The 142,570-nt window shown below is 44.9% G+C and overlaps 1 protein-coding gene and 1 long non-coding RNA gene across 3 annotated transcripts; both read left to right on the top strand.

Moving 5' to 3' along the window:
- Window positions 1–13,702: 13,702 nt before the first annotated feature.
- On the top strand, window positions 13,703–16,832 carry LOC113944707. Its single transcript, XR_003526759.1, has 3 exons — window positions 13,703–13,979; window positions 14,652–14,746; window positions 16,648–16,832. It is a non-coding gene; the product is annotated as an uncharacterized LOC113944707 (long non-coding RNA).
- Window positions 16,833–27,864: 11,032 nt separating this feature from the next.
- On the top strand, window positions 27,865–110,005 carry RCOR1 (REST corepressor 1). 2 transcript variants are annotated; one of them, XM_027638137.1, is made up of 13 exons: window positions 27,865–27,944; window positions 28,233–28,412; window positions 28,516–28,575; window positions 70,914–70,997; window positions 88,221–88,273; window positions 92,310–92,471; window positions 95,061–95,179; window positions 98,594–98,672; window positions 103,243–103,437; window positions 104,376–104,453; window positions 105,171–105,228; window positions 105,771–106,000; window positions 108,547–110,005. In XM_027638137.1, the coding sequence occupies exons 1-13, from the start codon at window positions 27,896–27,898 to the stop codon at window positions 108,586–108,588; spliced, it is 1,389 nt and encodes a 462-aa protein (XP_027493938.1). In that variant the 5' UTR covers window positions 27,865–27,895; the 3' UTR covers window positions 108,589–110,005. The 2 variants fall into 2 exon arrangements, with proteins under 2 accessions (XP_027493938.1, XP_027493939.1); XM_027638138.1 differs by lacking the exon at window positions 27,865–27,944 and having other exon boundaries at window positions 28,095–28,412; window positions 108,547–108,867.
- The last annotated feature ends 32,565 nt before the right edge of the window (window positions 110,006–142,570 follow it).

Genomic DNA, 142,570 nt, shown 5'->3' with positions numbered 1-142,570 from the left:
AATACCTGCTCCTGCTGTCACAACCCCCTTGCCACAGAGCAGTGGTGCACCATGAGTTTCCTCTGCACATCCAAGGGGGTTAAAGCATTCTGACAAGGAAACTGTATCAGCTGGCCTGATGCAAGATCAGATAGAGTTTGTCAGGGCTGCTCCAGCCACATGGTTCATTGGAGATTACCCATCTTCTCACAGCTGGCATGGCCTTGGCATGTAGCACCCAGCCAACACAGCACTCAGGGTAATTCAGTTTCCCTGTGCTTCTACCCGGCCAGGACCAGTTTTGGACCGTGGGTGACCTGCTGGTGCTCACACTTGGAGAGGGTGATGCCATGGCTGGAAATGGGCTCGTTCCACCCTGCACCTGGCAAATACTGCAAAGGAACAGTGTTTTAGGTGGGCAGGAACACAGACTCCAGGGGACTGCCAATGTGCTCGGGTAACCCAGCCCAGGCAAAGCTCTGCTGAGGCACAGACCATCAGCCCTGAACAGGGGAGGAGCTCGTGTGGTCCTCAGCCTCCATGAACCCAGAGGCAGCTGAAGGGGTGTAGTCCGAGCCTGGAGGGTCTATTCTTGTCACAGTCAGAAGTGAGGTATTTGTGAAAGAGGAGATGGACTGTGTTTGCTCAGTGGTCCCAGGAGAAGCTGTGTCCTGGGGAGCAGAGAGTGGGAGGCAAAGGGAAAAGCAGAGAGAAATTTAAAGGAGTCCTTCATTCGCTGCCTGTGCTGTGAGGTCAATGAGGAGGCTGTTTGGGAGCTTATGGCACTGCCACTGCATTGTGGTGTTTGCTAACACAGCTTCTAAACCCAAGGGGGAGAGAGAGAGAGGAAGAAATCAACTAAAATTTTTCTTTAATTTAAAATAAAATCCTTTAGATTTGGTGATGCAGAAAATGAGAATAACTTTATCCCTGTCAAAATATTTTTTGATAGGGTTTTGTGTGCAGACTGCCTCATTTTCATCAATTTTGCAATAAAAAGCACCCGACTTCTCACCGGGGCTGGCTCTGGCAATATCCCTCAGTGACGCATTTGCAGTTGGCAGGGGAAGGAGGGAGAAGGTTCATGTGGGGTCAGACACATCCCAAGCGGGTGTTCCTCCAAGCGGGAAGAGCTGCAGTGCAGAGTTGCAGCTGCGGTGGCTCGTTGTCCTCGGAAAGGCCCTGCGGGACTGGGGAGTGGCAGTAGTGTCCCTGTGCCAGCTCTCATGTATGTTCAGCAGAGCCCTTTTCTAGTCTTTGGTCCCACTGGCTCCCTGTGGGCTCCTCATGGTTTGAGGAGGGGCTGTGATGAGCTGGGGCAAATCTTCCAAAGCGTCTGCACAGGCTGGTGGTCACAGCAGGGAGTCTCTGCAGGTGGGGGTCTGCTGGGGCTGTTCTCAGCAAAACTGGGCTTTGGGTGACACTTGGGTAGAGTTGGCCATGAGTTTACATGTCTCGACAGCCAGTTCCTCAGTTACCCCCTGTAAGAGTGGTACCTGCTGTCCTCTATAGTCTTTATGGGCCCTGGAAAGAGGTAAAGTTTGGGTGTTACAAGCAGTGCTGGCCAAAACCAGGTGCCTGTGTTCCCCTCCCGCATCCTCAGGTGGATTGTGTGTGTGAGCCACACTGCTACTGACAGATAAGTGGTCTTAATGTTTTCAAAGTTTAAAAAAATCTACTTTTCTTGTTACAAATTATTTCAAAATGGGAGTTAACTGTCTAGATGATTCCCCTTGTACCAGAGAGTTCATCTTTCCATACTCAGCACAGTGAGGGCCTTGTCCAAGAGTGGGGCTTTTGCTGCTCTGACAAACAGTGATGATCAGGAGGAAAAACAACAGTGACGTTGAAACACAATATACTGAGCTGGACTGGTTTTCTTTGCAAGCATTTTTTTATTCTGACAGCTGGACAAATCTCTGCCTGGGGATCCCATGCTGAGAAAAATACCCCTGGGAAAAGCAGTTCAAAGGCATTTTTGGGAGGGAAAACTTTCTTCCAGTCCAGCTTTGGCAAAAGGATACACAAGTGTATAAGTATGGACCAAAACCCTTCTGACCTCTCCCAGCAATGGGCTGGGTTCCTCAGGAGCCACAAGCCCTCCTCTCTCTGCTTCTTGACTAGAGCCAACCCAGATATTAAGGGCTTGGCATCTGAGTCCTACAATTTGTCGGTGACCTGAGCTATTTGGAAACTTGGGAATGTGCCATCAGGATGCAGAGCAAGACTCTGTTTATAAGTTACGCTGCTGCTGGTAACATATGTCCTTGAGGGCAAGTAGCATGAACAGCAACTCTGAGATGAAATGCTCCTGTGCAGCTCTGTTTCCCCTCACAGGGAGAGATGTGGAGCCCTTCCCGGCAGCTGGCATTGGTTGTGATTTGGGTCTGCAGTGGAGGAGTTTGCATGCAGGGCTGGGGATTCTGGGGGAGGCAGGCAGGCAGCTGGCATGGCTGTGCTCGCAGAGCTGGCGTTGGAGGCTGACCTGCTGGTAATGATCTGACCTCTTTCCCTTAATTAAGAGAGCGGCCCCGGTTGGGGTGATCATCATTATGGTGGCTCCTCGCTGGTGCTGAGCTGCACAGGGAGGCAGATGGACATGTAGTGTGGGGATGGGGATGGGGCAGCTTTCTGAGAAAGGGTGTTTTAACAGGGGTTGCGAGAGCCAACACAGACCTCTAGAAGCACTGGGTGGCCTCTTTATCCCAGGAGGGCATTAAAGGCAATCCCAGAGGGGAAAATGCCAAGACAGGGGGGTTAGGGAATCATGAAAGAGACTGAGGGGGAAGGGAGGCAGAGAAGATGTTTGCTGAGGGCCTAATTAGCACGAGTGAAAAAATGATAATAGGGTGGAGATAGACTGGGAAGGAAGGGAGAGCTGTGTGTATGGAGAGACCAGCTGGTGGAGAGAAACCAGATGAAAGGGAAGGAAACAGAAGCAGGAGGAGCAGGGATGGGAAAATGGGAGGTGGGAGGCAGAGAGAGAAGGCAGGAGGATTAGTTATTTTGAGGGACTTTTTCAGCAGAACAAAATTAAGGTTAAGGGAAAGGGAATCTGTGGAAAGTAGAAAGGAGACATGAACTGAGGGAGGAAGACTTGTGTTTTAATATTTCTCCTCTCCTGGGAGAGGAGAAATTGGTTTCAGGATAGCTGTGTGTTTGGTTACACTGAGAAAAATCCTGAATAGTCAAAGCAGGAAAAGGAACAGAAAAAGAGCAAAGGAACAGAAAAAAATATCAAGGTATTTATTGCAGAGACACTGCAATTGAATTTTCTTTTTCCTACTACAAAGGATAAAAGTGGACTCACCTCCCCTTCTCTCTCTGGAGTAACCCTGGGGTGGCTCTTATTGCTGTTTCTCTGTTGATTATGCTGCTGTCAGGTTATATCCATGCTGTGCATACATGAGCAGAACTTTTCCATGGAGCTGTTTTCCATTCCCAGGCCTGTCCTAGGGGCTTCTCCTGCAGGGCTGGGTATGGGCACTGGCTGTGCCTGGGTCTGCAGTCACAACACTGGGTACAGGGCTCAAAAAACTGTGTTGTGGGGGAGGTGCTCTCCCTCGCCAGCTGCACCCCAAGGAGCTAAACCTCTGCGGCAGCCTCTCCTGCTCCATCTCCCATCACATGAGAGCTCAGTTTTAATTAATGACCAATAAACTTTTTCACCTGCCCTTTGGAGCCACCAGTGTTGAACTATGATAGTGTGCAGTGCTGAGCCCCTTCATGTAGCTTCTTATCATACCACAGAGCTGGGAAAGAAATGCAAACAGGAGAAGAGCCCAAACCATGTGGATGTGGTTGTGGTGGGGCCAGGTAGGTCTCTCCTCTCTGTTGGTTTCTTTCTGCAATATCCACCCTCTATGATTCTGGTTATATGGGTGTAATCATGTCTACAGGTCTCAGTTCCTGTTCTTCCCAGTTTGTACAGCAGTACTGATGTGCTGCCTACAAGTTATAGGCAGAGGAAACTTGGGTCTGATTTAAGAAAAACTTGTTACTGCCTGGGCAGTACAGGCTCTGCTCATAGCTGATGGCTGGGCACGTGCAAAGCAGCACTGGTATCCAGGAAACTAGATTGTAGGAATTTTTTGGTGTGTGTGGTTTTTTGCAACTTCAGTTTCTGTATGTGAATTTCTGACATACCTGGTGGAAATGTTCAGCATCACTTAAAACACACCCCCATCCCCATTCCCTCACCGTAATAGGGCATTTGTTAAAATAGAATGAGAACTATCCATGTAGTCTATCAAAGGTGCTTATGGAAAGGACCCTTCTCTGAAGCATAAATAATTTTGCATTTTAATGCACTTCTGGATAGCTTTTGGTTCTGTGTGAGGTTTGCACTCAGCAGAGAGGGAGGAAAATGTCTGTTAAGCGGAAATCATTATCAAAATAATGATTTCCTTGTCACCACCCAAGTAATCATGCCGGACCAAATGCAACCAGAAGTGAACTGCCATTCCTATAGGAATGTCTAAATCAACTGTAGTGGTGGTGTAAATCAGGAGCGACTCCAAAAATCAAAGCATCACCCTTCCTTTTATGTCCTTCATGGGGAAGGCACACCATGAACTGTGAGGTCAGGGATATGAGTACAAAGTGGTCCTACATACACCAGCACCCTGGGCAGGACTCCACAGCCAAGGGGGAATCACTCCTGGGCACTGTGTGTCCCCAGGAAGACAGCGCAGGGGGATCCTCCTGCCTTTGCAGCTGGCCTACAGCAAAGGGATGCTGGTTTGCTGCCCATGTTCCTTGCCCTTGATGCAAAATGTACACCACTGTGCAAATATGGCTTTGCCTTTGATGGGGTAAGGGAAAATCCAGGACTGGGCAAAGCGGAAAGCAAGGTGATCCCAGATGAGTAGAGTGAATCCTTATGAGAAAATCCTCCTTAGATGGGCATCTCTGCTGTAATATAACTGCACTTCAGGCAAAAGCCACATGTGATTTGGCAAGAGATAAAGGCAATGAAAAAGCGAAACTTTTCTTGTTTATTTTTCTTAGCTTTACAGCTCATAACTGGAGTGGCTGGGTTTCTTCCACAAAAAACACAAAAATTCAATGACATTGAAATGACTGAAATGTAAAGAAAAATAAAACTGAACAGATTCCTGTTTTTCTAAAAATTTCAAACACCACTTTATTTCAAGCTTTTCTTCTTTTTTTACTCAATTTTTATTAATTTTAATTATAAACCTGAATTCCATGGTTCGGCACCAAACCAAGTATTTAATTTCACACCAAACTGAAGTGCCAGTAGAAATAATAATCATATAAATAGCCATTTTCATAATACAAAGAAAGGAACATACTGAGGCTGGAGACCTTGTTTGGAAGGGGAGACTCCTTGGGACCCTGGTGACAGCAGCAAGAACAAGTGCAGAGAGTGGTCTGTCCCTTCCATTGACAGAGTAAGATCATACAGTCAAATCAGACAGACACTGGCCTTACAGGCAGTGGAGCCCTTCTGGGATGGAATAAGGAAACTACAGTCCTTCCATTTCTGCCTTTAACCGCAGTTTGAGGCTATGGATCACAATGTTCCCTCTCTTCTCTCCTTTCAGTTGTAGGAGGCCAAAGTGAGTTTGCTTGGTAAAAAAACCCCACAAACCAAAGCCTCAGAAAAAAATACCAAACTCCCTCCTCCATCCGAATTAGGTATTTTTATAGGGTGACACTTTGAGGGAAGCAAACATCATGAGAGACAGCAAGCACAGAGAGAGCTGTACGTGATGTGGGACAAACTGAAACCATAGCAGATTGGGGTGGTTTAACTGTTTTAGCAGCCAGCGGGCAGATGCAGAAGGGTGGGAGGATGTGAGGATGTAGATACAGTCCTGCTGCCCTTCAGGACCGAACCTGCGACCAGACTGACCAGCAGGGGGGTTCCCGACCTCCGCTCCCCAGGCTGCCTTGCCCTCGGCTCTGCCCGTTTGCTTCACTTTTGAGGGTTTTGCTTCCTGTCCTGTGGTGGATGGGTTCGCAGGCAGCGCTTCCTCTCAGGCATCACTTGTGGACCACAAAGCGAGCCAGATCAATGGTCTCACTGCTGTGACATCCTTTTGATCAGTGCAGGGACACGGTGGCCAGGTCCCGCTGTCATATGAGCTGCCCTTGGCTTCAGGGATCAAACTGAGCCAGGCTCGGCCCGTCTTGGAAGCGACAAGGTTTTCTATAGCACCCTGTTATTGGCAACTTCTCCTTTGTGTCAGACGCAGACAAAAGACTTGTCGGGTTTCCTCTGCCTGAGATGAAGCAGCTGTAGATGCCTCCCCTATGCAAATGCACGCGGCCAGGCAAAGAGCACAGCCACCCACGGGTGTCAGGGTCCCCTCAGGGGTCTCCAAAGATATCTCCAGTTTTCTGGTCACAAACCATTGTAATAAAAATGCACTTGCTTCACTCTTCCCCTCCACCTCCAGAATGAAAAGAATGTGTAAAGGCAAAACCACACAACTTCCAAGTTCTCTTCTTGGTCCCATCTTGGTGTTGGGAGAGTGCTTCCCTATCTATTTTACAACTAAAGGCTGAAGGATTATGTTCAGCCTTTTACTATCCAGTTCTCTTTCTCCACTCCTTCAGACAGTGTCACTCTGGGAGAAACCTGATGGAGGTGACTTGGCCCTATTCTGTGCTCTGGCTCTGAGAGCTGGTGCCTGGCAGCCTGCCCACCTCAAACTGCTGGTCGGGCATGAACTTTCTCAAGCACTGTATCAATAAAAATGGATATATAGATTGTCCCCAGCCTTGTAATGGAAAAAAAAATATTTTCACTGCACTGATAATTTTTATTTTTGTTCTTACCTTTGCAAGCACATGCAGGCAGTGTGACAGAAAGGAGGCTGCACGGGGAGGTGCAGATGTTAAACTGCTCAAAATAGTGATACTTTCACCATTTTGATCAAAAGCATTCTTTTGTGAGGAAAATATTAGTATCAGCTTGAAGCACAGAGCAGCTTTACATTTCATTTTGCCCCTGAGGCCAATTTAGCTGTCAGCTACCCCCCACAGCAGAAGCATGCCTGGCACAGCTCTGGCACAGCTGAGCGCCCTGGCAGGGCAGGTGTCAGAGGCCACCAGCCCCACCACTGCACTGCCCCTTCCTGCTACCAGAAGGCGCTGGCATGTTCTGATAATCCATTACTGTTTGATGTAATTGAGGAAAAATGCCGTATTTATCTTTTGCTCATCTTAACTCAGTTTGAAGAAAAGTCTCTGCTCTTGTAGCTTGAAGAAAACGCTGTCCAGAGAAGTTAACAATAGAGGATGTTTATACAGGAATGGAGCTTCCCAAGGAGGGAGCTGGGTGGAGGAGATGTCTCCTCTAGCTGTCATTCTAATTTCCTGTTTTTAAATGATTGGTTTCAGCCTTTCAAGAGGGATGTGTGTTGGATGTGTGCTTTGCTATGTGGCGGTGTGAAATGAATAAACTGATGCCTCCAGCCCCACTCGTGGAGGCCCTCGTGGCTCAGAAGCCCAACATCTGCCATGGGTTGGGTGGTCCTGTCTTTGGAAAACAGCTGCTGGCCAGAGGGCCCCTTCAGATTAACAATGGGAGGGGTGTACCAGTGACATGAGAGACTTGTTCTACCTCCAGTGCTGCCCAGTATGGTACGTGCCACACAAGAGTTGTAGGGCAGCTGGTCTGGTTATTCCATAGGCTCCTGAACATTATTCCTGCCCACACCATCACAGAGGTTACACCCAGCCCAGTAGCAGCACCCAAACCTCTTATGGGTCTCCAGTGGTGTCATGTCAACCTGCTAGACAGGATGGAAAAAGACATGCCAGCAATCTTCTGGAGGTAGGGGCTGGAATAGTGTTGTTTTGACTGAAGATGCCAAGCCAAATTCATGCATCAGCACAGCCTCTTTCCCTATCCTGAAAGCCTGAGAGAAATTGTTCCATCACTCTTCTGCAGAAGTTACCTTGGAAAGCTGGGGACTGAAGCAGTTTTGGGGCACAATTACCTGTGTAAGGATACCAGCAACATATTGGAAGATAGGTGGGAGCCAGTAGACTGGAAAGGTCATTTCTGCTGCCCATGGTACCAGTTTGAGATTGGAAATATTGATGGACAGGGGATGTTTGTACCAGTGAGGGTTGCATTATAAAGGGGCTAGCAGATGGATGCTTGACATAAAGGATTATCCAGTGCTGACCTGCACCGTGGGCAGCCCTTGAGAGGGCGGGCATGGGGTGCCAGGCAGCTCCCCATTTGTCTCAAGTGAAGCCATTATTCTAGTTGGACTCTATAATAAGATGTGGGGTTTGCTGTGTTTGTGGGAATAGGATCAGAAATACCTATATGGGAGGCACTGCACACAAACAAAAGTAATCCATCAGTTTTTCATGATTTGACTAATATTTCTGGGAAAAAAAGGGCTCCTGATGGTGATGCTTATTTAAAATTTCTGCTAGGTAGCTGCATCCTGCCGTGTCCTGCCCTGACCCTACATCGTTTTCAGCTGTCACCGGCTGTCCCTGCTCTCGCCTTGTGAGCTGTGTGAAACAAAACAAGAATAAGTACAGCGTGAAAGTGTGAATGGCCTGTGCTGCAGCCCTGGCTCCCTCCAGGAACAGAGGCTGGGAGTCAGCGGCTCTGGAGACATGCCCAGTGCCAGCTCCAGGAGAGACAACCTGCTCTGCACACCAGCAAAAAACCCGCCTGGCTGAGGGGCACCAGGCTCCTGGCACTCACTGAAGCAGGCAGGGTGGGGTGGGGGCACAGAAAGGTAAAGTCTTTTTGTGGTCTCTTTGTGGTGTCCAAATGGATGGACTTGGGCTTCTGGGCAAGCAGTGCCTGCTGAGCACTCTGCTTTCCTCTTCCCAGTGCAGTAAGGGAATGGGGAAGTTCTTTTTCTTTTTTTTGGTGTGTGTGTGGGGGGTTTTTTGTTGTTTGTTGGGTTTTTTTGTTTTGTTTGTTGTTTCATACTGGGTAAAAGGAGCATTTGAATCCCCAGCAAAGATAGATTTTCAGCAACACATAACATATCCGCAGCTCTCCTGCAGTCGGAAGAGGCCAGCAGAAGGACTGTGCTGAACTGCAGTGACTTGGGGGGGGCTTTATTATCCCTGTACACCAACGTTGGAGCTGACAGCCTGCAGCCAGCAAGAGCAGCCACATGTCCTCCTGGCTGCTGCCACAGACTCATGCTCCCCGGCCTCATGCTCCCTCTGCCTTCTCCTCTCTGTCAGAGACATGAGTCTCTGTCTGTGTATATATATATATTTATATATGTGTATATACGTATTTATCATAATGAGTGACAGAAGAAACATTAGGTGTACCTTTGGGTGTCTGTTTTTTTTGGCATGGTGATCATTTGACCTCTCTCTGCTCTGCAAGGAGAGGAAGTTGACTGAACGTTTATTACATTTGGTAGATTACATATGCTCATCCACAGCATGTGTTTACAACGAATTTATAGATCCCTATAAAGGGGCTTTCAGGTATTATATTTAATTAATGTGGCAGAAATTATATCATTGTAATAACTGCCTGGCCTTTAGAGGTAAAACTCAGAGCCAAGGATTCCCAGATGAATCATCTCTGATAAGAACCAGAAATGACACAGGCCATATATTGTATGGTGAATTTGTTTGGATTGGTACCTTTAGGGTATTCAGCCTTGCCAAGTCTCTGCGGTGCTGACACAGTTTATTACACATTTTCATTTATTAAGAGATTATTTGACTGCAGTTTGTTGTTTTATTGTACAGCAGGTGATAATTTTACACTAAATTAACTGTAACATCTCTGTTAGGAACAGGCCGAAGAGGCTTCTTGCTATGATGCTAAATACTAAGTAATGGCTTTTATTCATCAAGGGAGTAATTTACTGCCATGTGCAGGGCTTGAATAAGACTCTCCACCAACCTGTTATTAGACTGTGCCTGTTCATGTTAGGGTTAATGGTCTTGTGCCAGTGCAGGTTGCCTCTTAAAAACAGATATCTGTGCTAACATTGCATAGCTTGCTACTTTCAGGCTTGACTGAAAAATGGTTCAAGGTAACCAAATCTGCACGTAGACAGAGGAATGGCCACCGAGGTCTGGAGGTGGGTGGTGCTCATCATGTCAGCCCACAAGCTCGGATTTTATCATCAGAAGAGGATGGGCAGGCAAAAAAGTGAAAGCTCCTTGCACAGTTTGACTCTTCAGGAAAATAAAAAGATGTTGTTTCCATTCCTGGCTTAAATATTTGTTTTTTCAACCAAAGAAATAACTCTACCAGAAAATAATTTTCAACCCCTTTATGAAAATAAAGGACAAAATGAGCAACAATAACCATCCCTCTTTTCCCACAGAAATTAATAACTTTGGAAGGAAAAATATTTATTCAAAAGCCCTTTTTTCCATTTAAAATAGATTACAGATGAAAATAATTTGCCTATCCTTTAATGAAGTCCATTATACAAGACTAGTTTCATAGTCTGTCTCGCACAGATACCGTTGAGTTAAGCTTTGTGTTGGGAGATGGGAATTCCACACCAAATTGAATTGGAGACTGAAGCAGGAACAATTATGGCTGCAAATTATTAAAGCTTTGCTATATTGGAAATTCACAGCATGCTTATAGCAGTAACTTACTATTAAGAAGAACCATACTACAAAGCTAAAAAATACAGAAAAAATCAGAACCATATTGCTTTGATCACAATTCCATGTTTAAAGAAACTAATCATTGGCAAAATAATCCCCTTCCCAGCCGCGCCATGGATTAGCTTTGGTTAATGCTAACATTTCCTTTATATGGGGCACATCAAGGGAAAAATTATCAAATAAAATCTAGGGCTGTCTAAGTAATTCACAGTAAATAATGTACTCGGGGGAACCCCCTGACACACACACACTCTTTCTCACTTATGATTTTTCTGCAATCCAACTCTGACTTTCAGGGAGCGATAACTTCCCGAGCGGGTGGCTGTGAGTCACACACATCTGCTCTGACTGGACAAGCAGATGAAGTGTTATATTTCTAGCTGCTGAAAGGATGATCAGAGCTCCTAAATTAGGTGTCCAGTGTAAAGCTTTTTATGATTAGTTATTCCAAATTGTCTTCTGGGGAATATTTTCTAGGGCTTCTTTTAAAAATTTGCTGCTCAAAGATAGTTCTGCAGCAAGCTTGTTAGCTGGAGTGCTCATGGAAAGCTGCTCCCAAAGCAATGTGCATCCACATGCTGAGAATATGAAATAATATTCCTAACTACTTCTTTGCAGCATTCCCTAGATCTAAAAGCAATGAATGGGTGTGTCCATTCTATTTATTTGGTGTTTGTTATTACCTTTAGGTGAGGGAATATGAGACTATATAAATTAATGTTGTCTTGTTGCCTTTTGGGAATGACCTTTGATTTCTGCCCTCCCCTTCCCAGTTTTCTGGAGTCCCTGTTTTCTGTGAAGGGAATTTATAGCAAATTTTCAGCTTGTCCTTAATGTGGGATATTGGGTTTTTTTCAAGAGCAGGAGCAATATCAGCCTATGAAACAAAACTCTCCTGGGCCCCAGGCCTGGGAGTTAAGTGTTTGTGAGTGGAAGGTTCTGCCTGTGCATCCCAGCTCAGGTGTGAACATTTGAGGAAAAAAACCTGCACACTTGGGAGCAGAGGGGGTGCACGGCACCCTATGGACACCACAGACACACCTGCACAGAAGGTACACTCGAGAACGAATCCTTTGCTGGACACCTACTAAAGCTGTTGCTCCTAAAGCCACCAGCAAAAAGATGAGCAAATCTGGGAATGAACTGAGATTCAAACAAATCTTTTGTGTATATTCATAATATTTTTTTGTGTGTAGTTGAGAATTTAAATGCAATCAATCCTTCAAAGGAAGTTTCAGTGGATGCGGTTTTAGAGGGATGTGGTCATGCACCTGGACTGGAACCTGCAGGTCCCATCTGCCCTTGCCTCTGCACTATCCCAGTGATGTACATCTCTGTGGTTTTTAGCTGGCACGCAACAGCAAAACATGAGCTTGTAAAGCTCTGAGAGATCCCTAAGTGAGGGTTGTTCTACAAGGGCCCCTGGAGATTATGAAGTCCTGTTGTGTTCAGAGGATTGCAAACAGTGAGGTGAGCTGGCATGAGTGACAAGAACATCAACTAGATCATATCTATTTTTAACATCCAGCAAAATTATTAAAACCACTACTGGAGGACTAAAACCCTCCTAGAGGGACAGGGCATTGCAGGATATCCCATACAAAGTGATGCTTGGAGGTTGCACCACAGAATATGTTATTACACCACATTTCTACCCATCTAGAATCCCTGCAGCCTGTTCAAAGAACTGTAAGTAAAAGCTGAGCTGCTGATAACCACTTTAAAAATGAAAACCCTGATTTTATTTGATGGTGTAAGACGTAAGAAGGAAATAGGGGGGAAAAACACAGAGCAGAATAAATTTTATTAGTAGAGTAGATGTGGCAGAATAATTACAGTTTCTGGGAGTGTGTTGGGAACGGCATAAGAAGGCTGGAAAAGAAATAGCAGCTTAAAATTTGATTGTCTGTCTGTTTGGGGTGATAGTAAAGTCAAGAGTGCCATTTCCAGTCTAAAATCCCTGTATCCAATACTAAAGAGCATTAGAGCCTAAATAAGGATTTGAATACAAATGTCTTCAACTCCGTCTCACCACAAAATTAAAGGATCTGTTCCAGGAAATACAGTGTCTGCATGAAGAGACCCCCCTAGACCTATGCCTTTGAAGCTTAAGTTTAAATTTGGAATTAAAAAAAAAAAAGTTGCACAAGGCCCTGCAGAAGTCTGACACATTATCCTAGAAGAGATCTTGTGCCACCGCCAGCTCAAGCAGAGCTGGGCTGGGGGTTCTTGCCACTTGCATGCCTTGTAGAGGGAACACTGCCCACGGTGATGCTGCTGATGTGAGAGTGATTCAGCAGTGAACATGGAAAGAAATCCTGAATCCCAGAGAGAAGTGCTGAATCCAGGACATGCAGGATGGCACAGAGGCTGGTTGAGCCCTGCTAATGCTGGTTTTAAAGCCAGACACACATGGTTTGGGTTAAGGATGGCCCCCTCTGTCCAAATGCATTGCAGATTATGGATGATGCAGGGTTTGCATGGGTAATTTTTTCTTTTTCATCTCAGCATAAGGCAGCTCAGGAGACACTATCATGTATGACGTGAGCGTTTTTCTTGTGCTCTGCGTTTCATTTAATCGAAAGAGCTTTCTTAGCAGCCCAGATACACGGGGTGACTACTTCTACTATTCTCAGCATTTTGCAACACTATTATTTTGCCTGTCCTCTTTTATGTGCAGGCTTCAGTGCGCTTGGAAGCACCAACTACAGCTCACTGAATTCAAGACATCTGATCTGGGATAAAATAAGACAGTGGGTAGGTTTTAGCATCACGCCTTTACCTCCTACTGTAGATAGAGCTGGCAGTGGGGTCATCCTCAACAGGCACCCCGGGTGGCCCTATCCAACAAGATGCCTCAGTGTTGGAAGTGCTGTGTCCCAGCAGCAGGGATGGTAGAGTCCAGGGATGCAGGGCATGCTGCCAGCTGGGCTGCTGGGAGCTGAAGTTGGCCCACAGCTCCAGTGCTGGGCCATCTGGTGTCAGAGTTTGTGGCCTCTGCAGTGTTCTCCCCAGGTTGATGTCACAGACCCAGAAGATGCAAGAGGCTCTGCCTCAGGGTGACAGTGGGGATTCGCTGCCCACTGCTCTGCCCACTGCCCAGCTGCTCTGCAAGCAGTCTTGAGACTGGGTTTTGGTTTTATTTGTTCCATTACATAAAATATTCAAATTTGAAAAAAAGATCACGAGCCATAAAAATTACAAATACCTAAAGATATTTTCAGATAACAACATTTCCCTTTTGCTCCTGCTGGACAGGGTCTCTGCCCTTTCAGCTCGTAGTGCAGCAGTTTCCATCTTGAGGTGTGATGTTCTCAGGTCAGACCTGGACATAGGAACCTACCCAAAACAGGGGTGGTTCATGAACCACTTGCAAGCTCCCCTCCAAGGTAAGCGTATGCAAATTCACTGCTTGTACTCCTTGTCTTTCTGGAGCTTGTTGTGCAACAAAAGATTGGTTTCTGGGTGAACCCACTGTGAATCCCAAGTGCTGCAGGGAGACATGCCAATATGAGCCATATTAGTAAAAATATCTAGTAAAGGGCTCAGCATTTTAACCAGTGAGAAAATTTGTGCACCACAGCTCAGCTTGGGCTTGGAGGGCAAGGAAACCTTTGGTGAGGGGCTACTGGGGGCAGACGAGAGTTAATTTTTTCACCTGGAAGAGCTGCATCTTCCTGAAGAGGGAATAGCCTCTGAATCTCTCCTGTGAGCTCTGGAAAACATTTTGAAAAATTTTTTCTTCTTCAAATAAAGAACTCATTAAGTTTTCTGTTCCTCTGAGTGCCTGTGCCTCCCATTCCCAGAGGCATAATATTGAGCCTAATCACCAACCAGAACAACTAAGGCCTTTATTTTGGTGTAAAGCTGCATGAAAAAAGAAAAGTCCCCTGTGTATGCAGCTGTAACACTGGCATAACTGTAAGAAATATGGAGAAACTCACAACTGATTTCCAAATCTGCGTCTTCCTTTTTCCTATAATGAGTGTGATGCATAATTTACACAGGCACGAAAAACTACAGAGCTGATTATTTTTTTCTTTCTGTTTGTTTTCATTCAGTTGCAGAAGGGCTGGAACTGCAGAAAGCTGAGATAAGAGCCCTACCCCTTCCTTGGTGCGGTGAACACGATATGAAGGATGAAGAGGAACTCAAGGTACGACCATGAGGACTCGGGTCTTTCCCGCAGCTATCAAAACCAAATATGTCTCGTCTGTTTCCTGTCTTGAAAAGAAGGAGCATGAGAGCCATGGTGTGAAACACTCAGCGATGTTGGGGGCAATCACAGCCTCAGCCATTGAGACACTTGCCCACACCCACGACTGTGGCAATAAACTGCTGACTACAACCAATATTATAAAAATTCCTCCCTGGATGCCATAGACACGTCGACAGTTTTGCATATGTTGAAAACTCTCTGGCTAATGACATATTTCCTCCTTGGGCTGACTCATGAGCTGCTTCTCCTGGTTGCTATGAAAGTTGGAAGCACTTTAACACTGCCTGCTGCAAGTACATTTCATGAAAAGAGAGGAAAATCTGTATTATTTCCGGATGCACAGATTTGACCCTTTCACTTTTGCAGTCAGTAAGCTTTGCCTCTGACACTTATTAAATAGCCTGTTAGTGGCAAAAGCAACGACAACAAAATTTGTGTGTATAATTTAAAGCAAACAATCTCTGCTGTTAATCTAGCCTTCAAGGTCTGAAGTAAACAACCACATTTCGAGGGAATGCTACTGAGAAAAGGAAAGGTCTGTTGGGTGCTACTTGCTTTTAAACATTGAGACAAAATATTTAACAGCCTAAAAGCTCTAAGCCCTGCGTTGGTATGGGGAGATAACAGCTCCATTAATTAGATGATCAAATATTACTTTATTAGTATATTCTTGCATTGGTCTGGGATAGCTTGTGCTTGTTTATGAGACATGTGACTCTCTTCTTTTGAGATTATTTAATGTAATTGTCATAATTCTCTAATCCACATATTTGCATCAATGTTGTGTGTTGATTATGACCTGGTTCAGGGTATTTATCTGTGCTCATTTTCAGTAGCTCTCAGGGAAAGAATAAAATGTCTTTTCATGATGTTCAAGTCTGCCACCATGTCAAACCTTGATTTCTGTCCCTCATGAGGAGAGGTGAGGCTCATGAGTCTGTGTGCTTGAGCTCATTCCAAGTTAGCACCATGCCAGCATGTGTGCAGAGGGAAAAGCAAGAGAAAAGAGGCTGGATAAAGCCTTTGGGGCTGCTGACAGACAGACCAGCAGCCAACCTAGCTCCCTTGCCACTGACTCCTGAGCAGGGGCAGCTTATATGGGGATGGACAATATCTTCCACTGCGTCTGCTTGCCCCGACCCCATGGCAGTTAAATCATCTGCGAGCTGTGATGGCCAGAGCTTACAGCCTGGGGGTTTAAGAGAAACTAAAATCACTGCTAATTCACCTTGAAAAGTGGGCTGTAGGCAGAGTGCTCAGGGGTGCAACAAGAGCCAGAGCAGGGAGCCAAGTGATGGTGTCAGAGCTCTACCAGCAGAAGTTACCCGGCCCTTGCGCCAGTGCCAGGCTGGCTTACGGGGACGTGGGCTGCCCAGATCGAAATCACCGGTGGATTTAAATCAGTCCTAGCATTTCACAACACAGCTTCCCTCTGTAGGTCCCTATGCAGAGCCCACATATATTTGTATATCATACAGCTCCTTCGCAGCCTGCAGTACTTTTAACACATAATATACATATGTTTATCTCAAAGCAGGATAGACACCAATTAACACTGCTCATTAATGAGGGCACAATCAACTTGCATAACCTTGAACCACTGAGTGCACACAGTGATGTATGAATGAGAGGTTAACTGCAGATGACAGCTCATTTCTTTTTGCTCTTCTGCCCAGAACATCCTGCCAATACACATATTACAAATAACATGTTCTTGTGATAGTAATGGGGGGGGCATTTCAGAAGCCAGCATTGCTTCTTTGTTTTAGGAGTTATTACATGACATTTGGGGTTTCTGCCTTAATACCATCTATTACCTTTGCTGCTTTCCCCCCCAGGATCTCCTCTGCTGGTACCCTTGACTGCAACCCAGTTCTGCTTTCTGAATTAGAAAGCTGAATGTGAAACGGATTAACATAAAAACCTACAGAAAAGGGCAAGTGGCATTTCTGACGTTCCTGAGACACCCGTGCCCATGTGACTCACAGTTCATGACTCGTGGAGTGATGCCATTCGTAAGTCATAACTCACCCACACACCCCATGTTAGACACTGCTTTTCCATGGAAAACATTCAGCCAGCGATAAAGCCCCGTTAGCATCACGCTACCTTGGCTCTCACACAGATTATGCCACATCAGTGTTCTTTCTGTGGGGAATATATTTACTTGCTGTAAGGAGCCATCTAGTGAGGGTTTACTGCACATAAAACCAAAGTAACTGTTTCTTTACTGTTTCCAGGCAATACCAAAAGAAAAGGCACTAATTTTTTCCCCTCTTCCCCCCACTCCATGTGCTCCTGCCACACTCGAGCCACGGCTAAAGCAAACAGCTTGAGCAGGTGAGGCTCTGTGGACTGAATGCTCATTCCTCTGGCTATCCCTTTACAAAAGACAGGGAGCACATGTGCTCACCCCCGCTCAGCTCTGCTCTCGGGGGACCCACACAGAGTCAGGCACAGTCCCGGAGGACCTGCCTTATGGGCTGGCAAGAATGAAAGCAAAGTGTGTGGGTGGAGAATATAAGGAAGGGCCATGCTAGGCAGAAGTGAAAGGCCTTAAACTTGGTCCCGTTTTAGTGTACAGGAAACTGAAGAGCAGAGCCAGTTAGTGAAGTGCCTTTTGTCACGCAGGCAGCGATGGCATAGCTGGGAACTTAATTTAATTGACAGAAGGCTGAGCCAGAGCCTCAGTCATCAAACAGATAAAGAGAGTGGCATTTGAATGGTGGGCACTTCTTGCTAGTTTGCTTTTTTTGGTTTGTTTTGTTTTTTAAAGAACAATTAACTTGTGCAGATAATGAGAGAGTAGAGTTGAGAGTGCGCGTGCACTGCAGATATCTGAAGTTTCTGCTCCTGGAGCATCAAAAGCACGGCTACATTGCAAATCCATCTTGTTAGGAATCGTACAGTATGCAGAAAGGACCAAACACACTGAGTTAAATATTAACAAGACAGGGAAATGACAGCAGTTCTTCTGGTTAGAAGTAAGACTTCTAACTTCAGGTTAGAATTAGGATTTTGTGTTGTGCTGTGAAACTATACCCAGTGAGTGCAGCTGGGGGAAGGGATAGGGTGCAGGGGCAGCATCATCTGTTTTGCTTGTTCTGAATCAGTCTCCAGACTAAAACAGAGCAGGCAGTGGGGTGTCCACCAAGGTGTGCCTGGGATGCTCCACAGTAGGTGACATGCTGGAGTCTCCATCGTGACATTCCCTGTGGAGCCTCCTCCAGCCCCTGCAAGCCTCCTGGGGTGGGAGTTTGCAAGCAGCTGTGCAGCACTTTGAGCAGCCTTATGCTGTGCTGGCACTGGAGTAATCTTCCCCATCTCCCAGCTATCTCCGGTGCTGGTTCTAAGGAGGCAGCTTTTCTGCCCCTCGATAACTCAGCTCTGTGCTCCCCCACGTTGTCCTCAGCCCAATTCCCCTTGGCACAACTGGCCAGCTCTCAAAGGGAGAGCACTGAGGGACAGCTCCCCCAAAGAGCTGAAAAAAAATGGGCACCCTGGAGGAAAGAGACTCTGAGATGTTTGACACTGTGATACACAATAAACAGGACTGTCATTTTCCATAGCTACACTGCATATCAGGATAGGGAAAGTGATCCAACTTTCATAAACAAGCCTTTATTCTACAAAACCCAGGCACTCTCTCATGTACTAGAAAATGCTCTGAATTATGAATGCCTGCCATTTTACAATAACTATTCCTTGCTTTTAATTTTTTTTCTTGAAAATGTAATTTATTTATTTATTTATTTATTTATTTATTCATTTTTACCGTGAGAAAATCCCTATTTTTAGTTGGTGGAAATTATTTGACTACATCAATGATTAATAGGTTTAATGTAATAGCTGCAATGGAAATTTAAAAAGCAAACACACCAAACAGAGCTAAATGGATTTGTTATAATGATTTCATTAGGGATTTTTAAAAGTTTGCTTTATACTTGCAGTTTGTTGCCAGAAAGAATTCGCTGAATTTAGTTAAAATGGTTTGTTCTTTGTCTGTCCGTGGTCACCATAGCTACCATTTCAATCTGTTAACATATGTGGTATTATTTTGTTCCTTTCTCTTAAACTCTGTTCACAGATGCTGTCAAGATTTTCCTTTGTACATATCTGATCGGTTCATGCCAGGTTTGGCTCCATGCCTTTTCAGAGGAGAGCCTCTATGATGAGGACAAGGTGGTCAGGCACTCGGTGCAGCAACGGAGACAAGATTAGAAGCTGGAGTGGGGGTGGCTCCTACTCCACTAAGGCATGGGATCTGTGAGAAATACCTCAGGAACACATTGTCAGAGGTGTATCTTTTTTTCTGGAGAGATAGGTATTCCCTGGATGTGCTGTGGCAGCTCCTCAGCTGCCATAAATCAGTATAAATGCATTCATTTTAGTGGAGGTGTCGCGTCTGCTGGTAGTCAGGTCCTGTGATGTTGCTCATTACACAGGTTTTGGGTAAGGAGCCAAGAGATGAAGGGAGGCACGGCTACAACATTCTGAATAAATAAGTAATAAGATTGTACAGTCTCTATTCCCTTGCTTTTTTCCAGTCTTAGAAAAGGTTCAGGTTGCCAGTGAGTACGGAAGTATATCCACCCTGTGCTATGGAGGGGATTGGAATATTTAGTGGAGATCAGATTATCCACATTTTGCATTTTAATTGGCATCAAGTGAGGGAAAAAGTCAGTTTTCTCTACTGTTGAATGTGAAGATGATTGAGATGGCTTCATTTTCTGTCCAGCTGTGAAGCAGGCAGGTAAATATATTGATGTACATATGCAGTACAGTTTATAGTGGTGAAGCCATAAGAGAAATCAGATAGTCTGGAAAATATACAATTTTCTTTCACAACAAAGCACTCACAGTAGAGACTAAAGTTAAGGTGAGTCTATATATTTATATTTTTAATGCTATAAAAGCATTTGTTTAAAGCTCTGTGGCTGTGATTTTTCAGAGCCACTGAGCACCCTGCTCTCTGATTTCTTTTAACTGGAGATGTAGGTTTTCAGCAATTCTGGCAGCCAGGGCCTCTCTACTAATGCCTGCAGAGAGTAGCTGGAGAAAGTGTGAGAAACATTATTGTAATGAGGGGCTAATTCTGCCTCTTCTTCCTGCCTCTCAGTGCAGATGAAAGAGTGCCTGCAAGTCATGTTATGTGCACAGGGAAAGGGAATTCTGATTACTGGCTCTGGCTCCCCAGGGGCAGGGATGCTCTCCTAGCACAACTCACAGTAAGTCACATCTGCATTTCCAGTATAAGGCTCATTTTTAAGGACTCCTAGTTTGGCTATAAAAATTCACTTAGCATGCATGAATAGAAACCAAATTGACAAGATAGACCATAACTGCTCTGAAAGGGCCATTAGTTCCTGTCGTATGAAAAATCCACGTTTTAAAAAAGCGAGTGTTGTTCACATTTGCACAACAGGCTGTAACTATTCCTTGTAAGTCATTATAGCCTGTATGGAAATAATAATTTTCAAAATCACTATTGATACCACAGACACAGAAACAGCAGGAGGCAGATGCCTGTGCTTGATATTAATCCAGAGCCTTCCAGTGCCTCTGAGCAGGTTGGCATCAGTTTAAACCCTCAATTTACAACACTGTAACTGAGAAAAAGTAAACCACAGAATAAAGATTTGGTCTGATGTCTGAGTTTGGCTTCTGGTGTCATTAGGTGAATTCCAGTGGTGCAGCGGCTGTGAGAGGGTACCAACAAGTTGTCTGTTGAGAAACAGCATCCATCCCCTGTGCTCAGTGCTGGTGTGGGGGGGGAAATGCATCTGTCTTAGATGTGTTCAGTGTTTAATATGGGAAAAAAAAATCTTGGGGCAGATAGGAACGTAGCTTTCTTTTTAATAATGATTTTAAGAGGTACTAGGTCATGTTATTTTATAAAATTGTTTCTTTTGATTCGTGATTAGTTCCTCACTTGACACTAAATAGAGCTTTCATTGATTTTTTTAATTGTCTTTTTTGGGTTTTCATGTGTCGCAGGTTTTCTTTAGACAAACACCAGTGAAGGACTAACCTTGATTTCTCTCTTCTCCCCCTGAGATAACTAGCATTTGAGATTTCCAGATTATATTTGGACTGAATGGAAGAGAAAGTGTACAATAAAAGGTTGGCACTAGAGTCCTGATGAGCTGTGCTGCCTTTGGGGTGTGTTCACAGAAACACTGGGCCTGAGCCTTCTACTGTTTTTTTTAACAAAGGGAATTTCCAGGGATTTCAGCAGAGTGATCTCCATGTATGTCAGAATGATGTGAAAGACAATTTTCTCCAGTCCCACATACGTGTATGGACATACCAACCTGTACATTTTTACTCTGTTACAACAGTTTGCTTGGACCTACGACTATGAGTTTTGAGGGGAATTTCACATTAATTCAAATAGTTCCCTTTCCCATACGAATGCCAGTGGTCAGAGGCCCTTCAGGATACCCCGGCTGCATTTCCCTAAGATCACCCTATGTCATGGGAAGATTGAGATGAATGGTGGAGTAAAGGGGGCTGTGTTGGCAGGACGTCAAACTGGGGATTTTTTTGGTAGGATTTCAGGAGCAAGCAGCTGCCTCTCAACTGGACCTCTCTTCCTCATTGCTGAGATTACCCTGATAGCAGCAAGACATGAGGGGGACCGAGGGAGGCTTGGCTGAGGGACTTGGCTGTGATTGCAGCCCCAGGCACCATCGTGGGAGGGTGCTGGTAGGGAGCTGCCTGCCAGGTTGCAAAGGTAGGACACCTCTCTCTGAGCAGCCTTTTCTGCTTCCACCTCTGTTGCTGTGGACTGCAGCAACATGGAAAGCTGCTCCCATGGAGAGGCTTGCATAGAGGAGGTTTCTGCTGGATCCAGGTGATGTTCCTCATAGTTGGTTAGCCTTGCCATAGCAGCATCCTTCAAAGGTAATGTCACAGCACTGCACAAGTAGCTACTCCCGGGGAAAACATCTTTCCTCACTCAAAAAAAAAAAAAAAGAAAAAAAGGTTGATTTAAAAACTGAAGTGCAAGGGATTGTATTCCTTGCAAACCTATTGCAATGAATTCTACTGTTAAACCTCAATCTCTGTCCCACTAGGTCTTGTGACAAAGAGCTCCACAAAGGGATGTGCATTTCTTGTCCAAAATCACCAGTGAGGAAAATTATGTTATTTGACTCCCAGTCACTCTAAAAATGATGGCAGCTGTCCCCTGCAATTCTGTCTCCCCTCACAGACTTCAGCACTGTGCCTCGCTGCCGAGATGGTGATGATGGAGACAAGTGAAATGAAAGTTTATAAAAAGAGAGGAGTATCTTCCCAGATAAGTGCTGTGCCATCTGCAATCATCCCTACAATTAAGTGGTTCCCTAAAAGGAAATATTGTTTCCCCATTTGTTTTTTTAAGGAGTAATCTCTTCACACCACGTGTTTCTCTTAAAATATGGAGATTAACTTAAACACAGAACTGAGTGGGGCAAGCCCATCAGCTATCTGAGGCTTTCTACTCTGATTTTGCTGTGTGCCTTCTCCTCATCCTCAGGCAGGTAAAGGTCCCTGTCCCACCTCATTCAAAGTTTGTCTTTTGTGAGAAGGCACCAGCTATGGAGGGATTAGTACCACCAGAGACTAGCTCCTGTCTTGCCTCCTCTCACTGCTGTCCCTTCCCACTTTCTCCTCCTGAGCTCTTCTCCAGGGCTGATCAGGGGTGCAGGATGGTGTTCAGAGAGGGGCTGCCCACTCTGGGTGCTGCCTGCCGAGGGTGCTCCACTCTGGAGCCCTGCTGGCTGGGCAGGTGGGGTAGCTGAGGGGGAACAGGGCTCCTTGACAGTCTCAAATTTAATTAGCTGAGAGAAGCTCCCAGGAGGAAAGGGAGGAAGTGGAGTCCTGTGAGAGCAACACGGGGTGACAGGGAAAGCCATACACCCCAGGAGTCAAAACCCTGCTAAGGGGATGTGCACAAGAGCACGGGCAGATGGATGATTCCTATTCCCACCAGCTTCACAGGCTGTGAAATAGCTCCTAGCATGGATGCTGAAACAAACCCACTAGAGTCTGTGTCCATACTTTGCTGGGATACACAGCGTGTTCTCTGCAACTCTGCCTGTGCCAAGATGTTGTGTGTTTATCACACTGCTCTCCCTGGTGTCGTCAGCCTCTGCCTGTGCAGGATTTTAATCTCATCCTCTCCTTCCTCCCAGGGCCAGCCCTTAGTGCCTCCCCTCCGGATCAGCCTGGAGCTCTGCTTCAAGCCAAGACATGGTTTCCTTGGCTGCTGTGGCTCCCCTGGTCCTGCCGTGCTTACCCTGCAGCTGCCAGCATCCCTTTTCCTGCCTCCTGCTGCTGATCCAGTCCCAGCTGCCTCTCTGCACCCTCTCACTCCCACCACAGTTCCCCCCTGTATTTTTTCCGCTGGCCTCCCACTCACTACAGGATATGAGCCATTCTCTCCAGTGGGAAATAAAAGTTTGGATTAAAATTTGCTATACTATTCCTTCTCTAAAAGCAACTTTCAGGCTGAAAGGCTCCAAGGACAAATTTGCAAAGGCTTGCAAGAGATTTAGGGACAGATTTTAAAAGTCTTTTAGTTACATTAAAGTGAAATTAGTTGCCCCTTGGGTTTTTTTCAGCAGAAGGAGGTGTTTTTGAAATTTGCACATGATGCCTGTTTCTGTCTTTTAGGTTTGTCAATGCTTCCAGAGATTTGGGGTTTGAACACCCAAGTCCCCTTGAAATCTAAGAGAACCAGGCATCAACTCCCATGCATTCCTTCCAAATTCCAGCCAAAATTGTTGTCGAACTTGGAGCATGAAGTTCTAATGTAAGAGATTATAAACCCGACTTCCGCTCTGCATTAGCAGGCAGCTTAGCACCAGAGGAAAAAAAAACAATCCATAGTGTTCACTGTATAAACATCTTGTTCAAAGGGTAACATTTTCCTGATTAATAGCCTTTCAGTATTAAAAACAATCAGTCCAGAGCATGATTAATTGTCCCTTTTACTACTAGTAACCAAATATATGTGTGTATATATATATATATACACGTACATACATATATACTTGTGTAAACACACAGGCACATTCTCACTGGGGTAAGCATTTTTAGCATGTCAGTTTTCAAGGAAAATACTGTACAGAAGAGGTGAGAGCCGCTTTTTACAGCTCCAGCAAATGAGTAGGGTTTTAGCTCTTGTAACCCTTTGTTTCAAGAACTGGCAGCCCTGAGGATGCACGATGAGCATTGCTGCCCTGGGAAAAGTCTCAAAAGGAAGGAGAACAAGAAAGAGGCAGAAGACACTATTTTTTTCATCCAGGGAATGAAGGCTGCTCAGTTGTTGGGCATCCTGGCTGCATTTCTACTTCATCTGTATTTCACTTGTGGGACTGACAGGGTTAATGGCAATAAGAAAAGTTTTCATTTAAAAACTGGCAAGGAGAGGTGCTTTTCCCTTGACAAAGAGAAAAATTTCAAGAAATTATTTAAAAAGACAGTCCTGCCTCATGCAACCTGTTAGGTTACAACACACATGCAACAATAACACTGTCTTTATAAGGAGGAGACCTTTTTTCCCCCCCTTTTTGGTCTGATATCTAAATAGCTGAACAGGTTAACCACTACATTTCAGTAATGTCCAGAAGTTGCAGCCAAGCTCAGGATCTAGGAAAAATACCATCCCTGCTTTACATAACTCAGTCTGTTGCAGATCATGCACGAAACTCCTCTTGGTGAGCCTTGGCAGGTCACACAGGTGTGCACAGTCATGTGGGATCATGGCCTAATGTGTCTCAATAGAGTTTTGATCCAGGTAAACAAGACCCCCCACACGCCATAGGCTCACTTAGTGCTCAAGGGGTTTCCTCCTCATCTTCAAAATAAGTTTTAACACAGGTTTTCTGCAGAGCAAACAGCACGAGCCAGAGGAGTAGAATTCATTGCTCTTCTGGCACTTGTATTAGAGGCTGATAAAAGTGTATTCACTACTGCTGCTAAAAAATAAAACACGATTCTGTGTTTTGTGTACAGTTTCTGTGTACATGTTCACCCATGCTCTGCAAAGAGTTTTCTTTATGGCCAGAAAAGAATTTTTCAAAGTTTCCTTCAAGAACACCCCCAAAATCTGTAGTGCTGTGTTGGAACCCCCTCATAACTTCAGGCTAAAGCCGAAGCAGAAACAAACCCAGCACCACAGTGTTCAGGAAGAAGAAACAAGCACAAAAAATTTTCTCAATGATTAGAAAAAAAAAGCTCCCATTAGCATCAGAGATGTTCTGTTCAGGGCCTATGAATTTCTGCAGAAAGGTTTGAAAACAAATAGGAGCCCTGCCATGGGTGAAGAGGATGTTGTTGGCCTGGGACAACAGCTGTGACAGGTGCAAACTGGTAGTGACAGTGACAATGCCAAGACTTCCTCCTTTGGGGACACAGACACATGCACAGAGTGCACACATGCTTCCTTTGGCACCCAAGGCAGAAGGCAGAGATCTGCTGCTGTTCCTGGGCATCTCCTTATCTTCTGCTGGGGTCACAGGGCAGCCTGGTGAGTGGGCAGGAGGGGCAGAGTGTGCCCCGCTGCCCCAGGGTATGGCTTCGCCAGCGGTGGCCTCCCTCATGGCACTGTCAATCAGAATTGGGGACGGGGAATACACTGTTCCCCCAGCCTGGAGGTGGACTGCTCTGCTCAGTCCTGGTTCCAGGAGGAGCTGCAGGGGCCACGGCTTTGGGAAAGGCAAACAGTGGTAAAGCGGCAGTAAATGTTGTTTCAACAGTTTAAATGAGTGAAATTGTCTTATAAATAATTTAGATGATTGATTTAAGATTTTAATCCTGGGGCCTAAGTGGGTAATGGCTATAAAGAGAGGAGGAGGGAGGGAAGGAGAGAGAGGAAGTGAAGACAAAAATTAGGTCCCAATTTGCAAAGCTGTACACACATGTCTCGGTGTAAACTGTACACACATGCTTCCAAATGTCATCTGTGGTCTTGGGTTCAAGTTCAAGTGTGTTTCAGTCTAAGTCTTGGGTAAGCCTTTTTTTTTTTTTTCGAGTGGTGGGACTTTCAAAAGCGATGGAGAAACCTTTTGAATTTCACTCAAGCTCATTTTTAAATGAAAGAGTGGGTGTTCCTTTCCTGCTCTTGGATTTCTGGTGTAGAAATCCTAGAGTGTTAGGATTTCTGGCGTAGAAATCCTAGAGTACAGAGAAGGATAACGAACACTCAGCCATGTTTGCATTCCTGTCTATCATGAAAATGTATTCTGTAAAGTAGTACACTTCATACTGGAAAATATTTGTGGCTGTCAGTGCTGGGGTTTAAGAGCATCACTAATTACTCCCCTGATTTAGAGCTGATATTTTTAAAGAGTGTGGGATCAAGAGTCATCGTCATAAAATTTAGCATTGTGAGCTAGCAAAAGTTATTTTTATGCAGTGAAAGTGAGCTTAGTTTTTCTGCGTTAAATAACTGTGCTGAATAAATATTCACAGGTACATGCACGTGTACATGAAGGAAACTGTGCATGTCAGTATGTACACACAACACACATACCGAGTGTAGAGGAGAAAGGAGATATTGTAAAGACGACAGTATGCTGAAACAAACTACCATGCATTTCAAAAAGGTATTTCTTTCCCTAATTTTAATGGAGAAAATACAGTGTCTAAACTAGAAGTGAAATGATTTTGATAATCTGAGGCACAACATAGAGAGGGAAGGATAAGCCCAGGGCTGGAGACCACGGCTCTCCCTCGGCAGCTCTTTCCCCCTCCCCCTGTGCAAATTCTCTTGGATTAAAATGGCAGAGGGAGGCGGGGAGTGTCTGGGGACAGTTTGGCTGATACGAGATAACCGCTGCTAGTCAAATGGCACTTTTAATTGCACAGGCCAATAAAAAAACCAACTTGCTACAGAAGTTAATTTGAATGAAAATAGCAGACACACCCCACAAGCTGCTTTCCATGATCGTGCATTGTGTTGCCTCATCCTGACGTACAGTCCGAGTCGCAAAATAACAGCGAGCGGTCTATACATACTTTGGTTGCCCATTTAGCCAGGGCGGGTCCGGACCCCCGTTCCCGTCCCTCCTCCCCCATCAGTTCTCTCCGGCGGCGTGTAGGTTTTCCCGGCAGGAGCCCCGTGTGACGAAGGGAGGGAAAGCGGTCCCGCTGCCCCTTTTGTTCCCTCTCTCGCCCCACTCCCGGAGCGCTGCCGGCGGCGGGGCAGCCGCTCGCTGCTGGGTCACCCCGAGGAAGGCACCGGGCGTGGGACGCGGCCGCCCCCGGGAGGGATTCCTGATCCCGGCCGGCTCGTCCTCCTCCGCCGCGTGGGGAACCGGGCGCGCCGCTGGGAATGTGGGAATGCGGGGCGCGGGATCTGTTGCTCGGCCGGGCCCCCAGCGCGAATCCCGGGTCGGCAAGGGAGCGGGGATGGGGGAACTCAGGAGTTACTTGAGCGGAGCTGGGCGGCAGCGGCTCCTCGGCACCGTGCGGCGGGCGGCTCTGCCCCGGGGGTAGTGGCAGCGCCCTGCGGGCGGGGCTGCACCGCGGACCCCGGTCCGTGCGGTGCCGCTTCCCGGCGGGATGCTGCCGTTCCCTCGGGGCAGCAGGAGCGCCCCCAGTCCCAGCGCTGTCCCGCAACCTCGGCACCGCTCCGGCGGGGCCGCCCCCTCCGGCCGCCGGGACACCCCTGCCCTCGGCGGGCTGTGGCCGGTGCTGCCGACAGGAGCCGTCCCGAACACGAGGATAACAGACCTCCGACCCCGCCGGGCTCAGATTCCCCAGGGAAACTGAGCTTTGTAGGGAATCCCATTCAAACTGCGCCGTAACCTTCCGCCGCGGGGGGAGGTGGGTGGGGGGGCAAAGTAGTCCCTCGCCAAGCTCCTCCCGGGACTGAGTTCCCGGTGGGGCGGCGGAACCGGGCCGGGCCGGGGGAGCGGCCGAGGAGAGGCTCCCCGGCGGGAGCTACGGGCCCGCCTCTCCCCCGCTCGGCCCGGAGCAGAGGAGAGGGGAGCAGAGGTATCGCCGGGCGGAGAGATCGCGGCTCCAGCACACACGCACGGCCCGCGCTCCGCCCCCGCCGCGCCCAGCGAACGGAAGCGCGGGGCCGCTGCGATGGACAGGCGGCGCCGGCCAATGGGCGGGCGGGATGGCCTCCCAAAATGTAGGTTCGGCCAATGGGCAGCGGCGGGAGCGGGAGGGGCGGGGCTCTCGGCGGGCAGCAGCGCAGGTTGAGCGGAGTCCCAGCGCAGGGCTGGGATGAGCCTCAAAGTTCGGGGCGATCGCGGTGGGGGATGTAGCAGCGCCACCGCCGCGCACCGGCCCGGCCCGCCCCGGCTCCCGCCCGCCCTTGGCGCCTCCCACAGCCCCCCCCCCCCCCCTTTTTTAACACTGTGCCCCCCCCCCTTCCCTTCTTCCCCCCCCCCCCCCCCCTTCCTCCCCTAAATGCCAGCCATGATCGAGAAGGGCCCGGAGGTCTCGGGGAAACGGCGGGGCAGGAACCACAACGCCGCCGGGGCGAATAATAACAACAACGGCGGCAGTAAAAGTTTATCCGCCGCCCCCAACGGCAACAGCAGCGGGAACTCCTGGGAGGAGGGGAGCTCGGGGTCCTCCAGCGATGAGGAGCACGGTGAGGAGCGGGAGGGGGGGGTGGTTTTTTTTTTGGGGGGGGGGGGGGGGGGGGGGGGGGGCGGGGCCCCCCCGGGTGACGCTTGTCCCTCTGCCTCCCTCAGCTGGCGGCGGAATGAGGGTCGGGCCGCAGTACCAGGCGGTGGTCCCTGATTTCGACCCCGGTAAGTCTTTATTATATTTTGGCGGGGGGGCAATTCCTCCCCCCTCATCCAGTGATTTGAACCCCTCCCGGTGAGCGGAGCCCCCTGGGGGGTGGGGGGTGGGGTACCCGGGGCTCCTCTCATCGGAAGGGGTCCAAAAATAATCCTTCCTTAATTCTAGTCTCAAACCCCCAGAGCAAGAACAAGGACCCCCCCCTTCCTCCCCCCTTCCCCAACGCACACGGTTGATAAAAGAAGTCTCGATGCTTTCCAGAGGGCGCTTTGCAGGCAGGGAGGAACAGGGAAGCTGGCAGGGCTGGAGGAGGCAGGAGATGGCAGTTGGGTGGGATTTTTTTTTCTTCTTTCTTTCTTTCTCTCTTTCTCTCTTTCTTTCCCTTTTTTTTTTTTTTTTTGTTTGTTCTATCCTCTCCTGAACTCGTGTTTCTGTAGTCTCAGTGATAGGTGTGGAACTAGAAGAACTAGAAGACATCAAGTTACAAATATTTTTTTCGAAGGTATTTAGAAGTGACTTGGGTCTGTATTTTAATTTTCTCTCTTCCTAAGAAGCTGCTCGCCTCCCTCCTCCAAAAAAATTATTGTTTCACGTTCCAGCTATTTCGCTGCGGTTCTTTGTAAGCTAATTTAAAGTGGTATGGAAGCAAATTTTGAGCAAACAAAGGAATTGGGGCTGTGCTGAAAGGCAGGTGCTGGAAGCACGTTAGTACTGATGTATCTCCGTGTATAGAAAGACAGGCTGTTGACCTCTTTAGTTTGAAATCTAAGCTTTTTTTTTTTTTTTTTTTTTTTGGTATTGTTCCTTTGTAAGTGGAGGTTGAAGCCAGCGAAAACCCTCCTCCTGCCTGCTGGAGATCCTAGCGTTTGGAGTTCTCCCTTTGCCCAGCCCAAACTTAATTGAATCCTCCGCACCTCTCGCCTTAAAACAAAAAGAATAGTGTGGAAAGCCACGGTGTCTCTTTATCGAATAATCCTTAGAGTTACTATTGTGTGGGTTCAGGAAAAGGGTTTCTCGTGGGTCATCCTCAGACTGTTCACTAATGTTGGATACCTTTTTTGTTATTAAGTATGTTTGTTCATAACTGTTCAGGTCTCAAGGTGGGGGGAGGGTAAAGAGGATTTTTTTTTCTTAAGTTCAGTATTACTTGTATTTATTTACAGAATAATTTTTCCCCACCCCTTCCCCCCTTCGTTTTCATGACAAAATAAGATGCAAGGTCTTGGCACATGGGAGCTCCGTTTCTTGGTTGACCAGGAGGAAAAAGGGGGCGGGCGGGGAGAAGAGGAGGAGGAGGAGATGGGGGGGGAAGGGAGGGGGAGCTGTTAGTTAGGCAGCAGTTGACACTGGTTTTCAATCTGTAGGTCAAACGCAACATTTCTGTAGCACACACAACGTGCATCACACTGGTTATTCAGCCACGTATCACAACAATACTTGGGCTTTTTGGTCACCCTGGAGAATTATGCTCTTTTGTGCAATTCATTTCTGTAACATAATAGACGGAGGGGGAAAAATAGTGTGAGCCCCTTCCTCACTGTTATGTGCTCAGCTGTACATTGTTCTGGTTTAAACTCACAGTGACCTATACAAAGGTTATTGCTTTCTGTGCCGTGTGGAGTAGGAGGGAGAGGGGAAGTGTGTGATGTGAAGAAACAAATTTTTTTCTGAGTAATACGTACCCTAACACTGGATCAGCAGATACTGGTGTTTGAATACACAGTGTAATATAGCAAGCTCATAGTAGGGTCACCTGAAGTGAATGCAGTCCTCTGATGACCTGAATGGACATCAGATCCTCCTGTATTGGTCTCTATTTTTTACTCTGGTTCTTAAAAGTATACTTGTTAGGTAAGAAGTTTGGGGTGAACTTTTGTCTGATTGGGTATTGAAGAGTTGGTTTCCTGGCTTGTGGAACTACCCAGGAATAATTTTGCAGTGCCAGGTTGTTCCCTGAATTTTGTCATCTCTTCTTGGTCCTAAAGGCTAAAAGCCAAGTTGTGTTCATATGTTATGTCTCTTTGGTTTCTCTCTTTAAGAAAGAAAACCCTAAATAAGCCTAACGTGCTGTGCTAAGACTGTTTGACTGAAACTATTAAATTGTCCTTTCTTGCTGGTAATTTAGAAAGTTAAATCTATGGAATAGTGTTATCAGAGTGCACAGATGCTGGGTCTGTTTCTCTTTAAAAATTTGAGAGGCTGATTGACCAAAGGATCCTAAAGCTTGAAGGTTGGTTGTTGTTGAGTTGTGGAGGCTTTCACCTTCAGGTTAGCTGTCTGGGAAAATGCAGAGTGCTTATGCCTCTGTGGCTGTGTCTGAGGGGAAAATAACACAGACCAGGCCTTGTGTGTACTTTTTTTTTTTTTAATTTAATGCTCAACTATACTTCGTGTTTGGCTTGAGGTATATCTGTAACTACTGATTCTTACATCAGCATTCTTATGTGGGTGTTCCTCTGTCCCCATGCAGAGGGGCAGAGAGAGCCTTTAATTTTGTTTCACTTCTCAGCCACATGTGAGCTGCTGCAAAGAGCAGTGAAATCAGGAAAGCTTTTCTGAAATCCGTTTCTGTGAAGCTACAGGAGAAAAGAGAGGTAGAGCAAGACAGGATGTCGATTTGGGTTTCATAAATGAAATAACCAGAGAAGAGAAAAATTTACTACGTTGTATGGCCTGAAAGTGGAGAGTGTTCTCAGTGACTGCCTAGGTTTAGACAGGAAAGGGACCTCACCACCTTTTTGTTAGCATGGAGAAGGATAGAAAGTGCTTATCTCTTCCCTGTTTTAGTAGAGTAAGAGGAAAATGTTTAAGGGTTGTGCTTCTTTGTTTTTGCTTCATCCTTGGAACCAGAAAATGACACGTTCACATTCTGGATTAAAATACCTTGGTGTTAGTTTTTAATATTCCTTGTGCCTAAAACTTGCTGTGGCAGTGGCCAAGGAAGGGCCTGATGTGATTCTTTGTCTGTAAAAATGCTTGTGGCTGGAATCCTCTGTAAGAGGTGATTCTTACTCTCAGCTCCTTTAGTAAATCTCTTTACAGTGGCAAGGCCTATTCCATGTGCTGACAGAGCTTATAGGTTCTTTGCCGAAGTTAATGTTGCTAGCTTTTTTACCTATCCCAGTTTCTCCTTACTTTGAGAAAGTAAGTTCTCACTGAATTGATCCCACTTCTTTTATTCTCTCAAAAACTTATACCTTTTTTATTATTATTGTTACAGTACTTACACCTCTGTTATTATTTATATAAGAATAGCTGTACTGTAAAGGCAGGGCTTTTTCAGAGACAATGTGTAAACTAAAGAAGCCAATTCAGCTTGAGAGAAGAACAGGCAAAACTTTTTGGGCTGAAAATCCCATGTCAGAGCTCAGTAAACTCAGTAAAACTTGCACTTCTGCTCTGTTTCACTGTTTGGCCTTGAGTTCACATATGTGATGTGAAAAATTGCTGTTTTGTCTGCTATTTCTTGTCTTATTAAAGCTCAGAGTCAAATGTTTGCCAGCCAAAAATTCTGTCTGTTAAACAAAGGCTGATATTGGTAGGTCAGCATTTCTTGGGAGTTTTGAAACTGAGACACGGAAGGTTTTGAAGAGGGAAAACTATTATGATTCTTTTAATCCATACAAATGAAACCCACATGTCTTGTTAATGGAAAAACTCAGTGAAAGGAAACATTGCATATCCTAAAGCTAAAAAAAAAAAAAATCTTTCCTATAGGGAAGCTCTGATATTGTACTTGACCATTTTATTTGTTGCTTATTAACTTATGCTGTTGGAACACTGAAAATAGGAGGAAGAAAGCATTAGTGAGCACTTTAACACAGCCAATGAATTTAACTGAAGACTGAAACTGCCATAATTTTGAGGAGTGTTAAATAACTCCCTTAAGAGAACAGTTACTCCCAAATTTTGACTTGTGTTGAACGCAGATGAAGTTTTTGTTTTTTTTTTTTCTCCTTTATAGCGTTAAAACTTCAGATTTCCTTATTTGTTGCAATGGCATTAAAAATACATGCTACATCTTGTATCTTTGGACAGTGATTGTGTTGGTCATCTTTGAAAAATAGCTTCTGGCGCTCTTTCCAGTGGAAATAGATGAGAAAAAGCAAGTTTGACTCAATAGTGTCTTGTTGTAGAAATGCAAATCTGGGATGTATGTCAGTTGGGAGACTTCAATTCCTTGTTTGCAATGCTGCTCTTCTCCCACTTTTTTGTTGTTGTACCATAAGAATTAAAGTAAAATGGTGGAAGGTGCTTTCACCTCTTGGTTCAGGAAAGCCTACTGGAGGGTGCTCACTAATGTCTCTAGTCCTTGAGGAGCTCGTTCTCTGGTGCTCACTGTTAGCTGTGCTCTGTGTGCTCCTGCACGAACAGTGGATATTCCAGACCAAAAAATGAGGGGGGGGGGAGAAATCAGCAACCCTTTTCAATGTAGTGAGAAACTCTGTCAGTGTAGTTGTGTCAAAGAGGGAGAAAAAGAACCCCAGCAACATAGTCTGCTTTTCTGATCTGGAGTGCCTGATCACTGTGGGGAAGTGGTAGCGTGGTCGTGTCCTAGGGGAGGAAACTGGTGCATTCATCCATCCATCCAATTCTGGCTGTTAAAATGTGCCCACCCTCTGCCTGTTTAGGATCAAAGGTTGAAAGTATAATAATGGGACAGCCCCTAGGTGGCTGATTCCCCTAGAATTGCTGTATTGCTCTGGTGGTTGCAAAGGCCGTGTTTTATTAGGTTGTATCATCAGCTGCTTCACGAGGTTCTGGGCAGAAGCACCTATTGGCCTATGCAGCTGGGACTGTAGCCCTTTAACAAGAGGTTGTTAAAAGCCCCCTTATGACTTCCACTTCACAAGTCCAACTCCCAGCCAGCTTGTTCTGTTTCTTTGTTTGCAGCTAGTCTTGATCCTCACAGTCCTAATAGCTTGTGAGTAGTCCGAGTACTAATGGCTGTAAGAGAAAATGGTGCTTGGATGAACGGACTCATCAGAAAGGGGATGAGGTAAAAAAGAAGTGCTCTTCAGGTGAGACTTTGCAATCTCTGTCTAAGTGGAAGAGTCAAAACCAAACTCCTGAAACTGGAAATACTGGTATCCTGGAAAGCTATCTCATCTCCTCAAATGACTATGCCTTAAACGCAACAGGCAGGAACTCCCTTAGTTCAACAGTCCCTTCGGAAAAGAAGGAAGAGTTATCAGGATGTTTGATCTAATCAGAAATATCAAACCATAATGAACTAATGCCCAGTGTGTTTGGGCTGACAGAGGCTGCCTGGTGTCTTGGTAAACCATGTGCACCTTGAGTCTTTCACTCTTGTTTGAGATGTGCATCATGCCCAACAAGAGTGTGTTTTCAGAGTTAGGTGGTGGAAAATTTGGGTCTTACACGTTTTCTCTTAAACTGGTGGAAGAGGAGCAGTTTTTCCCCCTGGTTGTCTGCTCAACCCCATACTTCCTCATGGGCTATATTTGTCTTGTCCTCTTCCTCAGAGGTCACAGCCTCTCTATATGTGCTGCAGTGCAGAGCAGATGAGAAGGTCCTCAACAGGCACTCCACCAGAAGTTGTCGCCAAACCCTTGGTTTTTCATCTTAACCCCATAGGCATTTAGGTACAGTCTGAAGGGGTTCTCAAGGTCAGGCTGGTCCCCAGTGGCCTTGGGGAAGGGGGAAGGTGACTCCTGCTGCCTCCTTACTGTGCTGGCAACTCTGCTGGTGTGTGGGTGAGTCTGTCTCATCTCATTCTGTCAGTGATGCTCGCTGCTGGTCCAATCACCATGGCAGGAGAGAGTGCGCTCCCGCTACTGCGTTAGGAGAACGACGCTGACATGTAGGTGCTGACACTTCAGCTTATCCTCTGTTTTTCAAATCTACCCTGGAGAAAGAGAGTCGTGCTCAAGTTGGAAACTTTATTATCCATATCTCTGGCACCTCAGCAGGAGTTCAGCTGTTGATTTGGTGCCGTATCTTTTTTACCTCTGGGCTGCTCACCTGAGGGAGACCATTTTTAAGCCTACGTTGTTCTGTAGTCAGCTTTCACCCAGCCCGTTCACTCATCCTGTGAAGAGGTTCAGAGGCTTCTGGTGGTGAGCACAACTCCCACTCGAACATATTTCAAGGCATGGCTTTGGAGCTTTCTCATTATTCAAATAGTACCGAGAACATCCTTCTCAAACCTTAATGCTGTAGTAAACAAACAGGTCTCGGTGTAGCCAAAGCCTGTGGCTTCCTTCCCTGCCTGGCACATGCAGTGTTTGTATGTGGAGGTAATAGCTGTCTCATGTACTGACAAATGTATTAATGGCTGGACTGGAATTAATACTAGGTAGAGTGACTGCTTTGTTCTTCATAGTTGGTTCCTGCTGCTTAATGAGGTGCTCTTAAAACTCTTGTTTTCAGTCCTAGTTAGGTCTGTGACTTGGCCAAGTGAAGGCTTAGAGCTCCCTGTGATTAGTCATTATAATTAGCTCGGAAATCTTTGCCTCTGTGATCAAGGCGCACGGTATAATGCGGCTTATAGTGGGCTCTAGTCCTGTCACATACCTTCAGAGTGCTATAGGTGACTGTGCTTTGGTGGACATTCATGTGTGTTTAACTGTGTTGTAACTTTAATGTGTAATTTTTTTTTAATATGTACCAGGCAGGTGAATGTGAAGTAACTGGCTCCTCAGAAACTTGTGGTTAGTGCTAGTCCCTGCTTCCCTCGCACAGGACAATTTCTGGTTGTGGCCAAGGCTTGCCTTACCCATTCCAAGTGTAAGGTGAGATTGAGACATGTTGACTCGTAGTTGATGGAGCCTGGACACCAAATAAAAAAGAAAACTCTGGGGTAGTTAGAGCATGCCCCTTTCCTAGGAAGTCTGTACTTCTTTCTGCACTGGGTGACCTTGTCTTCTGAGGCTTTGACTTGACAGGATAACAAGATGAGCAGTCCTGTGTTCTTAAGTGTTTAAACTGGAAAGAGCAGTTTGAAATTCAGTTCTTGAAAATATGGAGTTGATTTGTAAACTAAACTTGATCTTAAGAAATACTTTTTAAGGAATGCTGGATGAGGTGTTTCTTTCTTTAAACTTTACAAGCTTTTAATTTATTGTTCCATGTGAAAGTTTTGATGACTTTGTGCTTTTTGAAAGTACAAGAGGATGTGCTCAGTCTTAGTCAAGGCAGTGGCAGTTTCTCCAGCATATTGGAGAACTGGGCTGCTTTTGTGCTCTTCTCACTGTTTGTTTTGAAATGCAACACATTGTGATGGGACTGCCTTTAAGTATTGTAGGTCAAACTCAATAAATTTACTTCTCAAGTAAAATTTTGAGATGAAACAAGTGAGTTTAACCTGCCTTTCCAAGTATCTTAAATTCAACTCTATGCAGTAGCTTGCTCTTTTAACTTGATAAAGGAAGTATAGGTAAATGTTGCCTCTGGGGGCAGGAGGCTGCAGCAGTGTGATAAAATTGCAAAAATCCACTCCCAGGAGGAAATTCTAGTCTATTCTTCCCCTTCAGCCCTGTTCTGCTATCATGCAGGTGTGTCTAGGGGACATCAGTAGGGTCTCATAGGTACTCTGTGTCTGTAACTAGGTGTGTCTGTACAAAAATATTCCCCTGCCCCTTTAGGGGCAGGAGTTTAAGGTTGTGGCTTTTTGTCCTTAAAGTTATTTTGTCTTCCTTGCCACCTCCCTTATCTCCGTGCTCTTCACCTGGATGGATTTCACAAAACCTGAGAGAGCCAACAGCTTATTTTTGTAGTGCAGTTGTCTAATTAACCACGTGGTTAATTGCATCTTTTTAGTTCTGCTGTCTATAGGTATCTTTGATAACCTGTTGTGATAGCAGGTGCATGTACTTTTAGATGACTGGATGCTTATCAGGTTGAGCCTGAGTTTGTACAGAGACTTTGATTTGAAAGTTTGGTATTGAAAATAATTACTAATGTACATGACCTTGAATTGATGTCCTTCTAGGCTTTATAAGCCTAGTGTGAAAGCACATTGTAACAAATGTGTAATCGTAGTTGTGGCTTCTGTGTTCAGAAATCCCTAAGGAATACATGTAAACAAGGCTCGCATGCAGGGGTACAGTGCCTACCCTCTCCTATTAACTGGTCCCTGGGGAGGGCACATAGAGATTCTAGTTACACAAGGGGTTTGGGCGTGGATAAAGACTAAGAAAAACCTCTCTTGAGTAGGAAATGGCCTTCCCTGTAGAAGAACTGAAGTGGCAGGACTAGGAAAATCTGCTCCACATTAGAGCATTGCTTTCAAAGCAACTTTTTACTTGCAGCTTGCATTGAAATGTCGAGTTTTCTCTGTTGCCTCTGACTTCCCACCTTCTTTGGGTGTCTAAACTCATCCCTCTGTTCTCAGCAATAACACTGGTTTGAGATTTGGCCAGGTGTGAATGGTAACGGAGGGGGGGATTTTTCAGCTGCTCCCCACTCTTTGTTGAGAGCTCACTGCCCCATGCAGCAGGCACTGTTGGCTGGAGCTGTGTGTGGTTCTGCATTTAGGTTGCTAACAGCTGTGTGAGAAGCTAAAAGTGCCGCATCTGTAACCCAAGCTTTTTTGTTCCAAAGAGTGTAAAATGATCAGTACATACCAGTGTGCACATCTATTTCTATGGCTGTTATCCCTCCATCCTTAGGAGGGAGCTGGTGTGGGTGCTTTTGGGAGGACTAGGGGCTGTAAAGGCAGGCAGGCATACCAGGTGTAGCATTTGTACTTTCTCGGTATTGTTTTCTGTCTGGGAATCTTAAAGATGTCCCTCCTGGGACCCTTGTGCTGATTTGTGCAGCTGCCACCACACCGTTCATGACAGTAGCCATGGGAACACAAGTAGGATGATACAAGTTTAAAACTCTAACTTGTTGCTAGGCAGACCCAGCTCAATGTGTGGATTAAGTAGTCTAAACAACAACAAAAGCCCCCACTCCAGATATTGTACCTTTTGTGGGGGAAGACAACTTGGCTCACCTCAAATTCTGAGTCTTTGTCTTTAGGCTGGCAGAATGAAACCAGCCCCAAATGTGCCCCCTCACCTTGGGACAAACCCCTCTTGCACATCTGAATCATGAGTACGTGGTGGTTGGGGGGGGGTGGGAGTTTCAGCAGGTAGGTTTTGATGCCACCTTTTCTAAAAAACCAAGTGCTGCAAAGTAAAGTGATGTGCCCCCCAATGCAAAACCATTGTGCTGCTCGGATAGTCTAAAAGTTTTAGCCTGTGTTAAAATAGATACTGCTCAAAGCGACGTACACTCTAAACAAAGGTCATAGGCTTAAAATATCACCAGATCGTTTCTAAACTCTGGCTGTAAAAACTTAAAATTATGACTAAGGCAAGGTAAACACCTTCAAAACTTGCACTGCTTTTGCATACTGTTGGTGCAGCTGCTGGCATGTGCTGGATGAACCGGTGTAGACCTTTTAACTTGTTGATAAGTTGCTTTGTCCCAAACCTGTGTTTTGGCAGTAGGTGCTCAAGAAACAAGGGTAGCCCACTCCCTCATGTTGTTTTTGTTGTCAATGCCTGACCAAGGACGTATGGCACTTTATAGGGGCCCAAAGGGAGTTGGAGGCCCAAACTTTAAGGGAGTGATGGGCCCCGTATGGTTCTTGAGGGCTGTGCTCCAGCCTGCCTTTGTCCCTGCAGCTGTTGGCTTGCTGTATCACAGCAGTAATTAGTTATGCTCTGGCCACTCGTTTAAACGGATCTTTTTTATTTTATAAACATTTGCTGTGCAGTAACTGTCATTCCTGTTGGAATAAGGCCATTTATAGAGATGCTCCCAATTACCACCTGCTCTTTTTCTTTCTAAGCAAAATACACTCTTACCTAATTTAACCTCCCACAGAAATTGCTTTGAAGTTGTTTTCTCTTTGCACCTTGCCTCACTGCTATCCCTTTTCCCTCCGACCACCCTAACAAAAGGCAGTTGTCCCTGTTTGTCCTTTCAAAAATTACTTACTTCTGGGGAGAAAGCCTACTTGCTTGGTTCGCCCCAAATGTTTTTGCAGTCAACTCTTATAAGAAAAGATTGCTTTCCTGTAGTGTGGCTCAGCCCTTTTTTTTGTTTCCTAAGTTGCTATTTGTGGTTCTCCCACTTTCATTAGAGTTTTAGTACAGTTTTTATGTCCTATCTGTCCACCCCCTTACTAACCCAGACCTGCTTGGATTTCTGTGCTCTTCTCTGTGCTCCTGAGCCCTCTTTCCTGGTACTTTGTCTCTCCAGGAGAGACACCCGTGTTCTGAGCTTCATTGTAGTTGTTGTTGCAAGTTCTCCCTCAGGTTGGAAGAAAGTGGTCGTGATTTTTACTTTGTTACAATTTTGCGCTAAAAGAGGGAAAAATGTAGCAGGACTCTGTCCCTTACCCTCTTTTACAATTTTCATGCATCTCTGTGCATGGTGTCAGCTTGCTTTTCAACCATTTACATAGCAGTGATGTTTTTGTCTTTTCAGGCTCCTTAAGGCTTTTTTTTTTTTTTTTTCATCACTGAAGAATTTCAGCCTCAGCTTCTCCTGTGGAAGCCTCAAGGTGCTGCTTGCTCCTGTAGGAGCACATGCTTCCCCCCACCTTAGCTGGTAGAGCATCTATCTCTCTGGACAGTAGTGTTACTCTTCTGACCTGTTGCTGCTGTGAGCAAACAGATGCGTGAGAAAGGTGAGAGAGCTGATCTTTCCTGCAGCCAGGGCTGTCCTGGGAGCCGACTGAGCGCTTGTCTGGAACCTCTAGCCAGCCCCTGTCTGATGGGCACTGAGGCTGAGTTGCCCAGAGTAGCTCTGAAGCCTGTCCTGTGAGTTTGGAGAGAGGGGAGGTCTCCTTGCCTGTTTTGTGAGTAAAGCAAACCTTGAGGTTGCTGACTAACTTAAATCTGCGAGCAGTGAGTTTTGATGCAGTGAGGACACGCAAGTGCTCTGAAGAGCTTTTCTTTTTGCTGTAGTCTCAGTCTTGGGCTCATGGTTGTGTGTGCTGAGGAGAGCTGGGAGGGTACAGCTGGATCTCATCTGAAGTTCTCATCAGCTCTCTTCCCCTGTTAGGCTTTATGCAAGTATCAAATAACTTGGGAGAGAGGCTTGCTGGTGGGAACTTGGTGGCAAAGGGATGATTTTTCAGAGCTGTCCTCTGGATTTCAGCCCAAGAGCTGCTTGACAAATTGTTCCCTCCTGTGTGTACTGGCTCTGAGAAGTGGGTCTGCTCTCTGGGAAACTGCTGCATTGTGCTCTAGCTCCTTCTGTATTTTGGGTGGGTTTTTAGTCCTCTTGGTTTGCTTCTTAAGATGATATTCCCCCCCAGATTTGCTTGGGATTGTGAGTGCATGGGATCAGTTTTTTTTCTTGGGCAGTTTCAGGTGAAACAGCGAGCTGTCCTCCACACAGGTCAGGCACAGTCCTTGTGGTGCAAACTGGGCAGGCACAAATCCAGCCGTCCTGCCAGCAGGCTGAAAATTGGCAAAGGTTTAGGAGTATATTTGTAGATTTGGGTGAAAAATGACTTTTTCTACTGGAGCAGAAGCAAAGGTGATTTGAGCTGAGAGGTCTTGCAGTTTGCTCTGGTGAAACTAGTGACTGAGGAACATCCATGTGCTGCTCCAGTGTGGAGATGGGCAGCACTTGCTTTGCCTGACGATCTGAGACTGGCTGCTGCTGTTTTGAAAGGATGGATGTCGATTGAGAAGACCTTTATAAATGCTGAAGCTGTTTAAAGTGTGTGTGTGAGTAGTTACTTTAGGCAAATTGATGTTTTCTATTGTACTCACCTTGCTGAAGTTATTTTGAAGGAGGGAGGAGAAATAAAGACAGAACTTCTTAAACCCCACATAAGAATATTTTTAGAGATCATAAAAACAAATAAATGAGATGTTGGGGAATTAGGCTTGGAAGCAGTCCTTATTGCTCTGAAGCTTGCTGGGAAGGGGACTGTTTTGTGCCCTCTTGCCTGAGCCCTTGTGAAAGAGGCTCTTGGAGCAGACACCAGACTTTTCTTGGAACCAAGTCTCCAGCTTAGTTTGGCAGAATGCTGCCCTGTCTGGTTATCTCTCACTCCACTGTGGCTACTGTGTTGCCCACAGCAGTACCTCTGTAGCAGCAGCATGTCCTTTTGTTTCAGCTTGAGAGAAGGAAACTACTGGGTGCAGAAATTATTTCGGTGTCTGCTGGGTGAGGGGGTGGGAGGAGATGCAATGGGGGCTCTGAGAGAGACAGGTAGGAAAAACCTTTCCAGTGACTATGTAGTGCCTGTACTAATACAGGCAGTGGATTTAATTCATGCTGCCAGGGCTAGGACAAAGCTTGGAGCAGGTGCACACCCAGAGCTTGCTTAAGTTGGATAGATGCCTGCTGAAATGTTTATCAAACATGAGAATAAAAGGAAAAAGGTTGTATTTAACCTTTTTTTGATGATGCATTTTAAAAATAACTTACATTTCTAAAGTCAGAAGCAGTTACAACCAGGGTTTGAAAAATGGACTTGGCACTTGCAAGCATCAAGCACCTGTGCCACAATACACCCTGCAGCAGGAAGGGATAAAATGGTTGGGTGCTGCTTGCATACTGTGGTGTTTGTTGGCTGTTGCAGCGGGGTTTTCCTTGTGTGCTAGGGTTGCCTTCCTTCTCTTACTGCTACTCTGTTCTTACTCTTTTGTCAGTGGACAGAATTTGGCTTAGTACCTGTATTTCAATGCTGTACAAGTTATTTTGAGCCTCTGGAGTAGAAAAGAATGAATCTAGTTAGACTTAACTTAGTTTTACCTCTGTAAAACTGTGGCATGCAGTTGAGGCACTGATGCTGCATCCAAACTAAGGAAGACACTACTGCACTAATGTGCTAATTTTATACTCTTACTTGGCAGGTTGCCTTTGTAATCAAAGGGCTGGAAATTTTTCAGTTTGAACAAAATGTTCTAAGTAGCTGCGCTCTAGGTGGAAACGAATTTGATACGGGATGCTGCCTTCAGAAGAAATCCATCTTTCCATATCTTTCTGGGCATAATAGTTCTAACTAAAATTCACTTTCATGATGATAAGTGAAGCTATAGCCAAGACCTGAGTAAGTCTTACCTGTGGAGGTTCCTTAGCAGAAGTGTATCTCGTCAATCTGTGCATCTCATGGGAATGGGGAGAAGGGAATGTTTTCAGAAAGTACCTGGAAGCTTTAGGAATGACAGTTGTAATGAATTTCAACAGAACTATTCTGTTGCATGTAATTTTCTCCCTGTTTGGTTAATAAATATTGTATGGGCTTGGTGGAGAATGTAGTCAAAATACAAAAGCATTTTTTAAGGAAGTTTGAAAGAGAATTTCTTGGTGAGTTGCACAGTACCTGACACATGGAGATTAGGCAGTAGGGAATAAATACCTGATTCTTACCAGTAGTGTAAAAGTAATTAGAAGCATCTTTTGATGCCCTTGGATTTTTTACTCATTATTTTAGGGAATCAGTGAGAACTAACTAGAGAACGTACGTATCCAGACTTACTTTTTCCAACAAAAATGTCCATAGGAGCAGAACAGTCACAGAGCAGTCATATATTTCTAAAGTGGTTGGAAATGAAATGTTAACTCAAAGGCCATGTTATGTTACTGAAAAGCTTAAAACAAATGACAGAATTGCTCTCAGGCTGTATGAAATATGCCTTTCTGTTGCCTTTGATTTTTATTTTTTTTTAAGTAGCTTCCAATGTTCATGAAACTAATATAGAAATCTTAATACGCTATTTTCTAATGAGCCTAAAATTTCTCTTTCTCCAAGATGAGAGCTGGCTGCTAAACTTCCTTGCTTTGAGTTTAAGATGAAACAAAGCTCTGTGTGCCATATGTTAAAAGGACAAGCTGACTTGACAACAAGAATGTGTTTTATCTTCTGCATTTTGGCAAGACTCTGTAGTCTTGGAGGGCAACTGTAAGGAGGGAGAAATCAGTGAAGATTCAAGAATGATGTGAGAACGACTTGTGAGGTCAGCAGAACTGGAAGCTAAGTGTCTTATATGGGAGGCAGGGAATAGGAAGAAAACCAACCAAGAATAGCTGGAAAGTGGCAGTGGGCAAAATTTTAACAAAAAAAAAAAACTCATGCTTTTAGTGTCCTTTTCTAAAGGCTATTCTTTCTGTTGTTTTGTCACTTGATGAATTAAACATATGGTTGCTAGTTCAGGTGAGTGCAAATCCTCTCTTCCTACACTTCGGAGAATAGGGTCTTGAATTGAATTCCTGAGATCAGGAGACAGCCAGGTGGTGGTGGAAGGGAAACTACATTCATGACAGTATCAAACTAGCCAAAGGCTGCTGAGTCTGAAGGCCTGACGCATCCGCGTTGAGCTGAGCTACTGCTTCTGCCTACAGCAGCTGTCCTTGTCTGTGTTAGGGGCTTACATACGTGGCTGGGTACTGCTCTGGCATCCTGGGCAGATATGCAGCGTGCCTGGTGATGGGAGAGCCAGAGCAGGCCTGTCCTTCCTTTTGCTCCTCCTAGGGAAGGAGAGCTGTGGCTATCTCTGCTCACATGCCCTTTGCCAGACCTGCAGCTGCTCAGGCCATTCAGCTTAAACTCTTCTTCGCTGTGACTTTTGTTCTACCCTTCCCAGAAGCAGTTTGCCTGGAAGTTGAGGTACATAGTGGGATGCACGTTGTGTTTGGTACCTGCTGTTGTGGCTGTCACTTGTGATTTCCTGTGACCATCAGCAAAGTGTGATGTCCCCACAGCACTGTTTACTTGGCCCCGCTGTGCTGGGGTTAGTCACCATGGAGCTAATGACTTGCTTGCCATAGCCTGCAATGAAGGTGTGTGTGGGATTGCAAGTGTGCGTTTCTGCTGTCCTGTCAGTGTGTTTTACTCTGCTGTTGGTTGTCCTGCCTGCCCTTTGAAGCCAGGCAGCATCTCTTTGTACTGCTGTCAGGGCACGGGGACCTCGCGTATGATTACCTGGACTGTAGCAGGCTACTGGAAGTGTGAGTGAGTCTATTGAACTGCTGGCTCTGGGGAATGTGCCTGAGCCAGATGCAGGAAGAGCCAAGCACTGTAAGTCACCATGCAGGCTAACTATTGGCACAATATTCATCTGAGTGTAGTTGCGAGACATGTGCTTTGCAGGGTCTGGAGTCTGAATCCAACTCTGAGTGGGTCTTCTAAAGTCTTGTTACTTCTCTTCAGGCTTGAGTTTTACAGTACAGTTCTTGTTCCTCTGTCTCTATTTTATTCCATATAAATTCTTGGATAAATACTTGTTTGAGTTAAGGGACCCTTATGGCTTTCTCTCTTTTCACCTCTAGCCCTCCTTCTCTCCAGACTCCTCCCTTCACCGCTGAGCAGTACAAAGCACCATATCTTTTTCAGAGGTGGAAATATCGTTACTACCTGCATTCCTAGACCTCTCTGAAGCTGGGACAGGCATTGTCTGACTTGGATCTTGTGGGTCATGCCAAATCCTGTTTCTTGTGCTGTGCGAGAGCTGGACCTCCCCCTCTGAAAAACAAGCAATATTGCAGCCATTCGTGCACTGTTCTCTGCCACATCTTCAGAGCAGGACCCTCTTCTGCCATTGGGGTGTCCTTGCTGCAGCAGGTGGTTACTCTGGTGCTGAATTTGGTCAGGCATGCCCAGGACCTTGTTCAGTAAGAGCAGGCACTTTGTGCTGGTGCTGTTGTTATACAGGCATGAGATCCCTGTTGTACTTTGCTCACAGTACAGTTACACCCTGTTGTTTCACAGATGCGCTCGTGTCACGCAGCTCTAGGATGACAAAGCTCTTCTTGCCAAAGCAGATGTTTAAGTGGCTATTTAACTTACGCTGTAATGCACTATCTCCACGCAACTAACTACAACTGAGTTGAGTAGAACAGAAGTATGGGCTAGCACTGAGGAAAGGTGGTGGGAATACTGCCTCCAAATAGCCATAAATAAATAGTCTCTGGTTGGGGCCAAGCACAGCTAGAGTGTTAGTGAAGCGAGCGAGGGAATGAAGTAATGATCGTGGACAGACCCTGGAATGAATTGGACGGGGGAAGCTGTCAGCACACCAAAAATGGCCCTTCTGTGTAGATGTCTGATTAATTGGCAGTGATGGGGGAAAGAGCACATAGGATGCTGGGATTTGACACGAGCCTCTGAAGGCTCTCAGGGGCATATCTGACCACTGGAAGCTGACTGATAGGTTCCTTCCAGGGTTTGGATGCATAGTAACAAGGGGCAGGCAGTGTAAAGGCAAGTAAAATAACTTGTTCCTCTCTTTTAGTCATTTGGACTGTAAGTGTACGAGTTTGTGCTGGTATTGGGGAAAATGAATGTTATTGCCTGCAGCATAGAGGAGGTTGGGACATTTGTGTGCCACAGGAAAAGTAGAAACTGTTCCTGTTCAGGACAGAATTTCCAGTGCACAGTTAATCCAGGCAGTAAGATGAGTAATTAGCACTCCTACTCTGCATTTATGTTCTCCGTAGTTAAGCCCTCATCCAGTTCTTAAGTTTTGTATTCTGGTAGCCCCCAGCTGGGTCACCTCTCTTTGCAGAATGGAGGCTGGACTTGAATGAATGAGAAATCGGTTGGGAGGTGAACCAGCTTAGTATGCAGATAATATGGTGATATTTCTTCTCCTTCCTCCCCTTTTTGGCCCGGTGGCCTCAAACCCTGTTCTGAAAAAGAATCCTTCAGTTGATTTTTCAAATGGAGGAACGGACAAGTCTCTCCCTAATAAAGGAAGGTAAGCTTGGTTTAGGGTGCTCTGCCCTGCAGCAAAGAACACTAACTCTGAAGATAAGAGGTGGTGGCAGGGAGAAGACTCCAAAAAGAGTTTGGTTTCATTAAGCAAAGTCACCTAAAATCCTGACACGTGAGAATCATTTCCACTTGGTGTAGACTGTGACAGGTGTTTCACCATAGGAAACTCATTGCTTGACTTCCAGTGTGACCTTGGGCAGAAAGCTGAACCTTTTAGCTTTCTCTGGTTTATATTAAAACTCCCTGTGTTGTTCAGGATGGGGATGAGAGTGGAGTGGACAAATGTGCATGAATCTAGAAACGTCAGAGAAGGCACCAGGAGCCTGAGAAGAGCCAGTGCTTTATGAGGCAGAGCTGGAATCTCCCGTCTGATTTGGTGACAAGTAAGACAGGAAGAGGAGATGTCAGCGTTTGTGGTCTGTCGTATTAACAGAATTGATGCATCTGAAGTCTGGTCTGACCACAACAGACTGATTCACATTCTTGAGGTAGAACAGGAAGAAATTTTCCTTTTTAATCTGTCTCCCAAAAGTCAAAAGTGTTTCTGGCTGCAGGGTAACTAAGGTGCATTAACTATTCCACTGTGAATTCCTTGTGGAGACAGTGTGTTTCCTCTGGCTTTACTGCAAAGCAGGTGCAGCCAGTGCTCAGCTTGCCTGGCTATCTCGGGGAGGAGCCTGCATTTGTGCACTGGTAGGGGGGGAGAGATGTCTGTAACTAGGAAGGCAGAAGCTAAATTTACACATTTTCCTTTCAGGTTGCTTGGAAGGAAGAGAAATATATAGTAAATAAATGTATGTTGGGGTTAGACTCTGTTGTGCCAGACCTGTTCTGTGCCTTATGAATAGCCTTGATGTGTCTCAAAGTTTTAACTCCTTCCCTGTGCCTGTAATGGAGCGATGAGGGACTAGAAGATTTCCTGGACTGTCCAGTACTGCTCTTCTAAGGGCACATTTCTCTGTGTTACCTTAACTTTCTAGTTCATGATGCTGCCTCTCTTGCTTGCTCGTGCAAGAAAAACTGCTCCCAGGGACCAGTGGAACTGGGGAGTTCTCTGCTCTGACTGCTTTGGCTTTGTCCCTCTTTCTGAATGTCACTTCTGTGGGTGAAGCCTGGCATGACAGAGCAGCCGCAGCCCTGGATCAGGGGGATTTCATTGGCTCAGGAGAAACCCTCCTACCCCTTACACAAAGGGTTTGGAAGGTGTTTCTTGGCAATTTCTCTTTCATGCTTTTTAAAAATTTGACTATTTCAGTAAAAAGTTTCTGAGAATCTGGAGACTTGTACCCTGAAAATCTGTGAGGAGAATACAAGATACCAGAGAAAGTAGGGAAACTCTTGAGGCAGTGTGCTCCAGCATACTGGACTCAAGAAAGTGCCTGAAGCCCAGAATTTCTGGTACTCAGAGGTCTCATCTACTGCAAAAGCTGGAGAAGGAAATGTAAAATAATGCTAATAGAAGCATGTTTGGTTCTTCCAGACTTCTCTCTAGCTGCCTGCTTAAATAAACACCCTCTGCATCAGTCACACCATTCATTGTCTTATGCCTCTGAGCTATGCTGGTTTTCCCCATGATGGTGTAAAAAAAGGAAATGAATTCAAAATCTTTATTAAATGACAACTACAGAACTATGCCCTGCTAAATGATGAGAGGACAGCTGGTCTACAGAGGCACCACAGCATTTGTCACTGGGCCATGTGCAGGGTAGCCAGAGGGTACTGAGTGTCTGCCACATCTATCAGAAGTCCTTGGTAGTGGAGCTGAGGTTTGTTCCAGCCCACTCTGTGCAAGGTGTGTCTGTACAACATGCCTGTTTTTTGGAAATCTTAATAGAACTCGTTTTCAGTTGGCTCAGGAAAGGAAGAGATTAAAAGCAGGTCCTAAATGTGTCTGCTGTGGTCTGTGAAAACCACGGTCTATTGGATAGTGAAATTATCTTCATGGGCTCATTTATAATGGAGCCTTAGGGTGTCCTGAGGGGAATAAGCTCTTGTTGCTTTGATGTGGAGGCATAATTTTAGGCCCCTCTCAGGGTTCAAGGCCTTGTGGTGACCTACTTTACCATGAAGAGATGCTACCGTGACATGGACAAGGAGGAGCTGGTCCAAGGCTATGATCAAGTACATTAGGCTGTAGTTTGACATGTGTGTTATGACAGATGGACACAAAGGTGAGCCAAGAAAGAGGGCAAGAGGTCAGAGTAGCTAGAAGAGCTTCTCCTGTATCTTACAACCAAACAGATGTTGTCCTAATCAGCACCTTGTGGGAATGGCTTGCAGAGAAAAGGATGAAACAAACACTAGTTCAAACGCTGCTAGTGTGCACCCAAGGGTCTTGAAAATGTATTTCTGTAAGGTATATTACCAGCTATGCAGAACATTTCCTGTCTCAGGCAAATTGGTCTGTAGCTGTTCCTTGGTTATCATAAGACTTTTTGCAGCGTATGTTTATCGTGCTGACATAAATCATCCATCCATCCAGCGACAAAATTCCCCACTACTTATTCCTGGAAACTTGGTTTTGAGTTTCAGAGTGTGAACACTGGTGGGCTAAGAAGCAAGTCTGAAGTGTGTTGTACTGGCTTGGTCCCTGCTTGGCGCAGGATGTGCAAAGGAACCCGGATGGAGCCTCCATGTGCAGGAGCAGTTGCTGGAAGCCTGGCTGCCTGCTGCCTGTGTCTTCTCAGCTTTGAGGAATTTTATGCTTTAAAGTGAATGATCTTTCTCAGTAATTGGTCCAGGGACTTGGAAGAAAGAGGTGTGCAGCACCATGTTCTGCTGTAGAGCTGCTTGCAGGGGAGTGCAGAGCAATGTTGAGGGTATTTTGAGAGCAGTCCTTGAGGATCATTGTTCTTAAGTGCACCGTGACTGGCCCTGATCAAGGGCTTGCAGGCTGGCTCTCTCGCTATGCAAAGCTCTTTCCTCATGGCTTCATCAATTACAGCTTTAAAAATAAACTTGGAATTATTGGCTGTGTGCAGGCTTGTGATGGTGGGATCTGCTGTTAGTTCATCTTTGAGAAAGAGGTGTGGGTCAGCTGTTGGCAGGCAGAAATCCCTGATGTAGGTACTGTGTGACCAGCAAACCTCATCCTTCCACAGCAGAACTTGCTGGGAGGTGATTTGGTATAATTGTACAAAGCACATCTCTGCCAATGTATGTACTGGGAATGCTCTGGGGATGCTTTTGTACTTAACTGCTATGGAGTGAATCCATGAACTTCAGAGTGCAAATGCCATAAACCAGAGCCCAGCTAGGTCAGTGGAACAAGTCCCTGTGGGTCGGAGGACTGTAGGCTGGGCCTTGTACTGCCATTTGTCTCTTCCCTATCGTATCATATGAAAGAATTGGTTTTTTTTTTCTCCTGTAATTTTTATGTAGTTGGTTTTAATCTACAGTAGTGTCTTATCCTATCACCTGTGACTCTCCACAATTGTAATTTGGCAAGACACTTAATTAAAGCTTAACAGTATGTTAAAATATTTTTTAGTACTCTAGGAGCTTTTATAATAAGAACAAGAAGATCCCTAGAACCTAAATGTCTTGTCTTCATTTGTTTAGCTTTTTGTTTTAATAGCTGTCTCCAGTGATCTTTTTCAGGCAGTCTGCTTGGTGCTGAGGTAAGACTTGCTGTTCTGAACTTCTCAGGATCACTTCTACCCACCTGCCTCCCAAAGGTGTTCTGCACTTGGTACTGCAGAGTCGCAGTACCTGGTTAGAGTGAACTGATGTGGCACATAAGGAAGGATGGGCTGGGGAAGCAGGGGAGATTTGTGTCTGAAACTGCACAGGCATAGATAGCCTCCCTTGTTATGGCTAGGAGCTTGCTTTTCTTTCTAGTTCATTAACTTATTACTTCATTTTCCTGTGCATTAGTCTTTGAAATACTGCTAGAAAAGGATGGGCATAGATGCAGTTTCCTCTGTTCTGAAGTCTTAACAGAGATAGATCATTAGCTTCTCTGTAACTAACTTATCCTCCTTAACTACTGTTCTTTGTTCCTGGGTTTTCCAGAAGATCTTGCTGACTTGCATCAAAACAGGAAGTCTGCAATGCTGTAAATAACTGGATGGTTCAGTCTGATTTTTTTTTTTTTTTTTTTCCCCCATCCAACACTTCACCAGACAGAGTTAAAATTCCTTTTTATTGGCATCAGTCATCCTGAGCTAGGGCTAGACTTTCCCTTGGCAGGTAATAACCTATCAAGTTTCATTATGGAGAAACGTGGGATTTGAGGGAGAGCAGGGTTGGTCCTACCTTGTCCTTCTGTAGTATTTTGGCAATATTCCCTACAAAAAGGTACTGTACATGAAGACATTGCAGAATGTCAGAGCATCCTTGGACTCAGCCTGAAGGTTGTGGTCTGTCTTAACCTGACTGTAGGAAAAGGAGGTTTAGTTTAGCAGCCTCTGAGGAGCACACCAGATGGGCATGGGAGTATTTTGTTTTCCTGGTGAAGTTCTGCTGCTGAATTGATACAATTATACCAGTATAACCATGGAGCAACCTTCCTCCACTGCAGCAGTGGGCATGATGTGGTGCAACTCCTTTTTCACTGATAACTGCTCAGTTTAACTTGCTCTCATCTTCCCTATCTGTACAGAGATTTGAGTTATGTCATGACTACCCCTCCTTGGGGTAGCAGCTGTAGGTATGTTAACTGCACTCTGCAGTGGGATTCCTGGATATAACTTCATGAACTCATGTTGATAACTCAGGTATATGAGTATCATCATTTTGCTATATTCTCTTAATAGTTTGTTTTAAGTAAAGCTTAAGCTGTGTAGCACTTCTCTGGCTATAGATCTGCACAGGGTTCTGCCTTACTCTTTGTCTATACTAAAAAGCTTTTCCTGTATGAGCTGAGCTAGGGTGTGAATTTAATCTGCTGTGGTTAGGGCTTTATAACCCTTAGAGAGGAAGTCCACTCACTTTTTATTAGCTTGCTTTCCCCTTCCGTTCTTCTCTTTCACAGTGGGGTCTCCTATTTAGAAAGAGGTCTTGTGAAACCTTAAATGGTCCTTGGGAAGTTGAAGACTTTCCTAGGTAGGCAAGGCATCTCGTATCCTGTTAGACTTCATTCTGAGGCCCATGAGCCCAAGGACAGCTTTCCTTTGTCCTGCTGGAGTGAATGGTTTCTGCTCTTGCTTTGCTGCCTCAGACCAGGAACCGTTTTATGGAGCTCTCTGATATCTAGGTTCCTGGAAAGGCCCGTGTCTGAAGCAAAAGGGACGAAGTTACCGAGAGACTTGCCCAGGTAGCTGGCTTGACACTGGTGTCTGCTCTCATTAGCACTGGAACTGGATGTGCAACTGCTGGTGCACTGGAAAAGTTAGGACATAATTGGGGGTGTGACTGCAGAGTGCTCTCCTGCAGGACTCCACTTTTCTTGGGTTTTTTTCTTCTTTCTCCTCAGAAAAGACATTTCTGTAGTACAGTGTACTGTGGAAGTTGTTCTTCAGCAGACACAGTGATCTGCTTGTGTTGGTAAGCTGTTAACACTGGGTGATTCATTCTTTGGGTGTGATGGATGCTATGGCCAGCAGGAGGTAACTTGAATTGGCTTTCTGTGGTCTTCTCACTTTGAACCACATTGTGGTAAAAATTCCCCCAATGTCGGGCCTTGCCTGCCTCGTGTGTGTGCAGCAATTCTTTTTGCCATGGAGTGTGGAACCCTGTCCTGATCGTGGCCTTCAGACTTCAGACCTACATGTCTGCAAAGTGCTGAATATCACTGTGGGTTGAAGGCAGGAGCAAATTGAGGCATTGAGGTAAAATGAGTTACTTCTGCTCCGGGGAACGAAACATGGTTTTCCAATAGCATCTCTGTTCCATGTTCAGTCGCTTTCTGTGGTAGTCAGAAATAAATCCATTTTTATTCAGCTTTTTCTCCCCAGAACTGCAGTCTGTAAGCATTCTAGCAGGCGATCTAAGCTTTTGTAGCGGTGCTTGAGAGGAGAAAACATGGGCCTGCTGGCTGCAAAGCAACTCAGCAGGGTAAGGTCTTCATGAATCAGTAATGAAATGCAGGGAGTCCCATTCCAAGGATCAGATCTTTTAGGTCTATAAGAAGAAAATAATACCCTCGAGTTTTTTGTTTGTTTTAATAAATGAGTAAAGTGGTTTTATGGGTGTCTTGCAAACTCTGGGCTCAAAGTCAGAAGGTCAGACTAACACATATCCTCATAACTAGAAAGAAATCATACCTAGGGCTGGTTCATGGATGATAGCGTTGTGTTTCATGAAGGCCAGATAGTTCTCTAGGGCAATATTCAGTACATGAAATAACTCTCAATGTCTCTGGAAAAGTCATGGATGCAATGTACTCAGTGTGAGCACTTGGTAGGAAAAAGGGTAAGTCATTAGCTCTCAGAATCCACTTTCCCCTTGCCAAGTCTAGTGTGGAAAAATCAGAAGAGATATTCTTCAGATATATTTAGTTTTAAAAATGAAAGCTTTAAATGGAGATGACCACTGCAATTAAGTTATTCTGAATGTTTTCTGTCACTAATGAATTTGAACGTTTGCTTCATTTAAAAAAAGAAAATTGGTACATATGAATTTAATTAGTGATAACATGGGATCAGATTTACTTTTTGTCCTTACTGTTTTCATGTCACAATGAAGGACACTTTTATGTAGACTGGAATGTTGTATTTGTTTCTTTACATTTGCATTATGACACTAGGTCTTTATTTACTTACCGTTTCAGAGCCCCCAGGATATTTAACCTTCTGTTTGAGTTAACAATATTGATATTTCCTATTTCTGACACTTTTCCTCCCTCCTTTGTCTCATTTTGGAAATAAACCAAGTGGCAAAAATACACTTACTACCGTAGTGTGCTGTGATGTTCTAGTCTCACTTCTGAATGGTGATAAATGTACCCTGTATTAAAGAACTTTATTTGGAAGCATACCTGGTGGAAATTTATGAGCTAACTCAATTAAACATGACATGTTTCTCATTCCTTGATGAGGAAATGAAGTTCCAAGTTCCTACAACTGACTTCTTTGAAAACTTCTGGGAAAGGTAGAAAGAAAATAGTAAATTTCACTCCCCACATTTCAAAACTTCAGGAAACATTACACCTCGGGGTGATGCATGAGGTGAACGGGACTGATCGTCTTTACATTAGGAGGTAACAAGATGGGACATAGCATGACCCTTTCCCTCTATCCTCCCATGTGTACCTTGTTCTACCAGGATTTAGATGGCTAGGGAAGTTCTTCTTCCAATTCACAAATGTTATTTTTAGTGTCAGTGCTGAGAATGATACTGAAATCACCCAAACAAAAGAAATGGGTGGAACAAGGGAATCTCGCCATGTTTTTTGAACAATGGCAGAAGTGGTAGGGTTGTGGGGCTTTCAAGTGAGTTTTATACAGAAGAGCCAAGAAGCCTGGAAAGAGATTGTTAGGATAGCTAAATGGCAAACCCAGGGATGATAATTGCTGCTTCTATTTATATAAAAAAAGAAGGTATTTTTTCCCCTTGTGTCATGGTTTCTAGTGGCCAAAATTGATGGTTCTGTAGGAACAGCAGAGGAAGTGCTTCTGAAAGCACAAAAATGCGCTTTCCTAGCGATGTTGGTAGCATGTCCTTGGATGATACATTTAAATTGAAAGCTCTGTTTAGGAAGGTGCCAGTGACACGGGGCAAAGTTGGACATGACCGGTCATGAACTTGACAAGGGAGCAATGACTGACCACCCAGCACGTGTGCATACAGCTTGTGGGGGGGATCTACTCAGCAGGATTCTTCTGTCAGGACATGGCTATAAGAGACAAAAGCTTACATTTTGTTTCTACACACCAATGCCTGATACGTTTCCTGTCCCTGTTGTCTCTCTCCTGCTCCTACAGGGTAAATTTCCTCGTGCAGGGAGGCAGCAGAGCAAAGGCACTGTGCCCTTGCCTTACACACAGTGTAAGCTGCAGGGCACTAGCTGAGCCTGCTGCCATGTGACATTCAGGTTTAGGGATCAAAAAGCAACCTTAGGAGCTCGTTCTGAAAGCTTTAGTGTTCCAGTAGTATCAACCCAGCAAAGTGGGGCTTTGGGAGAAAGGTATAGTTACTTTGTTCCTGTAAACCACTGGGTGGGATCTTTAGCAGAGCTTTGCCTCCTTAGGCTGCGAGGGAGGGAGGTTGCTCACCAGCCTGTGCCAAGCGGAAACCAGTTTTCAGCCTTACCGACTCTGCACAAAGAGAACTGTCCAAGGGCAGTAAGCCAGAGGTGTGGAAACTGTGGTGCTCTGGTGTCATCTTTCCTAGAAATTGCCGCAGAGTTCTCTGATGGAGACAGTGCAGATATTTAAACAAACTGTGTAGAGAGTGTGCTGTTTTCTTGGTGTACTGCTATAGTCAAGGGAGTAAGGATTCTCAAACAGATAGAGCCCAGGAATCTTATTAGGCATTGCTTAATTGTCACTCCTTTTTCTTGTGCGGGAATAACTTAAAACCTGCTCTCCCAGCATCTGTGCTAGTCTCATGTGACTCTTCTGCATACTGACTGGGCAGTTGCATAAGAAGATGCTGAGGTTGTCAGGGGACATGCCAGGGTTCTGTAACTTGTTATTGGACTGTTCTTGGACTGATCCTGTCTTTTCGTGAACCTATTCAACCTGTGTAGTTGAACTGTTGTGTTCAGAGAGGGAGCAGGGGGTGAAGGAGAAACAGAGGCTTTTGGAGGGAATTCTGCCGGTTTAGACCAAACTCAGCAGCAACAGTCATCTAAACTCTCCTTCATGTAAGCTGATACCTCTAGTTCAGGACGTCAGATGCAATGGGATTGTCTTGTTCTGCAAGTCTGGAACAGCTGGCAGTGGATCTGGAACACTGCTATGAGAAAGAGGTCTTTTAAGGAATCTTGTAAGCAGCTTCCTCCTACGTGGGGGCAGGGAAACAAGTAAGGCCACGCAGTCAGTAGCTTGGCAGTCTTAGGTATCGTGCTGAAGGTGGCTACATGTCTAAGACTGTTGTTGTTATGACTGTTTTTCTGGAGGCCATGTGAGTTGATCTAGCATGTGCCTTAACAGCCTGGGCACAATGCTGGTACTGGTGATAGTCATGACCTTGAAGAAAAGAATATCCCAAATTTCTTGGGACTTGTCAGGGATGCTTCTGTCTCCCTGCCTTCTGCCAAAGTCTTGCAAGCATTGCTGATGTTCAGGCCTTGCTGAAGCAGAAGAGCTGGTGTTTGTAGCTTATGCTGGATATAGCAGAAAAAATACCTGGGTGCAAAGATCCAGCATTCGGCTGTTGAAAAAGCTGAATGTTCTTGCTGAATGACAGTGAAGATGGGATTTGTCTTGGGCCAAAAGGAGTCTCATTTCCCTGCTGCTTGTGTGTCTTGCACAGCAGCACATGTTCACTGCTCCTGCAGGAGTGAATAGCTGTTGCAGGACAGTGGAGGTGTGGGAGGGTGAGCATGTCAGTGCTGCAGCTGGATGCCCTCACACAGGGCTCTGCAAGTGGAGATGTGGGATGTGTTGACAAGAGTGAGCTTGGAGTCTTGCATTTGGGCCCAGTACAGCCAGCCAGTGCCTTCTGTGAGCATTGCTTGGGTGGGATCTTAGGAATGAGGAGGGTAAGATGTTCTTGTTGTTCTGCACAGTAAATGGCAGAAATCTGCCATAGGAAAAGAGCTTTAGTTGTTCAGTGAAGCTGATTTACTCTTGAGTGTTTTTAAGTGAAGCTTGGTATCTTTTATAGGCTGTTGGCTCTCCCTCCTTTGCCGTTATATATTCAGTCTAGGTATTAGTAATTATACCAAGAATCACTGCCAGCATCATGAATATCTGACTACAAATAGCTTTATCATTAGAAAGTCGGACCAATTGGAGCTGTCTTAAGGGAGCTGAGGCTCTCAGCAGGGTCCCTGGCTATGCTAACAAGTATTGGTTTAATGTGTGCAAAGCTCTTGCCGAGGGGCTGTGTCTGCAAGGGGGGAGGTGAGACTGAGGGATTTTCTGAGCAAGAAGGTAGACAAGAAGAGAAGCCTGTGGAGTCAATGTATCCTGAGTTATTTTGACACTTGTTCTTTCCACATAGATATAACTCTTAGCAATTTGTATTTGAGTGGTGGCACAGAACAGAAGATTCAAGACTTCCAAATTCACAGAGTTGCAGCAGTACCTACAGCTCCCTGTTGCAGATCAGAGCTCAGTTGCACTAAGAACAGTGGTTGTTACTCTGTTTCATGGTACTGGTCTTGTAGTCTATTCTTTAAAGTAACAAACTTTTATTGAAATAGCAGCCTGTGAAAATTAGTTGTCAGGGAAAATGGTTGTCTTTCAGTAAATGCAATACATTGTGCGGGGAAAGTTGTGAAGGAAATTCAGACCAGGATAGAAGTGAAGGGGATACACAGCTTTTCTGCTGAGGAAGATAAAAGTGTCTCAAAATGCTTGACAGAGCCCCTTGCTACAGGTAACTGATATGGATTCCCTGGCCTGTCTTGCCTTGTAGTTTTCTCTGCCAGTCTGCTGTCCTCTCTGGTGCCAGTATGTCTCGGCTCTTCCCTGCTCCAGCCCGTATATGCACCTGTAAGGCTGTTGTGTTCTCCCAAGATCCTCTGCACATATTCCCCCCCCTCCTTTGAAGCCCCAGCAACTCTAGCATGGTTTAGCTTCTCAGTCCCTGATAACTCTGCTCTTCTAAATACTGTCCCTCCCCCGAGGCTCTCTGTCCTCTTTATGTCCCTGTGTGTTTTGTTTCCCTTGCTGCCTTGTTCTTGTTGCTGCACTTTTTTTTTAAACTTCTGTGTGGATGTGTACAAGCCCCATTAAGCCCTTCTGTACAAGCTGGGGAGCTGAGGTTGGGAGTTGAAGCAACCTGGTGGCAGAACCAGACACTGCTTTGGGTCACTGATGGTCAGAAGGTGATAGTGTGGAGACAGTGTTCCAGAGTGGCCAAGGTGGTAGCACTAGATGTAGGAGGACAGGGACGATTGCTTAACACTTCTTCAGGTGTCTGTAGCTCAATATGGTGCCCTGTGGGGAGCTGCTCATTGCTTTTATGGAGTTATCCAATAGTCACTGGATAAAGAAAATTACTTGGAAGCTATGTTTTGAATTTGTCCAGAGCAATGTGGGGCATCACAATTGATGTGCAGGGAGGTACATCTGTATTCCTGTCAAACAGCTGCCAGGGGATGGCAGCTGCATTTTTTCCCCCCATTTTATAATTTGTGGGAAGGGAAAACAAGACCTCTGGGCGCTTAGCACACACAGTGACGCTCTGGTTGCTTTCACAACGGTGATAGTTTTTGGAAGGAAAAGAGAGAGATGAGTTGCCCTGAGCATGAATTATGCCTGAAAGATATTCCCTCTGCCCCCCAAATTGGAGAAAACAGAAGAACTTTCAGCCTCAATAAAGAGGCATTTATGTGCTGAATAGGATCTTACTCCTCAAATTGGAAAGACTAATGGCCCTGAACACAGTAAAATTAAGTTAATTTTGTAGCTGTGTATGTGTGTGAGGAGGGCTGTGCCGCAGGGGTGCGGTGAGAGGGGACGTGCTGCAGGGCAGGTAAGTGCTGTGCGAACTGCCCTCCTCTGCCTCGCCGGGAAGCGGCTCCTCCTTCTCCTCCCGGGGCAGTGCCAAGCCGGGTTCCTCCCTCAGCTCTCTACCAAACCACACTCTTCTCCTTCCAGCAGGGTCTTGGCTCCTCTGTTTATCTGCACTGCCAGGCTGGCATTCGGCTGGCTTCTCCTTATCTGCTTGGCCTCGCTGTCCCCTTTGTGCTTGCTTCCTCGTGGGGATGGCTGGAGAACAAGGCTGGGTCTCCCCTTCCCCGTCTCCTGGCTGCCGAGGCTTTCCCAGCCCTCTCCCCCGTCTCCTGCAGCTTCTCGGCTCTTTGTGTGAGCTCTGCTCCTGATGCTCGCCACGTGGTGGTTGCGTTTGAGAGCCTGCAAGGCCCTGCGCCTGCAAACTTCTGTCCTCTTTGTTAAACGGGGTGGGGAAAGGAATCGTGCGCCAGACGTGGATACGTCCTAACCGGTTTGCTTTTCCCTGAAGCATCTGAGCAGAAAGCCACCAGCTTTTCTGCGGGGTGCCCCAAGTGCTACCGGCCTCTTCTCCGTGTTCACCTCCGGGCTTGTGTCCCGATTGATTTCTTTGTAAATATGCTGTGGTATGCAAATGCTGGCACTGCAGAAAGAGCGTTTGTAATCCTAAAGCAGAGGCAGCTCAGGAAAATCCAACGTCTTTGCAGGCCTCTGCCCTTGTTTTGTTCCTCTGGGCTGCAAGTGTGCTTGATGCTGCTTATTGCCGAGAGCCTGTCTCTCCAGGGCTTGGTTCGCTGTTACTTGGCATCTTTTGGGGTCAGTTATGTTCAGCGTGAAGTGGGAATATGGGGAGAACAGCAGAGCAGAATGAGTGCAGGGCAGTGCTTGGTGTGCAGCAATGATGAATTGTTTAGCCTCTCTTGTAGTTATCATACTGCGTTTTTGCTCTGAAACTGTTAGTGTAGATGCAAGACAAACTAGTTCTGAGATTCTTTGAAGGCAGGAGAAGAAGAGAAACCTGATAACAGTTTGATTTTAACATTCAACTTTTACTACAAGACTATCCAAAAACAAGTTAAGATTTGCTGTGATTGTTAGCTGCATTTTAAATATAGTCCTTACTGTGCCTCTGAGTTTGGCAGAAATGGGGAAAAAAGCAAACTAACTTGTGAAATCTGTCGGAAAATTGTGATCCAGGAACTGCCTGTGTTTCAAGGGCATGTTAAATCTGACTGTGTTTTTGGGTATGAATATTATCCTTACAGCACCCTGTTGAGCCGGGCCCTGTGCAGACAGAAGGAGAGAGGGACTGTCTGTACCTTGGGGAATTTGTGAGATAATGAATGCACCAGTCATCTCCAAGGAGAACTGGAAGCAGACTGAGTTTTCAAGATCTGATTTGAAATATTAGAAATGTGTTATTTATGGTTTCCTATTTGATTTCAGCATTTCTGAGAGTGGGATGATGAGGAAGGATGACCCACAGTTCGGGCTCTAGCATGGGACCCAGGAAACCTCACTCAACCCCTGCAAGCCTGGAAGTCAGAGCTTTGCATGTGTGTGTGTTGATAAAAGCTCTCATCTGCTGGTAGGGGTGCTGTGAGGATAAGGACCTGGAAGACTGTCATGGATGGGGGTGAGAGGAGGATATGCAACTGTCACAGACGTTTAGAAGTCGGATTTGTGTGGGTTAAACTGGGCATGCTCTCAGCCTGTTGATTGCAGTTGCACACCACATTGGTGCATGACTCAGTGCTGGGTGGGATTTGATATATAAGCTTCTTGAGCGCTCGCGTTGGCCTGAGGACAGGTGTCTGCTTCTGGAGATGGCTGCGTCGGGAGAAGGAGCTGTGCCCCCTTTTCAGAGGCTGCAGTCTCTGCAGCTCTGCCAGCCAGGCCACTCTTGTAACCTCTGTGAAACCAGCTTTGGGTAGAAGTGGCCGGGTTAGTTTAGGTGACTTCAGCACAGAGGTGAGACCTCTCCTGGGCATATTGGCAGGGCCTTATTCTGCTGCTCTTGGAGGGCACTACCTCCAGCAGGGAGGTGCCACGGTAGTACCTTCCTTGGATGTCTAGCCTATTTAAAGCACCCAGCTGGGTTTGGAAGATATGTCTGCCACTGTTACATGATGATATTTTCTGTTTGTGACCTTTGAAAGTGTTGGTGTTTGACCCAGGTTTTAAGGAATAATAATAAAGTGACAAACCTATACTCTTTGCAAGCTGACTGTGCTTGATTGATTCATTTGACTGTAAAATGATTTGGTACTGCAAGAGTAGAGTAACATGGAATTTCTCTCTCACTTGACCTTTTGAATGGGCTTGTGTCTGAATGAGGACACCAATGTGTCCTGTCTCTATGCCCCTCACAGTACAGTCTTGCCAAGCAGTAACACATTTGCCCAAAAACCTTAGTTGGTAACCCATGGAGCATAGCTGGTTGTTTTTTTATTTATTCTGATCTCCTGAGATGTGGGGTGAGGAGAAGTGCCCACATCCTCATACTCTTTTGAGACTGAGTTCTAGTTAGTCTGATTTGTTCTTGACTATCTCTTGGCAAGGGTTTTTGAAGTGTGGTGGAAAAAATAAACCAGTTATTCTTTGTTAACCAAGAATCTACATTTTATATCACTGGTGCTTTTTAGGCATTTGTTATGCTACTAGTCACCTTAAGCTATCTCAAAAGGATGCTGTTGTGAACTTTTGATGGGTGGAAAGGGAAGAGGTGTTGCTAAAAATATCAAAAAGTAATCTCTGGGTAGTGAACACTTGAGACTAACTTTTTTTCTTTCTTCTTGCGTTGGGCATTAGAAACAGGCCAGCTGGTCCTTAGTGTGTGGGAAAGATGAGTAAAATGCTGCTTGTTTGGGTTGCCAGGGAATGGAGAAGGGTGGCTGGAGCTGACAAGTGGGAACTACTTGGATGGGTGGTCTAAGCAGCATTGCCATTTAACAGGAAAGGGAATAGGGGAAGCTGCAAGGTCTGAGAACCCTCTGTTGGCTTCTTGCTCCTTGTGTCACTTACTTCTGGGAGAAGAAGCCTGGGGAAGCCAGAGGTGTCCTGTAGCTGGGGGTTGTAGAAGAGACACTGTGCACTTATCACTCTCCAATTTAAGCAACACTTGTGTATTTCGTATCTCAAATTACATACCTTGTTATTTTTTGTTTCTCACCTAATTTTTACTACTAACAGCTGGATTGTCCTTTTGTCAGTAAAAGACAGTATGTGAACAGGGGCAGTGCAGACATCTGTAGAATGTAGGGAATGGGCAACCCATTCTTAGTCTTGTGACAGGTGATGCTTTTTACATGCTAACTAATATTGAGGGGGGGTAGGGTGGAACAGCCCTTAACTGTGTGTGTACAGTAGTGGTCTCTAAATTAGGTGTTGCCTTTCCAGATAAAGATCTTGGGGAGTCAGAGTGGTTTTTTTCATCAACTCAAGGATAATAATGAAAAGGCAGGTGTATTGTTAAAAGCTGTTATGAAAGCATCCGAGAACAAAACAGAACCTCATTATGGCATGTTTTATAAATCCTGTGGTGAACCCTCTATTCGAACACCGTGTACAGTTCTGGTTGTGCCCCGTTCTCATCCCTCCCCCATGCTTACATGCAGCTCAGAGCTGTAAGATAACTAGATAAAGTACAAGAATTATTCTTGCTTCCCATCTCCACACGAGGAAGAAGCAGAAAAACGCAGACTGTTAAGCTTGGAAAGCAGATGACCAAGAGGAGCGTAGTAGATCTGTAAAACAGCAAGAGACATGGAGGAGGGGAACAGGGTGCAGTTATTCTCTGCTTCTCATAAGGCAGGAGATGGGACCACCAAATGAAATGACTGGGTAGCAGCTTCAGAGTAGAGAAGGGAGTGTGTGCATGGGCTTTCTTTGTTCTCCTTCAGACAACAAACATATAATTAAATTGAAGCACTCTGCCACAGGATATTGTAGATGCCAAAATTACAAATGGGTTCAAAAAGGATTAGACTATTTGATGGATTTTTTTTTTTCTTTTTATTCCCTTCTCCCATGAAGGGTCATTAAATCCAGTGATGCAGATACAGTACCAGGCTCAGGAAGTCTCTCTGCTAGTCCTGGTCTTGTTATTCTTAAGTGCTGCCTGTAAATAATGGGCAGGACTGGGCCCAAGCAGGTGCACTTGTTCTTTAGGGAACACAACAGAGAACCCCATTCAATAGGTGGGAAGAGCTGAGGGCTGGCTTAGTAAAGAAATGGGAGGCTGTATGAATGTGGAGCTGTGCATGTAGGAGTTGCTGATTGTCAAAGATCAGGGGAGGCAGCAGAATCAAGATCTGTGATGGAAAGAGAGGATGTGTTCGCTTATCTTTGCTTCCTCATCAGTAGGCTGTTTGACTTCAAATAGATTTGGCAGTGTCTAGATATTTGTCAGCAGCACGGGACCTGGCACTTGAGGAAACTGTGTGGTGTTATTGTTGTTTCTTTTGTGTGTATTAAATTCTATATGTGGATCTTCCTTGCATACATGTAGCCATGTCTGTGTGACTGCTTGGTCACCTGAATGAAAGTGGAAGGGAAATAGCGTGGAGGGAAAGAAGGCAGGAAGTGTCTTCTTGGGGCAGTGCTCAGGGAGACTGAACAGAAACCAACAGTAGTTTGCTTATTGTAGCTTGGCTCTCAGAACTGACTGCATACATTTACCTATTTTTAACAAACTTTAAAATAGTTCACTGTGTGGCTCCGTGAAGGTCCTGCATTGATTTTTTTTTTTTTTTTTTTTTTTTTTGGTAGGGTTGTGAGTATGCAGGGGTTCCCAAGGTTACTGGCAGGATGTGGGTCCCAGTGTGGAGCTGTGGTTTATGGGCTGGTATCCATAGGGTGTGTGGGGCCCCTGACACCCTGTGTGTGGTGTTTGCTTTTGTAAGTACTGATTGGTGGGGTGGAATGGGTCCAGTCCCATCCCAGCCCTTCTGGTGGAGCTTTGGAGCTGGTGTGGCTGTGAAGCACAGCTGGGGAGGCAAGGGATGCTCTCTGGGATGTGGAGGTGGGAGAAGTGTGCTTGGGAGGGTGGGTGAGCCTTATTGGTCCAACTCGACGCGTGCACTGCACAATTTGGCTTTGTTCTGGTTACCTGCTCCCTGGGTGTGTGTTCACAATTGCTCTGGTGTAGTTACCAGCCCTCCTCCTTCAAAAAACAAGTGTTTTTAAAAGGCTTACAAGGGATCTCTTGTAAAATCTTGATCAAATGTGCATTTTCTCATTTTAATTTTGTACTCAGCTCTCTCTTTAAACAAACTCCAACCCTTCCACGTTTCAGTACAAAACCCCAGCCCTGTCTAGACAAAAGCCCGTTGTGATTAGCAGAGGTGTGCTGCTCCATGCTGAGCAAGTGTGGGGGTATAGTCATGTTTCTGATGTGGTAATGTATTTCCTGCTCATGTGTGGATCGCAGGGCTTGTGTATGCAGAACTTGCCGAAGAGCTCAGGTTGGAATTGCGTGTGTGTAGAAGATTTTACACGCTAAGAGTGTATATTGAAAGGCTGTTCGCTCGTATAGTTATTCAGACCTCATCTATGGCTGCACATTGGTGCCACCTGCTTGCAGGAGGGAATGAGTGGACTCCTATTATTCAGGGAAAAAAAAATACAAGGCGAGGCCTCAACATCTGTTCTGGCTTTATTGTTTGCTCTGGCCTGGGCTGTGGGCAAAATGTAGGCCACAGCTTTTGTGTTGCTGCTAGCTCTGAAACTGGAAAGGCATCTTGGATCAGATGTGTTCTTAAAAAGTTTAAAAAAAATACAAAGACGTTAAGTTCAAACTTAGGGTGGGATTGAACTTGATTACTTTAAATAAAAGGAAACTGTATTGCTGTCTATGCTTTTTCTCGTTTTCTCTTTCAGTTCTTCTAATGGTAATAATTTTTATCACTGCAAAGTGACCTTTGTAATCATTGCTGGATGATTAATCTTTAACTGGGTAATTTTTAAAGCAATATTTTGCACACTGTTGTAATGTGTGATACTGTGGGGTTTTGTATCACAGCACCTACAGTTATTTTGAGGCAGTAGGGCCCTTCAGCCTGCATTTCCAGTGGTGCTGCTCTGTACAGAAACCCAAATAGTCACTTTTGTTTCCCTAGGCAGATACAAAAATGCCCTCAGAACTTTATTTGCATATAGATTATAGTGCTGCCCGGGTGTAGTCATGTATAGGAAGAGCTAACTACTGCTTAATTTATAACTTTTTAATTAAAAAAATGTTCCTTAGCTTTCAGTATTCCAGTCTAAAATGTTCTCCTGCATTTAATGCTGCTATAGTGTGTACGAAGATGGTATTTCTGTGAGGTACCAGCTGCTACAACTAGGCAGTCCTTGGAAAACACGAATGAAAGGGGATCACAAGTATTATCTGCTGACTCAGGGAGAAGTCACATGCAGAAGGAAGTGGAGATGAGCAGCAAAGTTCTTCAAATGTCTTTGAGTTGCTGCTTGAGACACCAGTGCCAGCAGTGGGGAAGGAAGGTGAAAAAAGCTCTTCTTCTGACTCTCAGTTATGTTTGAATTCTCTTGTGCCACATAGGTGTTGTGCTATTGTATCACAGCTGTGCATTTACAATTACACAGTGAGCCTGAGTAATAACAGTGAACTCGTGAGAGTTTTTTATACTGTGGGAGCCTGTGCCTCCCTTGGCTTATTTCGTTTAACAATCATCATGGGTACAGTAAACAGGGGATTTCACTCTATGCAATGAATTTAAGGTCTGCATTGATTAAAAATGCAGGGTTGGGAATAGAAGCACATGTTTAATCTCACTTCATTAAAAGTAAATATGTTTAGACTTGGTCCAAAACTGCTTGAAGAAGCATTCAGCAGCTAAGTTATTATATGGCAGCTCCAGCTCTTCCTAAACAATAAAAACACCTATTCACCTTTGGATATTATGCAATGCATATTTTATACATACTGCTCAGGGTTACATATTAAAAGGAAGAGATGTTTCTTGCTCTTTCTTTTTAAACCTGCCATGTGTGATTTAAAAATGAAGGGGCGATTGTCAAGTGCTGTTAGTAAAGCAGTAGCTTTTGTTGGTGGAAATCTTGCCATCCTGTACCTTGGGAATTTCAGTTGTTGTTGTGTAAACCTTATTAACTTTTTGAAAGACGTTGTTCAGATTTGGAAGTCTTTTCTTAGGTGTTGTTTTGCAAAAGATCAGTACCTGAAGAGTTCCCTGTAGTTCTATGGCAAGTGTTTTTTAAACTTTGATTTAAGGCTTTTGTTTACTTTCCAGAGACAGTAAGAAGTATGTATCTGTATCAAGGTACACCTGACAGTATACCTACTTTTCTGAGTTACTTTTTCCCAATTCTGAATAACAAAAGGATCTTACTAGCAGCAGGGTCCCGCTCTTCCTGGTGTGTGTTGCAGGGCTCTCGCATAGTAATGTGTAGGTGTGCTTTGCTTTGAAATCCAGAGGGGTTCAGTAGCTCTGAAATGCCTTGTGCAAACAGCAAAAGCATCACAGATTATTGAAAGGATGGAGAATGGAAAATGCTGGAGGTCTCCTGGCAGAGCCTCATTCTGACTTGGGCAGGGTAGAATGGGGAGAAAAGTGTCTTGGCATGTGCAGGAGGTGAGGATCATCTCCCAGAGGGGTCAGTACAGGTGTCAAAAGCAAAGCACAAGGCGTGTGAATGGCTCACAGCTGTGGCTGGATCATGCAGCATCCTTGGGGAGAGCTGTGAGATGGAGCAGGTCCCTCAAGTGGGAGCTGGCACTGCTCCCTTGCACAGAAGCAAAATAACAGACAACAGAGTGATTGGTGGCTCTTTGAGAGGCCTCGGCTCCTACTGAGTTTATTCTGGCATGTTTCTTCTCTAACTTGGAGAAGGAAAATAAAACGCGATGGGTCAGGCTCGAGGTAGGCAGCGCTGTGCTCCTGCTTGCTGACAGGCTCTGCCTTCCTGCACGCTCTCTGTGAGTGGTGTCTGTTCCACCAGTGGTCCTTAAGGCGCAGACCAAAGTGATGCTGTGACCGAGGGAGGTGTCCTGGCTGTCCCTGCTTCCTTACTCTCCTTCCTTGTCTCTTAGGATATGTGCTGGAAAACTAGGAATTGGTATTGAGTTAAAGCCAACAGGTACACCTGGCTTTTTTGTTGGATTACATTTTTTTTTTTTTTTAAAAAGCTCAGGTAGATCCCCTGCTTTGGTTTGTCAAGTAGATGGTGGTGGTGGAAGGGGAAACAATCTCCCACCTTCTCTTTTGCAGTGGTGCTGCTGAACCGTGGTGTGGGTGAAGGCAGAGCCCCCCACCCACATGGGTCTGCCACTGCCTGTGCACCCTCTCAGCTGATTTAATAACTGGGGAAAATGCAGTTTGCTTCATATTTTGCTAGGTTACTTTTAGTGACTGTGCTTGGCTTGGAGGGATAAGTGCCAGAGTCAACATAGGAAGGGGGGAGGAGAGACAGGGAATGTGTCAGGAGGGCAGAGAAATGCTGGCTGAGCAGGATCTCCTTTCCCTTCAGAAGTGGTGAGGATGGATTCAAGCTGTGAGGTGCAAGCTTCACCCTTTGGCCTTTTGACACAGCTCTTCAGAGGCTTGTAGTTCATCTCACCAAAAGAAGATTCAGGTGGGATGAAGGGAGTGGTATTACTGCCAGGCACAAGTTTCCTTCTGTGCTGATGCCAGTTACTCCATGAGTAATTTGAAATTGGGGAGGGGTCAGAAGGATGGGGAGGGTACTCTCTGACCTGTAGGAGGGACTTGATGTGTGCAGCATGGTGACCTTTGGTAGTTTGTTTGGAGACAGGCCCATTTCCCTTTCCCTGTTGGGTGTCCTGGCTTCACAGCACCCAGGTGGGAGGTGGGGAGAGAAGCAGCCTTGTTTCTTCCAGCCCTGCTTTGTGGTCCGTTTGCAGCAACTCTGCCGAGTGCGGTGGCTGAGGAGACTGCAGGGCACGTGCACATGTCTTGGCTCTCTCACAACGTTCTGGAGAGAGCCAGAACAGAGATCTGTGGTTTCATGTCCACATTATTCATGATGACAAACTCTGCGGCACGTTCAGCACTGAGCTTCTTAATACAGTCCTCATTCCAACACTAGTGCAACTTTGGTTTGCCTAAGAGTAAATATGAAGTTACAGTGTCTGCAGAAGAATGCCGAGGATGCGAGGAGATAAAATGCATATTTCTTGGTATAGGAAGGGGGTCTAGACCCAGGGTTTAAGTTAATAGACACATCAGGGGACTTGCAAGGGTATTTAGGGCTTGGTGTCCTTTAAGAAGTTTGTTTCAAGGAACTTGAAAGTTCTGCCTTTCTCCTCTGTTTCTGCAGAGGGTCCTGGCATAGTTGACCATCTGCTCTTTGATTTGGACTAAATTCAGCAGAGGAGTTTGGCTCTGGGAGGGAGTAGATTTGAAGAGTTTTGATTCTGGGTTTGTTTTCTTTTTGGGGGGCATTTGGGTTTTTTTGGTATTGACAAAAAATCATTTTGCTTTCACTTCACTCTTTGTTCTTTTCCTTTGTGAGCTGAGATCACTCAGGTGTGGGGTCTGAGGTGGATTTAGCCCTGAGGCTTTAAACTTTGTGGGTGGTAGTGGGAGAGCAGAACTGACATCTTTGTGTATGCAAGTGAAAATTGGACAGACAGATACTAGAGAGTGAGACTGACCCATGTAGTAACCTTCACAGCAGGGAAAACACATATTTTAAAGACACAAGATACTTTTTGTTTTTTAAATCAGCCTGATGTCACTTGGTGTCTGAACTGACTGCTTCTGCTGGTTGGAACCTCTGTCTTGTTTTTCTGTGGGGCAGTCTTGTAACAGCTTTCCAAAAGCTGGGGAAGAGCCTTGACTGCTGTGGATCAGGGTTTCACATCCTGCAAGGTGCTAGTCTTGCACGTACCAGGCCTGTCCCTTAGCTCATGGAGCCCCCAGGGATGGAGAACTTTGGCCTATGGGCAGAAGTGATAGGAATTTCAGTGGTGGTATTGTTTCTCTCCTGTGCAAACCAATGTATTTCTACACACTGGTGTTAAGATGTGTCCTCACAGCTTCAGAGGGGGGAAAAAAAGTCCCCCACAACCTTTAGAATGATGCTGATATATGGGTGTTCTGCCCTGCTTCATCTCTCCTCCCTTGCACAGTAGAACTGTTTGGGCTTTTGCAGTAAACCACTGTAAAAAAATAACATTTTCTTCACAAAGTGAGTTTTAAGTTGGATTGGTTCTCTCTTATGTTTTAGTGTATAGTCTGTGGAGTAGGGGTATATTCTAGAGGTGAGAGAAGAGAAAGGGATGGGAACTGCTATGGAAAAAGCAACATGATACTGTGCCTGTTGGGGCTGCACTTTTCTGTTTGGGTAGAAGCAGTGGGAGTTTGCATCCCATGTGAATTCTGACAGTGAAACAAAACTTAGGGGGTGCTGCTTGTAGTAGATGGTCTTTCTCTTGGGGATGGAGGAAGTGTCTGTGATTCCTGACAGACTTGGGACAAATGGGAAAGCTGGCAGTGGGAAAGTGATTGGAGTGTTTGCTCCCACAACAGCTGTGATTGGAACTAATGGCAGTGGCAGAGACTTGACAAATATCTGGTGGGTAGCCTAGATGAAAGTGCAGGATTATCTGAAATGTCAGGTCATCTTGTCTGCCAGTGTACAGCTTCTCTAAACATGGGTTGCACTGGTTTAACTGCAGTTGCTTAAACAAGCAAACCCCATTGATCCTAAATCGATCTGTTCCCCTAAAAAAAGATTAACACTTGCCCATCTTACATGGCTATTTTTATATGAAATATATAACAGATTAAATTAAATTATCTTTTTAGCTTTGTCAGTGAAGTGCAGAGTGTTATTATTCACCCTGGTATTCTTTGTCCTGAAGCAGGGGTAAGGGGAAAGAATTTCCCAGTGATGGTGAGCCTTGCAGCTGTGCTTGGAATGGTGCAGGAAAGGGATGTAACAGCCACTCTACTCTAAGACCCATCTTCTGCTTTTGTGACTGTTGCTCTGAAGCAATCATTTCAATGTGCTTCCAAAATCTGAGCAAGCTCTTAAGTTTTTCCTTGGTACATCATGAAGGAAGAATGCTTATGCTATGTGTATTTATGATTGGGTTGACACTGGACTTGGAAGAATGCCTGACATGTCTGCCTTGTGTGTGAGGGACAATACATGTGGGGGCTGTGGGCTTGAGAAGGGGTGTTAGGGAGGAAGTGGTGCTAGAAAGTGAAGGAGCTGGGTGGCCAGCATCTCTGATGTTAGGGAGGGAATCTCAGCCTCTGTGGATGTTTAAGGAACATGCCTACCCTCCAGCCTTCTATGTGTGTTGGCCTTCAGGTGCTTCTGTCCTTTGCAGAGAAGCATGAGTTTTGACCTAAGCGTTCTGTGTGCTTTGCACTGGCCTCTACATCTGTCAAGGAATGAGGCCTGAGGGTGAATAGGTGTGGGCTTGAGTGGAGAGACAGCAGGAGATAACATTTTGGGAATACTGGAGGTGCTGCTTCACACCTATTCGCAAGTGCAGCAGAACTTGGCTGGTTGTTCTACCAAGGGGCTGGAGGGAGGCAGAGAGAAAGAAGCGGGGCTGTGGGAACTGGACAGAAGAAGTCCTGAGGGTGGCACAAAGGCTGTCGTTCTGGGTATGAGGCCCAGGGAGGGTATGTGTGACTGGAAGGAGGCAGCTCCTAACCCAAGGCATTTCTTTGCAAGGGAACATCCTGGGTGCATGTGGGGAGTGTGATGGGAGACGAGGAACACATTTCACCAACCCCATGGGTGCCATGAGGTTCTGCAGTTCCTGTGCTGGTTGTCATTTCCCAGGGCTGGCTGCAGGTCACAGCCAGGAAGGCTGTGGTGCTCCCTCTGCAATACCTCAAAGTGTACCTTGGGGTTTTAACCGTGGGAGGTGAAGCTTCACCTGTCTTACTGCGGGTGGGTGAGCTGCGTTAGTGGTGCTCTGCTCCTGACCGGGACAGCCCGGCTGGGACGTGTGCCTGACTGTCAGAGAGGAGAGGAGGTTCACCCTGTGAAACTAGGAGAAAACTTTTTCCTTTTCCTGAGTTAGGTGGGTTTCCCAGTTCATCCCCCATCAGGGGTAAAGCCTGACTGACAAAAGGGGAAGTTTAAGGTTGCCTCTATTTACATTCCTGACTGAGACTTGAAATAAGAGAGAAAGTAAAATTTAATGCCCAGTGTTTCAGGACTTGTAACTTTAATTTCAGACATCCTTTGTGTTGTGTGTACAGACCTGATGTCCACCTCCCATCTCTTACCACCAGAGGCTCTTGTCTCATTCCTTTTTTTGCCTAGTGTAGAAAATAACGAACATGCACAGCCTGTGAAATATCTTGTATGTGCAGTTGCTAACCTTATTTAAAAAAAAAACAAACCTGTGTGAAAGATAATCATGGTGTTTGACATGAAAAAACCTGTTAGTTCAATGTAAATATGTTACTGGCAGCTGGTTGTTTTTAGTACATGCTATTTCTACTTTAAATTTAATGTTAAAATATTATTGTCGTCTAAACCGTGACTGTTCTTAGTTGAGCAGATTTCAGGTTAAAAACAGTAGTCAAACCATGACTGTTCGTAGCACTGTAATGTAATTTTGTGTTACTAGGTCTTTTCTAACCTGTTTTAATGCATTATGAAGTGGTGGTTATATGCCTAATTGCACAGCACAGAGAAAATTGTGTTGAAATATTGCATAAAACTTGAGCGTTATGTGATGTTTTGTAGTGCAAGTATTACTGCAGGCACTCATTCATAACAAGACCTGCAAGTTTCTCCCTGCCAGGGCGGGTGGTTGAGCTGGCTGTGCTGACTCAACAGAGCGAGTTTCTTTCTCTTCTCATCCTCTTCTTCCTCCTCCTCCTTCTCTTTTTGACTTCTTGTGACCAAACATCAGCAGATTCCCAAGAGCTCATTCGTGAAACATACCTTAGTTTGAGGTTGCTTTTTGAAACTATGTGCAGCTGTGGATCTTCACTTGAGGCTTTCAGAGCTCTCGTGTCAGCCAGGTGTTAAGCTGGTTAAAATCTGACTTGCTTTCCGAGCTTGGGTGTGTGTACACAGTTGTGGGTGTGAGTGCCCACAGGTTCCTCTGGAGTAGTTGAGAAGAGGACCTGATCCTGACTGCGGGGGACTGAGTGTCGCCTTGGTGGGCATTCCTGACTATGGGGGATGGAGGTGTAGGAGGGCTGCTGGGGCAGGGCAGGAGGTGCTCAGAAGTGAAATCTGAGAGGTTTGTGTATGTGTGTACCCTGAAGTGTTCATGCAGTTTTGGTCATTGCAGTATAAGAAAGATATAAAGTTATTAGAGAGTATCCAAAGGAGGGCAGTGAAGATAGTGAAGGGCCTTGAGGGGAAGCTGTATGAGGGGAGGGGCTGAGGTCACTTGGCCTGTTCAGCGTGGAGAAGAGGAGGCTGAGGGGAGACTTCATCGCAGTTACAACTTCCTTGTGAAGGGGAGAGGAGGGGCAGGCACTGATCTCTGTGGTAACCAGTGACAGCACCTGAGGGAATGGCCTGAAGTTGTGTCAGGGGAGGTTTAGGTTGGATCTGAGAAAAAGGTTCTTTACCCAGAGGGTGATTGGGCACTGGAACAGGCTCCTCAGGGAAGTGGCCACAGCACCAAGCCTGGCAGAGTTCAAGAAGTGTTTGGACAATACTCTTGAGTGCATAGTATGACTCGTGAGGGTGGTCCCGTGCAAGGTCTCAATGATCCTTGTGGGTCCCTTCCGACTTGGCATATTCTGTGATTCTGTAGCTGCACAGTGTAGCCTCATGATGTCCAGGGCTTGGAGCCTGCTGCCTGAGCCTAGCTCCTCCCTTTTTCATTTAACGATGGCTGGAAGAAAAATAATCAAGTATGCTGGAAGAGAAACATTAATTAACTTTTAATTTAGATCTAACGTATGCTGCTTAGTGCACTGCAGGAAAGAGTGAGTGTGCGGTATCTGTCATGTTATATAGAGGATGATGCATTGAAGAAACAAGGAAAAGCCTCAGGTCTGAATGGGAAGATGAGGTTTTAACTCTGTGGATGGATTTTGTATCTTGATTAAAAGCTGCAGATGTGTGATAAGTCGCTTTTGTATCCATTTTGCATCTGAAATTACTTTCTCTGTAACTTGGTTTGTATCTGTTTTCTCTTAAGCCAAACTTGCAAGGAGAAGTCAGGAGAGAGAGAATCTCGGCATGCTGGTCTGGTCACCTAACCAGAATCTGTCTGAAGCAAAATGTAAGTCTCTTCAAATTCAAATAATTTTATTCCCCTTTTTCCTTGCATGTGTCACTTCAAGAATGCAAAGTTGCCACTTTTGGTAGAGAGGTTATGTCTGTGACCTTTCCATTATGATTAGAAATTAATTTAAAAAAAGAAAAGCCAACAAAGAAATCCCCCAGATCATCTTTCTTCCCCACTGGGCAGCTGCTCAGAGCATCAAATCCACAGGGGCAGGGAAATCAAGAGAAATGTGACATGCCTTCTTCCCTGGTATAAATTCTTTAAGGTACTTATCCGTGGGCCTACACAATCTGCTTTTTTTGCTATTGGTGCTGCAGAAGGCAACAGAAATAGCTGGGGAGAAAAATATTGGGAGGGGGGCATGAAACATTTGGTAATTAGTAGTACCTTTTTCTCCACAAAGACACAAATAAAATCCACATCTGGAGCCCATGGAGGTTTTAAATGCCAGAACAATTGCAGTGCCTTGGAATTCCACGTGAGGGCAATTAACTGTACTCTGTGTGTGTCTGGGAACAAGTCTCAGTGCTGCTGCCAGATGGCAGAACTAGTGTTTGAAAGGTTTGTCTAGCTACAGTTCTCCTCATGAATAAGTAGGACTCCTTGATTAAAGGGCTGCTGTTTGAATGCAGTAACTAAATCTAAGTGCTTTTGGGGGAGGGAGCTGAAAAGAGCTATTTTTGACTTTATGCTCGTACCTTTTTTTTTCTTTTATCTTTTCTGATTCTGGAACCAAGATTGAGAATCTTGCATTCCTGTTCCTCTGCAGTTTTTGTGGTGGCAATATTAACTTGATACCTGTTCTTCCCCTAGACCCAAGGGCTAGGATGCATCACAAGGCACTTGTGAGGCTGTAGTGGCATTTGCAAATTAAGGCAGCAGAGATTGTGCACAAACTGGCTTTGCCACGAAAGGCCTGTGCTCTGCCCTGGGGCATTTGTTCCACTGAGCAAGTTGCCCCTTAAATTACATAAGGATGATGGTACTGTGATCTACAGATAAAAAGGGCTTTGCAAGGATCATGTCTGCCTTCTCTCCTACCAGTAGTGTCTTGTCTGCTCCCTGCTGGCTGTTGCATGCTGAACTAAGTAAGACTGATGAGGAGAGGAGTATGTTTGACAGTTATCTACAGCTAGAAACCTCTTAAAAGGTATAAGAGCAAGAAATTGTTTCTGCCACTGAAAGGAATGACGTTCATGGGCTGTCTGTGACACAGAGAATTCCTGTAGATGCCTCTCAAATCTGAGTGTCTTTTGAATCTCAGCTCAGCTTTGTGGAACGTTTAACTCCTGCCTGATAGGAAACAGGTTTCTTGAAGAAGGAAGAGGAAAGGGAGGGAAGATATGTGGAATTGAGTAAAATTATCTGTAACTTTGTAGCAATTGGCAAAAATATGCTCATATCATAGAGCATAGAAAGGATATAATATCTACTAAGATGTCATGAACCTAGGAGGTAATTTAAAAAGTCATATGAATAAAAACTAGGTGGCAGTTGATGTTGGTACAACAAAAAAGTTGGGGAAAACAATATGAATATAAGAAGGCAAGAAGAAATTTTTCAAAATACTCAAAATTTCAGTAAGAGTGTAGGGTCTCGGTTATTTCACCTTCCAAAACAAATACAGAAAAAAAAGAATAAATATTTCATGGGGAATTTGAGGAAGTAAAATGTGAGGGTGTTGCACCATACATGACACACAAAATACCTCCCAAGGTGCCTGATTGATACAGAGTGGATGGAGTTGTGAAATTAAGCATCTAGTAGTAGTAAAAAACCCAAGGAAATATTGGGAGAGGTGGCTGAGAGGACCTTGGGGTGGTAGGAAGTCGCCAGCAGATGGGGAAAGGGCAACTGTACAGGGAATGAGAGAACAGGGAGCTGGTTGGTCATTGCTTTGTCTTGAGTCAATTTGAGCTGATCCTGCTGAAAGGTATCAGTTATTCCTGTCTCTATCTGACATTACTTAAAAATGAACTATGAAAACCAAATTCTGCTGAAGGTAGACGCTTTTGGGTTTTTGAGACTAGAAATGGATTGATTGGTAGAAATAAGTTTATTGCTCTAATGTATTCAAGCCAGCTGTTAGGCACTGATTGCATGAGAGCCTGATTCAGTCCCCCTTCCTTTCTGAAGATGAGAACCTCCTCCAAAACACCAGTGCTCTGCAATGGCTGTAGAGCACTTACTAAATATATTACATGCAGAGTTCCCTAATCTACTTTATGGTTCATGATGAAAGAACATCAGGGGACAGGAGGTCTCTTCAGTGACTCTTGAATTCACTGACAAGTCTTGGCATCGTTGATAGTGAATCCTAATTAAATGGGGTCCGTGGGGATGTGTGAGAGGACTGGTGATGATCAACATTTCATCAGTGATGTGGGAATGGATATGAAATTGTTGATGACCTGTGGACTGACAGAGTGGTAAATAAAATTAATGCTACTGACAGTCTTGTGGAGCACTTTGGGTCTTTTCCTAACTTGGGTTGCTGCCAATGCAATGGGCTCTTAATGACCCAACTGCAGGGTTATGAATCTCAGTCCTGAAGGCTCTGGCCTTCTACATCAAGTCTGATGTTTGGAAAGAAATGGCTTAGAGAGCAATATTGGGGAAACAGTGGGCAGGTAATTCAGCAAAGTTTCACAGTGTCCTGCTTGACCCAGGGGATGATGTGGATGTAAAGAGTGAGGTAGTCACTGGTACAGTTTGCTGCGTCTGTACCCAGCAGCATTCAGGAAAATGAACCTCGAAATAATGGCTTTAGTTTAAAAATTGAGAAAAGGATGGAGACAGGAGCTACTGAAACATTTTGGAAACTGAAGATGAAGCAAAATCCATCTGTCTAGCTTACTGAAAAGAGGCTGAAATTCTCAATTATTCACTTAGAGGAAAAATTTGACATAGTAAGAGACATGCATATAGATGGCTGTGAAATAAGTCCACATGAACTGAAATGAAATGCCTGAGTTTGGGTTTTTAGGTGGGTTTTTTTGTTTGTTTTGTGATTGACTACTGGAAGTTATTCAGGGAAATGATGTATTCTGTATTTCTCGATGCCTTTTTAAACCATGTTTTTTTGTGACATGGTGTGGTAGATCATTCACTGGCAGTGTGAAATTGCGAGTGGAAGGAGATGTGGTCTCCAAGAGGTTGGTGTAGCCCCTAAGTACTGTTAGTCCTATCTAGCACATCCATTCTTAATACTGCTGTTCAGGTTGAAGTGTGGGTGAGCAAATCCTTCCAATCAGCAGCCTGTTGGTACCTGTGATTACTTTGGTTTGTGCTTCAAAGTCTTTAATCCATCCTGTGCCTGTAAGACACAGGACTTATCTCTATTCCTGTGGCTCGCTGTGAAGATGGAAGTTAGTGCAGCACATGTTAGCTCTTCCTTAGAGTGAACTGGTAGCTCTTGTGAGCAGGAGAGTTCAGTGCAATCAGTGCAGCTTGTGGAAGGTGCTAAAAACCACTGAGCAGATTCTGTGACCATACTCAGAGCAGTGCACCTGATGGGTTTGGCAGAGGGCTGGCCAAACTGATGGAGGCTGTGGGAGGGTCTCTGTAAGCTGCTGAAAGGAACCTTAGAAAGACCAGTGTGTCAGCCAAGACCTGATGGATGTCTGCATACCTGATGCTCCAGACTCACACAGTTAAGAGCTCATTTGGGTCCCATGAAGCAGTGTTTTAATCACACTGGAGAAACCTTTTACTTGGATGCCATGAAATGATGGATGTAAAAGAGAAGATGAAAACAAAAGTATGTATTGGCACATTGCTCATTTATTTTATCCTGTTCCTTGTTAACCATTAATCGTGGACACAAACCACTTATTGCCTTGCCCATATTAATACCAAAGTTGAATGCTGCCAGCACGGTCCATATCTACTGACAGACTTTTGCCTTTGAGAGGTCACTTGCACAGCAGTGTCACCATTAGTGAGTAGGTCACAGAGTTAGCCCAAAGCTAGAATTTTGTCCTGTGTCTTTTGAAGAAGAAAGAAAGAAATGTCATTGTGCAGTAACTGAACATTTGGACTTAAAATAACTGTGCTCCCCTTCCAACTCTGCTCCAAATATCCTGTGGCTGGTGTCACACCTCTTACAGAGAACTTGCTCTCAAAGTGAGGCTCCTGAGAGGCTGTCTGTGGAATTGGTGCCATGGAGGACAACTGATCAGGCTGTTGTGGGACTCTGTCACAGAGGGTGAGGAAGGAGACAGGGAGAGGGGAGGAAGAATGATGCCTTGAGCAAGGTGACATTGAGGAGGAGGAACAGCTAAGTGGAAGACAGGCATCTGCTCTCTTTGAGTGGCATGTGGGGAAAGAGGAGGGAAATAGTAAAAAATGCATTGTAATGATGCTGTGGAAACTCTGCACAGGATAGAGCTGGGCCAGCAGGAAGCTATTAATAAAACAGCAGTGTCTCTCTCTGTGCCAAGTGCACTAGTGAGTGGAACCATAAAGATGACTTTGGGTTGGTTTAGAAATGAGCAACTGCTGGCATGGTGCAGCTGCCCAGGAGCAAGGGATAGATACCAGGTGAGAGGGTAGGATGTGATGATTGCTTTTATAGACCTGCAGTTCAAAGGTGAACTACAAGAGGGAAAGATGTATTGCTTTACCAGCAATAAGCTGTGCTTTGAGAGTAATTTTTCTGCTTTCTTCCTGGCAGAATACATGTGCTGCTAGATGGGAGTTCTGTTTTCTCACTTGATGTCTTGGTGGATGTCTCCAATGGATTTGCAGTTTATGGGTGTCACTGAACAGGCAGGCACTGTCCCTAATGCCCATGGGGCAGTGGGGTTGTAGAGGGCAGCTGGGTCTTCTGGTCTTGCAGTGCTGCTTCTGCTTGACCTGACAGTTGATTGGCACTGCCAGCTTTGGACATTCACCAGTCCCTGTCTCCATTACTCTGTGGCACCTCTTCTATTGAGGCTGCAGCTGGCTCCCTGCTTTACATTACACCTGCCTTGGTGCACATGGAGAGAATTCAGATATCTTGTTCCTGCTATGGAGGGGAAGTAGAAATGGTCAGGGAACATGGCGATAGAGAAATGCCAGAATTAAGTGAAATAGCTGAGTGCTTTGACATCCTCTAATGTGTTTGGCCAGAGCCTGTGGCTGGGGAAAAGGGAGGGCTCCTTAAATGTGCTGCAAAACCTGATGCTGGGAAGGCAGTAATGTGCCAGCTGAGGCTCTGATGGAGGAAGAAGTGCTGGTTGCTATGGTTACTAAGGATATCAACCCTATGGTGTTTGGATGGGCATGGTTTTAGTTAACTGTGCCACAGGCCGGGTAACTGTTTGGGAGTGTGTGGTGCTCCACCCAAAGAAACTCTGAGTTGACCTTCAGGATTTCAGTGTCCCAACCACATTTCTAAGTGTGTCCTGGTTGTTAGTGTGTTAGCAGCCTTCTTTGGGTGAGAGTGAGTTTTGGTAGCTGTCCTCTCTTGTGATGGTGAGGTGAACCCCAAAATTTCTGAGGGCAGGTTGCAGGTTTAAGTGGCCAGAGTCCATCTCCAGCTTTAGTTCAAGGGATAATTTTGGCATAACGTGGGCTCTGGACTTCTCTTTAGTTTTTCTTCTGAAGGGAATATTAAACAAGCTTGGAGTTCTATTTTGTCTGAATTTTCTGACTTAAAATGACTGCCAGAGTAATGGACATGAAAATGTCTTCTAAGGTTGCTGCATGTGTCTGACTGTGATTTGTGTGGCTGGTCTCTGTTTTCAGTGTGTAGCTGAGTCATAACTGTTTTGCAAAGGGCTTCTGCTTGGACACAACCTTTCGCCTTGGCTCACTTATTTTGGCCTGTGAATTCTGTGGACATAGGACTCCATCAACTATCATCATTAGCTCTCTTTTCTGTGAGGTGTAGAGTGCCCTAACAGTACACAAATGTGAGAGGAAAACCACAAATGGGAGAGAGTAGACTGAGGAAAGCGTTGATCTTAAAATCTCCCTTTTAGAAAATGAAGCCCTTATTCAACAGGATGCATTTAAAATGGAAGGGATTAACACTTCAGAGCTATTTAAGAGCCACCCCCTCCTCGGCACACAGGCACCCCTCTGCAGGGAGCAGCAGTGAGGCAGAGGATATAGTCTGGTATGTATTCAGGTACTTTTTAAGTCTCTCCTCTCCATCATCCCCTGAACAGGATCCTTGAAAGAGTTGGAATCGTGGTTTTATTTTTAGTACCCTCTCCCCTCCAACCCGTCGTCTCTGACCTGGTTTATAATGTAACTCCCCAAAAGGTTGTGTTGATGCACAGTAAGAGTGTGCAACCACCTTAGTCAGGAATGGGAGAGTGGGAGCTGCTAAGACTTTGTCACCAGACAGAAAAAAGTATTGTTGAACTCTTAGCTGAACTCATACTTGGGGTTTTTCGTGTCTGGCTAAGTGCTGTGGGAGGTTGTGAAAGAAGGAGCATGTGTATTGTGCTTCTCTTGTTTGGGGTTTTTCTGCTTGTTTGTGTCCAAGGTTTTACTTGTTGAAGTGTTGGGGTCTTTTTAGTAGTAGTAAAAGTATTAACTTTAAAAAGAGCTGCCAGGTAGAGCCAAGACTTCTAGGTCTCTGAGGGGTGAACTTCAGGGGTTGTGATTATGACCTTTTGTTGCTCAAGTGGAGATAGCAAAACTCCCAAATTTAGGATTATACTGTTTCTGTATGCTCCTTCCCTAGAAATGTCAGTTTGTTGTCTGTCCCAATGACAGCAAAAAGGATTAATGGAAAAGCAGAATTAGGTTTATGTTTATCCCTAATCCAAATTTCATATTATGCAGTGAACCTGGCAGCTGTGAAGCTTGGATGCAAATACAGTAGCTGAAGAATGCAACTCCATGAATTCAGAAATGAGAGAACTAGTGTTCAATTTAGGATTCTGCTGGAATTTAGCTGTAGAAATAATAGTCATGACCACTTCTCCCAGCAGCTGTGGTTGCTGCACTTCAGAAAATGCTCAAAAGAAGGTGGTGAAGTAATGCAATATTTCATTTTAGCTAAGGCAACTTTTGATACTTATAGTAGCAATATTGTGAACAGTAAAGAGAAGATGCCAGGCTTCAAAGGCTATGGGTGTATCCCAGAAATGGCTGAGTTGCCTCAAACTTAGCTGCAGTTTTCCCTTTGTTTGTCATCTGCTATACTAGTTGCTGTTGCAACACTGTGTGGAAATCTCAGAGCAGCTCTTTCATCATTATTGCTGCAGGTTGATATTTCTGGATCCTGATTGAATATTTAAATTAAGATGAAATTTTAACCCTTTCCCAGCAGTGGAGTCAGGAAAGCACTTTAGTTCAAGAGAACTAGGTAGGGTATATGTTGGGATGGATTGTGGCAGGGGTGGGGGGGGATGTTTGTGGTGTTTTGGTTTTTGGGTTTTTTTTAAAGCTCACAAACAAAAAAAACCTGAAGGAGAGAGAATGTGTTGGAGAGTATCCAGGAAAAGGATGTCTTATCTAAGGTAGCTGCGTTATCCTGAAGGAATTTTTGCTGCTGTGCTGGGAGGGGGGAGGTAGTCCTCAGTTTCTTCGTGTGCCTTGTTCTCTCCTGCCACCTGTTTGTTCCTCCTTTTCACTGCAGTGTGATCCAGACCTTCTCTGAACAGTGTCAAGATGACCCACTTTGAAAATGCCGACTGCCGCTACTGTGGCTGCTGCGGGATTGAACTGGTGCTGGCGCTAGGAAGGAGCTTTTATTTCCTAGGAGAAGTTTAGAGATAAGATGATGTGGATGTAATGGAGTGATGATAGCTGTGTTAAGAGTTACCCTGGCAGCGAGCCTTGATCTGAAATGCATTTGGGAGCAGTCTTAGCCAGCCTGATCGGCGCTGTGTGAGTTGTAGGACCAGTATGACGAGAACGAGCAGGCTGCAGCTACTTTGTGCTGCTTGGGCTCAGCCCTGGGATGGGCTGAGTGTGCTCCAGTCTTGCTGGTCTCGCTGGGATGGGTAGGCTTGGGGCATTTCAGAGGACTAGGTCTTTTTTTTTTCTGGCCTCTTTTCTCTTACTGTAGCTGTGAGTGAATATAAGAAGGATCAGGGAACTGGAGGGTAACTTTCTACATTTTTTTTTTTTGTTTGTTTTAATTTTTCCTTGGAGCAAAGTTAGTCAGCAAATGCATGTTTATAGGTGTATCATGGGAACTGTGCACAGGCAGGGAGGAACTCTTGTGGGAGATTTTTCCACAGAGGAATGCTTGAGTAGGTCATGACTGTAACATCTTGCTGTGATGAGTTCATATGCTGCCAAGTGTGACCTTTAACAGAGGTTCTAGTGCAGGAGGCAGAGCAGCCAGGCTTTCTCAAGGACATGTGCCAGAGCTTCCCTCATCATAATGTGCTTGCTGTGGCATTATTTGTTCTAATTAGGAACCACTCCCACTAGTTAATTTTCCTGTACTCTTCTTTTTGCCCTCCACATTAAGTTACTTTCCTGATCATGTGCTTCTTGTGCAGATTCATATTATGGTAGGGTAGTAGTGGATTTTCTAGCACTCCAAGGATTATTAGTAATACATAATAACTTCTCAATAAGGACTAGACTTCTAAATCCTGGCTAAAAGCTGTGACCACCCACCACTGATACTCCAGGGTCTATTTGGTTTGTCATAGGGTTTTCCACTCAGTCTCTTTAGGTCAGTCTTGAAGGCTGAGGGCCTCTATGTAATTCATGTTTCAGCAGATGCTGTATGAATTTGTAACTTGATTTTTTTCTAAATTGACTTAATTTTATGTATTTTTTAATACCTTAGTATCAATCAACACTGATACTTTGGTTTGGAGGCTATTGTAAGGATGATGTCTAGGATCCGGCTGTGGAAGCTTCCTGTCTTTCTGCATGGACTTCTTGGTGAGGTCAAAAACATCTTTGCACCTCTTTCCTTTCAAGGCTATAGGAAGTAAAGAAGTGCAAGAATGGATGCCTTGAGTGTTCGTGTCTGCCAAGGCTGACCTGTCTGTAGTAGGGCGATCCACATCTGCTGAGGGCAGCAACTCCGTGTGACTCAGACTTGTCTCCTTCCTTTCGCTGCCTGCTGGCTTGCCTGATGCTTCCTTTCTGCCCAAGTGACATCCCTCAAGGAGGTAGCTAGGGGACAAATTGATCATTTCTTTTGCCTTTGTGTCCAGTATAAAGGGAGTCAGCGTGGCTTTTACTCTCTTGTCACAGGCTTTATTATCAGTAACAATAATAATGAGCTGTAATTTAACCTGATGGCTATTCTGCTCCCACATACCCCTTGTGTGTGTGCCCTCATGCTGCACAAAGACCCTCTGTCATGGGGAAGTGAAGTTACACATGCTATTTAGGAAGCCTGGCTCTGACACAGGGCCTTCATTAGTCTGCATTCCTACAACAACGAAGAATATAACAGTTCTGGTTTAGACAGGAGCTTTCCAAAATCTTACTGAGGATGGAAAATGGACCTTGTGGAGGGTTTCACCCTCTTTAAGGGGTTTTGGGTCTGGATAGTCTTTGGTGGCTTCTGAAGCTGGTTGCCAGCAGGTTGCTTGACGAAGCTTAGTGGAATTCTCACTGACTGTTTTGCAGACCAAGAATTTCAGTGTTATAGCATGACGTGGATGAAGAGCTGAGAATGTTCCTAGGCAGAGTACTGAAGCCTTGCATTGCACTGCTAGTAGACTGAATTTGTGGTCTCCCATACTGATTCTGTCATTAGTGTGTGCCAAACTAAATTTTTTTTCAAATTAGCAAATCTGGCTTTTGGAAAGGGTTCACTGGATCAGGCATTCTCAAGGAGTGAGAAGAATAATTTCCATAAGAAAATCTGTATGAAGGAGGTTTGTTCGAACCCAAGTTAGGATTCCCTGCACTGAGAATATGACAAAGTTTTTTTTAATAATCTACCTCTTGTCACAACTGTATTGATAATGTTCCTAGTTGCATTGCTTGGGCATGTTGCTGCCTGTAGTTGAAGTGTATAATCCAAGGCTGTAACCTCCCAGTAGAGTGAACTCAAACCATGGTTTGACAGCAGAATAAATCTGGCTTTAGGGTTTCTCGGACTGAATTGAGAGCACTGTACTGAATAATGCAAAGAGCCGTTCTGCTATAAACTCACTTTGTTGTTGAGGCATATGCTGTGTGGATTTATCCTGTCTATAACTTCCTGACTCTGTCTTGGAAGGTCATACGTGGGAACGAGTATTCCCTCCCTGCCAGAAGCTAGTGTGTGCTGGGTTTATGTTTTTACATGGATGGGCTCTAAACCCAGTATCAATTGCTCTGGCTAATTACATTTAATACAGTCCAGTCTCTCTGTCTGATTTAGGATCAAGTTTTCACTGCTAAATGATAGACATGCTCAGATCTTGTATGGTCACAGTTGAGGTCCCTGGATAATCTGATGTCGCTCTCTCTGTCTGTGCTTGGTGCCAGAGACAGGTGTTTCCTTTGTTACTGCCCTGCCAGATCTCCCTCATCCTCTTCTATTCTGTGGTACATGTAGCAACATTTGAGTGTTGCCCCATTGTGCCCAGGGCTTTGTAGATATTTAAACCTCTGCCATCCCTCCAGTAAAATGGTGTTCAGTGCTATGGTGTTCAGCAAATTTATGACTGAAGGTTGAATGTCGTGGATGTATAAGAAGCAGCCTTTCTTCCCAGAGCATCCTCCATGGATGTCCTTACAATGGGCATCCACATGGCCTTTCTGAGGGAGAACAGCAGCAGCATCAGAGAGCAAGAGAGCATCAACTGTGTGGCTTTCCTTATGGTGATCCTCATTAATACACCACTCCATGGATATACACATTCTGTTAGGCCTTTTCTTGATGTGATGATGTTAGCTGAGGGTGCAGCTTCGGGAATGAACATGTGTTGGTAAAAGCTTTAAAAGTAACACATATCTATTAGCAGAAGGCCTTTCCTGGTAAGGAGTTTAATATAGTTTTGATGAGCTACAAAAACTGTGCTAATTTGTCAGTCCACTTGTGTCTGCAGTACAGCCTTCTAGCTGGTATAGCAAAATCTAAAGGCAGATGAGTCGGATCTTTAAATATCACTGGGCCTTAGATGCAGGCCATGCAAAAAGCAATATTAAAAATAATTTAAAAAGGCAGTAGGAAATAGATGTTTCCTTTCAGCATATTAGTTGGGCTCTGGTTGGGGACTGGTTGCCTTTGTGTGAAAGAGGAAGCTTTAGTAGGTATCACCAAAGGTAATTTTAAAGGGATAAATCTCCTAGCAGTGGGGCACTCCATTTTACTCCTTAGTTTTTTTTCTCTGAGACTGGAGTTTCCCCGGGCTCCAGGCGCAGTTCCGTGAGCAACTTTTTCCTCACCAATGCCAGTTTACGTAACCGTGCCTGTTCCTACCCTCCTGCTCATCCCTGCCACTCTGCTGGGGCAAGGAATAAGTCACACTTTTGGCTTGAGCCAGTCTTGTCCCTTGCTTGAAACTAGGAGGGCTCATCTCTTCTCAGACTTGTGTAATCTCCCAAAAAAGTGATTTTTATATGGTATGCAGCATGGTATAAACATAAAGAGTGTAAAGCACTGGAGGTGGTGCAGGAGAAGGGGGCAACCTGTGTAGGTAGGGCTGGTGCTATGATGGTCTGGCACTGCCCCTCCTGGGAGGTGAGAACATTTCCCTACTTTCAACTACCATGCAGTGGTTCTATGGCTTTTCCAGGTAAGGTGGGTGTTCCTTAGTCTTGCAGTTGCCTCCAGACTTTCTCCTCACCTGCTATAGATGCAATGGAGTTGAGGCCTAAATCCTCTTGTGCCTTCAGTTGCATGAAGTGATTTTTAAGTAGCCTTTGTGTCTGTAACTAGCACTTTTCTGTTCCTAGAGACAGTGTTAAATGTGCCTTCCCAGGGGGGTGCAACACAAGACACAAAACATGTCTGTGCTGTGTCTCCCTGCTCTTCTCCTGCCTCTTACACAGATCACATCATATCATAGCAAGAAGAGGAGATAGCTTTTCCAAGAAAAAGAATTATTTGAATAGAAAAGTAGAATGATTAAGGTTAGAAAGACCTCTGAGATCAGGTGGGTTTTGTTTTCTTCTAAGTGATTTTGTTCAGGCTTTGATCTCTGCCTGCTTCCCATGTTTCCAGTTGCAGCTAACTTCAGGGAGACAGTTGACCAAACTCGTGTGCTTTTGGCAGCTTCTTCTCTCGAGCTGGGACCACGAGGTGGCAGGAGTGTTCCACCGATGCTGCTAGGGCAGCGGGACAGCAATGCAGCTGCCCGTTTTTTATAGTCAAGGCGAAAACTGTGCTTAGTTGTTTGTATACCATCATAATTGTGTTTTGAAATTTCGAAAAATTTCACCTGTATGTCTATTGTCCTTATTTTCTTTATATAGTATTGATTTGTTTTGGGTCTTGACTTTTTTCCTTTTTTTTATTTTCTTTTTTTTCCCCGTGTTCTCAGGGGAGATGCAGGGGAGGGGGAGATGTATAGCAACATCCAGAATTCCTTGCAGGTTCCAACATTGATCAAACCCTGTGAAGCACATTACTGAGGCTGTGAAGGATGCTGCTTTTGTCCTCGTTTCACCTCGTTCTTTCAGGGTATTGCATCACGTAATATGCAAAGTGTTCAGAGCTCCTGCAGTACCCTAGTAATAGGGGTGAACTGAGGTTGCAGCAACAGCCCTACCTCTGCATTCCTGTTACTTTCTATAGGCTTTAGCACACTCACTTATGCTGCAAACCCTCCTTGGGGTCATTGAGTCCACTGAACATGATGTGATCCTTGTGGGGTCATTAAGAAACAATTTGGGTAGGGGGGCAGAAAGTCTTCAGAAAGAGCCACTTGGAGAGATTGTAATGTGATCAAATGGTGCAGAGGGGAGTCATTATTTTCAGGCATTTGTCTTTTCAGAGTTCTCCTGCCCCTTGAAATTAATGCTCCTGTTTTACATCTCTCGATTCTCTGTTCAAGGATGCGGGACTGAAAATCAGCAATGCAGTTGTTTGCTCTTGTTCCTCCTTCCCTCTGTCAGCCAAGAGGGTCCCCTTTCTTTTCCTCTAGTGAGGAATTCTTGCAGGGAGATGGTTAGCAGAAGAGAAGTGTTTATGAGGAAGATGGCTGGAAACAAGAACACAAAATTCAGGGGGTTGATGGCACCGTTTTGGTCAAACTCTCCTCTCTAGATGACAGGGGGTGGAAACATCTTTCTCTGCTTTCTTTCCCACTCTCTTCAATTTCCCTTATCTCTTTGGCTGTGTTAGTGCTATATGCAGGGTCCTTCCGTCATCTCATTGTATTTGGGAGAGGTGTGTGTTAGCATTTGAGTACTTTGTACCCCTCTTTGTTGGTGACTGTGTATGTGAGGCTGTTCCCTCGGTGTCCCTGCCTTTTGTGCTGCTTCTGCCTTCCTGAGCGTGACTGACTGTATGAAAGGGGCCAGTGCTCACTCCATTTTGGGTGTGGGGTGGTCAGGGGGATCCTGCTCACCCACACAGCTAAAATGTATGCAAGAGAAGAAATGTAGCCAAGTAGGTAAAGAAATAACAGTTTATGGTTCTCTTTTCTGTCCCTCCCCCCATCTGGTTTCTAGTAGCAACAAGAGCCTTCACAGGAGCAATGCATCTCCTGTGTCACACGACTGTTTCTATTCGAGTATCATTGTATTTTTGGTCTGGTCTATTGAAATATCTCTCTGGCATAGGGGAATGAGTTGGATGGGAGGGAAGGATACTCCTGTGTGCCCTGTTTGGGGAAAAGTTACTCTGGTAGAAAGAATGCGTGGTGGTGTATTTTATACTGGGGAAACGGAATGGGAATGCTCTGCTGCTCTTGCGTATTCTCTTCTGGAAAGCAGTGAAGAGCTGTGCTGGCAAACTGTCTCTTCTGGTGTAAGTAGAGCTCTGCCCCAGGCTTCTCTGGCTCTGAACTGTGATGTCTAAACAGATTGCTGGGTTACACACTGAGCGTGACTGAATGCCACTAAAATGCAGTGGAGCAGAATTTCACGTGCCCACTGCCCTGTGCTTGCTAGAGTTGTGTGGGGAAGGCAGAGATGGAAGAGGACACTTATTTATCTGGTGTGGCATGTGAAGCATTAGGCTTGTGGCAATTCCAGGCTCTACTGGTATGGGAGACTAAAGGGATCCTGTGACTGAAATGGTGCCGTGCTCTTCCTTGCTTACTTCATATGGAGGGGGATGGTAAAGAAAGAGCAAACGGAAGGATTGCTTAAGGGGCTGTCATACCTCTCAGATGGTGCAAGCATCAAAGCAAGTGAGCCCACAATTAGCCACGAAATGACAAGCAGAATGGGCTAGATTGTCAGTAAGTGGGCAGGAAACAGGCCAAGAGAAGAGCACAATTGTGTACTCCTTGTCCTTCCTTCACCCACAAACTCTTATGGTGTATAGAAGAAGCACTGCTGTTTGCTCATGGTCATATTTACTGCTTTATTGCCTTTTTCTTATTTTCTTTTCTCTTCACTGTAACAATGAGGTGTAATACCGATGTGTTACAGAACCTACTGTAACAGGAAAAGCATCTTGCTTCCTTTCATGGTGTCCAGTCACTCATAATCTACTGTTTGGCTCAGTGATGTATTGACTTGTTTGAAGAGAAATCCTACTGATATTTGGGGACCTTGCTAATATTCTTGCTCAGTTAGGAGAGAAAATGCTGTAATGATTTTTTGGGGGGCTGAGAAGCAAGTATGTTTTCATTACTTACAGCATCTGGCATAAGGAAGGTAATACACTGGAAAGGAGAATGACCTCATCTCCTCTCTGTATATATTAAAGGATAAGATGCTGAAGCGAAATGAGGAACTGTAGGTCTTTCCACAGTGAAAGCGAGGTACTTAATGCAGCAGTACTTAGCATTCAGGAGCTTAATTCAGCCTTGGACTTCAGAGAATTCAACTCCTTTCCCTCCTTCTTTCACCTCCTTCTTAGACAAAATATATAAGAGTGCATGTGCAGTGTCTGTTTTAAGGGAAGCTGAGAACATTTAGCTGAAGTACAGAGAAATGCTGCATGTAGGGTTTCCTGGCAGCTTTTTTTTTTGGTGTGGTTTTATAACCATCTATAACTGGAAGCACCTAAAGTTGTTCTTTTGCCCACATCTTACTGATGTTCCCTGCCCTGTTTGGCATGTGGAGGAAAGGGATGGTGTGTATCTCTTCTCTGTCCCTGCTTACCCTGTGTGGCCCTCCTGGACCATGTTTTTCCCTTGGGATGTGGTTTTGCAAGTTGGTTTTTTTTCCCCACGACAAAGCTGATTTTCAAGGTTTGTACTAGCCTTTGGTTGCCCTCAGGATATTCTGTTAGGCAATGCAGCGAATTCAGCCTAGGAAGTTTTTGTCACTGTCCCAATCACCTCCATTGCCTTTTCAATTATTTTACAGTGCTTACCTTGTGCAAGAAAAGGTTGTTTGTGAGAAAGGATGGTTTTCATCCCAGTTCAGCACAGTCCTTAGAAACAGTTTCACTTGGACAGACACACGTTTGTGCTGCAGCAGTGCAAATGAATGGTTATGGCTGCACCTTTTTCCAAAGGGCCAATAAAGCTTTTACTGAAAGTATCCAGAACATGGACCAACAAACAGGTTCATCAGCCCATTGGTAGCTGCCATTGTGTGCAGGTAGGAGCTTGGAAGAGCAAAAACCTCATGGAGACCCCTTGTTAATGTGTAACTGTGCCTGTGTTTATTGCATGCTCTTCTGCCACAACATGTGGCTGTATTAATATTCTCACAGACTTTTCCATGGCACTTAACAAAGCCCTCTTTTGCAATGCCTCTGTGAAAATTAACAAATGCTTCTCCTTTCCATATGAAGATCTGGCATTGGTACCACATGTCATATTGAGTAGTCTAAAGATGGGATGTTTACTTTAAGTACCTAGACTTAAATACTTATTATTAATGACAAGCTGAAAATAACAGGCTGTTGCTGTCCTGCTGTGTGTTTTCTGACTTATTCTTTCTGTTTTCCCAGTACCTTTTGAGTTTATTGCTTAGCTGAAGGAAGAATTGAGGACTGTCACAGCTTGAAGGAAAAACTTTAAAAAATGCCATGCTGTTCCATGACAGTGTTCATAAAGTCAGAACACATGGCAGAAGCACAGTTGAGAGCTGAAGTGAATCATGAGGCCCAAACCATGGGAAATATGGCTTCCTTAGCTGCAGAGTGCACGGAACCATTTTCCTTCTGGAGGTGCTATGGATGCTCTCCATGACTCTGGTGCTCAGTACAGGAATTTACTTGCATCCCTTCCAGGGTATCTCTAGCAAAGGAAGGGGGAATGATTTTTGAGTTCATTGTGACTTGTCATGAAGTCCAAAACTCGTAGAAGAATGAGAACTCTGGCTGTATGTATCTGTCCCAAGTACATTACGGATCCTACAGGTAATGAGTGCTTCCAGCGTCTTCCACTCCATTAGGTGAAATAGGAGTCTGACCTTTTAGACTGAATTTTTATTTTCAGGGATGTTGTCACTACAGTCTGTTTAATAACGAGAAAGCATAAGGGCACAGATTTCAGAACACCACCACTGGTACTGACTTTGATCCAGTCCTCTCGAATGGCTACTGTTGGATATAATGTAAGCTCAGTCACTCACAGCAAAAGAGACATTTGGGTTTTAGTCCCATCTATACAAAATATAAGTGCTCAGGGCATCTTCATGTTGTAAAGGTTAAAAGCTTTTGGGGACCTAATAATACATAGAGGTAGGGTTTGGTCCAAGATGAAAATTGCTGAGGCCTAAGAGTAGAAAAATTTGCCAAGATATCTGCAGTGGTTGTGCAACACTAGGAGTCTGGCAGTATTGGAAGGTATGGATTGTGTTTGGGGATGTTTTTTCTTAAGAAAACAACTGCTTTGGGGGATTAAAAAAAATCCCCACCAACCAACCAACAAAAAAACCACAACAAAGCAAACACACCCCCCAAAAAATAGCTGACACAATTATGTTTACAGTTTTGGTGAACAAATTTTGAAATATTATATGCTGTGTTTCAGAAGTACTGAAACAGGATTAGATATCATTCATCATTGAGGCTTGTTAAGAAAATATGTAGTAGTTTGTCTGATGACTGTTGTTTTTCTTTTGTTTTGTTTCTTTCCTGAATTGTTGGAAACAGCAGCTGTTCATCAGAGTTCTCTGTGGAGGACTGAAGTCAGAGCTGCAAATCTGGGTTTTAGACTGGGAAGGGCAAGGGCAGAAAAGGTATAAGGGCATTTAATATAATGATCTCATCTCTTCTTTGTTTTTCAGTGGATGAATATATTGCCATTGCTAAAGAGAAGCATGGATACAATATGGAGCAGGTAACAACAACTCTCTGAATACTTACTTTATTTTAAAATATTTTCCAGCTTGTATTAAAACATGACTTCAAGTGACTGCCTAGAACTGCTTCTTCCCTTCTTTATAGACTGTGTTTTCTTCTCTCCTACTTGTCCCAAAACTGACTGTTCCTAGTAACACTAAGTTTTGCTCTGGGGATATGGAGTTCACCTGTAGTTTTATCTGGGGATATGGTGTTAGCCCCTAGTTTTACATGAAGAGTCAAAAAAACAAAACCAAAACCACTGTAATTTCTAACAGTCTGGCCATAAGTGTTATGCTTCCTCCTGCACACTTTCAGAACCACTAAACAATTTTAAAAAGATTGGCTTGTCTTTGGACAGCTGCCTGATTGCATTGCAGTTTCCAGCTGACTGCTCCATCTCTTCCTTCATGGATGTCTTGGCAGTTATTAATGAGCTATTGAACCATCATATGCTTTTCTGAGGTGAACCAATATCTACAGTTATTTACCTTAAAACTGTGTTGCAAATCATTTTGCTTTTCATAGATGAGCACCTTGCCTGTCGGTGCAGTAATGGTGGGTGACTTTGCCAGCTGTCACTGACATTAGCCAGTACCTGTAGCCTAGGGATGGGAATCCTGATCTGAGGAGCAGATCTCCCCTTTACTCCCTGTGGTCTAGGATTGTGTACTAGTCTTTCCTGTGTTAACTTGATTTCAACACCAGTTGGGGAGATGAGTAGATCTGTGCCTGGGAAACTTTTCTGAATTCTCTGGAGTTTCCTCATGCACTACTACTTGCCCAGAAAGGGAAGGCAGGGGATCTCATGACTTACTGAATTGTCAAATCACATACTGTCTCTAGAAAGGGATTCTATGAAAACTTGAAAGTTTATAAAATTGTTCAGGCAGAGCATAGAAACCAGTGATTTGGATGGGCAAGGGCTTCTATTTAAATGATTCTGCTGTCATCTTTGAGTCAGACTTTCGGTGGTTGATACTCATGCTCAAAAAGACTTCTTGCTGAGCAAGAACATTGAAATTGAGATAGCCAGCAAAACCAGGAATGATCAGACTCGATAATTGTAGTTTCAAAGAGCAGAAGATAGCAATAAAAGGAGCATGAAGGCTTCAAAAGGCTGTGAACTTAAAATGAACATAAAGATGGTAACTCTCTTCAGCTGATATGGGTATACCCTAATATTGGATATTGTGGGTAATATTTACCAAGAGAGATGGTCTCAGAGTAATAGAAATGGGTTTCATTGTTTTAGTGGAGAAGTGATGTTTGGAGAGTACAGACTGATACAAAAGACTGATACAAATGAAGCTTGTGATTTAAAAACAAACAAACAAACAAAAACCAAAAAACCCAACTGAATTCTTGTCAGTTGAAAAACTTAAATTTAGCTAGCAGAAATTTGCATTCATTCTAATGTTGGAAATACAGACCTCCCACTCGTTCCTTGAAGTCTTTTTCTCTGTTTTCCTCTTCTCTGTGTACAGAAGTTGTAGGACTTGCCACACCAGGATGTAAAAACTCCCTACTTCTAAAAATTTTCTCATTCTTACTGTAGTACTCTCACATAACATTCTGGAGTCAAAAATGTTTCCCAGGTCCTTTGGGATTTCCTAGACAACTACTCTAGGCACTTCCAGGAAATAACTGGAGAGGATCTATCTTCTATTGCTCTGGAAGGCATGTATTCATTTTGTATTATAGGGACAAGTGTCAAGGCTTTCAAATCAGGATGATTTGTTGTGTCACCAAGGGACACTCTGTCTTCAGCAGGTATCAGAGTTGCTGTTGGCTGAGTAACTGTGGACAAGCTGGAAGCCTGTCAGAGCTTGCTTTAGCAATTGGCCACTGTCTCTGGGCTTTACTGGCCAAGGCAGCCCTCTCCCACACACACATCCCCCTGACAGCTGGTCTCTTTGGACTTCTGTCCAGGTGGCTTGTCTGAGAGTCAGTGCATGGAGATTCCTGTTCTTCCACCTGTGCCCGCTGCCCAAAGCCTCCCTCTGCAGACTAAGATGTGCCAGTCTGTTGAAGGGAGTGATGAGCAGCTGGCAGGGTTCTGGGGTGTGTGCTAGCCCTCCTCTGCCCAGCGTTGTTCCCGTCCAGCCCAGCTGGCCACATCTGTGCCACGTGCAGCTCCCAACTCTGTCTTTTCTGTCCCCTTCCTGTGTCCGAGTGCCCTGTTGGCTCTGCTGCTGTTGGATGATGGCTGGAGGCTCGGGGCTGTGCTGGTGGGAGTCTCTGCAGCTTTGCCAGCTGGAGGGCAGGCAAAGGACAGGCTCCTGTAGGCCACTGAGCTCTGGCAGGGCAAGCCCACTTCAGCTGGTGGTGCAAACAGCTGTCGGTGGTTGTGCTGAGCTGTGGCAGTCGCAGGCTTTTGGAAGCACTACAGTAAGTCTGGCTGTGAGCCGTGTTTTCCTGCCAGCCTGTGTCAGACACCCCGGGACAAAGGAGTCTGGGAAAGCTATGTACTTATCCGTGTATGAGTGCAGAGTTCTTCTCGGGCAGCATGGGGTGGAGGAGGAATATTGCTCTGCTGCTAAAACAAGCCTATAAGGAAAATCTTTTTGTTTACCTTTTGCTTTGTGTAAGCAGCTGTCCCCTCAGCCCTCGCTAGCATCTCAGTGGTATTTAATGCTACCCTGCCCTCCTCCCAGAATGTCTTGCTCCTTGTTTTTCCCTTGCTTCCTCATGGGGATATTTGGTACAACTTGTGTCTGAAGCTGAAAAGGATGGCAGGGGAGAGAAAACTCAGTCCTTCATGACTGTAAAGTAGTTCCTTTGGCCCCATGCTTGCCAGAGTGGCTGCATGGCTCCTGTGACATCTTGAGTGACTGTAATGCAACCAAGACTACTACTTGTTCTGCATGGTGACAGAAGGGAGGAGAGGGTTTTTGGGAAGCACTGAGGGGCCACTAGGGTCCAGGGAAGATCTTGGATATCACTAACATTTATACACATGCTCTCTGCATAATCTTAGGGCACAAGATCCCATAAAGGAACTGCTTTTTGCATAGCAAAGCATAGTGGGGAAACCCCAGATTTGGAGGGATTTTGTAACACTGAGCAGCCAGGGCGAAACTACTAAAGAGGGTAACTATGGCTGTGAAACCTGAGCTGAGTTTGCATATGATGAGCAGGTTACTCTTATGTTTTACTCAGCATGTTAGGGATTGCTTTCACTTCACAGCCATTGTGAAAGGCTGGGTTTTAGCTCTGTAGAGTCAGGCCTTCCCAAAATGACTTGCAGTGATTGCTGGCATGCCAGAGGCAGTGATATGTCATAGCACACAGGGGCTGTGCACCCCTGGGAGGGGGGGCTGCGTATGAGTGTCTCGGAGGCAGCGGGAGGAGAATGGTTTGCAGGTGCTGAAGCGTATCACATGTACTTTGTCTTTGGAACTGAGAATGAGAGACTGCAGCAGTGAAATGAGGCATCTCTCAAGGGAACAAATGAGCAGCCCCCAAAATGAGTGAGATTTATTCCTCCTTTAGTCCAGGGACATTTTAGCAGCAAGTCAAGGTTGTGCACGCTCCTTCTTCCAGTTCTTCTCTCATCCTCTGACCCTTTTACCCCTCCCCCTCAGAAAGACCCCCCTAAACAACCATAAGAACCCCCAGTCAACTAAACCATCCTTCTGATTGTCAGGAAATAGAATTCAGCACTGGCAAGAAACTGGTTTTTTACCTAGACTTCCCAAGTCTTTGCTTAGCTTTCCGATGCATACCATGTTGGGTAAGGCTGGAGTAATTTCTTCAGTTTTCTTCTCCCACCTTTCTGTTGCTGCTCTCTTATTATGTGACTACCTGTGTGGTTTTGATAAACTTCAGGTTGATCTTCACAGCCTAGGTGGGGGTCAGATTCCAGGCTTCTCACGCTCAGAAAAGCATCTGATGCAGCTGTGAATTAAAATTATACCTACTGTGTTGCCTGAGAAAAATGTTGTAGCTCTCCCTTTCCATTTTCCCATCATGTTTCTTTTTACAATTATTTTCAATTACGATTGTCCCCTTGGTGTCTGTGTTATTTCTAGGCCCTTGGGATGCTGTTTTGGCACAAGCACAACATTGAGAAGTCTTTGGCAGATCTGCCAAACTTTACTCCGTTCCCAGATGAGTGGACAGTGGAAGACAAGGTCTTGTTTGAACAGGCCTTCAGTTTCCATGGGAAAACTTTTCACAGGATCCAGCAGATGGTAAGTGGAAAAGCAGAACAGGCAGTTGGACTGTCATCTTCAGTGCTGATTGTGCTGAATGCATGTGTAATGCTCTTGGGAGAGACCAGAGGACATGTTAGAGGGAAAATACTGCCATGAATAGAAAGAAATAATATTGTTTCCAGAGTCTCTGTAGAAATGTTTTCCTTAAGTGCTTTACTGGTTCAGGATAGACTTTGACTGTACAATTTTTTTGGTTGAAAATTACAGTTTTCAGTCCCCTGTGTGCCATGGTAGTGTTTGTCTCAGCTGGAGTTCAGGCATGGTCTATACACACGTGCCCACATACACACACAATAAAGATCATCTCTGTGCAAAGTTGATTTCCTTTCTTACAGCCTGCTTTTTAGGAATTAATTTTATTTAACTCTGAAGTCTGTGCTTAATGTGATTTGGGACTGTCAGCGGATGCTGTGGTGGAGGTTTATACATCATTGCAAGCATTCAGTCCTTTGATTGTGGTTGGTATTGATATTGTTTTAAACTGTGATTGAAAACTTCAGGGGTAGATTTTTGCCTGAAAGGGAGGTGCTAGGGGAGTGTGCAATTTTCTTTTGAAAGAGGGAGAGGATGGGATGTAAAAAACTTTTATTAATTGTATCTTGAGAGTGTCTTCAAATTTATCACCTGGGTGGGGAACCAGACTTTTTTCTTTGCTCTCGTTCAGTAAAGTGCCTCTCTCTCAAGTGTTCCAGCAGGATCCAGTTACATTGACTGTGACCCTCTGAAGTGAGCATAGGCTGTTGCAGTCTGTCTGTTCAACCTCTTTAAAAGCACATGTGAAGGTCTGTGTTGCTGATCCTGCTGAAAAGTGAAAGCTGACTTGGCCTTCAACGGATGAAGGAAAACCACCAGATCCCTTTTCAAAAGGGAAGAGCAGGAAGAGGCTTGTTCTCCTCATGTCCTCCTTGAATGTTCCTTCACTGATGTCCATTTCCAAATGTTCTTGGAGTCCTAGGGTCTCCCACTCCCTTCGGTCAGGTGACAGGGCTTGCAGAAACTGTGGGCAGTCTGTACTTGTGGAACTCTTGAAGGGTGAAGCTTCGTTATTCCTCTGTTTTTATATAGGGCAGAAAAAAAGGGGAGGGAAATGTCCTAGGGGAAAAAAGAGAACATAAAGCCTATCCTGTTGCTTGGTTAAATGCTAAAGCAAGAAATTCTCCATTCAGTTTATGTGCAGGAGCATGGCTCTGTCCCTCAGTGAAGTGCATTCCAATACAGGGATGCCAAGCTAATGCACTGTTCCCTAGCTAATGATACTTTTTTACTGTTGCTCCCAGGAAAGCCATCCTGCATGAAAGAAATTAAATGGCAAGAAGCTTTGTGTTTAGCAGGGGACAGGAATCAATGGCTCAGGAGCATGTTAGTAGTTAGTTTATATATGCTGCCCCATTAGCACCAATGCAGTTTGAAACTGAGGGGAGAAATCATCAAAGCCAGAGAATGAAGAGCAAGTTACATTATTTACCGAAGCTAGTTCTGATATTTTGGCACTCTTAGCACGGATTTGTAGCCAAGTGGATGTTTGTCAGGAACAGCCTTGTCCCTGAGTTTGTTCTGTGGAACTCTTAATTTCAGCATACCAGCCTGTTGTGTGGCTATTGGCAACACAACATCGACACAGCACCTGCGCTTTGCCAGCACAGATGGATTTCTGCCTGTGTGCAGCTGTGGGCCAGGGCGGTAGTTCTGGTGTGATCCACTATTAGAACCTAAAGTCAATCTGCAGTTTGAGAACCAGGCTTATCTCAAGACTTAAACTGCAGTATCTGAATAAGAGAGAACTGCCTCTTGCTCAGTTTTGTTTCAAGCCCCACCTGTTCTGCCCTCCAAGCTGAACCAGACACTTAACTAAAACATGTTTTATTCAGCAAGAAAGGCTGGACTTTTACCTTTTAAAAGTCCTGTGTAAGAACATCCATGCAGAGTGTTTCAGAAGTAGAGAATTAGTCGTAATGTAGTTTTATGCTTTTTGGAGGCAGACCTTTCATTCATAGTTACAGGGTAATGGTATTAGTATAAAAGGACCAAAAAAATTAATTCTGAGACTTGTGTTTTTCTGTATTGTAAGTTCACCGTACAGTAACATTTCACCTTTTGAAAACATCCTTTGTTGATGCCTTTGAATAGATTTCATCGTGTGAATGAACCTATTTAACCAAACATCAAAGATGTGCTTGGGATGGTGCCTGCAATTCAGCAGTTCCTGCAGTTGTTTACGTGTGTCTGTGTCGGCTTTTAAAACTGTTATCTCAGTTTCAAGGCCTCATTTTGGATATGCTCTTGCTCTGTTCCTGTACTCTGAAGGGAACCAGCTATGTGGCTGATGAGTGGAGGCTTGCTGAGATGCTCTTCAGAGATTTTGATGTCCTAAATAGTAGGCACTAACCTGAAACACTCTGCCATAGCTCATTTTTGGAAAGGCTACAGAACTGCCTTGCTTGAGCCTTTGAGACAATCCAATATAGAGAGATCAGATGTTCTTTGACAAAACCAGACCGATTGCATATGAACTCCTGAGAATACTTTACATATAAACATATAAAAGGATACATGTTTAATTTACAGCTTCCTGACAAATCAATAGCCAGCCTGGTGAAATTTTACTACTCCTGGAAGAAGACAAGGACTAAAACTAGTGTGATGGATCGTCATGCTCGTAAACAGAAAAGGGAACGTGAGGAAAGGTAGGTTTGCAAGCAGAAAGGCTGTGTATTGCCGCACACTGGTTTCTTTAGACTATCCCAGAGATTCCTGTTAGCTTGTAAGAAACTAGATGGAGGATTTTCCCCAAAACGTTTCCTGGTACCACACCTTTCCCCACCCCTCTTCCCTGCTGTGCATGTTTTGCTTTGCTTAAAGCCAGAAGGAATCTGTTGGCAATTAGGTGTGCTCCCTTTTTCAACACTGTGCGATTCCCGATTGCCCTCTAATGCACTGGTTACCCTCCCATTCTAGAACCTTTTCTCTGATACTGCGTGAGGGTGGAGAAAATGAAATTAAAAGTGTTTACAGTCTGATTGGCACTGTAGTCAGCAGAGCCAGAAAAGCTGATAAGCAGGATGGTAAAAGGAAGTAATGAAAGAGCTAGAAATTTGCCTTTATTTCCTCTCTGATACTCAGCAGAGTGAGAATGTGCACCTGACACAGGGAACAGGCTCCAGTGCAGGACCTCTCTCCTGTGTGTGTATGCACACAGCCCCTCCCCTGCCTCTTCGAAAACTGTGACTAGTGTGAGGCTGTCAGGCCAAGCTGTTCCCTAAGAAAGGTGAAGTTAAGGCTCTGTTTTTGAGTGACTGAGAAGAGGGTAGCAGAGGGCAACTCAGGATGAGCTCTCTGGCAGAGGTATCCCAAGGAGTGCTGGGTGCATTAGGATCTGGGTGAGGCTGGTGGTGTTCCGGAGGTCACTAGCTACTGAGGTTTAGCAGATGAACTTGATTCCTGCTTTTTCTGCAAGTTCACCCTCCTGGGTAACCATGGAAGCCCTTGAAGGTAAAGCAGCCAGTGGCCTTGTGTGTATTGCTATAAATATCTGTACAGTTGGAACTGCCACTTGATGACTTTGCCTAGTTCTGGAGCTGACAGAGCCTCAGAAATGCAGGGGCCTCACGTGTCTGTGGGGAAAGTAACCCCTCTGAACAGCAGCCACTCCGTCTGCTTGATGCAAGTGCCTTCTCAACCTGCTCTAAAATGCAGTTAATGTCTTTGCAGACCAAACTTGAGTTGTTCCTGGCTTTGGAAGACTTCCAATATAATCGGGCACAATTCTGCAAAAGTTTTTCCCTTAAAGGAGTTGCTGCACTTCCCAAGGAGCTCTTTTCTGGCTCCAGTGCACGTGAGCAAGCTCTGTTTGGGAAGGGGGAAGAAACGTGTTTCTAGCGTTGAACTGTTCTACACCAATGACTCACTCAACCTCTCCCATCTCTCCATTAGGTCAACAATACTTGCTTAACAGGCAGGGCCAGGGAGAATACTGCCAGCCAACTTGTCCAGTATTTGGTTGACTTTCTTTGACTTGAGTCTCTTTTTCCACTCTGTTCCTTTCTTTTCTCTGCAAAGGCTGTCTGGTTTTCTTCTCCCCATCCTGATAGGTTTTATTTATTTATTTATTTATTTATTTTGGTTTGGTTTGGTTTTAGTTTTCCTACTAATTTGTGGGGGCATGGAATCTTTTATAAGGAGTATTTGTTTGTCTTATACTATGTAGTTTTGGGGTCTTTTCATACTACTTCCTCTGTTTTTGTTCTGTGCTCATAAATGAAATTACTGCAATTTGGAAATGCACCTCTCAGGTACCTATGCCTGTTTGGTAGGAAAAGCAGCACCTCAGCATCTGGTGACTGGGAAAGAACTGTATGGGCTGTCATGTGCTGCAATTTTGTAACCTTTGAGGAGGGCAGATGGATTGGAAATGCATATTTGGTTTACATTTGTAGCAAACTAAGCACAAGGCCATCAGCTTGATTTTTGATTTCCATTCTTCCCTTCCGTTACATAAAATAACCAAACCCCACACCCCCAAAGGATTTGTCAGTGCAGCCATGTGGGGTGTGGAATCCACACTGGGTGAGTTCAGGGTGCCCAGATTTTCAGGTTGTACTGTGCCATTCGGTGCTGGCAGAACTGCAGAGTGCTCTTTGGTTATAGTGATCAGTGCCTAAAACTGCAGAAATGAGTGGGTGGGTTTTGATCTAGCTCATGTCTAGAGAACATGCTAGATTACAGGCAAACTATCAGCACAGCAAAGGCTGTGGGACTTGACTGTTGTAGAAAGGCTGAAATCTGAACCTAGGTGAGAACACAAGGAAGTTCTTTCGGAGATGGGGTTAAGTGAAGAGGCAGTCTGAGGTATCTCACTCGAATACCTCTGTATCTCTTCTGTGACTAGGCAGGGAAATTCCCCAACTCCTCAGGTTGTTGCTAAAATAACTCCCAGTGCATTTAGAACCAGGTTTTCAGTAGCTGTTCTTAGTAGTGTGTGAGGGGCTTTGTGAGTTCAACTCTGGGAGGGGATGCTTGGGAGTTTATTCCCTGGAATCCTGATTACTTAGACTAAATGCCCTGTGAATCAGCTGTGAGCCAGGCAACTCGGGAGAGCAGAAGTGGCTTGAACAAGTGACTGCTCTTGTGGAGATGGAGGCCAGCCCAAGCCACCTGGCAGTCCCTCCCTCCTTGAGATGTGGCTGCAGCAGGGAGCCAGCCACGAGCTGTACCCTGTTGGCTCCAGCACTGTAGTACAGCTCTGCCCTGCAATGAAGCTGTGGCCTACCTGCACCAGCTGATGGTTCCTCAGCCCAGGCAATAAAGTTTGACTTGACAAAATAGGTTTATTTTTTTGATTTAAAAAAAAAAAAGTGAAAAGCTTGGATTACATCACCTTATTTCTTCTGTTTCTGGGCATCATCTCAAATGGTGCAATTAACTTCAGTTGTGTACAGTACAAAAATTCTAAATGGTGGAAATACATTTGATTTAATGTCTGATTAAAATTCCAATGAAGCTAAACTGGACAGGTGTGCCAGGGTCACTTTCAGTATGGCTCCAATTTCATGCCTATTATTATTCTGTAACTGATAGTCTTTTTCTTTTCCAAGGGAAAATAAAATGTAAACCTGTCACTGAAGAAAAAACAAAACAACCAAACATTTTTTATGCTTGTTCTTGAGGGAACTCATCTTGTGCATGTCTGTTTTGCAAAATGTTAAGGAGTTCTATGAAATCCAAGTTTTAGCTACTTGCTGTATTTCTCAGTCTTCTTTCTGTCAGTTTGCCTGAAGTTAAAATGCTCAGTGTCCCGTGTTCTTTAAAAGATAACTTGTGGAATTAATTTCATATCTCTGTGCAGACTTAGTTTGCCCAAGTACACTACTGAGAAGTTATCCTGTACGTACTATCTTCACAGTTAAGAATTTATTGACTTAAACCAAAGCCAAAGAAACCCAAAGATACCTGCAACCCTCTAAAAAACCCCACATCCTGGGAATAAAACTAAGGAAAGCTGTTGGAATTGATATTGCATCCATGCATTTGTTTTAGCATGCTATTTATAGAAAAAGAGAGTCTCACAAACTAATACAGTACTGTTTGCTTTTGTCTTCCAGTGAGGATGAAATGGAGGAAGCAAATGGAAATAACCCAATTGACATTGAAGTTGAACAAAACAAGGAGAGCAAAAAGGAGGTATAATTCTTTTTCTTATTTCTGTACTAATGAAAGTGTTTACTTACTAGCTACTTCATGTAGAAGCTGACAGTATGTAATTTTCTTTTTGTGCTTTGTGTAGTTGTCATACAAGAAAAGAATTGTCTTCAGAATTATTCTTAGATCAAGACAAGTTTAGATAAGTTATTATGGATGGAACTAGGAAAATTTCAGACTTTACTGTCCCATGATTATGTAGTCTGTGATTGTTTCTAGTCTCTTTGATTCTCTCTTCGAGTGTGTTAGCTTGAACCACCTTCAGTGATGGTTTAAATCAACCTAACTGCATGGAGATGGAGTAGAAGCACATCTCCCCATTAAGATGGCTTGGGAGGGGAGAGACAGCCTTTTGTTCTAGGTAGGCCATCAAGAGCGTGTTTATCTACAGCTTAGATTCTGAGGTAAATTCCTGATGTACTGAAATTCCCAGCAGTAGTTCTGAGGATTTCAGTTGCACCAGGATTGCAACTCCATTGGTGAAAAGGAGAAGGGTTTTGTGACCAGTTCATTTTGTGTGGCAGAGGGGGCTTAACCTGTTATTTGCAGAATATTTTGTCTACTTGAAGTGCAGTACTTGCATCTCACTTAAAATGAAGTAGTTGAAGTGGGCACAGAGTTCTGGATGAAAATAGCCACACAGATATAACAGTTTTGAAAACCTAGTCTGTGATGCTTAACCAGAAAGCATATACTTCATGTCTTTAACCTGCAGGTTATCTGCTACTAAAGAAAAGCACCTTGCCTTTCAGCTGCAGCGTGGGTTGTATGCGTGAGTGAGAAAGATGCTTACCCTAAGGCCATCTCTCCTTGAAGTAGTTCCCTTTCCTGATTTCTTGTAGCCTGATTTCTCTCCCACGGACATTCTATTTCCTTTTTTAAATTCCTTTAAAGGTTATATGTCGGGAAAATCCACTAGAAATATTTTAAAAGATGATCTAACTGAGGCAAAAACAAAGTCCTAGAGCAGCTGTTTTGTCAGCCACTGTCAGAGAGATTAATTTCTCCAACAAATTATTTTTAATGGAAATAACTGAAAAATTGCAACATTCCCATCTGTTCTTTGCCTGTGCCAGGGTGCTCTCTAGACTTTCCAGAAAAGCCTAACTGTTGCTTCCACTGAAAGGACCAGCACCCTTGATGTCTGTCTAGGAGCAGAGTGGATGTGAAGCCATTTGCATTCATCCTTACAAGAAACTGCAGAAGCTTCAGCAACAGCCAAACAGGAAGGGTTCTCACTTGGCTAAGTTGTAGCTGCATACTGCAGCTCCCCAGTGTCTTGGAAATAATAGTATTGTCCTATTTCCCTATATTTTAATAAATTTTCAAGTTTAGATTTCTTTGTAAGCTGTTCGAAAGCTTGCATCTGTAAAAGAGCTCCCTTCAATTCCCTCTGTTATTGCTTCCTTCCCTACCAATGCTGACATGCCCTCAATTTGCTGCGGAAGAGGGAAAGGTAGTTCTTTGCCAACTTTCTGTTGTAAGGCCAAACCAGATCAGATGTCTAATAGTTACCATCAAGGCATTTTTGTAGAAAATATTGTGTGGGAGGAGGTTGTGTGCCCTCCCTGTCACACTGATGCAGGCCATGGCACTCCTGCTGATCTGAAGCTCATGCAGCATGTGCAGTCTGGCTGTGTGTGCAGTGTCAGGCAGCCTGGTGGGGGCTCTTCTGGTCAGGGATTGTACTGGAGGGCAAAATGAAGCCGACAGCCTTCATAGCCTGTTAAGAGTTTAGCTGGGGTTGTTTAGCCTGGAGAAGAGGAGGCTCGTGGGAGACCTTATCACTCTTTACAACTACCTGAAAGGAGGTTGTAGCAGAATGGGGGTTGGCCTCTTCTCCCAGGCAACTAATGACAGGACAAGAGTGCACGGTCTTAAGCTGTGCCAGGGGAGGTTCAGGATGGACATCAGGAAGAATTTTTTCACTGAAAGAGTTCTTAAGCGTTGAAATGGGTTGCCCAGGGAGGTAGTGGAGTCACCAACCCTGGAGGTGTTGGAGAAACGAGTGAATGTGGCTCGTAGTGTTACGGTTTAGTTGTCATGGTAGTGTTTGGTCAAAGGTTCGACTTGAAGATCCTGGAGGTCTTTTCCAACTTTTCCAACAATCTTTCCAACAATGATTTTATGATTCTGATTTTACAGTACCTGCACCTGGGGCTGATGGAAATGCCTTGAGAGAGAGCAGGTATCCAGGAGGGGGCAATAAGGTTGTTCTTGATCATTGTGTTTCTTTTAATGACATGGTCAGATGTGCAGGGCTGGTGATGTGTCAGCAGCTCAAGACTCTTACTGTAAAGAACCTCCTTGTCCCAACCGCTCAGCGATGTTTTTTGGGTCTCTGAGACATGTTGGTTACTATCTGACTTGCCCAGTAATACTGGGATTTCTCAGAGTATCTGAAATCTCTCATCTGTTTCCTCTTTTGGGGATCACTGGAGGGGGAATCTTCCCTTTTTACTTTCAGTGTTAGTGCAACTGTTCAGATTTCCTCAGATAGTGACTCTGTAATACTGAGGTCATGACCTAGAGCTGCTTTCTCCGTATCTTCCCTGTTCCTGGAAATGCCTCCCATTTCATCCTCTGCTTTTACATGGCTTGAGATAGCTTGGTCTTCTCAGAGAGTGAAATCTGAGGAAGGAAACTTTGTATTAAGGGGTTTGTAAGACTGAAGTGCACTGAATAGCAGTGGCAATACCTAAATAAACAGAGGAGCACTGTTAAATCCCTGCATTTTAATTCTTTCTGGTTTTCGTTACTTTATTTAATTCTAAAGAGAGATGTGTGTGGCCAGGAAAGCAAGAGTTTCCAAGAAAGAGTAGATGTTCAAATTTTTGCTGGGTCCTAGAGGCATTTGGAGCCATCAAAAACTGTTCTGGCTTCTTGTCCCCAACACAAAAGAGTTTTGCATTTTTTGAACTGTGTAAAACAGTCATTTAAAACTGCTTTCATTTTTCCTTAATGTTGAGGCTTCTAGGATGTTTACACTGTGGGACTTGCATGTTGGTCAACCTACAGCCTGAACCTATAGTGAGTTATTGCTGTGTGGTCCTGTGAAATTGTGTATGCAAATGAAATAGGAGCAGATCTGAAATGCCTATCCATGCTGAATTATTTACCTGGCTCAGTTATCAAAGTGCTCACTTCTGAAGCAGGGTACAGAGCTTACCTCCCTTGCTCATAGCTAAACCACTTTGCTTTCCCCTGTTCACCACTCCCTTCTGCAAAAAGAAATAGGAGTATCCATCCTGCCATGGCAATAGTTACCTCTTGCTTCTGGGCTTGCCTTTGGCATCGTATCTCATGGAATACTTTGCACTAATCGATGGAAGAAAAAGGTTGAGAACAGGCAATTGTCCACATTACTGCTGTTATGTGGCTCTGGCCATTGTGCCCATGAAGAGGGTGCAAGCTTTTGTCTGCTGACAGCTGTGGAGGAGTCCTCTGGTCTTTAAGGAGTCAGAACCTCATGCTTACGTGGGGTTGGTCCTCAGCCTTGTGTGGTTTCAAATGTGAACATTTAATGTTCACTAATGAGCAAATGTCACAAACTCTGTAGAAACTGCATGTAGCTGCAAATTAGGAGGGGAACAATAGCTCTAAATGAAGCCAATGTGTTTAAAGCTGGCAGTGATCAAGTAGAGGATTCAGCCTCCCCTCTGCTTTCTCTCCCTGCCACCCTTCTTCTGTTCTGTGTTCTTGGCCAGGCTCCAGTCACTGGGTAGTAAATCTTAGTTATGAGTTGCATGTTGAAAATAACTTCTGGAAGTAATGGTTTTGGTTTTTAGAATCAGATGTGCTCTTGAAGGATGTGTAGTGTAGTGTCCTGGCTAATCTCCCTGTTAGAGGTGTGTGCTAAATTCTTTACTTTAAATGTAAGGGATAAAAATAATAAGTGGTCTGTGAAATACTTGTTTTTCCAAAAGAGACTTAAATTTTATTTTAGGCAAAATTGCATCAGTTTAATGGAACAGTTGATATACAAGTGCTATGCAAGAAAACTTGTCTTCCAAGGAATGGTGTAACAATCTAAGAATTACTCTGTAGTCATCTCACTCCTTTATCCTTCGCCTTTAAATAAATTTGGTTTATTCAGTTTCCTGTCTGACTTGTAATAATACAAATCTCAGTAAACTGTCCTAGTTGTGTTCTTCCCCTGTTTGCAAACTCCTCTTTGTTTCTTTCTGGAGTTCAGTTAAAATGGTGTCTTCAGGCCTGGTGATGAAAGCAAGAAGAGAGGTTTTGGAGGTTTCAAAATAAGGAGAACAGTTAACTGCTGCAAAATTGTGCATCTGCCTCCCAAAATGAGAATGGGCAGAGACGACAACCATTGTATGTAAATACTGAAAGCTGCCTAGAAGAAAGGAGAGATTTGTACAAGACAGTGTTTGTATGACACGCCACTTAAAGCAAAAAATGTCTTCCTGTCTGCAAAGTAGCTTTGTTGTTCTCCAGTCTTTGATGGCTAAAACTCATAGAATCATAGGATGGTTTGAGCTGGAAGGGACCTTTAAAGATCATCTAGTTTTGTAAAATGACTGCTCTTTGCCAGGTGCCACCTGCTGAAACTGTCCCTCAGGTGAAGAAGGAGAAGCACAGTACACAGGCCAAAAACAGAGCAAAGAGGAAACCTCCCAAAGGAATGTTCCTTTCCCAGGAAGATGTGGAGGCTGTTTCTGCCAATGCAACAGCTGCTACCACTGTACTCAGACAACTGGACATGGAATTAGTCTCAATCAAACGACAGGTATGGATTTGGGGTATGGATGGGCTGGTTTTGGTGGTAAGGCCTGTTTCAGTCTGCGAAGCTGGCAGGAATTAGTGGCTTGGCAGTGATGATGTGCATTGTTATGTGGCTTAGTTGACAAGCTGCTAGTTCTCTGCTCTGAACTAATGCAGCCCTGGGTTTTACATCTCATGTTGTAGTTCTTTAGGCAAGCCGATTTTATACCTAAAAGCAAGGAAAAGTTCACAACGGGGACTTGAAGGAACACTTGTTGTCACTTGCTGTTTCTTGCAGTTCAGAGTTCCTTTGGTTTTAACTGTGAACTTTCCTCAGGTGACATTAGTTTCAGCAGTATCCGATTTCCATCTGCAGCAGCTGGTTTCCTTTGCTTTTTCATATGGTACTTTTAGAAGAGGCAGATATGGTTTAGTGTTTCTTAGACAGGCATCATACAAACTTTCCTGTATACTTTTTGCTTCCCTCATGGATCTACCTTTTAAACAAATGTTTTTCAAATATCTGTGATTAAAGACAGGTTTACTACATGAGTCTGTTGCCTAGATCAGAGCATTTTTGCTCTTTCTAAAGCAGAGATCTGTCTCAAACTCTTTATTAAACTTTATAAAACTGGTATTTTGGCCTGAAGCCTTTTTTTGGCACTCTGGGAGAAGTGAAGCTCTCTGGCAGTCTTTGATTCATTACTTGCTGCAAACGGGGTCTTTCTTCTCATACTTGTCTTTATACAGACCTCAAAGTTGGGGCAGTTTTTGCTCCAAATAACTTGCAGACAGCAGAGAATAAATTAAATGGTATCTTCTGATTCACCAGCTGCCCCTGCATTCCACACACTTCCTTTTGGAAAGGCTGAGCTTGTGGGGTTCCTGCTGAGGCTGCTAGAAAAAAGGCTTTGTCCAAAGATATGTTTTAATCCTTTTAAAGGAATGAAACTTTATTTTCAGATTCAGAATATCAAACAGACAAACAGCGCGCTCAAAGAAAAACTTGAAGGTGGTATAGAACAATACAGACTTCCAGAGGTAAGATCGTTTCCTGACCCTTGTTTATTGTGAAGATAAATGCTAATCTGTGTTTACATACCATGGCTACTGGTTTCCAGTAAAGTAGGACCAATGTCCTATTGGTTGTCAGTGTGACTCAGGTCCTTTACCATATTCACTGATGTGTAATGGAAATGGGAGATGAGAAGAAAATAAGAAGCAGTGTTTAAGTTGAAACTTGTGAAAGTTGCTTCTAACAGAAGGTATCCCAGATAGATCATGATTTATCAGTGCTATATCTATATGCCCTTGTGAGAGAGGTAGTTGCTTTGCTCTAAATGCTGAGAAATGTGGGAGAGGGTATTAATGGTCTATCTTTCTTTGGGCACTTGGGGCTTTCTCTGTGTTCCCTCCAACGCTGGTACCTCATGCTGGAAGTAATTTGGCCCAGATTACAGAAGGTGTCTGTGATAAAAACAAGTAGGTGCTTTGGAAGAGTGTGGCTCTTAGTTATCTGCTCAGGCCCTTCCCTATCTTCTTTTGTTACCATGTCTTACAGGCACAGTGTATGTCACAGTTAACTGAATGGATGCCATATGCAGTTCTTTATGCTGAAAATGTCATTGCTACTAAAGGAATTATATACTTTGACTAACAATTCTTTTTTGCACTTTTGAGGGGTTTTTAAGAGCTCAGATACAAGTGAAGGTACATAAATGAAGTTACCTAATTTTCTTTTTTTTTTTTGCTGTCTAGGTCGTCCAGAAATTTAATGCACGTTGGACCACAGATGAGCAGCTTCTTGCTGTGCAAGGTATGGCACTGCAAGTTTATTTGTACTTCATTTGTTGATGGTCAAAACGTTGCTGCATTTCAGGGCTGAGTTTCCCTTCAGTGGCTAATGAAGGATTTTGACGTTGCTGTGTACTAAAGCACCAAGAATGTATTTGAACAAGGCAAAAATATTACCCCTTCCTGGGCAGTATAAATTTCATCATATGAATATTTGCAAATAATGTCTGCTTGTCTAAGCTTTCAGAAAATGAAACTCTGCTGAAATCACTGCTGTGCTGTTTTCTTCTGTAACTTTTCAAGCAGTACAGGCAGATTTACACAGGTCTTGTAGATTTGACTCTGCCCATCTTTTACTAAACCTTTATTTTCTTCTCTTCTCCAGGGCTGGTCTTAGCTGTGTCTCTTGCCCCATTTAGACTTCTTTTTTCCTGGATTAATCTGAAAAAGGCTTGAAACCTTGACAGAGGTTCAGCTTTGGATCCTTATGCTGTGACTTGAGCCTGATTTGTGGTCTTAGTGGAAATAACACATTGCTTTTGTTTTTCTTTTTGTCGCTTCCAGCAATCAGAAAATACGGCCGAGACTTTCAGGCAATCTCTGATGTGATTGGAAACAAATCTGTGGTGCAAGTGAAAAACTTTTTTGTAAATTATCGACGTCGTTTCAACATAGATGAAGTCCTACAGGAGTGGGAGGCAGAGCACGGCAAAGAGGAGACAAATGGAACCAATAGCCAGAAGCCTGTAAAATCCCCTGATAATTCCACTAAGATGTCCGAAGAGGAAGATGAGGTAAATCCAGTTTAAAAGTAACATAAAATTCCCGATCTGAGCTCAGTTCAGATAGATGTGTGTGTATATATATATACATATATACACACACAGTCTTTGCAAATTTTTTACGATCTTCAGTCTGAGCGTATTTCACTTCCTCTGGATATACACATTCCAGTACTGATTTTGGGAATTGGGAATTCCAGGCATGTACGAAAGCAGAAAGAGAACAGTTGGTTTGCAGCCCTCTGACAGTATCTGTATCTCATCAGAACAAGGAGATTTTAATGTCTCTTACTGCTGAAACCCTATACATCTTTATCTCACTTGGATGTTTTCCCTGCACTCAGTTCTCCCAACTCTTCTAGGTTTGGCTTTGTGGGACCCTACAGTCTTCTGAGCCAAAACTTGCTCTTTCATTTTTGATGATTGAGTGGCTTCACTTGGGGGAAGGGAAGAAAGCTATAAACAAGATGTGTGTGTGAAACTGTTCGCTCTGGAATTACCTAAAGACAAAGTTTCCATGATTTTTACAGCAGTTTCTTTGAAGACAGACATTTTAGAAACAGCATCTCCGTGATGGATCTTCATGGAGTTAGCACTTTTCCAAAGGCCATGTATGTTTAAAGTTAACTAAGGGACTGTAGAATGTTTAAATATGAAAGTGAGTTATAAAAGTATAGTATCAACACGATCTTGCAAAGAAAAACCCCAGTAGAGGCTTGTGTGTTAAAAATGTCAAGGACTTCCTTTGGCCTAATTTGTAAGACAACTTGGTGCACAAGCCATGTCTTTTAAATGCAAGCACAGTCAACGTAGGGCAAATTTTGGAGTAAAGACTTCTCAGTGTACTGTATATCTTTGTTGGTCTGATTAAGGGTGGGTCACCCATACTTTTCCTTCAGGCATTCAAAAAGCAGAACTCTACTGCTTCACAATTCCTAATAACATGTAATTCAAAGATGCTTATATTTGGGGACTAGATCCAAAGGTATGACAGATAAATAAAATCAAACTCAGAAAACTCGCCTTCTCAGGAGGGTGTGAGTGAAATTGTCCCATTCTTCCAGAATTGAGAGGTAGAGCCACCAATTTGAAAGATAGATGGCTCATGTCACTGCCTTTTCCTGTCATCAGTAGAGTTGTATCTGTTGGCAATACAGAGCTTTTCTTCTCTGAGCCCTCTGAGATTCTCCCTAGCTTCAAATGCACCCTTATTCCTGACAGTTGAGGTCAAAACAGGTGAGTCTTGCCTAACATAGGAAAAAATGGCTGCAGCAGGAACCTGGAGTGGGCTGATGTGGCCAAGTGTGAGGGTACTGGAGCAATGAGGATCCCAAACGAGTTAGCAGAGGAGGAGCAGGGAGAGTGGAGGCATGATGGCAAGGTCTGGTAAAATTACTGCTAGAGCAGCTGCTGTGATCCCCGAAACTAGTGATGGAAAGTGCCCAGTCTGGAGCAGAACAAGTGCTGAGTGGTGGGAACCAGACCAAAACAACAATCTGCTGGAAATGGTTGCAAAACCTGGAGAAACAGCAGCTCTTGTGAGAGTCGAGTCAGGCAGCTCAGTGCCCTGCAATACTGTGGGGATGAGGGCAGAGCCTGCCTGCACCAGGCTGACACAGACAGGAGCTAGGCAGGGTGGCAGTGAGCTGCCAGCTGTAACAGACCACATATGCCTAGTGCCATGTGGTGTGTGGGTCTTGATGAGGCCTGTTCTGGACAGTAGGAGAACTGATATGTCATGGCTGGCAGCATAGAGGGGATTTTAACTACCAAGCCTGCAGTTTTTTATAAAAACACATATGGAAGTGTCCCAGTTTGAGGGACACAAAGCTGTCCCACAGTGGATATCTAGTGGCCGCGATGCTCTCTGAGCACATCAAACCTTGCCTCTCAGACTGGCTATAAATGCAGTGCTCCTGCCTTCACAAATAACATAAGCACTGTGCTGACTGGGTGCTTGTCTCAGCAGTTCTGGGGGCAAGGTGACATGTCATTGGAATTATCCCATAAGTGATCTGTGTGGCCTAAGAACAGGTTTCCCAGTCCCTCCTGAGCTGCACAGTACTGCGTGGCTGATGCCTACTCCTGAGGGCACTTACACAGGTCGTGTCTGGTCAAGTCAGGGGGACTCAGCAGCAGCCAGGAGAAGACTTTGCTGGCCTAACACTGAAGTCCCTTGGGTGCTTTCTCTCCTGGCATGCCTTAGCTGTCTGGCCACCAGCCTGGTGAAAGCTTCATCAGCCCTCTGAGGGCTCTGGGCTTCTCCATAGCAAGTGGCTACAGTTCCCTTTTTTTGAAGGAGGGAGGTGAGACTACTGATTATAAAGCAGCTGCAGCTCCAGTCTTAATTCCTGTATGTTTAAATTCCCAACAACAAATCCCAGTGTGCCTCAAAATAGGAAAAGCTGCTGTGATTCTTCCTATGTGCCAGGGTTTTCTGTTTAGTTGCTTTTAGTACCGTGGATCTGGGGTGAAGTTTGGAGATGCAAGAAGGCCTATTGTGTATTCATTTTAAACTAAACATCTCCTTTTTCTCCCCCCTTTCCCCTTCCCTCCAGGCTACTTCTGTTCTTGATGTCAGATATGCATCTGCTTCGTGAGAAGGTGCTGTAGCCTAGAACAATTTGTGTTGACTACTGTGTTATCCAGGATATCAGGTATTAGCAAACCTCAGACAGCCATCTGCATCATATCTGTGGACAAGCAGCTATTACCAAAAAAAAGGCAAACGCTTCCAGTCCTGTGCTACATCTGCCTTAATCTCCCCTCATTCCTCCATACTGCCTCCACTTTCTTTCAAAAGCACCCAGGTAGCTCAGCTCTCCATTTCATCAACATCATGCTTAAGCATGGGGACTTCTAGAACCAGTAACACCTATAAATTTTTGACCAACCTGCAAAACAAGGAGCTCCTTAGCAGCCCCACTGTAACTCTACACATTAGGAGTTCTTATAACACTTGGTCCATAGGGTATAAGTATGTATTGCTGCATGGCCTTGTGGTCTCCGCTTCCTGTGTATTCTTACGATGACACTATTGTTAGTGAGCTTTCTATAAAGGAGAGGCCTGTGCACATGCCAGCAGTGTCAGGTTTGTTCTGCCATGACAGGACATGTTAACAAACAATCTTGAATAATGCAGAGTGATAGGAAATGTTATTTCTAAGGTTCGGTCAGTCCAAGGTTGTAGATGTAACTCATTACACTTCTGGTTTGTGCAATTCCTTCCACTGTATTTGTGTGTTCTTGCTTCATAGAAAGCTCCCTAATTGAGCATTTTATTCCTGTATATTTTAATGGCTTTTATTTAGTGCAAAAGGGAATACGTAACCTGAAACTGTTTGATACGCTATTTAACCCCTGGCATTCAGCATTTGCATTGTAACTTGTTAAATGAGTGCTACACAACTTTCTTTTTCCTGATCCTCTGCGGGATTAAGTCAAAACAAACTTCCTCTGGTGCCTCTCCTTTGGGGAATATGTGCCTTTTTACATTTGGCTACCATAGGTCACTTTCTGTCCCAGTGTCTCATTTCTCTTCAGAGCGCTGTTTGCCAAAGACATCAAACTGCTTCTCCCACTGGAAGTCTGGATGAGGGTTGGAGCACAAAATTCAACCTTCAAGAGTTTTTGATCTCTTGGAATTTAATGGAGAAGAACCGGGTTAATTTTCATTGGCCATTTTAACCCTTCTGAAGCACACATCGCTTTCATGTTCTGAACCAAAATATGCAATTTAAAATCTAAGAGGTGCTTTTCCAAATACTTGGTGCATGCAGCTTTCAAATCCCAGCCCTCTGCTCGGATGACCTGGCTTGAACTGGAGCTGTTCTTGGAAGTCCTGTATGAGGACTTTGCACCTTGAACAAGGTAGTTGCTGACTGCCGAGCAGACAGTGTTCAAAGAAACTAGAAGCAGCATTATTACTTCTTGTCCACTGGAAAGCTGCAAAATAACACTAGTCACAAAGCATTTAAAAATGGTTAATTTAATGATGTTGAAAGAAACCACCAGGTGTCTTTGCAGGTGGAAGAAAGGACCTTCTTTGCTTCTCTTCCTCTGCAGAGGGTTCAAGCCAAGATGGCACACAGTGATGTACAGCACCAGCCTTTCTGAACACAACCTAAAATGAGCTAGTGCATGGCCTGGCCTGCAGCTGAGGTGCTGCAGCTCATAGTTGAGCCCCGTCCTTGGTGCTGATGTTTAGCTACTGGGCTGTGCTATGTTGTGTGCTGTAGTGGCTCTGCTCTCTGTACCTGAGCGAGGCAGGCTGATGCCAGCTGGGTAATAGAGCCAGCTCTGTGCACCTCCTGCAGTGTGGACAGCCCAAGGAAAGTCCTTCCCCTTGGGCCTTGTGTGAGGAGAATAATTCAACATCAGAAACTGAGCAATGACACACAGGCACAGAACAGATAGGGATTTCCTAGGGCATGCTGGAGCATGGAGCCCACAAAGGGCCTGTTTCAGAAACCTGGCAGCTGTTTCTGAGCAGTTCCATTCTAGTAGCTCCAGAGAGATCCTACGAGGTGATGGGAGGATGGAAGGGAGCTATTCCCTATCCTTTGTATTGATGTTTGTGTCTCTACAGCTGTTGCTGTGAACTGGGAGCTCTGATCGTGGTTCAGATGTTCCTTCAGACCTGTGCCAGTTGGAGTTGGGAGTCTCCTGTGGGAAAGGATGCTAGTTGTTAGCCAGTGTGTGAATTAGGATTAAAGACCGGGCAAATAGCACTGTGAATCCAGTTGAGAGTTGTGTAAAGCAATGCTGCTCATTAGAAACACTCTAGTATTAAACCTCCTGCTGGTACCAATGCATGGAGACAGGTCCTCGCCAGTGTGGGAATGTTGTGGGAACCTGCATCCCAGCTGGGGGAACTCGTCAGGAGAGGCTTCTGCTGGAGAGTTAGTTACCTGTGAGGACTTTCCATCGGTTTTGGCCCTCAAATCTGTCCATCTTATGATCAGAAAAGTTGTGTTTTGGCTTCATCCCCAAGGGGTAGGGGAAACATGTATAATTCGTGATATTAGGAAGAAAAAAGTTGTTTAATTACTTTTCAGTTGACTGCTATCTTATTGTAGTTGATACATGCAATATAATAGCACTGTATTTTAAAGGTTTAGTTTTTTATGTTCTCTTGAACTATGTTTTTAAATGCGATAAAATCATTTTAGCTTTTGAAATGGTTTGATCTTGTTTAGGTGAAGACCCTCTTTTTCTTTTTTTAAATGGGTCAAGCATTAGAAACATCAACTGGTTGCATTCTGACTAGAAGGGTCCACAAAGATAACTGCATAAGATAGAATATTCACTTAAATTTTGTTTCTTAAACTATCAATGTGAATGTCATAATTATATATATTTTGTGGAAAATGGGAAATTATTTCTCCTAAGTATAAGTTATTGTGCAAAATATGGTATCGTTAAAGCAAATGATAGTTTAAGTTTTAGTTTTAGAAATCTTAAAGATATAAAAGTGTATTGCATATGCATAAACAAATTTCATTTGTTCTATTTAATTTTTATGTAGTTGTGTAAAGTGCTAGGTAACTTCTTTTTTCACTTATCCATTAAAACAACCTTGTTACTTGAATATTCGTGTCTAACTGGTTTGAAACAGTGATCAATTTTTGTAATTTAATCTTATAACCAAGGGAAAAAAATACACGCCTCAGTTGTGCTTAACAGTATAGCAACAATGTACAATCAGATGCTTAAGACCATAGTAGCCATAACTGGTAATGCAGCCACAATGGTTGTGTCTCAATATATTTAATACCAATGGGGATAATGATTTCTTAATGTATTTTTACAAGTTTGCAACCAGGAAGACCCCATGAATATCCACTAGAACACTTTTTTAATTGTTAAAATAAGAGTGAAACTCTTATTCTCTTAAAGCAATGTCCCAACAAACATTTTTCTTTCCTGTACAAATACATCAGAAACATTATGTATTAAAATATGCTCATTGTCACTTTAAATTTCAGTTTTTATTCTCTGAAATCGCTAATATGCTGTTGGTATTCTTGCACACCAAATATGAGCCAAACAGTGCATTACACTAACTCGATCACTGGATTTGTGAACAAAAATCTCCAAGTCAACAAAATGCAAAAATACCGGAGGAGATTTCTTTTGATAATGCATGTTTTTCCAACTGGTATAAAGTTGTGCACAGCCCATTCAGCAATGAGTGGCCTGATACTTACTGTCTACAAAAAAAAAAAAAGAGAAAAATTATTTTATTAGCTCCAGCTTGTCTTCAGCAAGTAAAAAATCTAGTGATCTTGTGCAATGCCCCTAAAGCAAATACTTTCTGCCACTCCCTGGATTAATGCAGCTTTTCCTGTTGATAGTAAAGCACAATTGCAGTGAAAGTTACAGTTCAGAAGATGGAAGGTCAGTATAGTCTATGCATGTTGTATAATAATGAGTGTTTACATTCATATTCTCCTAAAATAAGATTTATACTGGAGTGTATAGTATTCCATTATGTAGATTTTATCAATTTTGTTAACTGCTTATAGATTGCTTAAAAGAAGTTTTTTCAAGATTTTAAAAGATGTATAAGGTTAAGTTTGCAAATATAATGGAAATGCTGTATAGCTTTTGAAGTGATTAAATACTCGTTGGGATTTTAAAGAAAGTATGTTGTAATAATGCTGTTGTAAGTAATATTTTAAATGTCTTTTTTGCCTGTTTTCTATTATTCAGCACACTTACTGTGATGAATGTTCATAGCATTATAAAATTGCTTAGCCACTGAAAAGTAACATTTGGTTTTGGATTATTTTACTGTATGAGGAATTATAGTGGGGTAAATTCCTTTGTGAAATTCTACATAATTCATTTTTCTATGATTTCCAATGTTTGCTGACATCAAATAAAATTTTTTCAAGCCATTGATGTAATAAAATGTGTAGTAAAATGTTATTGACATAAAGTGTGGTTCTGATGTGTAATTGACCCCCCCTTACCTTTCAAATTTTGGTCAGGAGATGCAACTGGGGTTTGCCCCTTGCTGTGTTGCATTGTCTGTGTGGAGGTGTCATTGGAGTGCAGGTTCCCTGGAGTCAGGGATCGAAGTCCTGGGCTCTTGGGAAACTCCAGCAGCCTTTAGTACACTGCTGCCAGCTGGAGCTGCCTGTTGTGATTCCCACCAGTGGCCCTGGAGAGGCAGGTGCTCCTCCTTTCCTGGTGGTGTGGCACATTCCTTTCCCTGGCCACCTTCCAGGCAGCTGCTCTTGCATTTGGGAAGCAGTGGGACTGGAGTGAGGGCTGGTTTTGAAGGGGTAGAGCAGGAGCCTTGCTCATAGAATATGGGTGGAGTGTAGTTGACGGTGTCATCCCTAATATGAGGAGGACCTGAAGAATAAACTACTTCCTCTGCTATGTGCAAAGAGCACTTGGCTGTACACGTTGACAAGATTTTCATCTTTGTCCTACAATGAAAGAAATGCGTTTAAAATATATAGACAAAGACAACCCTTGCCCTCAAAGCTTAGCAGTGTGTAGATGTTGCTATTGAAGGTGCTCAAAAGGGCAGGAAATTTTGTGCCTTGAGATTTTCAGGAAGGTTGTGTTTTGTCTCTTCACGTGCTTGGTGCTACTGAGCACTAAATGCAGAAGCCCAGACAAGACTTTATAGGGCAGTTTGGGGGAAATTGCTCTGTCTTGCCTTGTTACCTTTGACAGGCAGGTACCAGCAGTGCTTTGGATGTTAGTGCAGGACAGGTGACAAGAAGTTCTCTACAGTAGAACTAATACAGAAGGATACTGTGGTGGTGTCCAATGCTGCAGCATAGGAAGGGCAGGAATTAGCCATGCCTTTCTATATTGTGAAGTAAGGGGGTGGGGAGGAAGAAGGGCTTGGGGTTTTGGAAGAACAGACAACATTTTTGAAAACTGAGGGTGCTTCCTTATTGGAAAGCATCCTTGTAGTTTTCCTGCTGGTGGAGAATATGGTACCAGTATTGTAAAGTAGCGATCTGCTCTTTCAGGGGAGTTTGACTCAAAGTCCTTTCAGCCCTTAAACCTTCAATACAAACCAGCTCTTCTTGCCCCAGAGTAAAACAAAGACACAAATAAAAAAGAAGGAATTTCCCCTTCTTTCAATCAGGGAACAGAAAGAGGTGAGGAAATGGGGACTTCCCTGCCTGAACATGTACCTCAGGAGTCTCCTGAGGAGTCCAGAAGCAAAGGTAAAGTAGTGGTAATACTGCTGTTTTTGGAAACACAGGTGCTACATTTCTACCTAGTCGTGTTATGTATTTGTAAATAGGAATGCAGTGGTGAATTAATGTGTTCGATATTCCTGATAACCTGTCCTACATAAACAAATTGGAATCCGATAATTTCCAGTGCTGAAGTGTTAAGGCATCATCAGCACTCAAGCAACTACTGTGGTTTGGACTTGGAGATATGGCCTTAACTAAGCTTTGGACCTTAACTAAGAATGGAAAGGTGTATGTGGGGAAACCTTAGTTTCCAAAGCATGGGTGTGTCTTCCAGGCTGTTCCCCTCCTGTGGAGTATGAGCAACATGGCAGCATGGAGTACTTCTCCCTTAGGATAGGAAATGTCTTGTAGGATGCAGTATGAGCTGGAGTTCAGGCTGAAAGGGAAGAGTTCAGTGTTGGTGCTGTTTGTGTGTTGAGATCTTAATCAAATCCCCAACTATCAGCTTTATGAAATAACAGTATAAGCTAGGATTTCATTTCATAAACTATCTTCCAGTGTGAAAGATGCTGTGTGATGTTTGAGAGAGAAACCCAGTTATCAAACCCATTATAACATTCTCCTCCAAACCATGCTCTGGCTTATCCACCCATCTAGTCTTTGAGGTAATAACGGCAAATGTAATTTCTGGTCTCGCTTTTAGTAAACGGTCAAAAAACTGTGTATGTAAAAACAAACAAACCCAACAAAACAAAAACACTCCTGCTGACAGTGGCAGAAAAATTGTTTTCTTTTGCTGCCAAAAGGCTAAGGAGAGAATCACTGTAAAATATTAAGGGAACTAGTTTCTGAAGTCATCAAGGAGGGAATTCTTGAGGACAGTAGCATACAGGAGGTCTGAACTTTGATATGAGGTGGAGAAATCACCTGGAAGTTTCCCCTACTAAAAGGGGAGAAGTTTGTTTGGAGGAGGGCTGCAGGCCTAGCCTAGCAAGGGCAGCAAAGGGCAGGGATTTCTGAGATGGGAAAAAACACAGCCAAGAAGTTTACACTGGAGAGATCCGGAAATGGGAGTTAAAGAACTGATACATCAGGCTGACTTCTGCTTGTATCCAGCTGGAGATGAGGGTGAGTGAGAGGTGAGGTGTTTGTTCTGATTCTGGACACATGCTTAGTTTTCATGAAGTTAGTTTGCAACAGAAGGTGGTGTGTGGAATGATGGAAATAAAACACGCACATGTGAACTGGGAGGTGCTTTTCCCTACCTGCACACTTTGGGGGAACAGACATAATTTGTCTGACACCTAGCTTATGAGACTGTATGGCTTAGCAAGACATGAATAAGCTTTTGAAATGGTAGATGAGACTATGTGTGTGACAAAACTGAACTGATTTCTCAAAGAAAAAGATGAATAGGAGATCTAGGCAGCTGCAGAGTTCTTGATGCTGCCTTGTGTATTCAAGGTTTAGAATAAGCTGTGATGGAAAAGAGAATTAGGTGAATTAATGAAATAGAAGAATGGGTGCATTGGGTTTGCCAGAGAGAGCAGTGTGCCTGACTAGTCTATCACAAGGTGCAGGATTCATCAGTGGATAAGGATATCACTGCCTGAGCTCACTGTCCAGAATCCCTTAGAGAGAAATAAGCTTTTCTAGGGTATAATTAATTTAATCCTAAATTAGATGTTGAAAACTGATCTAATGTATTACATGCTGGAAGAGCTTATTCCTTTCCTTATTATAGATTAAGGTAGAGCCTAGGGCTCTGTCTCGGGTGTGGAAGCTGGGCATTAACCACACTGGTGCCATGGCTGCCTGGGCTTAACCCAGGAGGGGAGCAGGACTTAAACTCCTCGCTGCAACACTGGGTGTTGCACTTGCAGCTGGACAAAGAAATGTGGATGCCTCATACCAATGCTTTGTGGGGTATTTTGTACAATCCTGGCTCATCCTCTGGAAGACTGGTCTGCCCAAGCAGATGGAGATGAAAGGAAGGCGCTTGTGCCTTCCTGCCTTGCTTGGAAAGGTGGAAAGGAGGTCTGGGGGTTGTGTCTGTTCTCTCGAAATGGCACCTGGGCATCACATGTTCTGATAAAGGCAGTGTTGATGGGAGTAAAACTAGGCTGTCCAGAACCTTAGTGAGGTGATTCTTCCAGGTTTGAGGACAAACATTTCCATTAATCCTAAACTTTGAAAGTATGTGAAGGAGGTGCTGTAGTTACTGTGCTGAACATGGTACTGAGAAGATTCTTCCCAGTTCCCTGCTTCTTGGTACAGAAGAGTGTTGAGTAACCCTGGTTTGCCAGTTAGGTCCACCTTTACTGCCAGCTGCTTTTTCAGGAGAGTAGTGTCGAATCCCAGGAATTTATACTGTTGGCAGGACCACAGCCCCTGGTGGAAGGGTGCTCCAGGAGACATACCTGGAGGTATGTCCAGGAGACATACCTGCCTCTGATTGTATCTGGAGTTGTCCTCTGTCCTGGCTTTCAGCTGCCTGCAGCTGGCCAGTGGGTGCAGGGGCTAAGCAGCTCCGGTGTCAGAGGTGAATAGAGGTGCTGGGACTGTGTAGGAGTGTGCTGGCTGTGGATTTCAAGTCCAGTCGTGCACCAGGATGAAGCTGCTGTCTGGCATCTGTGTGGGTGAGACCAGGGGACAGAGAGCTCCCTTGAGTAGTCAGGTCCATGGCTATGCTCTGTGTGCTGTCTGGGGGGTGGGATAAATGGCTTTGGAATAGGGGAAGACTTGAGAGACATGCCCCTGGGCAAGTAAAGGTGGTGTTGTGGCACTCACCTGGATTTTGCGTGTGCTATTCTGGGTATAAAAGCTGATTTGAAGAAGCCTTGGCTTGCTGCAGGCGCCTTGCCTGCCTTGAAACGCAGCCCACAGCAGCCGGGACACTTGCCACTGGGATGCAGTAACTGTTCATTCTCCAAGTGCCAGATCCCTGTGGCTTGGTACCTTTTGAGTACTCTAGAAATGTATCTGTGTTGTGTGGGGAACCTCATTGGCCCAATTCCTTTGGGCCCTGTGTCCCACTTGTCTTGAAGAGACAGCTCAGGTAAGAAGTGTCATCCCGTGAAGAAGTGTCACTAATGCTGAAAATATATGTATATTTTCTACCATTTTTAGCCTGTCCAGTACAACTTTAGGGACAGCTTTTCTGATGCCAAAAGTACCTCTGTGTCTCTTATCAATATATTGTGCTGTTAATGTTCTCTCTTGAAAAAATAAATTAAAAAAACCTATTAATAAACCCAAAAGCAGTCAATTGGATGTTCTCTTTTAAGCTGATTCCCTTTTGCTGCGTGACTGGTTCTCCCCCTTGTACGGTCAAGTCTCTCTGGTACAAATATTCTGAGAAGATAACTTTTAAGCTTAAACAAATTATCTTTTAAAAGTATTTGTATAAAGATTTCAGTTTCTGCAATTAATCATGGGAGGCTGTGGGTTCAGCACTGTGCCTTACTCGGGAAGCAAACAATACCCCGTGCCTGTGCTCCATCACAAGCAGCCTCTTGCTTTGACTCTAAATGAGTGACCCAGAACCACAGTGGGATTTAGCAGCAGAAAAATAATTTAAGAGAATTGTGCTGTGTACAGAAGGAAGATAAACTAGTCAAGCAATTTGTTATGAACAATACCTTTAGCCCAAGGCATGGATGGATAACTTCTCTTCCTCCTGGTTTTATTTTAGTGCATTGTTAGCGGTGAGTACTGGGATCTGCCCAGGGCTCCAGATCTGTGGTTCAGAATTCAGTGTCAAGAAAAAAGCTCCATAACAAATAACTATCAACTGACTTGCATCTTCACTGCCTTCAAATGTGCGCTTCCTAGGGCCTCCGTAATGTGAAATACTGAGTCTTCTTCTGCCAGCCTGGCTCTTGAGGTGCAGAGAAAATCTCTTACAGTAAAAGAGGAGAATACTTGATTCTTATATACATATATATAAATAAAAATTATGTGTGATTCCCTAACTTCCCAAGATATTTTTGTATTAATGCTTTAAACCACAAGTCCCCCCAAGAGGGGGTGTAGGCCCTGCAGTAGGCATTAAATAAACAGTAAGGAGCCTAATCCAAGCCTTGTTAGGTGCATTTACATAGTCTGCAGTAAGAGTTGGACCAGGTGGATGGTAAATAACTTGATAACGTTACAGCAAATGCAGTTTTAAATGATTACCTGTCAGCCTCTTATTAGTGTTGTGGCCAAGCAGAAACCTGACAAGGAAGGACTTGCCTTGCTAATGAAGGGATGTGTTGATGTGCTGTGAGAAGCAGCAAGATTTCAGCAATGCTTTATCGACTCACGAGAGCATCCAGCACCTCAAATTGCTTCCTTGTTGGTTGGTGAACCCATTTTAAAGGCGCTAAGGAGAGAATTATCTTACATTCATTAAACTCTTCGCTTTTTACTTTGTCCACTGGAGATGGTAATCTCCTGGATTGAACAGGTTAATCTTAAGGATTTCCTGAATAATTGTGTTAACAAGAGGCCAGTGAATGTGGTCCTGTTTTCTGTCCTTCTGCAGTGTTTTGCTTTTGCTCTGGTATGAAAAGAAAAAAGTAATCTGTAAAATGAAGCAAAGAAGGTTTATATAATTTTTGTTGCTGTTCTTACATTTAAAGATTGCCAAAAGGCAGTGGAGTCATCTCTATTTTTCTTGTAAAGGTGCATTTTTTCATTTAGTAACTCAGTCTTGTTTCTACAGCCTCCTGGGACAGAGAGGTCACAGTGCTGTATAAATGAAAGCTGAGTAATTGAGAAGGTTTTCAATGTTTTTACATTTTGCTAAAAAGTTTAATGTTTACTTAATGGCCTGTAAACCCTCAGGAGAATATGTCTTTGTTTAAAAATTCAGAACCTACTAAAGGCTTCAAACAACTGCTGGTCACTTGGGGAGGACTCACAGCACTGCTGTGGGTTGTTAACGTGCTCGTGGAGGTGGAGCAAAACTATAATTCCTGCTAATTTCTGCCAAACCTGAGTCAAGGTTAACTCACCCATGAGCTCTGGATAGACAGTAATGTCAGTCTGATGTCTGCAGATGGGAAGTGTTAGGATGTGTCCTTCCTATGGATTAGTCAGTCCTAGAAAAGGGCTCAATTAGGTCTTGGGTTGCCAGCCTGTGGGGGTTTGGGAGGTAAAACCCTTAGTTAATGTTTCACAGTTGTAGAAGAGCAATTAACACACCTAAGGAAGATGCATTTTCTAATCCTTGTGATACTTGGCTACCAGTGACCCCACAATGTCGTTTTAGGAAATGTGCTCAAACGAGGTATTGTAGAAGAGGTCTGTGGCGGATATTCTCTAATAGCAAAGGGTTGTTTTTGCCTTGTGCAAGACAAATCCTATGAAAAGTCAATGCTAGTGGGAAGGGGCTGACTTGAGCTGCATGTGGCTGTGAGAGTGTCCCTGTTGCAGGAATGTTATAGAGGCTGAGGTCATGTAGCAGACTGGAGAAATGGGGTCCTTGGCTGGATGTAAGAATCTTCTGGAGAGAGATGTCAGTGTGGACTCACTTTCTGAAGGCTGAAGTTCTCCAACACTAGAAGGATACTGCCCTTGGTGTTGGCTTCCTCCTTGGCAGTGATGGTATTTTTAGCAGTTTTTTCTGGAAACTCCTAACCAAGTACAATCAAAGCACAGAGGAAAGTTGGAGAGTACAAGAAGAATGTCTTGATATTATACACATCAACAAAATTGTTGGGCTGTGCTCCAGCTACAGACAAGTGTGGGCGTCTAGAAATCAACACCATGGAATCTACACTGGGAGCAGTGGAAGCACCATTGCAGTCTGTGGAGGAGTTGGGGTTTGGGACTGCTGCCATGGTCCCATCTCTAAGGCCATTCCTGAGTAATGGATGAAAAGTTTGGTTTGTTTTCCCTGCTGAGTCTGGCTGCAGATCACAGGTTCCATTTTTCATGACAGCCTTTTATAGCAGGTTGTTCTCCTAGAATAGCTGGAGCTTTGGAGAACACTGTCCAAATTTCTTCAGTGACTATTCTGCGACAATTTTGTTCTAAGTGAGTTGTTTTGTAGGCAGACCCCAAGGGCCACTTGCCTGGGTGGCTTTAGCTCAGCTTGGTTTATTTTTTGTATACTAATTATTCCTTTGAGATTTAGTTTGTGATTTCTGTTCAGCTGTTTAGGTGTCTTGGATGTGAAGACAAAGTAACATGTCATTTAAGTAAATTAGTACGTGAAAACTGTGTGTCCTGAAGTGTTTGATTAATGCTTGCAGAAGCCTTTGGAAGCCATATGTTTGTGGCTGGAAGCTGGGCAGTGTGTGTGTGCTACTGTCTTGAATAGTGCCTACAGCAGAAACTGGGGAAGAAACTGAAGACCCTACAGGAGGAAGGGGCATGGATGTGTCCTTGTATTTCCTCTTCACTCCCTCCTAACCCCTCTTAGAAGGAGGTCTTTCATGTGGGAAGCTTGGGATAAGTTTATTACTCTGGCCATTCAAAGATACTGAAATCTACTGACAAAAAGTCCAACTCTTGTCCAGTGGTGAAGCAGAGGCTGCAGAAGGGCAGTGGCAGGAACAGTGAGTGGATGGAAGGAAGCACTGCAAGTCCTTGGGGGATGGAAAGGAGGCACTGAGTGTAGACAATGCCCCTTGTGCAGGGAGCAGCTCAGAGCCCTGAACTGACAGGATTTATTTTTGCAGGAGATGGTTTCTGACCAAGGAGGGTGGGGAGGTGGGTGCTTCAGCCCAGACTGTGTGGTAGGGCTAGAAATGAGCTCTTGACAAAGTCCTGGAAATGAGGCGGCAAAGGGAATTAATCATTAGCAGAACTGAGTGACAGATGTGCTGTGTTCTTTATTGCTGTGAAACTTTTAGTTTGGTTATCTTTCTACAGAAAACTGTTTCTCAACAGCCTGTGCTTGGTGCAGGAGTGCCAGGTGGCACCTCCAGCCTGTACTTTGCCAGAGTCGGCAAAGCTCTGAGGAGGCAAGGATGGGGAAGGTGTTCCCAGTGGCTCTGAAAAGTGATTAATCTTGTCAGGTGACAGCTCAAGCAATACCTATTCCAAGGGATTGGGAACTGCATCAATAAATTATGAATCACTAATGATTTATTTGGGGGATTTCTCTGAAGAAAAGTCTAGATGAATATAATTTGAGGGGGAGGCACAAGCTGTGCTGGGATGCATGAAGGACCCACATGTCTAGTGGTAAATGATGAAGTGGGATGAATTGCAGGTTTTGAAGTCTGGAAACCCAGGAATGGGTTTTAAACCTGCAATTGTTTTCTGATGTGCTGTGGTAGGTTCCAGCTGTTGGATGCCAGCTAGACCTCCCCAGCTGAGGGTAGAGGCTGCTACAAAGCAGGTCCCTGTTTGCCCAGGTTAGCAGGACAGCAGTAGGAGCAGATGGTGCATGTGGAGCATATGCTTGGCATTTGGTACCAGAGTGAGGACTGCTCTTCCAAGCCCAGCATTGCTGGTATTTACCTCAAGGGTCTCATCCAGCCTCCCAAACCAAGCAGTGCTGTTTTCCTTGGGAGGTGATGTCTCAGGAGGACAAACCATCGATACAGGCAGTTATGGGAGCTTGCCCTAATTATCCCTTTCTCCCCTTTCCTCTCCCACACACTTCAGCAGTTCCCATCAGGTAAGGAATAACAATTTATTCATAATGATATCCGCTTGATGTGACTGTTTCCGCTGCCTTTGTCATATCTCTGCGCTTCCAGAACATAAGCTCTGTCACACCTGTAATTTATTCTTGAGCTGTAACGTAGCTCTTGGAAAGATGCCCAGGTTTGACTTCAAGCAATGATGAATTCACAAGGTCCCTAAGCAAGTTGCTTCAATTTTAAGTTACCTTTGCTGCCTTAATTTGCCCAGCATCTTTTTTGTTTTCTACTTGGTATACTTCATTGCATTGCCTTCTGCTAGGTTAAAGACCATGATCAGCCACTTCTTCCCAGCCTGGTACTTGATGAGGAGGCAGCTGCACCTCAGTCTTATTTTGGATAAACCAAGTAGTATGAGTTTCCTGCTGCTTTCATGAAAAGGAGGACTTCGGAAAACTTAAATGCCCTCCACTCAAACCCATGATACTTGGCACTGGTGACATTTGGAGGTGAATCTCCCTTTCCCTATGTTTCCTGGAATAAATTATTGGATAGGTACGTTATCAGATGGGTTCCTGTTTCATAGCTGCATTGAAGATGCTCTGGAAGTCAAGAAAGCCATTGAACCTGATCCTATTTACAAGGTTGCTGCCTTACAAAAGGTGATTTCCTCTCCTCTCTTTGTGTCTGTCCTCATGTGTTGACCACAACTTGCTCAGGAAATAAGTATATGCATGAGGCTGCTTTGCCTCTTTAAGGAACCTGGCCAGAGCCCACCTCCCAGCATGATGGAGGATGCTGAGTGCAGAAAGTGATTAAATGTTTGCCTAGCAAGTCGAGCTGCATGTTTAGCTGCCTGGAGGAAAAGCAGGCTTGTGGGACTTGAGCTAAGCTCATTCATTTTCTGATTCCTGAACTAATCTAACTGAAAAAATGAAATACAAAATGAGAGTAATTCTGCAGTCTCTCTGCAACTCTGCCTCTAATTGGTGGAGTCCAGGCAAGACCCCAGGTGTCCCTGAGAGAAAATAATGTGGTTTCCTCTGGAGGCCTGGGGAGCACCAGGATCTCAAGGCAAAACTAGTCCATGGGTCAGGGAGCTGGGCTGAGTCTCCCCTGGGAAGGGCATAGGGGAGGCTCCAGCCCCTGTATCACTTCCTGAGGATACTGAGGGGCACAGTTAGCCAGGCATGCCACCTCCTTCCTGTGGTGAGGAGCTTTCTAGATGTCACCTTTAACTGAGAGGCACAGCTAATGGGTCTGCGTTTCCTGCACTGCTGTCCCGTGCTGCCTCTCCTCTGCTGTAGAGAGAGATGAGGAAATGGTTTGCCAGTGGAGAAGCGTCATTGGCATGCCAGGCAGGTCAGCTTTGGTGTTTAAACTGTCACCTTCCTCCTCCTCCCGTTTATCTCTGGTATTCACCTACTGCAAGTTCAATTGAAAAAAAAAAAAAAAAGATAGAAATGAGGTTACCTATGCCCAGGAAAAGTGAGCATGGACCCTCGCTCAGGGGTCTTATCAGCAAATATTGAGGATGGCCAGGGATTAATTATTTAGAGTCTCTTGGCCAACAATTTTCCTGTTGGGCAGGAAATGCCAGCCCCAGAAGTGTCAAGTTAAGGACACTTGTCAGTGTGTAGTAACTGACTGCACAAAAACAAACATATTGCTAAGCTACTCATAAATCTTACTCCAACCATGGGACCTGTTGGGTTCCAGCTCAAGCCTGCCTGCAGCTGAGGCAGGAAAAGGGCACTGGAATGCTTGCTTCCCCTTGGGAACAACTGATGATTCTGGGTTGAGCCTTTCTGATGATTTTCTTCCCAGAGATGATGGCATTCAAATCTCCTTTCCTCCTGGACAGGATTGCTTTGCACCTAAGTCGAGGAAAGCATCCCCAGCATCTGAAATAATGGGAAAGCTCTGGGATCTGTGGAAGAAGCTAAAGGAAGCAGCTACTGAAATTGCCTCCCACTAATACAGTGCCAGCAGCGTTTTCACCCACTCGGTTAGGAGGAATGATTATGGAGATACTCAGTTCTGACCAAGTGGGATTTATCGGAGTCAGCCTGCTGCTGTTCATCAGCAATGGAGAAAAATTATGTGCTGTGCTGGGAGAGGAATTTGCAAACCCCACTACAAAATGAGTAATAAGGGTAAATCAATTGGAGATGTACCGTGCTTTTTCTGGGAACGGCAGAGTGAGCAGCGCAGCATTTAGTTCAATTGGGAGTGTTAGATAAAATGCTGCATTTCATATGTAGGCATTTCCTGGTATTTCTTTATTTTTAGAAATACTCTTGGTTTTTGTAATCACACTTCACTTAGGTATTGTAACAGTTTTATTGGGAAGAGAAATAGCTGTGTAGATGCTGGGTTTCATCTTGAGTGCTGTGCCCATGTTTCTCCAGGTCTTGGGGGGAACTGGGGCCAAAGACCTGCCCAATTTACTCCAGCCTGGCTAGGTTACTCAGGGATGAGGTATCTGCATGCAGAGTTCCTTGCCACTGCTGCTCCCATGGTGGGACCCTCCCCTATGTGCCTTTGAGCAGTCACTATAGGGACATGCCCCTCTTACCATGTGAGCCCCCAGGCCTCTGCTTCCTGCAGGGAAAGATCAGGTTTGTCTTTTTCCCAAGCCTGACTCTTCAGCTTCAGTGCATAATTTCTCCCTGTGGCTTCTGCAACAAGCCCAGAAGTGTTAGTGCCCTCTCACAAACATGCTGCCCTCAGAGCTGTGCAACCAGCAGGTGCTGGCAGGAACACAGGGAGCTTTCTCCAAGCAGGACAACCTCTCCAGTGCTATATTGTAACTGCCTTTATAGTGGGTTGGAAAAGTTGAGCCTTCTACTTCTCCAGAAGCCACTGGTGTCCTCTCCCCACTGCCCTTCGGCCTCGGTGACCATGGTACAGAAAGGAGATTTAACAGGGAAGATGGCATTCTTTTCCCACGCTTTGTGGGAGATGAATTAAAATGATCCTTGCTTTTTTTTTTTTTTCCCCTCTAACAGAGAACTGTAATTAAATGTCTCTTTCCTTAATGTCTCCTGTGGTAATTTGAGACAACTTATTAAAGGCTCAATGGCTGTTACTGCTGCAGAGCGCTGCTGCCTCCTGCCCAGCACCCCAAGCAAGGTCAGGGGTCTGTTGTGTGAGATGCTGCACTAATACACAGTGAGATGTGGCTCTTGCTTTAATGACCTACTTCTCAGTAGGTAGCTGGGACCTGTGAACCCCCAAAGGAGGCCTTTATTTTATTTTTCTTTTCAGAGACGTTCCCTGAAATATAGGAATGAAATGAATACCGTATTTCTCTGTGATTGCTTTTAAAGAGCAAGGGTAAACCACTGAAAATATTACTTATGCCTTTGCCAATCCATGCTCAGACACGCTAATGGGGTGGACCAGAAAAGAAGCAGCTTTGTTCAGTGAAACAGTGTTGCTCAGTAGGAAATTTCCTGTATGAAAATCTCCCCAACTAAAGGCAGCAGCACAGAGATTAAGTGTCAACATGAGGCTTCAGCTGTGGAAAGGAAAATATATTACAGCTGTGAGGAGAAAATGAGGAGAAATTCAGCATGCTTTAACATGCATACTCTGTTAGGACTTCCACCACTCAATCAGACTTCCTATTCTTTGAAAAAATTAAAAACTGCAGTCAATTAAAAATGAAATTGTCCCATGTATATGAGTTCAAGTGACTAGGCTGTTTTTTAAAAATGTTTACTTCGTGTGCTTACACTAATTGAAATGCTAGTTATACTGAGCCTTTAAAAATGCCCTGGCCTCACTATATCCCAGCAAATGTCACAGGGAAAAGCATACATAATTATAGCCTACTTCAGGAAAAAAAAAATAAAATCACGATTAAATTAATACTAATGTCTGTTTGAAAAATATAATAAATGTTAGACTAGGTGAGTAAGCATGAACAATCAGCTGCAGCTTTGCAGGATACTGCTTTTGCAAATTCATGGAAAATTAAAAGCCACTAGCATCCTGAGTCCTTTGCAGAGGAATTTTAGCAGAAGTTGTAGCTGTTCTCCGGCCCTGCTAGCACTGCCCTGGGTAGCTTGTGCATGCTGCACTCTCCAGGCCATGCCTGCCCTGGGCTTGGTGAGCTGGAACCTTCCTCCTAAGGGAACTCCTGGCCAGGTGGAAGGAAGCTCAGCTGCTGTGCTGTTGTTCTCCACTGGGAAGTAGGGGCTTGGTGGAGCTGTGTTGAAGGTGGGGGCTGGGCTGGGACTCTGCAGCATGGGGCAGCATTAACAAGTGGGTGTGGGACAGGGAATGCAGGGGGCTTGAACATCAGTGAGAGATGGGGCTGCAGGTTGTGTGGCTCTTGGCCATCAGGAACAGAAATTTGTTCCCTTCACAAGTGCTGAAGCAATAAAACGTACGGAAAGAGCCATCCCAGAATGCCTGCCAGCCTTCAGAGGAGTTTGTACAGGAGCTGATGTGTAGCCAAAGTGGGAGGACTTTTACTGCCATTAGCAGATGTTGGTGGCTGCCACTCTAAAAATGAGCTCAGCTGTAAATCAGCTTTTCTACCTCTGCAGGATTATTTTTTCTTTCTGTGGTTTTCACTGTGCTCGGAACAGCATTGAATTCTTCTCCGTCACCCTCTCCCTCCTCCATCCTTCTTGTGCTTCTGCCAAGAACATCAAGCTTGCAGCAGACCCTGAAGTCACAGTGCCCTGGACACAAAGGAGCTTCTGGAGACCTGGAGAGGCTGCAGCTCCAGCAGCAACTGCTCAGCCCCTGGGCAGTGCTGGCCCCTGTGGGACCAGCCCAGTCCCCTCTCCAGGCATCTCAGCCACCATGGAGGTACAGCCACTTGTTGGGTGTAGGGGTCCAGCTGTTGGTTACAGCTTCTTCACACAGGCAGTACGTGTAAGGGGAGGGAAGGCAGTTACCTGGCTGGAGTAATGACTTGGATGCATCTTAGTGTATGAGATAAATTAAAAAAAAAAATCTTCCTGCCAGCTGAAAGAAAGGCATCATCTTCTTGTCCCTGGCTGCAGACTCTTACTGTTCCCAAAACTGCTCTGGCTGGGTTGCTCTGGGACACTGCAGCTCAGCCCCATTGTCTGGAAGGAAGGAAGGATAGACTTGCATTGCACTGAACAAGCAAATCATTGGGACTTGGTTGTGCCTGGCACTGGACTTCTCAATCTTGTGCACCCCAAGTGTCCCTGTGCTGACCTCTCAGTCCCCTTCCAGGTCCGATGAGCCCGGTCAGCCTCCCTCAGCAACTTGGAGAACCAGAGCTGCCATCTCTCTTTTCCCTGGGTGAACCTGATGAAGGGTTTCCTATTTCTCTTATAGGTCTTGTCCCCTCTAGTAATCCCTTTGGAGGCACCAGGAGGGTGAAATTGCCTCCCAGCAAACAGAATAACACCTCATTATACATTTGTATGTCGGGCTGGGACAGTAGGCATTGCTTCCCATGAGGTAGATAAGCTGGAGAACCCAGACTGAGCCAAATCACTTTGGGCTCAGTGGATTTTATTCACAATAATTTCTTCCCCCCTGGACCACTTTAACTTGTAATAGACAAGCTGTGGTTTGTTATCTGTTGTTTCCATAGTTGTTATGCTGTGACTGGCAGATAGACTTTTAGACACATTGTTACTGGTTTGTAATCTTTAATCATGCTATTTTGGGATTCTAAGAACAATGATCCAAAATCAATATATATATTTTCCCAGCATCAGCAGGCCTGTGCCAACCTTGGCCTGTGAATCTGGCTTCCTTCAGTATGTTCAGAAACACTAGCTTAGAGGTTTTTTTATTCTGTCTCTTTTTCATTTTACTTTAGAGGTATCGCTCTCTACATTGCCTTCACCTACTACTGGGAATTGGGCTTTTATTTTGTTTTTGTTCCCTTCTTTAATTCTGCTTCTCTTTATTTTTTTCCCTGCAAGCTCCTGTACTACAAATTTTCCTTCAGTTAGGTAAGATGAATCCCACCCTGGTTTCAGATGATGGTGACCAACCAGCTCATGTGTAGATACTTGTGTTGTAAAGCCCCTCTTTTTATCTGATGGAGAAAAATACTCCTTTCTTGGATGTGGCTCATCTCCTTCTAAGCTAGTTCTCTAAACTAGCTGAGCTGAACTGCATCTCAGAGGTGTCTGTTCTCCCCTTAACCCATGAGGGACTCTGGAAACTCAGGTTTCCATCCAAGCTGAGGAACATGAGTCCAAATGCTGAAGCTTAAGATGTTTTCAGCTCTGGGATAGAAGCTTGTTACTTGAAAGAAACAGTTCAATATTTTGTTTTCCTCAGACGTGTAGCTTGCCTCTATCCACGACAGAAATTATTTTCCCACTGTGCTAGCTGAGGTCAGCAATGAACTCAATTACAGTTTCTTTCCAACCCTTTTATTGAGCGTCTCTCTACCCACTCATAGAAGTGTTCAGTTTATAAGAGACCCTCATGCTGATGCTCATGTTTCACCTGCTGAGTGCCTTGACTTCTTGAGAGATCCCTGTGAGAGGTTCCCCTCCTCATCTCTGTACCACGGCCCCATGGGGATGGACCCTTGGGGTTTCTTTCAAGGTATGTTTCTGTAGGTGCTCACTGTGTTCTTGTTGAAGCAGTGGAGCTGCAGAAGCCCATGCATACTTTCACAGTGGATGGGAAAGCCTTTCTGCAAAGACACTGGGCTTTGCAAATCTTTTCTTGGGTCTTGCAATCCTGGCTCTGCATCACCACTTCCTGGGGCTGCGATGGTCTCACTCAGCCCACCATGGTTTTCTGGCCAGGATTTGCAGCTGTGATCTGCAGTAGCAGTGAATCCTCACTGGGCTTTTTTAGCACCATCTTTTTGAGTTTTGTATCTCTGACAGCCCTTACAACCTAGCCTTAAACAAGGCATTTCACCAAACTGAGTTTGAAGTAAATCTCCCATCTTATAACTAAGAAGTGTCTGTCTTTGTATAAAAGCGTTAGCCCTCCAATATTTTTTGTAAGATTGCAGTGTTGTTCTCTTTCTTGTCTTGTGTCACCTAATTACTACCTCTTCCCACTTAGCTGTAGACTATTGAGCAAGACTAATCTTTTTGACTGTGAAAAATTATATTTGTTTTAGAACCATGCTTTGCTTGTCTTCCTTTTGAGCATGTCTTCATAAAAATAAAACCTTCCATGAGCCTTTATTAATGGTATTTCTGGTGCTAGGCACATTCCCATCTCTTATTTTCCAGATTTTCACAGGCAAGAGACAAGTGTTATAATCCATTATTTAATTTCATATCTCATTTCTCCTTTACTCCTGCCAGTTTTATCCAGTCGATGCCCTGTGCTCTCAAATCTCCATGAGTCCGTGGGTAACGTCCCTGTGGTAAAGGCAAGAAATTACTTTTTTTTGAGGAAAAGCAGTGATTTTAGTAAGTTCCATTGCCTTGGTCTTGCCTAGAGCATTGGGCTTTGCAGCCATAATACATCAGAGATGCAAATCCTGCCTGCACATCTGGTGTGGCTTTCCCATGTCTGGTCCCACCCTGCAGCACAGGCCTAACAAATTCAGCACCAAGTCTGGGAAAGGAGGGGAGGCTGTGGCATCCTGAGATATTTGGGTGTTTGAGAAGACCAGAAGATTGCTCTTGACTCAAGACCCAATTCTTCATTTCCAGAAATACAGGGCACGCTGTTGTTTTGAAACACCCATTCTTACCTGGCCTGCTGAAAACAATAAACCTCTTGATGCTGGTATATGGTTTTCCTCCTGCACAATTTCTGTGAGCTGCCTGGATGGGAATACAGTGATTCAAGCTTGCAGCTGGATCTTCTGGTATACAAAATCCTGAAATGAAAAATGAAGCTTTCAGAAACAGGTACAGTGTAATTCCAGAGCTGCTACGGAGCATTTTGTGTACACGCTGTTCTCCTGCCTGATTGCCCATTGCAGGTTATGATGCTTTTTCTTCCCCTCCCCTATTACGTGCAGTGAAAAAATGGATTATTCTGAGCATTTGAACAGATAGTTGCAGCCCTCCTAATCCATGGGAAAGAGAGGCTGTACTATTTATTAGTCTGTCAATAAGGATGCCTGGAGAGGAAAAAAAGGAGGTTTGAAATACAAACACGGAAAACAAACAAACATTTATATAGCTGATATATATTCCTCACAAACGAGCAAAGAGGAAGCAAACCGGTGTGTCCATGATGTAGAAATGGGCTGGTTCAGTGAAAGCAAGAGGAACCTTATCACTTAAACACTCACAAAAACAGCAAATCAACATTTTCTCAGCTGAGCCACTATAAAAGGAGCACCTCTGCATTCCATTTCTAGATTAATCTATATAAAAGCAAAAAACCCCAACCAACCCCAACCCACACATGCCAAAATCCTGACAAATATCCAGCCAGCTCCTGTTCCTGTTGCAGTGGAGATCATTGCTAATTTCTCTGTAGGATGACTTGGTGCCAGACTGCCTGATGCTTTTTACTTGGGCTAGAAGTGTCCTGCAGCTCCTTTCTTCCCTTCTCCGGGAGCAAAAAAGAGCATTTCCCCCCAACTTCCAGCCCCCCCTCCCAGCCCCCATGATTGATTGTTTTGCATCCTGGAAAATGGAAGAGAAGAAGTCAGGTAAGGGGAAAACAGCAATTCCTTGTGATGCCAGAGACAAGGTCATGGATGCATCAGCAGCCAAGCATTTCTTCATGTTTATTAGCAACAAATTTGAGTGTTGGTGGCTGCATGTTGGATTAATGCCAAGTCCTGTGCAGCATTAGCAGCATGGATAAGGTGAGGGGTTTCTAGTGAGCATTTAATGAAAGAAATTCTTGCACTAAACTAAATCTGAAGAGTATTTGCTCCTTGTGGCATGGAAAAACTCTGGGAATAAAGGATATAGGTACCCCAGCCCAATCACTGTGAATGCCAGTTGAGTTTGAGCGAGCTTTGACTTTGAGCAAGTGCTGGAAGCAGAGAATGGAGTGACGACGTGAGCAGAGATGCCAGTTTGGGAGGGGAGAGCTGCAGGTCCGAACACGGCTGGACAGAGGGACACCCCATGCCTGCATGCACCCACAAAGGATTTGTGGGTTTGGCAACAAAGCTCAGGCATCCACAGTGCTCTGCTTTCCTGATCCAGCCAAATGCTGTCCTCTGCCACCATGGACATCTGCTTGTAGTTTCCAAGCTTAACCTCACCCAGAGAGCTTGGGGACTCTGGGGACTGGTGAGGAAAAAGCTGTGTGGGGAGATGGAGGTGCAGAGATTAGGGAGCAGTCTTCATGGTGGAACTGATGATTCTTGTCTGAGAGAAAGCACAGCTTAGTTCAGTGTTGGAGCTGCAAATGTCAGAGGCTGAACCCGCTGAGCTCTGGTGGGAACCAAGGGTGGGTTTGTTATCAGGGAGAGAGGAGGAAGAAGACAGCGGGAAAAGGTAAAGAAGGAATGTAAGCGATAAAAGGAGAAAACACAGAGAGCAAAGCAGAAGGGAGATCCTCTCTGCTGCCCCTCACACAGTCTCTCTGGTGCAGCTCTTCCCCCTGGCTGTGTGGCCACGCTCTCAAACTTGGCTTGCCAGAGTGGGTGTGGCTGCTGAGCTGCCTTTGCTTGGTGGTGACAGCTGGGTGCAGTTGGCAACATGAGAAAACACAGAGTTTCTCAGTGGTAAAACAGAAAAAGAGAATATTGCAAGAGGTTAGTTTTTTGGAATAGAGTTGCGGCCCCAGCCTGGAGACCTTGGGGCTGGCAGGTGGCTGGCTCCTCATGACAATGTTGTGCTCAAAAGATCATCTCAGGCTCCTGTAAGCACAGACCTCTGGGTCTACCTCAGTAAATTGAAGCGCTACTTGGAATTTGAACATCCCAAGTTGAGATCCCCCTCAGGCAGAAAACTCCCTACTGCTACCTGGAACACCATCCAGGAGCCAGGCAGCTGACCAGTGGCATTAGCCTCCACCCTGCCTGGTTGCCCTTTACAAAGGCAGCCACAGAGATTGTAGAAAACAACCCCAGCCAAGAGGCTTTTGGCTGTAACTTGTGTTGGTCACTGTTGCCAAAGAGAGTGACTTCACGACCTCGGCTAAGAGGTGCCTGCTTCATGAGGGAAAGTGGTGCACAGTGGCCCACAGGCCCTGAGCACATCAGGTTAGTCAGAAGCACTGAGGTCTCCCGTCTCGAGCTCCTGGACAGCTTGGCAGTCTGCAGGTAAGTCTCATGTCACACAGTGATCTACAGGTTGTTGCAATGCACACAGTACAGAGTGCTATTGCCTGGATCTGGCCTTCACAGGCAATGAAAAATGGGTATTTTAAAGGAGTTTCTCCACAAATTTCATGCAGCACACTTTTGGGTACAGGTAATGAGTGTAACCTATTCTGCCAATAGAGTTCTACAGGTATAGCTATAGCAGGTGTACCTATTCTAGTGAAGGGGTGTGGAGCAGAGTCTCTGGCTTGTTTTACAAGGGTATGATGTCAGTTTTAGACAATAAAGGTGATTGGGTGCAAATAGAAAGTGCCACCACTGCATCTGCAGTGGCACATTGTCAGATACTCTTTGCTTATTTGGGTTCTTCAAACACTCCCTGTGATGGAAGAGGATGCAGAGAGCAGGTAGGAAAAGGAAATGAGATTCTTTTTATCTGTAAGCCTGAAATCCATAATAAGGACAGTGGGTTCCCCTCCCTCCTCATATCTATACACAATTTTAGCTAAGCCACTGTTTATTTTTGTGCGTCTGTAGAGTATCTGTGACTTCTGGAGTGCTCTTTCCCTCTGCATGTGGAACAGAAGTTGTAAGTGATTTTAAGTGAGGCAGCCCGTGAGCGAAATGCTAAAGCCTTGCTCGAGCTGACTACACTTCATTTGGGTGCCTTTCGCTTCTCAGTTCTGGACCAGCAGCCAACTGTGACTTGGGTTCCAGATAAGCAGCTACAGACAACAAGCCATGGCAGGCAGCTCCTCCTGCCTGCCCGCTGCAGCTCTCGGAGCAGATGGTCCCAACAAACACATTTAATAACTTTACATGTTTAGGGTGCAGTGATCCAAGGCACTCTCTCTTCGGGGCCAGGCAGGAATCCCTTGTCTTCCATTACTGTCTGCGAGCCTGGAGGTGATTGCACACATTTTTCACCCGGATGGCTGCGTTGCTGCACTGCGTGTGATGCCATGTAACTCACAAGCAGGAATCAACCAGAGCAACCTAATTCATTAGCTGAGGTCATTAAAGTTTCCTCAGTTTTTAGGCTACTATGCTGAGAGCTTTTAGAGGGAAGTTTCAATTCCGCTCTAGCTAATCAGGCAAGGCTTCATTTTGTTCATCCTCAGGTTGAGGGATGATTCCGTTTGCTCTCACATAAGATTTATCTCCTCATTTTTAGGCACAGTAACAGAAAATTAAAAAAAAAAATGAGCATAGCAAAAGGTGGCAGACCTATTTTCTGCTGAGATTTAGGTAGTTCTGGGCAGTAATGAGGGATGGAGATGCCAAGAAACACAGTGGCAGGGGTGAGGGTGAGGAGGCTGTGGAGTGGTGGGACAGAGCTGGGAAGTGGTCTGGGCAGGAGGAGGTGGCAAAAGAGGGATGTGACATGTCCTAAGGGTCACCATGCAATATTTGGAAAGTAAAGAATGTATTGAAACGGCTCCCAGGACAAAAAGGAGGCAGGTAAATCTGCATGAGGACAGAAAAACAGCTGGTAAAGCTGCCTGAGGACAAAAAAAACCAGCCATCCCACTCCCCTGTTTTTGAGAAAGGGGAACAATACACGTACTGAAGCCCTGCAGGCTGAAAAGGCAACATGTTATGTTTAAGACCAGAGGTAACTTCATTAGAGCTGTTATATTTAGTCTGTCCTATAAAGACTCTTATTTCTATGGAATATTACATAGAAACTGTTACTATGTACAACACAGTAGAAAAATGTGGTTTCTGTCCCACAGAGCTCACAATCTGCCTCTGCAAATTAACTTTGCCAACAAAGGTTAAATGGCAAAAGGTAGAATATTTGACTCTGTGAATTATCAAATGGATGGTGAGCTCAGAGGGGGGAGCTGGTCTAGCAGAGAGACTGTCTCCTGTCCTAACGTGATGGTACCTCTGAGGTGGTGCAGGCTCCCAAGAAGCAGAGCTAGACTGGGGCCAGGCAGAGGGTGACAGTTTTACACAGATAGGGAGGAGACTTGGGATAAGGATGAAGATGAGCAGCTCTGCTCAGCTGTGATGACATTTTCAGATGTTGACTGAGATTAAATCCCAGCCTGCCTGAATGTCATAGATGGTCAAACATGAGTATAGGGCACCCAGAAAGGATGTAGCATCTCCACCCACAGAGATACACAAAGCCTAATCGAGCAATCTGCTCTGCCTGACCCTACCCTGGCCTAGGGCATGCAGGAAGGTCAGAGGGTTAATTGTGAGAAGCATGTGCCTTTGAAACTGGCACTGAAACTCGTCTCTCAGCTCTCTGCTCCCTAGGGAAGGTGTGCAGCTGCTGCTTCCCCTCACACCCCTGCCCTGCACCCCAGGGAAGCCCCAGAGCCCCCTCCCACCTGCCTGGACTCCACCCAAACATCAGGTCATCTCTCCCCAAAGGTGGTCTAAACGCATTGGAAGGATGAGCTCCAGGCCCAGGCTGGGGTAGAGCCAGCCCTCAGTTATTTGCCCTGCAGGAGCTGGGTATCCTTGAGGATGTGGAGGCACTGAACCATCCATGCATGTATCCATCCATCCATCCATCCATCCTTCTAAACAAGTGTGAAACAGAGGGAAGAGCCTGATGGAGCTAACTGCCCTCTGCACTCTCCCCACACAGAGAAAGGACTTTGGAGGTTGTCAGCAGGAGCAGTGCTCTGGAGTGGGCTCATGTGCAGGGCTCAGGGAGCCACTTTCCACCCACTGGTGCTTTGGGACCATGAGGTGCCTCGGGGTTTCATGCAGAAAGCCAGTGCTGGGGAAACCACCTGTGGTGGGACTTGGCTGTGGGTGGCTTGCTTTTAAAATGCAAGCAAGCATCACCTGGAGAAGTGCCAGGCAGCTGTGAGCTGAAGCAGCACTCTGGTCTGCTCAGTGGAGGAAGGCTGGGTGTGTTAGCAGTCTTCCTCACATCCCGTGGGAGCTGCACCAGGGTCCCACCAGATCCAGTGCAGGAGGTGCTGTGGTGTTTCTTAAAGGGGGACTTTTGGAAAGTCCTCAGCATTGATAGCATCAGGGAGAGAGATGTACGACTCTGAGACTGATTGCTGGGAACAAGGGGCCGTGCCTTAGGTAGCCAAAAGTTGCTCCCATCACTGCTGCTTTGGCAGCACGTTGCTGCTCGGTCCAGGCAGTGGGTGAGCAAGAGCCATTCAAGGTGTCAGATGATGGCAAGGAGCTAAGAAAAACTGCAGGGAAATTATTAGCCTTGTCTATAAATACTCTGTTAAATTGCCATAAACTGCATGCAGTGGTAGCTTAAGATGATGCAAACAAATGGCCACTCATTCAACCACTGAGCAGGGCTTCTAAACCACAATTAACATAAAAATGCTATACTTCACGAAGCCAGAGTTTTATCCTATTGTTTTCTATTCAGAGCAATATTACAATGCTGGAATGTGTCTCAGCAGCTTTTTAGCCTTTGCCCATAAAAAAGAACAATTGTTTTCAGACTGTGTTAGACAGAGTGACTGCCTGGTTATGTGTCCCCAGCAGATTCTGAATGCTAGGGAGGGAAACTCCTCCACTAGCAGCATACCTATCCATGAGGGGGTTTCAGACTGTGTTTGCTTGAAAGGAAGAGGTTTGGAGAATTCGTTGCACTTTGTTTTCCATCTGGGTCATCGTGGTACTGCAAACCTAATGAGAGGGGAGCCAGAGGAGGAAAGCCAGTTAGGAGAGGCTCAGGGCTTTATTCTTTGTGGGAGTGGAGCTGCACACCTAGCTTCAGAGCAGCAGCACATTAAGCTGCCAGTAGTGATATGTGTATCCAGCAGCAGGTGATGCCAGGGACTCCTTAGCTGGTAGCCTCACATCTGGATGGCTGGTTTTGTTACCCCTCTCAAAAATCCATTGGTTTTTTTTGGTTTGGTTTGGGGTTTTTTTTGTTCTTGTTTTGTTTTGTTTTTTTTTTCAAGTCTCCCATAAAATCACTGGTACCTGTAACATGCTACAGACCAGCACAATTCTCTACTTGCTTTAGCTTAATACTTTGAGTTTTCTATTTCCCTGCTATAGACTGTGGTCACCTACATAGTAATTAGAAGGTGGATCTTCAAAGCATGGGTGTCAAACAGAAGCCTCTGCAGATTCAGATTCCTGTTGTGTATTTATCCAGTCTACAACTAGGTTTGCACAATGAGTGGGGCACCTGCTTGTCATATTTTGTACCAAGAAGCACTTTTACTGAGAGGAGCCTTCTTCCACTGATTTCCAGCAAGTATCTGAGGGCACCCAGATTTGAGGAGGCTTTGATTTATGTGTGTCAACGCTTGGTTAGCTGGCAGCTCCAGGCTCTGTGTGGAGAAGCACCTCATCCTGAAAATGATTGTTTTAATTTCATTCTAAAGGTAGAGGATATTAGAACCCGAAGTCTTAATGGCTCACGATAAAATATGGAATAGCAACTACCCATTACATTTGTTATTGTCTCTTTCTTCTGTAAATCAATATAATTGAATTTCTCCTAACTTCCCCAGTATTGCATGCAGCCGTGTGTGATCACAGGGGACATTGCACAGAGATGAATAAGCACAATGCTGTTCTAAAAGAGCAAAGCACCCAGTAGCCTCTTCAAGAGATTTGTTTTGCAGCACACTCACATTCTCCTGAGCCGGTGTGGCACTATCCTGGGGGGAAGACTCCTTTCTCTGCAGCAGCTGGGACTTTCTGCAATATTTAGAGGCAGTATATGGACTGCCAGGAATGTCCTAGTCTCAAGAGTGGATGAGGCCCTCTGCTGAAGAGGCTTTTCAGTGTCAATGGATTGATTCTCAACTGAAGCTTGTCTCTGCCTCAGTTTCCCCATTTGTTTGACTTTGCCAGCCACCCATTTTCTCACCTGAATTTCTTAATTTCATTTCCTTTAGCCAGGATTCCTCTTTTTTTGAACTGAATGTTGTGGAAAAAACAGGTGCTAAGGTCCTTTCTGCTGTTCCTGCTACGCAGCTGACACATCTACCTGCCCCCAGCCCCCTGCCTCTCCCCAGGGCAGCAGCCAGGCGATGGCACTAGCAGTGTTTCCCCTCCCCACCTGTCAGAGACCTCACCAGAAGGGTGGCTGCTAGCCCGTTTTACGGAGAGGGAAACCGAGGTATGGAGCCAGGCAGGCATCTTGTACAGGACCATCAGGAGGAAAAGATGGCACTGGAAGTAGACTGTGTTTTCTGAACTGTAGGTCTGTGCTCTCACCTCTGCTGCTTCTTGCTCGGGTGCCTTTTACCCACGTTAGTGCCGGGCTGGAGGCGGGGGAGGTGCAGAAGCTCAGAGTGAGCACGGCTCCTCCAGACTGCTGGAAAATCTTGCTGCAGAGCCAGGCTTCCTCCTCTATCCCAGGGAGAAGCTAGGTTTTGTGCTTCACCACTTGCATTTGTAATTGCCCTAAAGCTCCTGAGGGACCCCAGGAGAAAGGAAATAGCGTCTTGAATGCTGGGAATTCCCCAAAGGGGGTCCAAAGCTATGAGCTAAAATGCTGGGGTTTCGCTTTCCATACTGTCTTCACTGCAAGGCTGATGGTCCTCGCCTGTCCCTCCTGATCCTGCTCACAGTGGCTGCCAGCAGCCAGCTCAATTCTTCCTATCTGGACAACACACATCTCCTTAAACAGCAGCAGTTGGAGATTGAACCAGCTTTCCATCCTGAGCTAGTCTGTGCTGAGGTGCAGGGCAAATCCACTCGGATTTGGAGCATCTGCCTGTACTCAAGCACCATAAACCCTTCAGACCAGCTCTGACATGTAGCCTGTAACTGAGCCTCATTTTTAATCGCAGCAGTGACAGAAGAGGGACCTCTGCACTTGGCAAATGTGGCTGGGGCCTGCAGGAACCCATCTCAGGCACCTGCCCCAGGCAGGGGCAGAGCGCTCCTGTGAGGTCAGGCTGCCCTCCAGCAGCCGGGTAAGCCCCGCGGGGAGCGAGGGATGCTGCGCTGCAGCAGAGGCGGCATTTCCAGCCGGACAAGGCAGTTAAAGCTCAGCTTGACAGAGCATTGGTGGAGAATCCAGCCCCACATTTCGCTGGGCTGCAGTCACGGCAGCTTTTTGAGGGTGTTAACTACGCTCCCACAGCGTGTGCCTGAGCCAACCTCCTGCGTGCATGGCCGGTGATCCAGCTGCCTCCAGATATTGCTGTGTATTGAAACGGGCACATCCTCCAGCTTGGATGGATTACAGCCAGTCCCTGTGAAGAGGGCTTCCCGGGGACCCACTCTCCACCCAGTGCAGAAGGGCTTTACTCACTCAGCAGCCCAGGATGAGGGCACAGACTATTCTGGCTCGCTGCAAAGCAGGCTAGTACACTTATCAGTCATTAAGCTCCTCCCCCACCACCAAGAAACCCCCTAAAAATCCCAAACCACCATAAAAATGTATTGGCAGAATAGGAACGAGTCATGCAGTGCTATTTGGAAAACATGATCTTGTTTTCAAAATAGATTAATGATGGATTTGGTGCCGGGGAGTCTGCCCTCCCCAACCCCCCCTTAGAAAAGCATTGCAGACAGGTCTGCAGTCCAGCAGTAGAACTTCCTAAAAAATAAATACAAGACTAGCTAATAATAACAGTGCCACTACTAGTACTACTTATAGTATGCTTCTGGCTGGCAAGGTCTGTGCCTTTACAGACTGCTCTGAATGAGAGGAGCCAGGGACAGGGAGGTGACAATTAACTGGGATCTACCCAGTGAATTGGCAGGGGCAGTGGTGTCACCTGATGGAAACTTAATGATGATGTTAAACGGCTGTCCCACAGATCCTAACACAGTCCATGCTGCTCTGAGCAGGACCTAATCTGTCAGTTTTTGAGGCTTTTCCCTTTTGTCTTACTGGAGGCCAGGCTCTGGTGACCCTCCCAGAGCCACACCAATTGGAAGTGTGATGACATCCAGAGGGTGCTTGAGAGAATAGTGATGGAAAAAGCCCCTTGGATATGCCCTGAGCAGTCTTTTCCCTACTAGGGCTGTTTTGGGGTAAGGGAGGCAGAGGAGAGGTTGGGTACATTTATCTGGCAGAAATTCACTTTTGCAGATGGCCAATGACTGCACTCAGACCACTTGGCCTTGAACACCTCCAGGGATGAGGCAGCCACAGCTTCTCGGGGCAACCTGTGTGCAATTCATTGTGCCAGTGTCTTACCAACCTCCGAGTAACGAATTTCCTCCTAACATCCAGTCTAAATCTCTGCTCTTTTAGTTTAAAACATTTTATTCTGGCACAATACGTTATGGCACAACCTGCCTGGTCCAAGCACAAGCACTGCTCAGAAGGATTGATGCTATCTCTTACCGTGGAGGATTTCAGTGGTGGCACTTGGGGACGCAGGGCCGAGCGGGGCTGGCAGCAGCCCGGGGCTGGGGGATTGCAGTCACATGCTGCTACTGCAGGGCTGGAGGAGAATTAGTAAAATTTGCTGCAGGATTCCCACACCCTTGCAGCAGAGACTGGCGCTGCATCCCGAGGGCCTCTGATTCAGCTCTTTCTCCCCTTGGTCTGGATTGATAGCACCGTGATTTTTATCAGATGCTATGGACTATAAAGTGATTTTCCTAAAAGCCACTTTTCAGAACAATTTCCCCCCACCTAGTGCTATTATTTAATGAAATCAATACACAGTCTTGTTACATGTTATGTTGTTTGTGGGCTATAAGCTTTCAAGCTAGGAATTGGAACAACATTATTCAAAACCTTTTCAATTTGCCCTGCCTGCCAACTTATACGTTGATTGTGGTATTTTGCCCAAATAGCATCAACTTGCTAAACCGTAGCAAGAAATTTAGGGACGTTAACAAGAAGGATTAGAGTCTGTCATCAGGATTTACATGCATGCCAGCAGAAATGCAGCTTCATATACTTTGATTTTCCCTACCTGTTCCTCAGCTTGCTTGCATGCATGTGTAGCTATGGCACAGGCTCCTTCCAGGCACCGTCAGACTGCACCATGCACTGATTGTTAAAATGAGAGCCAAGGTGCGAGCCTGCAGAGCTCTGGAAGTTGCATCCAAGGCTGTGCCAAGTCTCCCTGAGCTCTTTGCTCTGCCAAAACATCGTGATTGAAGCTGTAACTCTGTCAGCGTGTCCTCGCCCAGGGGAACCCACCTGGGTCACTGCAGCAAGGCTGAACTACGGCTGCTGCTGAAACAGCCCCTCAGCTTCCCCTTTCTGAGCTTTTTTTAAACTGTAATTTTACAGTTGCATTAGCGCGGAGCTCGGAATTGAACTTCGCTCCTTTTTCACAGGAGAGAGGTGGGAGGGCAAACGTTATTGACGAAACAGCCCCAACTCTCCTGTGAAGTTCACTGCTCGTTAAAGCCACGGGGCTGCAGCCACGCCGCTGGGTGTTTGCTTCTTTCAGCAGTGCCCCACAGACCAAGCGACAGCTCTGCAGCTCTCGTTGCCAACACGATGTATCTTTTCCTGCACAAAGATCATTCAAAGCTTTTCCCTTTGAAACCAAGGCTTTGTAGTGAGCTGATATCTGAGAAGACCCTGTCATGTTAGGGACTCAACGAGGTGATGAGTGACTGAGTGAATGAATTGATTTGCAGCATCGTTTGGACCTGTTTACATGAGACATTTTGGCTTTATCCACATGAGAAGGCAGCAGTACATCCCTCCCCTTCCTGGGCATACCCAGAACAGCATGTGTAAGTTACAGTGGGAGAAGGTGGGACCAGTGAAGGGGGACAGAGGAGACATGCTATCAGGGATGCAGTGGCCCTGTGCTTCTGTTTTGCCAGCGTAGTTGTGTTGGTTGGAACAGTGGCTTTTCACCCTTCTCTTGCCAAAAAATAGCTGTGCTGGCAAATGTCCTAGTGCTGATGCAGTCGTATCAGTTGAAAAGGACTTTGCTGGCACTGTTTGCTATCTCTTAAAAGCTGGTCTGAGATACTCCAGCTGAAGGAGGTTGCAATAAGCTGCGTTTCCTTAAGGGTGTTTGCTGGGGGATGTGACCTGTATCTGGAGAAGGTGGAGATAGTCAGGAAGTAAAAGATTTTCTTATGAAAACATGAATCAACCAACCACTTGCAAATTCATATGCATTTCTGTTACCAAATCAAAATGAAGAAACAAACCCCAGGTTTTTGGGGTGCTTCCTTGCATGCTTTTTGAACCTCTGCAGTTACTGCAAGAGCTAGAAAGCAGTAAAGGGAGAGTAGTTTTATGCAATTAATGAGAACGACTAAGCCACAGAGACCAAGGGCTTTGTCAGAAGAGCTCCAGGAGATCCTGTGGTGGTGGTTTGAAGCCTGAATGTCTCTGTCTGACCACCCCAGCCTTTCCTGGATGTTACTACTTTTGTAACAGTGAATGGGAGTCCCTGTCATAGTTGTGAATGGTCCCCCTGGCGTTATTGGGTCAGCCAGAAAAAAATAGACATGGATACATACCCACATAGAGATGTCCCATTTGAGGTCTCTGACACACACGTTTTGCTGTGCTGTGCTCTTGTACAGCACATGCGAAACGTTCTGTTCTTCCAGGAAGAAGGTCTGGGTGGCACATGTCCTGCTGTCCTGGCCTCAGTTCCCACAGAGGTCCAGGGAGCTGCAGGAAAGGGGTTTGTGAGATGGGCTAAATTACAGCTATGCAAGTGATACTATGTGCTCATATTATCACTCTGTCCTCTTCAGATTTTTAACTTATTTGACGAAATAAGACAAAATTTCAGGGACCTCAGAAGCATCAGGCTCCTTCAGTTCCACGAATATATAGACCTGTTACCACTCCTAGGATAGGAAAGGAGCAACAAATCATCTTTTCCTGGGTATCTGGGAAGAATCCAACCTCAGCTTTAAGACATTGCTTGTAGAGAGTAAAACTGTATTTCTTTTGCTGTACACAGTATTACTTGTTTCTTTGATTGATTGCACTTCTCTGTTTTACTGTATGAAGATCTCAAGCAGGGCTCCATGACACTGAAACTTGAGGATTATTTAAAGCCCAGGGGCAGGACAGCCTTTCCATCTGTGCTGGACCAGGTCATGGCCCGGAGTTTGGGAGGCAAGAGATGAACGGAGGAGCGGCTGCTCTTTAGATGTCCCCTATGGACAAGTCTTTCAGGGGAACCTCTGGTGTAGCCTGGAGATGCTGAGCAGCACTGATGGCCTGCAACATGAACAATCAGGTGATACAGACCGAGACAGCTCTGGCATTCACCAGGGCTGATTTGGCTGCCTGTGCCAAAACCCAATGCAGTGACTTTCAGAGAGACCCGGGCCTGAACCTGATGTGGACCTGCCAGTTTGTTTGGTGGGTAAATCTGCTCAGCAGAAAGGTAACAACAACCTGGATATGCCTGGAGTAGGACCCTCACAAAGTCAAATTTGGATGATGATGGGTTGGTAGAAATGGGGGCAATGACAGACTGTAATTTCCTTCTCGAATTTCAGAAGGATGGTGGGTGAGGGAGCTTGAGACAGAACTCATGGCAGGGTACCAGAATACCTCAGGATTGTGCTCAAAGCCTGAGTTTGTGCTGCTGGTGTAAACCAGTGTGGGGACTGACACGGTTTTGCCGGTGCTGATGGTGCTTAGCAGGTATTTCAGGGCTGTGATGTGAGAGCGAGGCAGGGCAGTATGGACTGAGTCTCTCACAGACACGTGCACTTCTGGCACAGAGTGGACATGCCTCTGGGGCTTACAGGGCTGGCACAGATGTTGCAGGATCAG

Source organism: Corapipo altera, unplaced genomic scaffold (genome assembly GCF_003945725.1).
Source record: "Corapipo altera isolate COAL_440 unplaced genomic scaffold, ASM394572v1 23, whole genome shotgun sequence".
Classification (NCBI taxonomy): domain Eukaryota; kingdom Metazoa; phylum Chordata; class Aves; order Passeriformes; family Pipridae; genus Corapipo; species Corapipo altera.
This window is presented reverse-complemented; position numbering and strand designations above follow the sequence as displayed.

What these genes read in the sequence shown, in the direction of transcription:
- RCOR1 (XM_027638137.1), top strand. Translation starts at nt 27,896, where the DNA reads ATGGACAGGCGGCGCCGGCCAATGGGCGGGCGGGATGGCCTCCCAAAA. An exon ending in GGTCCCTGATTTCGACCCCG is followed by an intron (nt 28,576 to 70,913) that starts GTAAGTCTTTAT and finishes TTTTCTCTTAAG; the next exon opens with CCAAACTTGCAAGGAGAAGT. An exon ending in AACAATACAGACTTCCAGAG is followed by an intron (nt 104,454 to 105,170) that starts GTAAGATCGTTT and finishes TTTGCTGTCTAG; the next exon opens with GTCGTCCAGAAATTTAATGC.